This window comes from Cyprinodon tularosa, unplaced genomic scaffold (genome assembly GCF_016077235.1).
Source record: "Cyprinodon tularosa strain WSP-4 unplaced genomic scaffold, ASM1607723v1 ctg42, whole genome shotgun sequence".
Lineage (NCBI taxonomy): Eukaryota > Metazoa > Chordata > Actinopteri > Cyprinodontiformes > Cyprinodontidae > Cyprinodon > Cyprinodon tularosa.
In genome coordinates, this window is record NW_024039141.1 from 1,356,537 (window position 1) to 1,500,715 (window position 144,179).

General features: G+C 38.5%; 3 protein-coding genes across 4 annotated transcripts; 1 reads left to right on the forward strand and 2 right to left on the reverse strand.

Annotated features, from left to right (window-relative positions):
• Positions 1-473: 473 nt before the first annotated feature.
• abcb7 (ATP-binding cassette, sub-family B (MDR/TAP), member 7) lies at positions 474-50,392 on the reverse strand. The gene is made up of 16 exons (XM_038299202.1): positions 50,243-50,392; positions 43,320-43,403; positions 43,149-43,226; positions 41,967-42,086; positions 31,247-31,379; positions 25,970-26,238; positions 25,224-25,312; positions 24,960-25,047; positions 22,861-23,035; positions 20,262-20,419; positions 11,303-11,466; positions 10,735-10,864; positions 9,256-9,427; positions 5,042-5,145; positions 2,895-3,002; positions 474-1,682 (listed from the first exon to the last, which is right to left on the reverse strand). The coding sequence occupies exons 1-16, from the start codon at positions 50,390-50,392 to the stop codon at positions 1,458-1,460; spliced, it is 2,247 nt and encodes a 748-aa protein (XP_038155130.1). The 3' UTR covers positions 474-1,457.
• Positions 50,393-50,442: 50 nt separating this feature from the next.
• Positions 50,443-59,672, forward strand: uprt (uracil phosphoribosyltransferase (FUR1) homolog (S. cerevisiae)). 2 transcript variants are annotated; one of them, XM_038299205.1, is made up of 7 exons: positions 50,443-50,966; positions 52,006-52,048; positions 52,132-52,201; positions 52,315-52,377; positions 55,926-56,087; positions 56,522-56,715; positions 58,330-58,347. In XM_038299205.1, exons 1-7 carry the CDS (start codon positions 50,740-50,742, stop codon positions 58,330-58,332), a joined length of 762 nt encoding a protein of 253 aa, XP_038155133.1. In that variant the 5' UTR covers positions 50,443-50,739; the 3' UTR covers positions 58,333-58,347. The 2 variants fall into 2 exon arrangements, with proteins under 2 accessions (XP_038155133.1, XP_038155132.1); XM_038299204.1 differs by lacking the exon at positions 58,330-58,347 and adding an exon at positions 59,349-59,672 and having other exon boundaries at positions 50,446-50,966; positions 56,522-56,620.
• A 116-nt stretch (positions 59,673-59,788) lies between these two features.
• On the reverse strand, positions 59,789-68,796 carry zdhhc15b (zinc finger DHHC-type palmitoyltransferase 15b). Its single transcript, XM_038299203.1, has 11 exons — positions 68,625-68,796; positions 68,260-68,286; positions 68,084-68,178; positions 67,865-67,985; positions 67,627-67,696; positions 62,503-62,535; positions 62,294-62,414; positions 62,066-62,198; positions 61,813-61,939; positions 61,431-61,540; positions 59,789-61,063 (listed from the first exon to the last, which is right to left on the reverse strand). The coding sequence occupies exons 1-11, from the start codon at positions 68,746-68,748 to the stop codon at positions 61,020-61,022; spliced, it is 1,005 nt and encodes a 334-aa protein (XP_038155131.1). The 5' UTR covers positions 68,749-68,796; the 3' UTR covers positions 59,789-61,019.
• Positions 68,797-144,179: the final 75,383 nt, after the last annotated feature.

Consider the following 144,179-nt stretch of genomic DNA (forward strand, 5'->3'; position numbering starts at 1 on the left):
AAAACTAATTTTATTGTTGTAATGTCATTATCTGAACATGTGTCTATGTGTTTTGACTGATATTGTATTATGTGATCTTGTGTTGTTTTGTCTTTCTGCCTCAGGACGACAGATGTAAATTAGCAACTATGCTCTAATCTGGCTCATTTACAATCTGTACAGAAGTACAAGATTGTTCATTAATGTGCTCTGTCCTGATTAAATAAATCAATAAAAATAAAGTTCTGATTGTGGTAAAATGTTTTCCATGCTCTAACCCAATCCCCTGAATCTGTTAAGCCAAAATAAAAAAAAAGGACTCCATCATCCCATTTATGAAAATGGTTTTGAACCAAACAATATTCTCATATTGGAAATCTCATAGTATTAAAAAGTCATACAGAGCCAAACATTGTATCACAGTATTATTAAACGTTCTTGTTTTATGTTGTGTTTACCATATTTAATATTTGTATTAAATCAAACTAGATGAGAAAAGTCCTGAAAAAAAACCCTTTATTACTCTTTCTGAAGGTAAGTCACACATGTAGTTTATTGCAGACATCCAAAGAGTTATTCTTCATTTAAAGAAGAAAATAATCAGATTTGAAGGAGAATGTGAAACCAAAAGATTCCTCAGAGGATAAGGATATAGATGCTGTTCTTACACAGAAGAAGACTCCATATTTGGTCACACAATCTAAAGCTCTTTGCATTATTAAAACCCCTTTAGTAGTATTTAGTTGTAAAACTTTTTTATATGAAATCAATGACTCCAGCTGTGAGAAGCTTTTAGATCTCCTGCATCTTCTCATTGCTGCAGTTTATTAGCGTAAAAAGAATAAACCAACTGAAACTTAACAGGGAGAACAGCATGTGCGTAGCACAGTAGGCTAAATCTCAGAGGGGCCTCTGCTTCATTTAATAGTGTTCAAGCTGTCCCGCGGTCCAAGACTATAGCTGCAGAATAAAGGGGGATATGTACACACCTTTAATACAAAATGCAAACCCTAAAGTCAGTTTATCTTTATCAATAATTAAAAAAACCTAAATCCATATAAATTCTGTCAACTTCAAGGCATATGCAAGTGATTACATGTTTCCATTGCAGTGAAAGATGTCACTAAACCAGATGTCCAAAATGAGGAGAGGGAGACGGCCATGTTGGAGAACAGATGTCTCCAGCACACGGATTTCTTACACCGAGTCTCTTACGCTTTGCTTCAGCTCAGACAACTGGCATGAAAGCTCTAAATCTGGCCAGGAGCCAGAGCTAAACACACTTGCTCCCTGTTGTGCTCCACCTCCATGTTGGCGTGCGGCGGCCTTGGTTTATAAGAGGAGGACAGATAGGTCACAGTGATTGGGGTTCAGATGGGGAAGGGAATTGACCCCGCCCCGACCCAGCCCCGTTGCAGAAAGGATTCCAGTGCAGGCCATCTTTGAGGGATGAGGGAACATGGCAGCGGCTGCAGCTCTTAGCAGGAGCAGTTCCCGCAGCCCTTCACACTGTTCAGGATCTCCTCCTGCAGCTTCTTCCTCTCCTCCTCTTTCTGGGACAGCCGCTCAGCAGGTGGCTGGGCTGAGAATTTACCGTCGCCGCCGCTCAGGATTTTGCTGTTCTGCGCATTCCACAGGTCTCTGTATAAGCTGCCCGGCGTGGCGAGGAGGGTGCTGTGGCTGCCTCGCTCTGCCACTTTGCCCTGGAAACAACAGAGGAGAGGTTCAAATAAAGGGACGCTGAACACAGAGATAGTCAGCGTTGCATCGTGACCACACTGCTGAGAGTCCACGACGCCTCCCCAACAACTGTTGCGCTCTTCTTGCAAAAAAAACCAAAAACAACTCATGGACAAAAACGACAAACACTTTCCTCCTACGCAGCTGCACACAAATGAGGGCATCCCCTTCCCCCACCTCAGGTGAGCGTGCAGAGGTGTTGGCACAGTCTTTAGCACACCCAGTACGAGCATGTGACTGTACCCTGCTCGTTATTTTAATGAGCACCCCAGGCAGTCCTCTGCTGGTGACACTAGCAAACACTGTGGCGACATCACACGCAGACGTGCCTCCTCGTCACAACCCTCTGATCCCCACCATCTGACTCCGGGAACATGGATGGAGACAAGCTCGGCTCGCCGCAGTTCAAAGAAGTCTCCTCTCATTTTATCCTCCCGCTTGAGCACCGGCGGAAAATGTCAGCTCACCCGCATTGCTTCTAATATTAACTCTTACTTTCTAGATAATAACCGACTTCACTCCTCACCTCTTTTGTGTTTTACAGCCTTGAAAGGTGCGGCTTTTTTTCTGCTTCCCTGGATGCAGAGAAGAGATTCACTTCTGCCACAGTTTAGAGCAATGGTGGTTGTCAGAGAAGTCATCTGAGAAGCCGTGAATAGCCCTGAACAAGGCCTCATCAGTGTCTGGGAAGCTGGCCCATACATTATTAGACATGGAGACAAACAACACGAGCCATCTGACCAAAACAGCCAGTCGACTCGGTTTGCTTTAATGAGCCCTTATGGAGAAAATAATACATTCTTCTCTGCAGACCGCCGTTCTGTTGTTGAAGTTAATGAGAAAAGTTTAATAAAGCAGGTTTTATTATTTTTTTTATCACGTACGTTGAGGAAAAGGTAACGGGGGAAATAAATGAGTGCCGAAACCAGCGCGGCGCGCTATATCCTCATTGCTGGTGTATGCAGTGCGTTGAAGGTTATGCCGAGTGCAGGTCATTGTCCCTCCCTTCAATGCAAATGTATCTAATTGGACTGGCAATTAGCAGCGAGGATGTTTGCGCTCGGACAGTCAGCCATGATATGGGTTGCTTTCCCCATCACTGCAATGTTCCAGCTGAAAGCCTTAATGAGTGGATGTATGTAGCAGAGGTACAGACATGCTGGACCAGCGCTTACCTGATTGAGGACCAAAATCTCATCTACATCTACAATGGTGGACAGTCGGTGGGCGATAAACAGAGACGTCCGGTCCTTCACAATCTCCTTCATAGAACTCAGGATGTTCTGGAAGAACAAGGAAACTATAGTTATCGTTTTAGCAATTTGTATTCACATTCCTTTAACTTGTTAATTTCCCAACATTTTGCCTAGAAATCTTAATCGTTTTTTAAATTTTGATTTCATGAGACAAACCAACATGAACGGAGAACAGAGGCACAAACAGAAGGTGTCAAAGACTCAAAAAAGAATAAAAAAATCAGAGGCAAGTTCTGCCATTAAAGCTGTGGGTCTTTGTCTCTACTAACTTTGCAGATCTTCCCATCAATTAGCTTCTCTGTTCCTGCTTAAACTGTCAACAAATCGACCCACCTGAGCTGCGGCTCCCTGTTAGCTTCTCTCTACTTAATTTTTGGATGTTTTTCTTTTCTTGTATCGGTACTTGCACACGCTGGTCGACTCAATAGAGGGTTCAGCAGCCATGCCTTGAGTTTGGGGCAAGGAGACGCATTGCTGTGCCTTCAGTTCCAGATCCATTGTTATTGTGTTGTTTGATTTAGGGATGTCCCATTACAACTTTTCATTTCCAATTAATCACACTTTCATTATTCATTTTGTAAGGTGGAATATTGAGAAAGACGGATCATTGATTTTATTCAAAGAACAATATTCAACAATAGTTGGTATGAGAACAACTGATACACATATTATTAACCAATTAGTTACAGAAACTTTTAACATAAATGGATAAAAGCAGTTTGCTTGTATTGCATATTTTAGATGCAGGCCGGTATATTCCAATATTCATCTGTTGGTTGATATCGGACAGACTTCTGATATCTGTATTGGTTCAGGACATCCCTCGTTCTACTTGTTCATAAATGAGCATAGACTAATTTAACGTTTTTCATCACTAATTTTTATCACGTGAATGGAGGAAGATGAAGAAGCAATATTGGCTCCAAGAATCATCCCAGAAATATCAGAAAGATGTAAAAAACAAAAGAACAAAACAAAAAAATAAAACTGCATGAGCCTTAAAAACCTAAATCAGTTGATGAAATGCCTTTATGCTGTCTTTTAAAAAAAAAAATTATGGACTGATAGCTCCTTTTTACAGGGTTTAAGGAGAACTTTTCACTTCTCTGTTAAATCAGATTTGAACTTTCTCCCTGATATAAGGTAAGCTGAGTAGTCTTGTTAAAATGCTGTTTACACACATTCGCCAACAAACCTCTGGAAACTGCCCAGAACAGCCGGATTTATACCACACATAGATGCGTTGATGACTTCTCACTGAATGTTCACACCACACCAATTAGATTACTAAACTAAATTAAAAGCATTTATCCTTTTCTCTCCACCCCAAGCAAAATGAATCCAAAAGCTCTTAAACCATAATTTTCCTTCCTCTTCACAATCAAACACTCTTTGCTGTTGGTCTATCAGATAAAATCAAACTAAAACACCCTTACGTTAGTTTTTGTAATGCAACGACATTGGAAAAGGTTGGATGGGAATACTTTTGCAGGGCTCTGTAGGAGATCCCAAGGCTCACAATAGTTTCTCCTAATCCAAAGGAAAACAATTTGCAATAACTGGTGTGTGAATGACAGAATATATATATGAAACATATTCCCACACTTTGATTTGACAGAGAAACTAAGTCAATACAATGTTGCTCGGCAACATCCCCCTTCATATGCTTTCCACTGTGTGCATATGATAATATAAAAACATAGATTTGATGAGAGGCAACATAAAAAAAAAAAAAGTCAATTAACAGCCACATCTGCTGCCCAACTTCCTCTCACCCTTTTTTTCTGGATAAGTTCAGAAAGATCGTACTGAACTTTCTCATTAGATGTAACATTTACAAAGACTGTGTGGTTTAAGCTGAGCTGGAGATTAAGTGGGAGAAACAGAGGCAGGTGGCGGGGGGAGGAGAGCATGGGGGTGCTCTGTGTGTGTCACAGCAGGTACGTGATGCGGGAAGGAGCAGAATTATTGTGTACCTACAGCAGGTGACTGAGTGGGTGTTTGTTCTGCTAAATGTGTGGCAGCTCGCCACTGTTATTATGCGTCTGTCTTCCAGCAGGACCCACCTCTTCGGTGATGGAGTCCAGGGACGACGTCGCTTCGTCATACAGGAGGATGGGCGGATTCTTGAGGATGGCGCGGGCGATGGCGACACGCTGCTTCTCCCCACCTGACAATTGAAAGGTATTATTAATAAGAGGTGAAGAGCCGCAATGTTTGACATATGCAAAGCGACAGACAACAGGTCACCATTTGGCTCTTCTCTTCACTATTACCACAAAACTGTGGGAGCCATTACTCATACAATACCACTGCTGCAGACTTTGAATCCAGTAAAAAAAAAAAAAACACACTTCCATTTAATTGCGAAAAAACAGTCAGCAGGGCTCAAACATTTCTCCCACTGTGTCTGACTCTGTCTACATTGCATATGAGCAGTGTGTGGTCCCTTGAAAGCGAGCGGCTTTCAGCAAGTGTAAACATCGCTGGCGGTGAGCAGCAGTGAGGCTCGCACCGGCCCCCTGATCCCCCCACCACCACCACTGCTCACTGACAGCTGTCGCATATAGCAGCAGTGAAATTAATGAGAACCTATTCATGTCTTCATTTTGTCCGTTCTCCCTCTCTTGCTCCACATGTAGGAATCTATGCCGCTGGTAATTGCGTTTTAAAGACAAACGACTCCCAGCTTTGTTTACGTGGGCTAAATGAGTGACGCTAAGAACCGGGTCCACACAGTCTCGTGTTGATCGAATTAAAGGAACTTATAGGCAGCGTGCCATTAAACACACTTATGGTCTGAAGTGCAGAAAATGACAGCGCAGTGATGGTGCAAGTAATTAAACGGAAACTAACCCTAACTTTTGATGCAATTTGTGGTCGTTTCTTTGCGTGGACACAAGTTATTTTGACATCCGAGCCATTAAACTAGCAGAAGAGTAACATTTCAAAACTTAAAAGCGTCAATGTTTCTTCAGAAATTACATATTCATTTCAGATGCAGATTTTTAAATGAATTAAGATCAAATCAAACAGGTGCATTTTTAGCTCACTAAGTGTTCCAAATCTGGCACCAGTTATTAGTGAATCATGTCGACGACATTGAAGATGCTCGCTGAAATAAAACGTCCCTTTCCTGAAAAGTTATTTACAAAAAGCAACAATCTCATATAAATCAGCAGAACTATTTCAAACTGACTGCAGACTGCTTTGGACCAGCAGACTGTCACACTCAGATTGCTGTAAATCAAGCTTTAGGTCACATGACACATTCAACAACAGGCCCAACCCTCTCAGGTTACATAAGCAGGTTTTTGAGAAGAGCAGCCTGCACAGAGCATTGATGCTCGCCATGTGCTATAGATTTACCTTAAAAAAAATGCACAGGATATCGGACCTTGAGGGCCAGAACTGAGGAACTTTGCTAAAGAGTTTATATAAATGCCGAACATCAGAACACAATTTAGCAAGCATTTAAACTATCATGCAAGGGAAGTGTGCTTTATAAATACCCTGATACAGTGAAACCGAGAAATTTAAAATTAATATTATCGTACCATCAGAAATACATCCAGGCCCAGGAGTCACAGTTTCTGCTGGATTTTTCAATGTTTAAAATTCAAAATCTATTTTTCAGTGTCAATGTAAGCCATCACTGATTTAGATCTATAAAAGACCATCTCTGATCTAGACTTTTTGGTGCTGCAACCAAACTCCTGGGATGTGGAAACAAACGGAGATGGAATGCCAGACGTCGCAGACAGATGGTGAGTGGTGGAAGAGGGTAGACAAAACAATCCTAAGGTAATCAACCTTAACTCCAGGTTCAAGGTGCATCACGTTCTGATAGCCAACTGTCAAATTTTATCATCCTAATGGACTCCTATACATAACGAAACACAGCAAACGTAATCCAAAAATCCTCCAAAATATCCATTGTCAAAGCAAAAAACAATGTGAATCATAAAAAATTCAGCCTTTGCTACATTATAAGTATAATGAACTGCTTAAGTTCAACATTTGGAAGTGAGTTTTCATTTTCCCCGAGTTCATTCTTTGCATACCAGTCTGCTGGATATTAGGAGATAGTACAGATTCTCAAAACTGACTGGTGACGTAAGCTCAGAACAGGTGGAGAAGAAATTGTGACGATATGTAAATTGACTCTAACCAATTAGGTAAATTTTTGACAGAAAACTTAGGAAATCTTGAGACCAGACCCAAAACTGGTTACCTCAGCTCTACATCTACAGACGGAAAACGAAATCTTTCAAATGAAAAAAAAAAAAAAAACAACATATCTGCTGTCAAACAACCTTTGCTGTTTCAACCTTTGCTGAATCTGAGAGGCGCCATCCCTAGTCAGAGATGATGGCTTGTATTGCATTTTATTAATCTATTTAACTTTAATGTCTGAGCCTTTGTGTCCCTTTGCCTTTTGACTGAATTACTTAGCAACAAAAAAGTTTATATTTCATTTGCTCAAATACTTAAAGGGCTTTTTCTTTTTCCTTCAGTCCAGATTAAAAAAAATATATATCTGTTCATTAGTCATGTGAGTAACACTGTAAAATTCTTTCAAATAAACACTCACACACAAATATACAAAGAGAACCAATTTAAAAAGTTATCTTAGTTCATCCTTTGCTGAGCGGAAAAACAGAAGACATCTGTGAAAGTTCATGAACGTTTGAACCTTGGTTTTTAGAGGTGGAGGAACAGCTCAACTGGTTCAGGATGCCGTCTTCCTGCATGGCCATGTTTCCCTGGAGATTCAGCCCACAGACAGATGTCCTAACATTGTTCCTCTGTATTTGTAACATAATGAGTGGCTGCTTTTGTTTCTGTTTTTTAAGCAGCCAGGGAAAGGCCCACAGGGAGGCACAGAATGGCAGGTCCATATAAGAAGCGGATTTTGGTGGTTTTTACTTTAATTAACAACCATTAAATTTTTCTACGAGAACAGCTTGCAGAATTGTATTACAGTGTCTTCACATTATTTGGAATAGCCAGCAAATCTGGATTTATGCCAACAATTTAAGTTCATCGCAAGCAGTCTAAGCAGTCCAAGTGTGCAAAGATGAAAGAGAAACCTTAAATCATTAAAATTAAATTCTTTCTGATATGTCCTTTTTTCAGGGTCAATGGAGGAATAGTCTTGCTCTCCAGAGCCAATTTCTTGTTAAGTAGCTACCTCAAGGATATTCGAGTTTTCGTTGTGTATTCTACGTTAGTATTTAGTTTTTAAAGGGTATGATAATATTTCCTTCCATAGCTACGCTAAAATGTCCAATATAAAACCATGACCAAAGGTTTGCATGTAGTCTAGAACACTGCTTCCGACAGGTATTAGAGGAAATGGCCTCTTTTGGTATTGATTCTAAGATATTTAACATTTCAAGTGACTCCACAACTAGTTTTATAATTTTATTGTTCTACAGGTTAATAACCTAACTAAGAGAGTATAGAGGTGCTCCAATCAGATGTTTTTGGTGCAGCTGACCGCCACATTACTGTGAAGAGGGACTTTAGCTTAGACTATATTCATCATGGTTCAAATGCGGCTGAATGGATTTTCTTTGTGTGTCTTACTGTTGTTGTTTTGTTTATTCTTGTTTTTATTATGGAAAAATGTGTTTCATAGATTAAAAAACGTTGTCGTTGATGATTAATAATGTTAAATGAAAAAATCTTTATAGGCAAACATTCATTTCACGGCCCAACTTTTATATGACTCTAAAACCTGGAGCTGGTAGTTGGCAGAGCACCACCCAGAAACCTATTATTTAACTTCTCTGCACCGGCTGCAGCAAGAAATAATGTCATGGGGTTTTCCAGAGCTTTAAAATGATAAAAATAATCACGATATATTGTCTTTAAATGTATCAGGATATATTGGGATAAATACAAATAAATAAGCAAATATTTGTTTTTTAAAGCAAAAAAATAAACCAATTTGGATTTTTAAATAAGTTACTTTTTTAAAGAAATAAACTGAACAAAAAAGTTACAGTTCCAAGGAAAATCTCATTAAAATGTGTGCATTTTGAATAATTAGTTGTATATCACGTTATTAAAAACGTAACAGTCTGGGTTTTGTTGCCAGAGCTTTAACAATAGAATACAAGCTCTTAGCAGCCAGTTACCAGGATGAAAGCTGAGCTTTTAAATTTGTTGGTTAAGAATGGAACGATGTGAGTGAGACGCAGTACGCAGCTCTGGTTTGTATCTGGGAGATCACATTCAACGGGAAGTCAGAGGACATAAATGTGCAGCAGACCTGACAGCTTGAGGCCCCGCTCTCCAACCTGGGTGTCGTAGCCATGGGGCATCCTGAGGATGGCGTCGTGCAGACCCGCTAAACGTGCCACTTGGTACACCTCTTCTGCTGTAGCATTTATGTTGCCGTACTGCAAGTTGTAGAAGATGGTGTTGTGGAACAGAACGGCATCCTGGTGACAATAAAGTCAGGGAACAAAATGAGGCTTCTGAGGATAACATGGCAGCAGTGAGAGAAACAGAGGATGGTAAGATACAGACAACAGGATTGGAGGGGCAGAGAAAGAGGAGCAGAGCAAATGACAAAATATGTTCATGCGCCATCTGTTCAGATCATTCTCAGTGCTCGCTAAAACCAAAATGATTTTTATGAACAATTACTCTACACAAATCATTGTTTCTCATTTCATATAACATATTCAGAGACTGTTTTCATACATTGCTTCTATAAAAAAGATGTGAAAAAATCTTGTTTTTTATTTAAACCACAAATTGTACCAAGTTCGGTTTTACCATCTGTATGTTTAACAGCTAATGATGAGGTTGGCTACCTATCAAATTATGATCTTTTTGTTCTGCATTTAAAGGAAGAACTATTAAGGAGATGCAATGAAAATAAACCAATATAAGAACTTTAATATTTCCCATCTACTTTTTCAGACCTTAAATCTACAACAGTAAATTTGTATCCTGTGCAATTATGTACTGAACTGAATTATGCAAGTATTGAATTTTTTTCATTTCAAGCCAGCAACGATTTCCACTAAAATGTTGCATGCAGAAATTTGCCTTTAATAAAAATTGCTGCCGAAATAAATCTTTTATGATGACTTAGACCGCAAGCACTGCATTGTGTCCAGAGGTCTTTTTGCAATGAAAAATGCTCCTTAGATCACATGACACACCGGTACTTTAGACAGAGATGGCTTTCTTCACTTAGCTTGTAGCGCACTAGCTCTAATCAAATATTTCCCACATTATGCTTTCACAACTAACTTGTATTTGAACAGGTGCGGTTTGGATGCCATGAAAATTTAGTGCTTTCTTACAAGGTGAAGCTAATTTCTACGAGTTCGGGAACCAAACTAACTGCTGCTGATTCACATGATCAAATGAGTTCATCTGATTGGTGAAAAGCTGCTGGTATGGGTATCTTGAGACTTCATAAAATATCAACACAGTTGCAGGTGAAATCTTTGCCAGTGCCTATAAGGCTAAAAAAAAAAAAATTATTGGCACACAAAAAAAAATTCTATTTTATAAATGTAAAGTCTATAATAGATTTAGAGATAATCAAACTAATTTATTCTGTATTTTAATATTTGAATTTCAGACATTATCTTTCACACAACAAATCAAAAACTTTATTTCCCTTACATAAATTATATACTTTTTCAGTATTTGTAGGAACATAGTACCCAACTAAAAAACGTAAACATATTTGCATGCATGTATTTTCAGAAATTTACTTGTGTCAGACCTGAGGTACGACTCCCAAAGCCTTCCTCAAGCTGTCCAGGCCGACGTCTCTGATATTCTGCCCCGCAATGTAGATGTTTCCCTGATTAGGCTCATAGAAGCGGAACAGCAGCCGCACAATGGTGCTCTTCCTGCAAACAGATAGAAAAAAATCTGTATTATCACCTCATCAGTAAAACACAGAAAGCCACACCTACTCATTGTCTATTGAAGATGCTTGGAAGAGTGATCACACTAGAGACGCACCAATCAATCACCCTGAGATCAATTAACATGAGGAGACAGCATTGAATCATTTACAACTTTTGCTTTTTCTTATCGTTAATTTATGAGAGAATCAGAAGAATCTTTTCACAGTTCCAATTGTTTTTTATTTATTTCAAATTGCTGCTTAAAGAACCAGCAGTGAATATTTCCTTTTATGTCTTTGCATCTTTAGTAAAATAACAACAATGGCTAGAATGGGTTGTTACCAGTGGGTTAAGCTTTAAACAAAACCCGAAGCCGGCATCAATCAAGATGAGCCTTATTGGTGCACCTCTAGGTAATATTCACCGAACCGAACTTACCCTGACCCGCTGCCACCAACTATAGCCACCTTCTTTCCAGCGGGAACTTCAAAGGACACTCCGTTTAAAACTTTCTGACCTTCTAGGTATTCAAAATAGACGTCCTCGAAGCGAATTGTGGCGTTCTGCGGCGTGACGATTAATGGTGGGGCCAGATCCTTCTCCTACAGCAAAACCATTAGAGGATTAACAAACAAGAGAAAAACGTGAGAAAAAAAAAGAAAAGTGTGAGTCAAGGCCTGGAGTGATGCAACAGCACCTTCTAAAGAGGCAGAATGCAGAGACATTCATCGCATTTGTAAGCAGTTATTACAGAAAGCCCTCAGAATCTTCACTCTGCCCTTCATTTTCAATGCTCAAGGATCAATAATAAATTTTAGCTTCACACCGAGCTGAGATGTGGCCAAGGTCAGCACTGAATGAAACCCGATCCTTTGCTGAGAGTGAAAATGCTAGGAAACTGGAGAGAAAATATCGCTCCACAGGCCTGCGAGAGTCCTTCCTAGTCTGGAAAAATGGTTTACTGCTGTATAAGAGGACCCTTTGTAAAGCAAGAGCAGCATACTTCTCCTCATTAATAGAGGAGAATAAGAATAATCCTAGATTTCTTTTTGGTACAGTTGCCAAGCTCACCCGGAGCCGTGGCTCTGTTGAGCCGTCCATTCCACCTGCTCTTGGCAGCAATGACTTTATGGGATTCTTTATAAATAAGATTGATCTTATTAAAAATAAGATCATAAGCACTCCTCTATCCGCGATTGTACCTGAGGTAGTCATGGAATCTGAACTGGGTTTAGACTGCTTTGATCCAGTTGAACTCTCTGAATTAGCAAAATTATTGTCTTCATCTAAGCCTTCAACTTGTATGTTAGATCCAGTTCCAACCAGGTTATTTAAGGAGGTATTCCCTTTGATCTCCTCCTCCATTTTAGATGTGATTAATCTATCTCTGTTACAGGGATATGTACCTAAAGCTTTTAAGGTTGCTGTAATTAAACCTCTGCTTAAGAAACCGTCTCTTGACCCAGATGACTTGGTCAATTATAGACCTATATCCAATCTTCCTTTCTTATCCAAAATTCTTGAGAAAGTAGTTGCCAAACAAGTTTGCGATCACTTCCACCATAATGAACTTTTTGAAGAGTTTCAGTCTGGCTTTAGAGCTCATCATAGCACTGAAACAGCTCTGGTGAAAGTCACTAATGATATTCTCATGGCCTCAGATAATGGACTTGTATCTGTGCTCGTCCTGTTGGATCTTAGTGCTGCATTTGATACAGTTGACCATAATATTCTTTTAGAAAGACTTGAATATTTTGTTGGAATTAAAGGAACAGCACTAGACTGGTTTAAATCTTATCTATCTGATCGAATTCAGTTTGTTCATGTTAATGATAGATCTTCAACACGCTCAAAGGTTACCTGTGGAGTACCACAGGGATCAGTGCTAGGACCAATTCTCTTTACTTTATACATGCTCCCAATTGGTAGAATTATTAGACAGCATGGGATTAATTTCCACTGTTATGCTGATGATACCCAGCTATATCTGTCTATAAATCCAGATGAAGCTAACCCATTACATAGATTACAGGCATGTCTTGAAGACATAAAAACCTGGATGACTCTTAACTTTCTGCTTCTGAATGCAGACAAAACAGAAGTTATAGTCTTTGGACCAGAGTCTCTGAAAAAGAAACTGATTAGCCAGTCACTTCATTTGGATGGGATTAAACTGATTTCAGATAATAAAGTAAAAAATCTTGGTGTTGTTTTTGATCAGGACCTGTCATTTAGGTCCCATATCAAGGAGGTTTCTAGAATTTCCTTCTTTCATCTGAGGAACATTGCAAAAATTAGAAATATCCTGTCCAGGGGTGATGCTGAGAAACTAGTCCATGCATTTGTTACTTCAAGGCTGGACTATTGTAATTCTTTACTATCAGGAAGTCCACAAACTGTAGTTAAAAGCCTTCAGCTGATCCAAAATGCTGCAGCCAGAGTTCTAATGAAAATTAAAAAGAGAGATCATATCTCGCCTATCCTGGCTTCTCTTCATTGGCTTCCTGTTAAATCAAGAATAGAATTTAAAATCCTCCTTCTCACATATAAAGCCTTAAATGGCCAAGCTCCATCTTATATCAGAGATCTGATTGTTCCTTATGTTCCTAACAGAGCACTTCGCTCTCAATCTGCAGGTTTACTAGTGGTTCCTAGAATTTCTAAAAGTAGAATGGGAGGCAGATCTTTTAGTTATCAGGCTCCTCTCCTGTGGAACCAACTACCAGTTTTAGTCCGTGAGGCAGACACCCTGTCTACTTTTAAGGCTAGGCTTAAAACTTTCCTTTTTGATAAAGCTTATAGTTAGAGTGGCTCAGGTTATCCTGAGCTATCTCTATAGTTATGCTGCTATAGGCTTAGACTTCTGGAGGACATAGGGACCCCCATTTCATCATTCTGCTTCATTCTCTCTCTGTTCTCCTATTCTGCAGAATCTGTTAGTTCAATCTCTAACCTTCTGCTCTCTCTGCTTTTCCTCAGAGTAGCTTTGCCTCGTCTGTTCCTGTTTGGCTGTGACGTCATCCTGGAAAGAAACATCAGCTGTGCTGCTTCTATCAACACCCTTGTTTATAGATGTTGGAGATCGGCCTGTTTTCCAGTGTGGTCCTGTTTCTCTGACCGTGACTGAGTGGATGTGCTTTCTTCGTCCTCTGGCATGGGAGCTGCCTTGGAGCTCGTCTGCCTGGCTGTGTGTTTCCTGGACGGGGCCGCCTTTTACAGCTGCTTTTTGTATCTCTGCTTCTGTCTCCTTGAACCCCAGTCGGCCTCGGCAGATGGCCGCTCACACTGAGCCTGGTTCTGCTGGAGGTTTCTTCCTGTTAAAAGGGAGTTTTTCCTCTCCACTGTCGCTACAAGCATGCTTAGTGTGGGGGATTGTATTTGAGTCAATGAGTCAATGCAATCAACTGGTTTTCCTTAGATAGAAAACTTTGTATCAATTTGATCTGGTTGAACTGTAAAGTGCCTTGAGATGACATGTGTTGTGAATTTGGCGCTATATAAATAAACTGAATTGAATTGAATTGAAAAGGTTTTCTGCAAAACCTACAACAAACATCTTCACCCACAATCTGCCTCAGTCAATTCATGTAAATAGCCCAGAGAGCATTAGTAGACACGCATTATGCCACACTCTCCAACATGGAAAAAAGCCACAATTATCATCATTCTGTTTTTGGTTGGTGAGGCGCAGTTTGTAGTGAGACGTGTCGTTTTAAATAATTTTACATCTGCATAAACGGGACAATGTGTTCCACATTAGGAAACAAAAAAAAGCAGTCATACAATACAGGCCTGCAGGGCAGCACCATTCCACAAGGAATCACAATGGAGAGGAATATTACTGATGAGTGGAAAAAAATAACTGGACAGATTCATGACTAGCACTGTAATTACAGTGCTGGAGATGGGAATGGCCTTCTTATTGTCGGGCAGGCAGACACATTTGCACTTAAGTGCACTCTTAGGACGCCGGATGGGCTGTCATGTTCTGTCCAAAAAGAAAAGGGGAGAAATGCGGCAACATTTCCCACAAAATAAAAATGAGCTACTGAGAAGAAATACAATATTATACATGTATATATATTGAGCTGGAAAAGGCTTGAAAGAAATTCTGCTTTTATTGTAGGTTTCTCTTTCAGCTTATATATAAAAATATCACAGTATACATCTGAAAAAAACAAACATTTTAATGTGCTGGAAACATAAAGTCATCTTGAATCAGACGCCTCTCAAGGTCATATACTACAACGAGGTTAACCAGGAAGAGAAACAGGCCCGCAGCATGACACATCAGCCACCATGCTTAACAGGAGGCATAAGGATCCTTTCTTCACATTAATTTGAGGTTTGACCCCAATCTCTGAGGTGCATTTGTCAAATTCTGAATAGCTGCTTAATATCTAGCATCAGGTTGCTATAGAGACACTGTGACTTTAAATTACTATGAGTCTTCATCTTAGCCAAGCGGCCTCTGGATAAAAGCTCTTCAGTTGAATCTATACTCAAGAACCAGGATTGAGTTCATAGACACACTGATTTACATGCATGTTGATTTTAGGGCTGCAACAACGAATCGATAAAAATCGACTTTTAAAAGCGTTGGCAACGAATTTCCTCATCGATTAGTTGTGTCGCGCGATTAATGAGTCATCCGCCAGCGTCGTCATTGCCGTGGGGCGCCTCCCCCATCCCAACCCCCGCACTCCCGCAGGAGTCCCTCTCAGCGCTGCAGTCAGAGGATATTTACCCTCAGCGTCCAGACTGCGAATGAAGCGCGCATGCGCCGGGATTAACGGCGCAAATTGATCACAATAATTAAAATAGCCTGCGCTTTGTAAAGAGAAAAAAGTCGTAACAGGCAACTTTTGTGAAAAACAAATTAACATGGCGCGGAAGCACCACTCTTATGACGCAGCACCTGAAAAGGAAACACGTTGGAGCCTTCAATGGCAGTGAAGAGAGCTGATCAGCAGGGTGAGCGACCATGTTTGTTTCGTTTTAAAGTGGGGAAACGTAACGTTAGTTTCTCAGGTAGCTCATCTGATGCTTTCCTTATCTTGTAAGTAGGTTACAGACAGTAATAAGGTTGGCTACTTATTTTACTTTTAATTTCATTTAAATTAGCTTGAGCAGCGTTTATATTTTCTTTATAAATAAATTAACTTGCAAATTATGAGGGCAAGGCTTTTAAAGTTTAAATCTTCTGGCAAAGACAAAGTAAAGAAGATCCTGCAATTTATGGAAGTAAAGCAGAATAAAATCCAGCAAGATCAGTAATAGGTCAATTAATTATATGCCACATTCCCATGTAAATATTTGTCTTTGGAGGATGTGTTTTTTAACACCCCTAGTTCTCTTATTTTTATTCCAAATACAATTTATAATTTGAATCACAGGGCTATTTTTATCTCTATGGTTCAGTATTTTCTCAAGCAGCAACTTTAACTGCTATACTTTCCTGTCTTAAAAGGCAGAACTCTTCTAGTCTAAAAAAACCTCATTTGTTGAAATGGGGGGGCCTATTGTTTGAACCCCTTAGAGGCTTTTAAAAACAAAAATGTCTTTTTTTGCGCTTTATGAAACAAAGTAGCCTATATTTTGTGGATGTACAGCTACATTTCTCATGTAAGTTTGTATAGTTTTAACACAAACATTTATTTTTCATATTGCACCAGTACAGTTAATGAGCAACCTGTACTTGTGTGCTTGTTTGTTCTGTCTAAAATGTTTATTTTGGAAAAAAGAGGTTAATATAAAAAATATTTTTTGTCCGATTCATCGAAAAAAAAATCGGCCGATTCATCGATTTTTTAAATAATCGTTAGTTGCAGCCCTAGTTGATTTAAAAATGCCTTTGCTGCAACTCTTTGAATGATAAAACATTAATAGGGGTAATAATAATTGATTTGATGCTAAAAGAGTATTTAAACCACAAATTCAAACACAGGGATTCATTTTCTTTTGTCATCTGCACATCTTCTAAAAAGTTGCACATAAAACTTCATATCTTTCTACCTTTCTTTTTATAATTTTTTCACTTCAACAAAATAAAACATCATGTTTGGATCCAAAAACAATTTTAAATCAACTGGTCCAGTGCCAGACCAGCAGCACTTCAATAATTAATTTCTGTGTGTTGTTTTTTCTACAAGAAAAGCTGGACAGAATTCATAGCTTCACCTCTATCTGTGGAAAGTATAAAAGGGTTTTATGACAAGACCCCAATTAAAAGAAAAATGGAGGGGTCATTCATTTATAATAAAAAACAATCAAGGAGAGGCAAAAACAAAAACCTTAAAAAAAGATGCCGCCTACTTCTCTTCTGCAGATAAGGGACATTTTCATTTTAAGACTGGGAGCGTTAAAACAAACTCAACAACCTCTCGAATTTAAAGTTGGATAGAATGACAACAGAAAAACTTTAACTTGTTTAAAACTTTCATGAAACTATAAGCACACGGGCACAATTATTAAGATAGATCAGAACAAAATGAGAATCAAAGAAAAAAAGTGATTACCGTATTTTCACGACTATAAGGCGCACTTAAACGTCTTTTTTTCCCCTCAAAATGTGCGGTGCGCCCTTTGGTGCGGTGCGCCTTATGTGTGTTGTAACTGCGACTTTTGAGACCACCTCATTGAGGAGATGATGAAAGAGTGGCTGAATGTAAGGAGACCAGGTGTTTTTTTTCCACTCATCACCATCGCTGTTAATATGCAACTCCATGCGTGCCCATCTCACAGCTGATGTGAAAAACATGGGGAAACAAATTAACGCTGTGCTCGCTGTTCAACCGCTGGACATCGGTGTGAACCGGACCCAGCAGGTGCAGCAGAAGCAGCGAGTTTACATGCAAAGTCAATGGTTGACGCGCGTATAGGTGCAGCAAAAGGTCCTGCAGCGCGTTTTGAGCTGCAGGTGCAGCGCGTCGGGAGCGCGCCGCCAACGCGCTGCTGCTGCTCGAGATGGAAAAATTTAAGTTTTGCTGCTGGACGCGCCGCATCAACCAATCAGAGAAGCTGATCTGGGAGCTGACAGCGAGACAGACACAGCGCTCTGATGACATATGATATTAACGCAAATGAAACGGGCTGGGGAGATGATGAAAGGCAGGTGTATGTGAGGAGACCAGGTGCTTTTTGCCACGCATCACCATCGCTGCGTGCCCATCTCACAGCCGATGTGAAAAAAAAAGATGAATCAAATTAACGCTGTGCTCGCCGTTATCCCGGGGGTCTGACAAAGGAACTTCAACCGCTCGACATCGGTGTGAAGCGGCCGTTCAAAGTAAGGCTGTGAGCGGCGTGGGAGCGATGGATGACAGACGGAGAGCACAGTTTCAGGATAAGTGGAAGGCAGCGCCGGGCAAGTTACGCCACCGTTTGCGGATGGATTGTAGATGCTTGGACTAAAGTGTCTGCTGGCTCTGTTGTTCAAGCTTTCGCAAAAGCCGGCATTATTTCTGAGGAGCCGCGCTGCACGGAAAGTGACTCTGACAGCGAAGAAGGGGAAATTGGCATGTCTGATTTAGCGCAGCTGTTTTATTCAGAGGAATGCTGAGGATAACAGAGGATGATGACTTTGATGGGTTTGATTAATACTTTGTAATAAATACATGAATAAAGCACAAACGTACTCAGTTTTGCTCCCGCTCTATTTTTCTACCTGAAAACTTAATTCAACAGCAGCCTGTGGGCGCGTCTCCTCCTCTTCAGCGCGGTGGCTGGCAGGTGTTTTTTCATCTAAATAATCTAAATCTTGCAGCTATATTTGCTGTGATCAGTGGGAATAAAGTAGTTTTAATATGTTTTTAAGTGAGAAAGGCCACCTGAAAACTTAATTGCAGTCAGTTCATCCAGATTATCTATTTCTGTCGGAGGCGCTCAGACCCCCACATACCAGCGGTACACCGACAGTAAATCCCTTCAACAGCAGCCTCACACGGCGGCTGGCAGGTGTTTTTTCATCTAAATAATTTACAGTGCAGGCACCAGGATACCGGCAATAAAAGCGAACATATTCCGTCGGCAGGTTTCAGGATTTTAAGTTAATTTAGGAGTAATCACAGCGCTGTCATCTGCGATGTGTCTGTCTCATGGCCAGCACGCAGGTTTGATTAATTTGTAATAAATACATGAATAAAGCACAGTCATACTCAGTTTTGGGCCCGCTGTATTTTTAAAATACGCAGTAGAGCTATTTAAAGGTAGTAGAGGACATGTACCTGTATATAAAAAATGCGCCCTATAGTCCGGTGCGCCTTATGTGTGTGTTAAATACAGAAATGGCACACATAACTGAGACTGCGCCTTTTAGTACGGTGCGCCTTATGGTCGTGAAAATACGGTAGTTGATGAAATAAAAATGATTCCAAGCATGCAGAACCTTTTTTTGCAGGATAAAAATGTGTCTTAGAGTCACTGTTAGTTTTAACTAATAAAAAATCTGGTTAATAATCAAGCAGATTTTTTCAGTCACTTTCCTGCTAAAACCTGTTCCAGCATCAGGATCCAAATGTAGGCATAGAGTAAACGAACATCAAAAAGTAAAGCAAAAAATGTATTTTTTTTTTCTTCCTTTTCCTTACACACGCATTTTTCATCAAGACATGTATTTTAATTTCCATTTCAGCCCCTCTTTTTCTTAAATTGTATACATTTCTGGTACTAGAATCCCATCTTCCATCGTCATTTTTAAATAAAGATGCTAAAAGTCTCAGCTCAGCTAACCGTTAGCATAGTGGTAGGCAGCCATCTTTGCTGCAACTGTGGCTGATCTGGTAACATGTAGATTTGATGCAGTCTAACCAACCGATTTTTGAACAATTTTCATATATAAAGCACAGGTCGTCATCATGCTTCCTCTGTTTCCGCGCCATTGATTCATTAATGCTGAATTGACGATTGCTTGAAGTTGTTTGTCATTTGGGGTCCTTATACATACACACTGTAATATTATGGTGTAGGACAGTATGTTTAACTGCGGCACACTCCTGACAGAGTACCCATAATGCTTGAAATGCTGTGAGCGTCAGGTACCACCAAAAATCGCTTCAAGGTCAGAAAGCAGCAGAATTACTGCATGTATAAGATTCTCTAGATTATAAGATGCACTTTTTGAGAAAATTTAAGGCTTTTATGTGCACTTTATATTGTGGAAAACGCATAAAATCATGAAATTCAGAAAGTCCTATTAGACCATGGATGGAATCTTTCAGGACTGGTTCTCTGTGAGTAAAAAATAGGCTTTCTTAACTATTAGACTTCCAGCCAAACTCTACACTCGCCTGCTGTTGTGCACAAATTAGTCTTTTAAGTTCACCCTTATTAGAGGATAAAAAATGATTAATGAAAAATGCATTAGAGGCCCAAAATGGTTGTCAAGCTGACAAGTTACCTTGATCTTTGTGTCGACGCTGAGCAGGGTGAACAGCGTGTTCATATCAATTAGAGCTTGCCTGGTCTCTCTGTACACTGTTCCCAGGAAGTTGAGGGGAAGTGAGAGCTGGAAGAGGAGGCCATTCACCATCACCAAGTCTCCCACGGTCATAGTACCTACATCAATGCAACATAACGGTTTACAATCATCAACATTTTATCACATCAAAACAGCAAGGTTGAAGTTATTCCATTGAAATTTTATGGCCAAAACACTTTTTAAAGGAATAGTACACCCAAAACATGATTAGCCTTCATTTTCTACTCACCCCCATGCTGAACAACACTCTGGAGTACTTTTTTGATATCTCAAATGCATCTGGAGATCTGGGAGGCTTCTTGCTGTCTGCTGACATTCAAATAATGGAGGTCTATGGCGCCCGAGGCAGAAAGGTCCATAAAAGTCCACAAAAAACCTGTCAATATTTCTCCATACTGCTCGTCCAATGTATTCCAAGTGTCCTGAGTGGGTAGCGTCCATAATTTACTAGAATGTTTTTAGAGCATAAACAGTAGTGTATAGGATTTCCTAAAAGTGCGCGCCTGCGAGTCCACGACTCTACGGAAACCGCGGCAGACCAAACCAGATGAAAGTGCGCATTCAGCTCGGCAAAGAACTCATGCTCTTCCTCAACACTGAAGTCCTCAGACATTTTTCTTTCGTCGTTTCTTTCTTTGCACAGGTAAACAGCACATTTCTTCTTCTACGCTTGCATTATCGGCAGAGCAGACGCTAAATGCGCACTTTCATCTGGTTTGGTCTGCCGCGGTTTCCGTAGCGTCGTGAACGCGCATGCGCGCGCTTTCAGGAAATCCTATACACTACTGTTTATGCTCTAAAAACATTCTAAATGACTTCGTTTTGAGTAAATTATGGACGCTACCCACTCAGGACACTTGGAATACATTGGACGAGCAGTATGGAGGAATATTGACACGTTTTTTGTGGACTTTTATGGACCTTTCTGTCTCGGGCGCCATAGACCTCCATTATTTGAATGTCAGCAGACAGCAAGAAGCCTCCCAGATCTCCAGATGCATTTGAGATATCAAAAAAGTACTCCAGAGTGTTGTTCAGCATAGGGGGAGGAAAGTGAAGGGTAATCATGTTTTGGGTGTACTATTCCTTTAAGAACGTGATAAATGGTTTTCAATAATCTTTACAGATTAAAATTGTAGCAAGCATTGCTGATCAGCCAACTTTACCCTGACAGCCTTTTAAAAAGACCTGACTTCAAAAATGACCAGTTTAATAAAAAGTGTCCATAAGTGTCTATTTTAATCAAAAGATAAATCCAGCTGCTCTGTGAATGCCTTGGGTGTTTGTCAGAGAACATTAGTGAACAAAAGGCATCATGGAGACCAAAGGACACATAAGAGAGTCCAGGAACAAAGGTGCAGAGATGTTCTTGGCAGGGTTAGCCAACAAAACATAATTCTACGCCTTGAACATCTTTTGGAGCTGTGTTTATTCCAACATCTTCAAATGGAAAGAGCATAATTTTTTCGTTCCAAATAAGGAAAAATGTCATAAACTTCATTTATGTTTTAAAGCTGACTCGGGTTGGTTGGTTCAGGCTTGAATGACTTGTAGCTGTAACTAAAGCTAAAGTGGTTCCACTCAGGATTCACAGAAATCAGCAAATCGGTAGAGACTCGAGCCAAAGTGGAAGTATGTCAGCAATCGCCAGGATAAATGTAGTCCGATCAGTGCTGGTGGTAGGAGGTAGGAAGAGGAAGCAGGATGCTTCCTATCGATGGTCTATTTAGCCTTAAGGTGACAGAATTAGGCACAGCCCATCACATGGAGTTTACTCCATGAGACATAAAATTCTAAACATCTTCATGTGTTTTGGTTTTCAAGAAGGATAATTTTATAAGTTTGTGACATTTTGTGAATTTTGTTTTTGTAGTTCCTTTCCAGAAGGCATCACCCATGTGTGTTTCAAGTCAGTAACCCTGGACAATGTTTACTGTGATCCCACGAATGGTGAAGGGATAGTACTAACTCAGGGGGTGGGTGGGAACTTTTTTTCTGTGCTTTGTTAGTAAAAAAATAATAATAATAGAATAAATAATTTTTAAAAATCAATGAAATCATGCAACATTTCACCTCAAGTACTTCCTTCTGAATAACTTTGATTTAGTCCATCAGAGGAAGCTTCGGGCAGTAAAATGTGAAAAAACGATAGAGCATCTCAGCCCCCTGTGATTTCATTTTCTGCATCAAGGCTATTTTACTTCCTATTCATGTCACTTTTTCAAGCATGCTGTGCTTTGTTCTCATTTAGCTTCCATAATGGAGTTCACCCTGGGTTTTAATTGGCAGTTTCCTCTTTCTGGTTTTGTTTTCATTTCTTTTTTAAAACACTCACATTGAAAGATTCTATAATCAATGAAATTCCAAGTTTAAATTTTCCTTCATATTTACACTTTATATTTACAGCCATTCCAAATTACACAATTTAGTAATGGCTGACATTGTCAAACCAGGATAGTTCAGTGTGACCCTAAAAAATAAGCCTCATTTACATTTAATCACCATATAAATTACTCACCTGCTGCAATTCCTTTGCTTGCCAGGACCATGATTCCAGTGAGGCCAACACTAAAGATTGCACTCTGGCCAAAGTTGAGCATAGCGAGCGTTGACGTGGTTTTTAAAGAGGATGACTCATAGATCTTCAGGAAGTCATCATACCTTTCAGCTTCGTACTTTTCATTATTGAAATACTGCAGATGAGATGAGAAACATGAGGGGAGAGAAAGGAGCACGGGCCAGGGAGGTGAACAAATTGAAAAAGGGGAGGAAGGGAAGTGCAAGTTTAGAGAGGAAGAGGGAAAGGCGCAAATATGGTTGAGGGGAAAGGTTACAGAAGCATGGAGAGCTGTGTCAGGCAGATACACACTTTAGCTCCAGTATGCCTCAAGGCTGCATTTGTTCTCAGCGACCGCTCCGAGCGGCGACTGTGTCTCAGTCGGCCTCTAAAGCACTTTTTCATGTCTGTGTCTTCATCTGCTCCCAACTGATTTTAAAAAAGGACATGAAGGCGATGGAACAGAATCCAAAGCCCGCTTTGCTAAACTGGCAACAGATCTGAATATGTGACAGGGCAGGGCGACTGTGGCACAAACAACAGTTACAGAGATGAGGCACTGAAGCCTAATCATTACTTCTGAATGAGAATTACGGCTGAATAATCATCACTAGGATGTTTTTCTCTGTGCATTTACATATGCAGCAGCTTCCACAGACACCTGCATTACAGCACTAATTATGATTAATACAGATATCATTATGAGAGAATAGCTTGTGCATCAGCCACAAACACACTTTAGAAGTTCCATGGATAAAACAAAAGAAAACAAACCACAACTGTGCTGTCAATTACTTATTATCACACAACTAGTGTTTGTTTAGTTTGCTCTATCATCTCCCTGCTCCAGTTAAGTGGACGATTGGCTCCTCATGCTAATGACAGTGAAGCTGCACTGTTGCCAACTTACAGCAGATTTGCATACAAGAAAAAGCAGTGGAATCGAAAAAATAAATCAGAAAGTAGCACATGGAAGACAAACTGATGCAGTGCTAGGCACCGCGTTCAGGTTCTCATACAGCCCTTTGTGGAAGTGGAACGGATTTATGAGTGGGTGGAGATCTAATTACATATGCACACTCACAGCTCAGAGTGATGCTAAATCTGGCCACATTGACACAGATGACACAAAATAACACAGAACAAGATGTTAAGGAAAACAGGACACAAAATCACACAGCAAAGAAAATAACACTGAAACCAAATGTATTTGGAATGGCGACTGCAGGACACAAAAGTATGTCTTCTAAAAAACACAAGATGTTTCTTTGAATTTCCTAGGAAAAACTGGGAAAACGTGCACTGGCTTTAACATCAGTTCACACAATCTCATCTAGATTCATCCTTTAAATTTTCTAGATTTCTCATGGATTAGCATAAGCCTAGAAATCTCTTTATGATTCTGCTGATTTTCATCAACGTCTCTGATTTAAAGCAACCAGTCAGATTCAAGGACAAAAACCTGAAGTTAGCGTCACAAAAACACTAAATGAGAAAATATGAAAAGAATTAACACAATGGTAAATAAAAAAATAAAAGAATGTTCTAAAAAAAAAGTATTTTCTTTAAAAAGGTGAGGGCAAAATTTTATTATAACAGGAAGACTGTTTCACCCTTTTGAATAAAGTAAAGGGGAAGGCTACTCCACATAAATGTAAACATAGAATTATATTTAAACAGGACCATTAAAAAAGGAAAACAATGCAGAAGAAGCTTAAAAGCTTCAGCAAATCAACAGTCAGCTAGACGCCAAAATATTAACCTACAGCAAGAGATGTGACTTAACGGGAAAAACATCTCAGAGTCCAGGGATTCTCAGTATATTGGTCATGATGGGCTTATATGCAAGTTTCTTTTTACATCTTTTTAAATAGGAAAATCAAATAACTCAATGGAAGGACAGACCAGGAAAAGGGAATTTATTGATTCAAATGTAATGAAGCCAAAAACAACTTAGACAGATTAGTTAATAGCAAAAAAGTAAAAACGAATAAATCAGAGAAAGAAAAGAAAAGCATGAAGATAGATGTTTTTGAAGCCTGGCTGGGTTGCCAACTCACCTTCACAGTCTCATAGTTAAGCAGTGAGTCAATAGCTGCATTTCCTGCTGCGTTGTCTGCTTTGTTCATCTCAATACGGAAACGAGTCCTGTGTGCAGAGACACGTGTACGGTGACCCCAGTGCTTTCATTAGTACGTTTCAGCCAGTAGGTGACATTTTTTTCTCCTTGTAGCACAAGGAGCCACTGAGGTATTTACAGAGCTTGCCAAGGAATAACAATCCTGACCTATAGACAGACAGAAAAGCCATAGAAATCTTCCTACCTCCACTGAGTAACAAGGATTGTGAATACAGTATACGCTGACAAGGTGCCCAAGGCCACTGCTGCAAACTGTCCACCACACTTGTAATACTGTGGAAGAGAAGAGCAAGATGGAGCATCTTTATATGCAGTAATTTAAGATTTTGAAATAAAACTTTCAGGAACCACGTCATGGACAGTGACCCAACTGTATCAGGGCTTTTAAAGGTTTTTAGCCATTCCTGTATAAAACTGGGTTTCACTAACAGAGAAAAATATAGGAAATTAATAATCATGTTAAGGTTTTCACTTGGGTAATGAAGACTGTTCACATTTCAGACAATCTGTTATTCTTGGAAACTTGGATTCTGTGGTGTCTAAAAAGACTAGGGGTGTGGGTTTATTGGGAACATGGAGGACATTAAGTGGCTCCAAAAGCTTTGGGATTCATCAGTGATGCTAATGGACTCAGATTCCAAAAGAAATCCAGATTTCATTTACATTGCAAATGAGACATGAAAGCAGAAAATGATTTCCAGACAATCAGCTGCAAGGAATGTCAAGGTGAAATGAATAGGCAGACGACAGGGTATTGTCACCATCTATTACATCTGTGTTCCTTGGAATATCCAGCAAATTGAACCTGACCTTTAAATGCTCACTGCAGATCAGCTGGCTGATCTGCACTAAAAGAGAACTCTCTCTCTCTCAGAACTCCAAGCAAAGCTGTTCTATACAGTATACGTTTATTTATATTGCAACACTGACCAAAATGCCACCGACGAGGGCCATCTCAAAGACTGTGGGTCCTAGATTGAAGACAAGAGCGCTGAGGACGAAGGAGATGCCCCTTGTGCCGCGGTCAATCGCCTTGGACAGCGCCCCGGTCTGGCGGCTAAGGTGGAACCCCAGATCCAGGTTGTGCAGGTGCAGAAAAACGTTCTTGGCGATGCGTCGGATGGAGCTTTGGGCCACCTTGCCGAACACAGTGTTCCTCAGCTCGTTAAAGAATGCAGCACAAGCCCGGGAGACACCATCTGAGGAGCAGAGGAGACGAGGATCTTTAAGAACACCTGCTGTGAACAGCAGGGAGGTTTAAATGGTACAGAAATCATGTGTGACCGCGATCTAAAACACAGATAAACGTTCTGAAATAAGATAAAGATGTGATTTAAACGTTAACGCCCAGAAATAAATGACGGTATACTGAGGCAGATGAGATTTTCGGGCCTTTTGACTGCACTAAGGGAAAGGCAGGATGAGGTGGAGGGACCAATCTTTCAAATCATCTCTGGCCTGTAAGCGCTGCAGCGCTCCAGCAACAGACTCCCACCAGTAATTACATACTATGATGCTCTGCAAAGCCTCAATACACAACAGACTGAAGACCTGGAGGGTATCTGAGCGTGCTTGAAAATGTGTGTGGGGGTTGCATGTGTGTTCAGAATACTAGAAAATGGAGGCAGACTTAAAAAGAGTAAAGTTTTCAATTACAAGGATTAATTTCAGCATTCTAAGACTAAAAAGATGAGTGAATACAAGGAAAGCAGTCTCTTTACACCGTTTGAATTACTGCTTGTTTTTATACTGAAGATAATTGATTTTAACTACCTCTGTCAAATAAAAATTAACAACTTCACACTAAAAATGAGAATTGCTTGATCTTACAAAAACACAGACGACAAACGCCGACACACGGCTAAAACGACTCTCATAAACAGATAAGAGGTTGTGTCTGTAAGATGCGTGCTGCCTCTATGCTGTGGGAACACATGAGCATTCTGTTGAGACCTAACTCAGGGTGATAATCTCTCCGTCTGTTGGTCTTCGCGGGGCTGTAATGTGGCGTTAAATAGGAATGCTCATCTAATGAACAATGTGTCCACATCTGACAAGGTATGATGAACACAGTGCAACCTTGACAGCAAAATTACACTAGTCACTGCAGGCTTCACATCCAGGACCCTGAGTGCCTAAAAGCAGGAACAATAACAATGATTTCTCTTAATCGAATTGATTCCTGCATTCCTCCTAAACAGGCTCCACATCGTCTTAAGATATTCATAACTTCTTTACATTTCTGTCACATTACATACTTAAGAGAATTGTGTTTATTCTGTATGTGATAGACCAGTAAATAAAGCAAATAATATTGCCAATTAATTTCTGAACAGAGTGGACTTTGAATTTCACCATCTCTACCCCAGTAACCTTAAAAAGAAATTCAATACAAGCAATGGTTCTCAAAAAGCTAAATCTACAAAGACGCAGTCAGACTAAACTGATGGATTAGGAATGGAGAGCGTAAATCAGACAAGCAGCCTAGAGCGGCATGATAAGTCTGGAAAAGCTGGAGAGAATGAGTCTGTGTACAGGACAATCATTAATGCATAGATCCACAAATCTCTCCATTCATCAAAAATAAAGCAGAGAAAGGAAATATGCAACTACACGTTTTTCCCAACATGTGCAAAGTTCCCATCAGGACTTTTGGTCAGTGTACCTGAGTGTGTGTGTGTGCTTCTATTTGTGCATCAGAGTGAGGACAATGTTTTGAATTTCTCTAGCAGAGTGAGGACATTTTTTCCGGTCCTTGACTTATTTTGCTTTTTGCAAGCAGTTAGGATTTGGGTGTGAACTGAGTTTAGGTTAGGTATAAACTGATAATGGTTAGATTTTGTCTGGCACAGTCCAGTTCAGTTGAGCGTGCCAATTACACTCAACAGTTATCTTGGTTACCCTGCTCGGAACGATCTTGGCACGGTTTCAAAAGGGTAGTGTAAAATGTCCTCTAGTCATGCATTAAAATCAAAATCACAATCGTTTAAAACAAACAATTCAACTTAGCCTGAGCTAATCTGCAAAGAAATGTTTCTGCATTGGTTAGTTGAGACATACTGCAGAAAGTAAACAGAAAGGAAGTGACACAAATTTAATGAAAGCTTTACTTCCTAGAAATCTATTTGCCAAAATGTTAAAAATTATGCATCAGTTTTTTTCTTTTTGTGTTCATTAGTTTGTGTACTGCATCAAAGCTGATTTTTAAAGTAAAAACATGGGGCTGTTATTGTGAATAATTGTTCAAGTTGATATAGATATATATATATATTAGGGCTGCAACAACGAATCGATAAAATCGATAAAAATCGACTTTTAAAAGCGTTGGCAACGAATTAGTTTTAACTAATTCGTTAAAGTTTTAACACAAACATTTATTTTTCATGTTGCACCAGTACAGTTAATGAGCAACCTGTACTTGTGTGCTTGTTTGTTCTGTCTAAAATGTTTATTTTGGAATAAAGAGGTTCATATAAAAATTTTTTTTGTCCGATTCATCGATTAATCGAAAAAATAATCGGCCGATTCATCGATTTTTAAAATAATCGTTAGTTGCAGCCCTAATATATATATATATATATACACTATATTGCCAAAAGTATTTGCTCACCTGCCTTGACTCACATATGAGCTTAAGTGACATCCCGTTCCTAATCCATAGGGTTCAATATGACGTCGGTCCACCCTTTGCAGCTAGAACAGCTTCAACTCTTCTGGGAAGGCTGTCCACAAGGTTTAGGAGTGTGTTTATGGGAATTTTTAACCATTCTTCCAGAAGCGCATTTGTGAGGTCGCACACTGATGTTGGACGAGAAGGCCTGGCTCTCAGTCTCCGCTCTAATTCATCCCAAAGGTGTTCTATCGGGTTGAGGTCAGGACTCTGTGCAGGCCAGTCAAGTTCATCCACACCAGACTCTGTCATCCATGTCTTTATGGACCTTGCTTTGTGCACTGGTGCACAGTCATGTTGGAAGAGGAAGGGGCCAGCTCCAAACTGTTCCCACAAAGTTGGGAGCATGGAATTGTCCAAAATGTCTTGGTATGCTGAAGCATTCAGAGTTCCTTTCACTGGAACTAAGGGGCCAAGCCCAGCTCCTGAAAAACAACCCCACACCATAATCCCCCCTCCACCAAACTTTACACTTGGCACAATGCAGTCAGACAAGTACCGTTCTCCTGGCAACCGCCAAACCCAGACCCGTCCATCAGATTGCCAGATGGAGAAGCGCGATTCGTCACTCCAGAGAACGCGTCTCCACTGCTCTAGAGTCCAGTGGCGGCGTGCTTTACACCACCGCATCCGACGCTTTGCATTGCACTTGGTGATGTATGGCTTGGATGCAGCTGCTCGACCATGGAAACCCATTCCATGAAGCTCTCTGCGCACTGTTCTTGAGCTAATCTGAAGGCCACATGAAGTTTGGAGGTCTGTAGTGATTGACTCTGCAGAAAGTTGGCGACCTCTTCGCACTATGCGCGTCAGCATCCGCTGACCCCGCTCCGTCAGTTTACGTGGCCTACCACTTCGTGGCTGAGTTGCTGTCGTTCCCAAACACTTCCATTTTCTTATAATACAGCTGACAGTTGACTGTGGAATATTTAGGAGCGAGGAAATTTCACGACTGGATTTGTTGCACAGGTGGCATCCTATCACAGTTCCACGCTGGAATTCACTGAGCTCCTGAGAGCGACCCATTCTTTCACAAATGTTTGTAAAAACAGTCTGCATGCCTAGGTGCTTGAATTTATACACCTGTGGCCATGGAAGTGATTGGAACACCTGATTCCAATAATTTGGATGGGTGAGCAAATACTTTTGGCAATATAGTGTATATATATATATATATATATATATATATATATATATATATGTGTATATATATATATTAGTGCTGTCAATCGATTAAATTTTTTAATCGCGATTAATCGCATCAATGCCTGAGTTAACTCGCGATTAATCGCATTTTAATCGCACATTTTTTTCCTGATTGAAAATCATTTAAATACTCTCGATGACATACAAAAAAATACATACAGGCTAGGTTTGTGCCAATGTTCTTTTTTAAAAATGAAAACAGGTCACAGATACTGATTTATGCCATAGAAACATATGGCAAGAAGATGGGGAGGCATGTAGCAAAAAATAACAAATATGTAGCCAAAAAAAAGGCCCTGAAAACAGGCTGATGTAAAAGACAGTCTTTACAGTTAATACAGTCTTTTGAACAAAGACAAGCATTTTACCCTACTGCTATAAAATGTAGTACAGTTAACATTAGATGTTAATTAACCAAGATAATAATGAACAATTTTCAATCAATACATCAAAATCAATAGACCGACATCACTAGATGGAGGTAGTCTATGCTCTCTAGAAAGTTACTTTTCAGCCTCTTAACAAAAATGAGAACACACACACACCCACCCACACACACACACACACACACACACGATACCGACCTGTTGCGTACACAGACAGCAAGCGTGCCGTAGCAGATTCCGTTTCACCTCAGTAATCTGTTTTCTCAGCGTATTTCAGGTTGCTACTAGTTACCAGACACTCAACTTGTTTGTTGGTGGTGGGGCGTAAAGAAAAGGCACTAGCGTCACCCAGTGTATGAGCGTCTTTTTCCCTTGAGGAGGTCCGCTCTCGAAGCCTATGAGAAATGCATAGACTGGGGGAAAATAGCCCCGCCTTCTCGCAGGCTGCAGCGGGATGCACTTGGAAAATTGTACCATAAAACCACATAGCGTTAATCTCACGTTAAAAAAATTATCGCCGTTAAAATGGCCTCGCGTTAACGCGTTAATAACGCGATAATTTTGACAGCACTAATATACATACATATATATATGTATATACATATATATATGTATATATATATATATATATATATATATATATATATATATATATATATATATATATATATATATATATATATATATATTATTATTATTGTAACCTCTGCTTTAACATGTATGCTTCTTTTTACCACTTAAAGTCATAGCCAACAATACAAATGTAAGAGTATAATAAAAAAAGATGTACATGTAAACAATAGCTAATGAAGTAAAGAGTGTTGGAGAAGAGGTTGCATGGCAGCATTCATATGAATGCTAGGAAAGGTCAGCCTGCACACAATGGAGTCCAGCAGTCTCAGATGAGCACAACACCTGGCAGCGTAATACGAGTTGTGGACTTACAGCCTATCAGCATGGCCGTTGCCATGGTAGCCACGGTGCTTGGCGCGTCATTCAGGTTCAGCATGTCTCCCGACATCTGGTTAAGCTCGTCCACTGCATACTTAAACATGAAGGGCACGACCACATTGGTGAGCTAGGAGGGAGGAGGGAGAGGAGATATTAGGAGGTGAGAAGGAAATAAGTAGGAACAGCTCAACATAACTTTTGGCTGGGATTCCATGAATAGAAAACTTGTTATAATAAAACCCTATATCACTCACCCACTATGATCGTACTAAAATAAAAAAACTATATTTATTTCATTTCATTATATCATGGTAAAAGTTTCTAAAGATGACATCTACTATAATTTGGCAGCAGATGAAGTAAACACAAAAGGTCTGAATTTTGTCCAAAAAAATCCAAAAGAACTAGCTGAAGGGTGAGGTTTATGACAGACCAAAAGGAAAAAAGTCAAAGAGTTTTTGCAAATTTTGCATGCACACTGGAAAAAAGGGAAATAAAAGCAATCCGCCCCTGTAACAACACAGATGTATTATTAAGAGGCATAATGTCTCTGAGGAAAGAGTTATAAATATAGAAGTGATTTTGAACAAAGAATCTCACATTTTTCGCAAACAGAGGACCCATTGTGGCTTCTTTTCATCCCCAAACCAGATCTAATCTGTCTTCATTTAGTTCAAGCTTCCCTAATATTTACCAGCATGTTATTTTGCTCCTGATGAGTCTAAAATTTGTCCCTTACATTTTCTTTATCCTGTGTGGAGTCTATGATGGGGTTTGAGGTGCACTTGTGGCTCATCTTCTATGATCCATCTTAAAAAACAGCATCAATGGCAACAAAGACCCAACAACATAGTCCAGTGAAAGAGAACATGCAGAGCATCATACTCGCACAACACGCACACCCAGAGAATTCGACCTGAATCACTTTCTCATGATCTCACTAAAAAAGCCAATAGAGGCAACTGCTGTAAATAGAAAAAATTTATCTTTACAGGTTGGGCAATTGTAAGTGCATTTATTTGGGGAAAACAACAAACAATAGATAAGTTTAATGGTTAAGTAAAGTGCCTTTAAATAAATATATAATGAAGTAAATGAAGACGAATGTCCCATTTAGGGGTGTTCTGATACAACTTTTTAATTTCTAATACGATGCAGATGCTGCAGCTGAGAGATTTGATCGAAACAAATATTGACCACTGGGGATGGAACAGTTTATGAAAAACTGTCCGAACCGTTTGGTTCGACTGTCTCGGTTCGATTCGCGTGTGTTGCGTTCGGTTCATGCAGTGCTCCTTTTTCTCATAGGCGAAGCGTTTACACTCCAGAGCAGAAGGTGGCAGTACTGTGACCAAAGCCAACCACTAGTAGTAAACAAGAAGAAGAAGCGAAGCATCATAGCCGGGTGTAGCAGAAAAAAAATCAGTTGTTGTGGAGAACTGTGTGGGTATGGCGAGTGGGAAAGAACAGGAGTTGGAAGACGCGCCAGCAGCACTTTATAGGTCTGCTGTATGGGACCACTTTGCATTTAGAGTGACGCACGATAACGGCGGAAAGAAAGTTGTGGATAAAAGTGCAACAGTGTGAAAGCATTGTGCAAAACGTGTTGTTTATGCTAACAGCAACACGACCAACATGTCAGGCTAACAATCAACATATACCGAACCGAAAACCGTGACCACGAAACCGTGAACCGAACCGAAACCGTGGATTTTGTGAACCGTTCCACCCCTATTGACCACATGATATCAGCATGAATAATAAATTCTTCCATTACTTATTATTTGTACAGTAGAATGTTAGAAAAGGCTTGATAAAGTGATATAACTAAAACAGAGAACTATAGTCTCCAACAATAGGTATGAGAACAACTAACCCTTTCAGTATAAACCAATAAGGTAAATAAACTTTAAACAGAAGATTTTAGATACAGGCTGATATATTTAGATACTAGTTTTTGGAAAATATTGGACCGATATCTGATATTAATATCGGATCAGGACAACTCTAGAAATCACTTTATCATTAAATGATTTCAAAGACAAATTCAAATAAGTAGATAACCATTTCACTTTATATTCATTACCAAAACAATGGTTTTCCTCATTAAAAGAGCCCTTTAATCTGCTCCCAATGCAAGGTGTTGCAGCTGGCACACAGACTAGGCTAAGTTTTTACACCGGATACACTTTCTGAGACACCATGATTCAAACCTGGATCTCCCACTTGGATCATGGCTAATTTTTCCCATTGAGCTGCCGCTGGCAAACAGCTGACCTCCCTCATTCTATTAGGCTTGACGCAACCGTCCTGCCAGGTTATGTCATTTTTGCCTTCTACATCCCTCTGCGCGGCAACCGTGTCGACAGAATTACCGCACCATGCACCCGACAAATGTGTGACTACGTGGTAAGACCCGAGTGTAAAAACATGGTGAGCTAGCAAAAGCTCCTTCTGGTGAGTTTTGGAAATGTAAACATCCAGAGAAAGATCAAAACATTGTGGATATGTCCAGGTTATTACTTATGTATGTGCATTTGGGAGTGTTTATGCGAAATGATGACCTTTGTTCAAGGAGGTCAGACAAGAAGGTGTGGCTCACCACTTCAGCCCCAGTTCATCACAAAAGTGTTTTTTTTTTCTATGAAAGTTCTTACAAACTGAACAAGCTGATGCACGTTTAAAAAGGACTATGCTCTGTGTACCAGGTTACTGTGGCATTACCAAATCACATGGGATCCCTAAACCATTCCTACAAAGTTCTCCAAAATCTCTTAGCATCCAGAAGATTTCAGAATGTCTTTCACTGGAACAAAGGGGCAGTCCAACTCATGAGAAAAAAAAAAAAAAAAGAAGGCCAGCAACACTAGTCACAGGACTATCAAAAGAAACAAGTTTGTTAAGAGCTAATTTCAAGCTCTATGAGTAAGTGTTCCTCCAGTTGAGAAACAACAAAGCATTTAGTAAATGCTTCTCTGGGTCTTTGAAGTAAAAAAATAAAAATAAAATAAATAGTAATAATAACCACACAGAAAAAACAGTCCTGTTTTCAGGGTCACTCAGACCTCAGGTGACCCTCCAACTGTCGCAACGGCTATTAAAATGCTTTTCGGTCTTCTTTTAGCTCTCTGCTACTTTCCGGGAAAGAATTAACTCTCACTTGTAGTTGCTAGACAGATGTTAAGAGGATCCATAATCATCAAGTTTAATAGAAATAAAATACTTGAAATAATTTACTTCTAGTGTGAAAAAACTATAATTTCTGAGGTTTACATTTTAAAATAAAATTCCTGAAGTAAATTAATTTTTACGGTTACATTCAAAACACTTGCAAATTATCTGTAGAAACTGAGAACAAAGTAGGTGAGGGATTGCAGGATGTTTTTTTAAGAGTTTTTTTTTTTATTTGAAGCTAAAAGTATATATTAGGTCCTCTTAAAATCTTGAGTGATAATACTAGTTGATTCAACGCCAACCTAACAATCTTCTTTGTTTCCTTAATCCCCTTTTAGGCATGCACACCTCATGTTCCAGCAGCATGAATATACACAGAACGTCTAAGACCGACTATGTAAGAGTGTTGTCAGGATATGCACAAGGTTAACACAATTTTGTGTCATGTTATTGTGTGTGCATGCTCTGTTTTTTTAACTGGCTCTGCTAGTGCTGGAGAGGAGCCGCTGCGTCCTGCTAATGGAATTGAAATGGTTATTAGGGCTGATTAAAAGCACAGGGACAGCTGTGTGACTCAGTCTGGGCGGTCCGCTGCACATTAGGACACAGCGTAGCATTTTCCTTTCAACCTCCAAACCCTGAACACAGGAGCAGGTTTTTAAAGATCCTTTCTTTTTATTTCAAACTATTAAATATTCTCTATAAATTAGAAAAATAAAAACAAAGTCTAGAGTAAACCAGTTTCTTTTGCCAAAAGTCACATACCCAGGGTTCTTGCTTTATATGCTTGGGTATTACACTCACAATAGAATACCTCTGAATCCCAAAAGGAAAAAACAATATCTACCACTTTGCTACCAAGACAACAGAATATGACACAAAAATAGCCCAAGCCTATTATTACAGAGCCAAAACATGTCCTCAATTCTGCCACTAATACATGATAGGGTTGGATACGCTCTTTTAATCCATTAATGGCAGCCACTGGAGATTAAATTGACACTGTGTCAATCTGTACCTGGCGATATGTCATCCTATAATAGAGATTTGGTGTCAAGTAGCAGAAAAAGGCTTCGGGCTACAGAGAATTAGCTTTACCTTACGCTGTGAAACAGACGAGTGTAGAGAGGGCTTCGTTTGAGGCCAACTTGTGTATAATCATTCATTTGAAATGAAAATGTCACTGATAATGTGGCTCACAGAGGTGAGATGCACTGTAACCACGTAATTATTCAGTTGATTTAAAAATTGCATCCACACAGCTGGTGGTTTCGGTTGAAACAGACAAATTGGTAAAATGGAGGTTAACTCCAACCACGCAGGAGAAAGAGAGGGAGGCGATTGGATTGTATGCACTCGCTCCCCACTCCTTTAGTGCGCACCAGAAGGAGCCGTGCTGGGCGGCAGCAGGACACACTTATTTGGGAGCTTTGAATTTGTGATTATTTTCCAGGGTGTAAATTAGAGACTATCAACAAAGGAAGAGAAAACACATCACACACTGATTGATGCATGCAATTAATTATTTAAAAGACTGCTTTAAATGCACGCTGCTTTTAGTTTTAAATGCCGTCTTCTCCAAGTGCAATCACTTAACGCGAGTGCTCATGATGTTTCAGCACAAGGTAGTTGATGCAGAGAGAGGATTTGATTAAAGGGGATTATTTAAAAAACTTAAACCGGAGCTTCAAATGATCGGTTTGGCAACAACTTGCAAGTATATTCAACACACTCTTAAATCTTAATACCAGTTGGAAGATGGCATTCATTAAAAAAAAAAAAAAAAAAAGATATGAAAATTCACATTCTTAGTAACTTATTTCTGTCAGTTTATACAAATAGATAATAACACATAGTATCTAATGGGGTTTTTCCACACCTGCAATGCTTGGACGACCGGACTTTGGTGTATGAGCGATTATAGACTTGACAAACCACCGTAGCAGGGTTGTGTAAATACGAGTTTGCAAAAGAGGATTGGTTCAACATGCTTGTTCATGTTTATTTGAAGAAAAAGATCTCGATTATTTTTTGTTATTTGTTTTTTTCCTGGGGGTAAGCAAGCTCAAAGTAGAAGGTGTAACAAATTTTTTTTTTGTTCCTTGTTTAGAGCTTTGTGTGAGATAAAGTAAAATTGCCTTATTTTCCCTCATTGTTTTGGTGTTGTTCAAAAAACACACAATGAGAAAAAAATTTGCAAAACAAGCATTTGTAATTGTGATATTTTCCTCAGAGAATTGATTTATTTTGTGGGGTGGCAACATGTTATACCATGACTATAGATATAATTCAGCAGAAATCAAATACATTTAGTGAGCATTTGATGGCGTCTCTAGATTTAAGTCCTTGCCCATAGGGGTTCTAAAATAAATCAACATCTTATACTCAGATTCCATAATAATCCAGATCTGAAAAATTATAGAAATAAATTATATCATTTTCTAGACTAAAACAGTTTCAAATCTTGTGATGTCTAATTTAAGCACATCTATTAAGAAAATACAGCTGATTTAACCATAGATGTTTACATGTGGAGTTTATATAGATATTTGTGGTTCGGCAGGTCTTATGAAATTTCTTAAAATAAAAAGAATAACTTCAAAGACATAATTAAACCAACAAGTGAGACAGACTGACAGAATGATTGACATGGAATGTGACCTTGCTGGAAGGGGAGGACCCTGAGCTGCTGCGGGAGGTGAAACAACACTGGTAATATAATGTAATACACTTGTAATAGTCAGGCTCTCCCTCACACATAGCGTGGGCTCTGGAACCGTGCTCCTTGAGAGAGGCTACACTCGGGTGGCCCGCTGGGAGAGACGGAGGCCTGAGGTGGGACTGCTCCTCTCCCCCCAGCTCAGCCGTCTCATATTGGACTAAGCCCCGTGGGTTGGGGTGGGTCCCTGACTGTTGTCTCTGAACCAGAGCACAGTTACATTATTGGACTTCTGCAGAAGAGTTCATAGCAAACATCAGGTTCAAACATAATGATGTCCATCAGTCCTGACACCAGGACAGCTTAGGCTGGAGGTTGATGATCGACTTTGTTTAAGCATCTTCTGACCTTTGACTGCATTTTTTGGACACTTGGGTGAAGAGGAGGGTGGAGCTGTTCGCCCTTGTTCAGGCATGTGTTCAACTCCCACCTTCAGGAGAGCTTCTCCCAGATACTGGGTGAGGATGGAGACATGTGGTCTAAGTGGGCCATGTTCTCTGCCTTCATTGACGATGTGCCCGCCAATAGCTGAGTGCCCCCCATTTTTACCACTGCCAAAACTCTGGCCTGGGAGGAGCTTGGAGAAGCCATGGATAAAGACTCAGTTAGCCTCAAAGCAGTGCTTTGCTAACACTTTTTTTTGTGGGATTGGGGAGCTGCTTGCCCTGAGAGAGGACATTGGACAGCACAAGCAATACTTTGAGGAGCTCCTTAATTTCAGCTGGCATACCTTCCATGGTGGAAGGGGAGAATGGAAAGGGAGGTTGATAAAAGGACCGGTTCGAGTGCTGCTAAAATGCAGATGCTGCACAGGTCTGTCATGATGAAGAGAGAGCCGAGTAAAAAGAGAAAGCTGTTGATCCACGTTGCTACCCTCACCTATGGTCATGAAATTTGGATCATGATAGAACGACTGAAATTAGCTTTCTCCGCAGAGTGGCTGGTCACTCCCTTAGAGATAGGGTAAGAGCTTGGTCATTCAGGAGGGACTTTAAGTAGAGCCGCTTCTTCTCCATAGGGAAAGGAGTCAGCTGAGGTGGCTCGGACATCTTTTTCAGATCCCCTCTGGAATCCTTGGGTGGTGTTCCAGGCACATCACAGAGGGAGGTTGAAATCAGAGCACCTTCTGACAAATAATCAAAGAAGGTTTTATGATTGCATAAGTTACAGCAGCTTTTTAACACTGATCCCAATTTCTTTTTTTTTATTTCAAAGCTTTAAATTTCCTGAATATAAAAGTTCATTTTAGATATTCTCCCACTTGAATTTTCCTCTCAAACTAGAATTGCAGTGTGATAGCTTTTAGTATGAAAGTGTTTTCATTCTGAAATGATTTGACAGATTTTCTCACTGTAGAACCCAGATCAAGGATATGTTGCAATTCAGTACATTCCTTTAATGATTCATTGTGAATAGTGTTCCATAGTTGCCTAATGAAGAGTCAACCTGAAAGTTACTCTTCCTCATTAATAAATCTTGTCTTGATTTGTCCTCACTAAAACAAAATGAACTTGTATAAGATAATACAAAAAACCTAATATCTGTATATAAGATATGTAATATCTTCAAATCTGTAATATACTACTGTAAAGAATGGATGAAGAAAGGATCAAAGTTCTCTGTTATTAGAAACTCACATTATGCCGGGTTGTTGACAGCAATGCTCCTACCAAAATAAGATTTAAGGAACGGAGACTAAAAAGTGGCTGACAGTTTGTCATAACTGCTGTTGAGGCACATAATGTTCTAGGCTTAGTAAGTGCTGTTTGGTGTCCCTGGCTGACATGCTGTAAGCTGTAGGACAGTCAATAGAATAGCTTTTAAAAATTTGCCTCAAAATGCGATTACCAATTCATTTCCAAAGTCTATGTTGGTGTATTTATCTTAGGATTTTTAGCATACTGACAAGATTTTTGTTATTTAGATGTGCCTGATATATTTTGGACAGCAGCTTTTAAAAGCAGGCTTGAATCTTCACATCATGCATAGAAGAGTGCACAGCTTTCATACTAGACGTTGCTGGTAACAACAGACAGAACTGTCCACCGCACAGACAAAGTCAGATCTATATAACTGTGTGTAAACCGCTCACCACGCCTTACCTTCAAACATCCTAATTTGCATGGAAAGGGCTCCAGGCTCAGTTATATTTTTGCCAACCCTATCCCTATATCTAAATAAAAGTAGAAAGGAGTATAAATACCCAGAAGGAACCCATAATTGTTCAAATAACAGTGACAACGAAGCTATTAAACGGTCACAGAGTGACTTAGTCAGCACTTCAACGTTTATTGAATGACATCAGCGACTTAAAAAGGAAACCAGCTCAAAATTAGTGTTGCCTCAGACTTGTTTTGTTCAACAATGTTTGTATGAAGTCCATGAAGGTGCTTTCTAGCCACTACACCGATCTCAATTATAGTTTAATCCTGATCACAGCATTAAGCTAAATGTATGTTGTAGTGCAATATGTGTGTTTTTGTGCTTTTTTATTTTATTTTGGATCAAAAATGTTTGCATGGCTGCTGCATATTCCGACAGTTGGTCCGAAATTTGTGTAGATCTTTACACTTTTAAATATTGAACTGCATGTTTTTTCTACATCAATACGTTTTATACATGAGGCCCGAGAGCAAAACTATTTATTGAATCACAAATCTGGTCACGACATCAAGATATGCATTATGCACTTGCAACAGCAACAGTTATTTGGTAGCATGCATTTCAAGTGCATGCAAATTCTGCATCCCAGTTATACATTGGGCTTCCACTGGCTTCAGAGGGCAACCTGGGTGTTTTTAACTTTTTGGCTGAGAGTGTAAAGCTCTACAGGAGTAGTGGAAACATGATTGAGACAGAAAAGTATAAGGAAAGTCAGGTATTAATAATAGATCTAGCCATCTAAACATTCAATAATAGTATAGCATGAGGCTTCGACAAGAAATGTTTCCATTGCTTTAGTAAAAAAAAGACTTTCCAGAGGAAAGCTCTGACGGACCCAGGTCAAGGCCAATGATGTTGAGAGGCTACTACATTGAAAAAGGCTTACAGCGAACATGCTGCAGAATTTGTCCCTCAGAAAAGGCTTGATGAATTCCAAACACACTCTGTTCGAAACAGCAGGTGATCTCTGGTAAGTTGTGCTTCATTATTACTCATTTATGGAATCAGCAGTAAACGGTGTAATAAACTCAAAGTGCCAAAACAGGTTGTCTCTTACCCCCCACCTGTACAAACACTCCCACCTCCATCTAAAAAGGAAAACCTCTCCTTTTGGACTTTAATAAAAAAAAAATTTCACGATCACACATACATGGCTGATTAGAAGCCAGAGTCAACCTATTCCACAACAATAATTCATGGCTTGGCTTTTTAGATGTTTAACACCGAATATTACTATTTTTCTAATAATTGAGATTATCAACACAATTCAGAATAAAACCAAATAAAGTGCATCGGTTCATATCAGCAATACTTGATGGATCATGAAGGGAAATTAAATGTTGTTGTAACTGTTAAGAGTTCAATATGATTAATATTCGGCAAAAATTTTTCTAATTAAGTTCAGGCCTTTCTCTGCCTAAAACAAAGAAAATCTCTTCTGCTGGTGGCATTAAAACACAGCACAAGTAAAGTATAGAATTTTACTTTAAATAACTATTAATTGTGGATATTATCTATTTTTCGTCTATATCAACTAATACCGCCCACTTAGCCGGGGCTTGTTTAGGCGCTGTAGTGTTGTCAGCTTCCAGAAGAGAGCAGCGATGTTAATCCTCAGGCAAAAGGCCGGAGATTGAGCTTAATAACAGTCATGAAACATGGACGGCAGAAAATATGAAGGATACAGAATCTGCTGCATAATTATTTCACTGTAAAGCTGCGTTCAAACTGAACGCAGCAGGAGCATGAAAATCGCGTCTGCTGCTTCCTTTTTGCTGCTTCTATCATTTTAGTTCTGACGCACGGCTGAAGCATCTTTGCTGCTCCTGCTGAATGGTGGAAAAGTGTGTCTGACGCGCGTTGGGCAGAGCTACCCTATCCTTTCTTTGCCCTGCAGCTATATTTGCTGTGATCAGTGGGAATAAAGTAGTTTTAATATGTTTTTAAGTGGGAAAATCCACCTGAAAACTAAATCACTGCAGTCAGTTCATCCAGATTACCATCCTGCCTTCCAATATTATTTCTGTCGGAGCCGCTCAGACCCCCACATACCTTAAACGCTTGCTTAAACGCTCCTGACGCGCTGCTTCAGCGGCTCAGACGCACTGCGCCTGCTGCTCAAAACGCACCACGGGACATTTTACTGCGCCTTGATGTGCGTGAACCATTGACTTTGCAAGGAAACTAGCTGCTCCTGCTGCTTTTGGTATGAACGCAGCATAACGGCAACAAGGACGCAGAAAGATTTGTTTCTACATATAAACTCTCAACAAGCTCCTTAAGTTAACGCCCAAGTAGTGCCAATTCAGCTGTACTGCATTGCAGAGCAGCATTCATTGAGAATATTGTGAAAAAAGAAGCTCTTTGTTTTATGGAAAAAAAAAACCTCTAGAAGAGCAAAGATGCATTTTTAAGAAAATTGCAGCTAAAAACTAAATGACTTTAGATTAACTCATTAATCAACAACTTCAATTCATCAGTGGCAAACATCCCACAGAGTGGTTCATATTGACAAAAGGCCGGTACCTAAAGTGCCATAACAATGGGCTCCAATCCGTCTCTATAACACTTGGTAATCAAACCACTAAAACTGCAAAATACAGCAAAATAAAGCAGATGTCAACAAATTTACTAGCATAAACTTTTTCTAATAATTACCTTGGCTCCAGCTAGAAGGCCAAGCGAAATGGCAACCCGCGCCCGCAGGTCTGGTCTGTCCTTTGGCCACACGTAGGACAGCATAGCAGAGAGAATCTTGGCTGAATGCACTTCTTTTAGCTGCAGACAGAGAAAAAAAAACATAAACAAAGTATTTAGATAATTTTCTCAGGTTTTTTATTTTTTCTTCTAAATGCAGGGAACATGAATAAACAGATTCATTTTAGCTTTCTAATCTGCCTTCAGTCTGTAATGGTGAGTAATGCTCATTCTGCATTCATTGTGACAATCGCAGCAACCTTAAGACGACACCGTGGGCAGACACATGGAACATCAAATGTCAGCAGGAGTCCCCTGAGAGATCTGACAACAACAATGAGAGAGTCTCCAGGTGGACTTGGGCATCCAGGCTGACACTACAACTCCCAGGAGACACCTGGGCTGTCATCCCAGCTGAGGCTGAGAACCTGCCGGTGCCAGCATTGCTGTTTACCCACACTTCCACACACATCTGCCACAGGGACTCTCGGAAGGCCACAGAATATTCGGTAATTCCTCTAATCCACTCAATATGGTACCACCATGTTAGAGCCCTGCTGTGTGGCAGCTCCTTGGAGCAAATTACAGTGAAACTGTATCCATCACCTGCCTTTGATCAAACACAGCCAGGAAAAGTGTTAACTGCAAAGCGACAGCTACTGATTTATAAGCAACTTCCTGAGCCTGTACATATGACTACATGAAACCTCTACACTATTATCGTAAGATAATTAATAACAGCATCAAATAATTCCCAGGTTAACACTACGGTGGTAAAATAGAGAAGCCAATAAAGATGCTTTATCCATAGTTGTAAATAACATTTTCTTTAGATCTTAACTGTAGATATACACAGCAGTTGAATGATCAGCACAGATCTACACAATGACATATTATACAGAAATGCGGCTTTATTGGAATCACATTCAATAGTATTGACCAGGCGTAACTGGAAGTGAGGAAAAGCTAAATTAACTGTGACAATGTCAAATCAATACCTCAATGCCCACTTTCACCAGAAACAACAGTATTTTATATTAATTTCTCATTCACATCTTCCGGTAACTCCTCATTCTATTGCTATGAATAAACACCAGAGGGTGAATCTTTTCATTCCTGACGTGACCAGGACACCACACTCACCACATTTTTGGGATCTGCGCTCAAACCTCCGCCTGCTTGTCCGTGCCAACATGTCCGCTTGTCCGTTTCCTGCAAATGCTGTTAAAAAAATCATCAGAATGACAACTTGATTACCAATTCCGCATTAAAGAAAGAAAAAAAGAAGTCTGCTGTTTGCGGTATACCACAAACCTTTACTCCGTCTAAAATTCGACGACTGCACTCCACTCTGTTTGTGCTCCATGCTGCTGTTCGAAGGTGTGGAAGGGAGCTCAGCTGAAAAACAAAATACTTTATGTCAGCCAACATGTGGTGTTTTAGATTGTCTCCGCTCTAAAATCTAAAAACTCTGAAACAGAAAAAATACAGAGGTATGGAAACGTATTTGCTCAGTTATACACACTTGAATGTTTCGGCTGAAAGTCAACTGTAATGTCATATAGAAGTGATATAGAAGTGATAGAATCCAGAAATTACTTAAAGTATGACTCACCCCTAAATCAAGTTTGTTAGGGCTCGATGTTAACCATTGCACGATCGCCCGGGGCAAGTAGTTTTTATCGTCGGGAGAGTACACATTTCATTGCATTTGCCCGCCGGGGTAATACACGCCAGATTAAAAATGATCAGTCCCGGATTGGGAAAATAATAATAATAATTGTATGCGCACAGTGTAAATATTTCTATCATATGGCAGTCTTCTGTACAGTGGTCATACATTAAAAAATGTTCATTACATTTTTTTCTCTTAGACATTGGAGTGGTGCATTTAAATGTTATAGAGCTAAACATGTTAAATTGGTGAGTAGTAGTAGTTTAAGTTTTTAACCTGTCAAGTTTGTTTTAGATTTTTAACATTACAATTTATATTTTTCCAAGTACACAACAGGATGTGCAGGAAGGATTGAAAAGCATATTAACACGGTAATGTAGGCTTGAGTTCATTATCTGATGCATGCATATACACACCAGGAACCTGTAAACTTAAAAAATACTGAATTACAAAAAACATTTAAAAAACAACCATGTTTCATTGATATATATCTAAAAATGAATATTAGGAACTATATTTATCAAACATTCTACTGGGCAAGTAAAAATTGTTTTTGGGCAAATGAAATGTGCCAATCAGGACTGAAACAAATAATTATGATAAATCACAATTAATCCAATCAACTGTGATGAATCAATTATTGAAATAATCTTCGATTAATTTAGTAACTTAATATTTTTAACTGAAGTATACAGACGCCAACACATACCACTGGCTTTTCTCTGACAATCCTCCTTCCAGTACTCCTAAAGTGCCAAAGTTTTAGCATCATTTGGTTTTAAATTTGTAGACAATCTTCTTTCAGGAACCTTTTTCTATCCAATTAATAACCAATTACTCCAATAATTAAAAAATGTATTGATTGGTACAATAATCGTTAGTTTCAGCACTAGTGCCAATCTGCCGCTGTCAATCACTGTCAATACTCTGGGCATGACTTTTTTGAGAAGATTTTTATTAAGTTTATTTGTGAGCCAAACAAAATGAAGGATAAATTAAAATGAAACATCATGCTCAAATATTGACAATAGTTTAGGACTGAATGAAAAAAACAAAGTCACTGTCAATTTTCTAAACCCATGGTTCTCTGAACCCCAGCCATTGTTTTGGCACAAATGGAGAAAACAGAGCAAAGGTGACCTTCCAGGAGCAGCCGGCTTACTTAAATCAATCCAAGGACACATCAACTAGTCACCCAGGAGGCCACAAAATAACCCACATTAACATACAGCACTGAACTCGCCTCAGTTAGATCAGAGTTCAGGACTCAAAAATAAGGAAGAGACCGAGCAAAAACGGCCTCAATGTGGAAGTTCCCAGGCAAGAACTATTGCTCAACAAGAAATCTTACATTTAGTAAAACAAAAATCAAAATCTACTAACCACCTTAAAAAAAGAATGTGATAACTATAGTGAACCATGGAGGTGGTAGTTTGTTGGTGTGGGATTAATGTTCTGCTTCAGGACTTGACCTTATTTGATGGAACTATGAATTCTACTTTCTGCTACAGAACATCTGGCTATCGATCTTTTTTTCCTAAAATGTGCTTTGGTTATGGAGCAGGACAATAATCCGAAGCACAATAGCAAGCCCAAACCTGAAAGGCTTAAATAAGAAGTTCAAATGGCCTGGTGCTGGTGAAGATTCTCAGTCATCCAGGTCATAGTCTTCCCAAACAAAAGCTAAAAAACAATCCACTGGACTTTGTTTTCAAGTTTGAAGACGTTTCACTTCCCATTGAGGAAGCTTTTTCAATTCAAAATATCAGGAATAGTGTTGAGTTTGAGGTTTTATAGAGTAGCCCATCAAAACCTTGTTTTTGTTTTGAAAACATGCAGATCGAAACGGAAGAACAGGGCACCCCTTTGGAATCGGGGTCGTTTGGCTTCTTTTGTTAGCCTGCAATGCCCAGTATCCATCCAAGTCATTTTCAGAGACTCTTTCAGAGACTTAGATGCCATGGACCAGGCTTTAGAGTGGCCTAGTCTAAGTCTGACTACAACTAAGACTTTGGCCTGTCACAACAAATAATGTCTTTAATTTTACTGTAAATTAATCACATGACCATTTTAAATGAGCTCAATAATTTAGGTTTACATGTTTGTTAGTTTTCCTTGTTCTACCAAAGGCTGCTAAAAAGGTTCGTTATCTTTTCCTTACCGTAGCGACTGCAGCATGAGAGCCTTGTGACTGGGGAGTAGCAACCGAGAGAAATGCTAGCTGACTTTTTTTGTGTCAACAAAAAGTCAAACAGCACAGCTTCAATGTGGAGGGACCGCTGGATTCATACTAAATAATACATTTATTGAAACAATTTCTTGAACAATTTGCCAGCAAATTTTGCTACAGAGAAAAGCCTATGCTCTTAAATAGGATGTTTATAATATAAACTCCAGTGGGCCTCAATTAAAAGTAAATCTACTGAATTGATTCAATGAGGTGAAGTAACCTTTATGCAAAAATGCCTGCTGGTGAGAATTAATTATTCAGATTAAAGTTTTATCCAATGATAAACTTATTATTTGAAAAATATTGTTTTTACCAATTATACATAAATTTTAAATTCTATAAAAAGATTTGAAGCGTGACAAAAACTGATGAAATCTGAAGGAATACACTTTCAAAAGGGCACCAATACACAAAAAAGGCAACTTGATCAAATTCAGAATGGTAGTACATCCGAGCAGTAATAGATTCATATTTTATATTTAGTTTTAGTGTTTTACTACAGATACAGATAGAAGAAGTCAGACCAACTTGCTTTCAAATATCTTCACTTAGTATTTTAGAAGGTGGTTGTATTTAAACCTCTGAGATGAAAACCTCAAATGGAACACAATAAACATTTTCAGGGCACGTTCACAAGGAAATTCAGAACATGTGATTGTATAGCACCAAACAGAAGCTCTCAACTCTCAGTCAACTTTGGATGAAAACTACAAATACACACACAGAGGCTGAGCTGGCTGTTAACACAAGATATACTGTGGGTGGATTAAGAAAGCACACTGAGCTTAAAGTAAACCAAACCCATTGTGACCCGCTTCTATTGTTGTACCAAGAACTAGATTTTTATATAAAGTGAGCTAGCAAATACTGAAAAATATTTTTTCTAATGAAATCATATTTGTCTTAATTACCCTTTGTTTAATAAGTTATATTCCAGCTGAGTTTGAGTTATAAGCAGGTTTCTTTATTCTCAATACAAAGATCTACAAAGAGAGATCTGTACCATCCCCAGGGGTGTGAATGTGAGCTTGGTTTTCTGGACGAAATGAGAAGCAATTTAAACACTTCAGACTTGGTATGATATCAACCCATGATTGTATTCAAAGTCTCCCTTCTAATAGAAATCAGGCACCATTCATTAGGTGTCATAACTTATAATGACAGCCACATACTCTGGAGGTGAAATTTTGATTTAAGTGGGGGGGGTTTCTTAGTAAGTAATACGGCAGGGCTGCGCTGCACTGAACTAGCAACTAGATGTAGTCAGGTTAAAGATCATAATGCCCTGGTTTTACGGTGGGAGGACACAAACTCTGAATAAAACATGTTATATCATTAAGAAGCACTGCAAAAAATAATCAAACACATTTGCTATGGTTATAATATCTGCAACAGTTATGTTTGCATTTTATTTTATCCTTCTTGGACATACATCTGAGGAAGTTATTGTTCAAATATGATCATTTTGCACTTTTGAAGAATTTTGACAGGCATCTAAACAGCCTCAGTGTTCAGTGAAGATGTGGGAGGTTGGAGGAGAGCTGCTCTCAGCTGGATCAAGTTTGGATAGATTCTAAGAATAAATTGGTTGTTTTTCCAACCAATCTAGTTGCTTAAAGCTAATTTGGTTTGAATAAACAATGTAATGATCAAAATCTGAGCAAACCACCAGACAAAGCCAGTGTTAATACGTCAGTGTTGAGAAGTATTTTCTCCCACAGCAGACCATCTACACGACTGGCGTCCTCTGTAGGAGGACAGACTCTCACGCTAGAGATTGTTGGTTCAAGACCTGTCTCTCTCTTTTGAAAGTTGTGATTACAACCACTATTGAGCATTTTTTCTATGGTTAAAACTTAACATGCACAAGTTCACCCTCACAAACAACTACAGGTGCTAGGCTTCAGGTACTTGGAGATTCACTTCCAAACACAAACCCCACATTCATATCTTCAGGTAACACAGAGTACATGTCAGACTTAATAATATTACTTTAGCGATAGTTTCAAGGCGTTGCTTTATTGTATGTCTCGTACCATGTCTTTTGGTTGTGCTGTTCTTTTTTCATCTCGTTACAGGTGATGAAGCAGACTGAAAATGTTTTGTCATTGTCTCCTTTCTATCTCCTCTTTCTTTCATCTTTTGTCCTTTTTTTCCTTTTCTTTTTTCTTCTTGTTTTTCTGCTCTACTTACATTGCAGTGTCCATATAAACTGTAAAACTCCCCGCATAATTATAATAAAGCAATTTATATGCATGAAACAAGTGGAGCAATATGGCAATTGCCTTACTGCTCCACTTGTGAAAGTAAAATCTGTTGGGCTCCTTTTGGCATCAAGACAATTATTCTTATTGCCACCTTGCCAGACAGGACACTGTTATAAAAAAAAAGAAAAAAAAAAAAAAAAAAAAGTTGCGATTAAACTTAATTATTTTGGCTGATGAGACTAAAATGCATTGTTTTGCCCGAGTAAAAATATAGATTGGGAAAATTAGGTCGGTTTAGTAAAAAGATTGGTTGAACACAACTTCAACCTGATTAAAACCATAAAACATGGAAAAACTATCATGTTTGAATAAAAATGACTAACACCGTTCATATTGTTCATCATTGCCCAATTTGCACAAACACTTTCACTGTCTGCTTGAGTTTATTTCACTAAAATGGCAGACAAACTGTGCACCTTAAATGATTGCTCTAAGAAATGTTACACTTAAAAAAAAAATTTATAAAAATTTTATTATACACACCAACCATTAACAATTTCAAGGGAACTTAAAAGGGGAAAAAAAAGAAAAACAATTGCAAAAAAAAAAAAATCAGATTTTATTACAAACTGTAGTTCTGCTGTCCACCAGTAAGTGGTGACATGTTCACATGAAGCCTCATGAACTGTGGGGATCGTTGAAACAATTTGGCCAAATGGTTCAATGCCTCATGAGGCTTCATCTCACCATCACTAGTTTTTTTTCTTAGTAAGTAATATGGCAGAGCTGTGCTGCACTGGACTAGCAATTAGACATAGTCAGGTTAAAGATCATAATGCCCAGGTTCTAAGGTGGTAATTGTGAATTTTTAATTTTGGGCTTCTAAAGCTGAGGGTAATAATGGTTTGTCTCTTTTTGTTATTTCTGAAACTTAAAGTAGAAAAAAATGAATAAATAAATAGAAATAATTTTCAAAAATTGATTATTGGACCTGGTAAGAGGAAAAAACAATTGAAGATTAGATTGTTGTTGTTTTTTTTTATTTTCCTTTAGCCTTTATTTAACCAGGTTAGTTCAATTAAAATTGTACATCTCTTTTGGATATTTCTGCTACTGTTAATTATAAATGTCTAGATTATTTGAACATTTAAAGAATAATACCTAAAAAAAAAAATCACAACATTTTGTCAAATTGTGTTATATTATGGTTATTTAACCAATATTAGCTTTTTTTCTTTAGATTGAAAAAGGTGAGCTTATCATGTAAATAAATAAATTACCTGGATTTTTTAAATTCCCATTGTATCGGAAATGGTAGTAATGAGTATCACATTTTCCGGGGTATCAATGTCGAGTTTGAATTTTTAGTAAATTTTAGTAGCCGTCATATGAATCAACTAACCTGAAGTAGACTTCACAGAAAAATAATTACATTGAAAATCAAAGTTGTTTGTGTTTTGTAAACTCAGCTGTAATTTATATGCAACTGCATTTCAGTGCTGAAGTTTTCTGTTACACAATATCTATAAATCAACTTTTTTATTGTCTTTACCAGTGAGTACTAGTTTTCTGAATGGAATTGCATAATAAAGCGACAGCTGAGTTTTAGCTGATCGTTATAAGAATAAAAAAAATCAATTAGTCTGTTGACAGAATGGTACAGTTAAATCGGTCTATAACATGAGTGGACGTGGGTGGGACGCAGGGTCTTATCTAACCTGTCAGATGGATATGGAGGCACGTGACTCACGTGCACGGTTAGCTCACCCATCTGATAAAAAACCCAAATAAACACAAACTACGTTAACCAGCAGAATAACCCGTTGCATATATAACTCATATATATAACTAACATATAAGTTAGGTTTGAACTATTGTTATATATGCCCACAAAAACGTCGCCACGAGCCTATGTGCTTAGACTAACAGTTAGCTAACTCAAACCTTAACACATAATTAAAACATTTACATGTCAACACAAGTCTTATCAGAGAGCAGTCATATGCTAACTAAAAATAGAAACTTATTATTTCCTCGCCCACTTAAAGTTAGTTAAAGGTACTTTTTTATCTGCCCTTGCGTGCAGACTGCGTCCTCTCCGACCAGCCGCTCCAGTTTTACTCACCACGTACGCGCTTTGTCGTTTATTATCCTTCCCGTCTTCAGCAGAGCGCTTATTCCAGACGTGATATGAGCTCGTCTGCCGAATAAGCAGCGCCAATTTTCTTCTTTGGAAGTTAAAGCCGCATTTCAGCGGTGCCAACATCGGCGCCATGTTTTACAAGCGGAGGAAGACGGTTAGTCAACACGCAACCGGTGGATGCGTCACATCCGGCTTACGTCACATCAGGACGTCGCCGTTAGTAGCAGTCAGCCTTCTGCTGGGGGTTTATCTTTTTTTGCCGTCTTCGTATACAAGAGCTTCAGTAAACTTTGAAAAACGGGAAAAACTAATTTAATTTATTTATTTATATTCAAAATTTCCTTACCTTTTGATTTCCTTGTCGGTCGTAGAAGTCGGAACTGAAGCCAAAGAACAGCACGTTGTGTCCGTTAGCGCGGCGCTCTGTTAACAAGCGCTAGCTGGCTTTAGCTTTGAAACGTTGTGACCTCGCTGTCAGGATGCCATGCCACAACCAGCAGCTGAACAGTGTCAGCAGTGGGCAGGAGCACCCGATGAAGCAGGTTCGGTTTGCGAATAACAGCAGCAGTGTCCCTGCGGTGCTGAACAGCCCCGAACCGGGTGATGTTCTTCCACAGCCTGTCAACCAGGACAGCCTGGGACCCCAGCTGAAGCTGCTACCTCTGAACGACCAGATCCGGGAATTACAGACAATAATCAGAGACAAGTGAGTCCCAACCCTTACATATTAAATTCAGGACATGATTTAGTTAATCACCATCCAGATAACAGTTGGTATACCAAAGAAAATGTTTACAATATTCAAAGGATTTGTTATAGATAAGAAATAATGTCAATAAAGAACTGTAGTTGTTTGTCTTGGCTTGATTAGGTATGTGTGTGTGTGTGTGAGAGAGAGAGAGATGGATAGATATATTTTTATATAGAGAGATGGATATATAGATATATATATATAGAGAGAAAGATATAGATATATAGAAAGAGATAGAGATATATATATATAGGCAATGTTTGCTCTCCCTGCTAAGGACCACCAAATATGGGATTAAAATGTCAACTCTTGACATTTAGTTCCGGACTGCTGTTCAGAAAAATTCAAAACTTTATTTAAGTTGATTTTCCACCTAAACTGCCAGTTTTACTGTCTATAAGATGATTTTGTGTCCCTCTCCTCTCTTACTTGTGGTATTAATGCTGAGTTGTTTATCAGTTTGCAAGTTTCTGGTGAAGATTCTCAGTCATCCAGGTCATAGTCATTCCAAACAATGAAAATTAAAACAATTGAATTGAAAAAGCTTCCTGGATGGAAGGTGAAATGTCTTCAAACTTGGAAACAGGATCCAGTGGATTGTTTTAAATGCCTTTTTTTGGAATCAGTTTGCGAGAATTTTGATAATCTTTTCCTGAACACGTCTTTATGACACACACAAAATACAGAAAAACTGTTGTCAAATGATTTTTAAGGGGTTATAATGAAATAAAACTATACAAACTCATAGGAAATTGTGACCTTAAAAGATCAGATCATCTACTGTGATTTTTGATATATAAAATTGTGCAAAAGATAATTAAAATGTCTTTAATAGACTTTTAGTGCTCTAATATTTTTTTTGTTTCATATTTTTATATTTTCAAATTGGATATCCTCTGGTTAAAATGGTTTCACCTCACTGTGTATGTAAGAAGTGATATAATAACTTCCTTAATAAAGAATAATCTAATAAATTGCTTGGTGATGCTTTCAGGTCCACCAGCAGAGGAGATTTTGTTTTCTGTGCCGATCGACTGGTAAGATCACGTTTTGTAGTGCATCATGATAAAACTGTTGTTGTCACCCCTCTGAAATGTTTTGTTTTTATGCCCAACAACAGATCAGACTAGTAGTTGAAGAAGGCTTGAATCAGCTTCCATTTTCAGAGTGCACTGTCACCACTCCCACAGGTGAGAGGTGCTCCTGTTAGAACAATTGAACTGATCTCTATAACCGGCTGCTTTTCTGCAGCCTTCTGTCAGAACTGCTTCATTATTGTTTCTTTTCATTTTTTCCCACTTAGGATACAAGTATGAAGGGGTAAAGTTCGAAAGAGGCAACTGCGGAGTTAGCATCATGAGAAGTGGTGAGTGACGCCCGCTGCAGAAAAGCTGCTGAGCTAATCTGTCAAACGTGCAGATGTATAAATGAGATTATAAACGTTTGTGGATCTCTCCTCCTGTGTTTCAGCTGTAGAGTCTTTGCAGCACATTGTCACAAGGTTAAAATGGGCTGACTGATATAGTGTTTAATCTCCCTGTTACTAGGGCTGGGCGATAATTCAATAACGATATATATCGATCGATAGACGTGTGGCGCAATAGAAAAAAAGAGGGTCGATAAAAGTTCGATAAAAAAGAAACGCAGTTTTCCTTCCTTCTCATTGTAGCCTAGCATGTAGGTTTATGCTAGTCCCTGCTTCCTCCCAACCAATCACAATCGCGGACCCAGGCACGCCGTCACAAAGCGCCGCCCTCTCAAACCACAACACAGCACATGAAGATGTCGCAGCAAGGAGAGTCCGAGGAAATTGTTTCGAAGAAGGGTTTTTGTAGTTCGCCAGTTTGGCAGTATTTCGGTCATGGCAAGTCGGACAAAAAATAAACCACAGTCATCTGGAAAATGTGTAGGGAACCAGTGAAAACGAAGTCTGATAACACAACCAACTTTTTTTTTTTTTTTTTTTTTATCATCTCAGCCGCTCACACCCGCAGGAGTACGAGCTGTGTAGGCCCCGGCGCGGCTCTCCTCCGAGGAATCTTCGGGAATTTCGGGAAAATATATATATATTTTCAGTTCTGGGCAGTTTCCCACGTAGTTCTAACAATTGAGAGAAAAATGCTGAGGGGCCAGAAACTTCAAAGTAATAACTCAGGTTAAAGCAGGAAACGGGGGGAGGCGGCGGCGGCGCATTTATTTATTTGTTATATTTATTTTGGTCACTTTTCTGGTCAATTTAGTTTATTCTTTGTCAGTATTTAATAACATAACTCAGGTCTCTTAAGTTATTTTCTTTAAAACAATTCTGTTATGGTTAAAAAAGTTGGTTAAATAAAGATTTAATTCGAAGTCTGTGTTTGTGTTTTTTATTAAAATTAAATCATTTAGCAATATTATAAAAAGTCCAGGCAGAGCTGCACATAAAATATGGTTTCAAATCTTTTCAATAATTATCGATATCGATCAATATGCATTTTTTTTTTTATCGATAAGCATTTTTTCTATATCGCCCAGCCCTACCTGTTACTATAATTTATAGAAATAGAACAATCAATTCATGTAATTCGGGGCATCGGCAGCAGTTTCTTATGTTGTGGATTCCTGCCAAGGACGATCTTCAGGCTCATTCCAGCAATAAGTCAAGGGGCAGGGAATACTTGCCCAGTTTGGACTCACTGTAAATCCATCCTTCTAAATGCAGCACTTGGAAACAGTCTGTGATAAAGCTAAACACAAAAACCATTTTAATCTAACTAGGGTTGTCACGATACTAAAATTTTCAACTCGATTCCGATACTTAGGAAAAATAGTCGATATTCGATACCATTTTCGATACCACAAGGATAAAAACAAAGACCCCAAGATTTAACTGAAATATTTCCATTAATAAATAAAATACAACAAAAAATAATAATAAATACAGTAAATAATAAGAACAATATTTTGAGGTTGTATTCTGTGCACAATATTGAGCACACTTGATAAAAAACTAACAAAATTAACTTAAGTGTTCCTTCCTTGGCCATGCTTTGCACACATAACAATGACACTAGCCAAACCAGTTAACAAACAAAACTGATTCTCAGCAGCTGCACCTGTTACATAAAAAGTCTGAAACTTAAAGGTGGACAGAATTATTCAATCACACTGTGTTCAGAAAGTGCATTTTCTCCTATTCTACACTCTATATGAATGACTGTGTAGGGACCACTGGTGGAAGCACTTTATCGATACTTCTGAAAATAAGTATTGTATCCAGATACAACGTCTTGGCATCGATACTTTTGACAACCCTAGATCTAACCCTACTGGTCACATCATGACTCTTGCATTGCTATCCCAAAAACACATGCTTTGTAGTTTGCCAACAAACAGCCAACCCTTTTATAGTCTTTTACGGTCTTGGTCTTTTCCTCAGGATTCTTTCTTTTTTTTCTTTTTTTTTTTTTGTAGTAAGCAACCTCCCTCCTATCTAATAGTAATTTACTTCTAAAATGTCTCACAAACTTAAGAGATTTGTGTTTTCTTCGTACAGTAGAATTAGAATGCCACAACTATGAGAAGTTGCTTTTGACCAAATAAATGAGGACAGGGACTGGTATGGGCAGATGAGAAAGAGGACAGTTCCCAGCATGTCCGAGAACATTAGTGCAATTGGTCAGAATTTCGATGAGCTTTGTTAAGTAGGAAAAGATAAGATGGTTTGAGGATTGGGAGGCAGAGGCGATGATATAACCATACATCTAAGGAATATAAAGCCCCCACCACACCCTGTCCATGCGTTAAATGCCTACTCTGCCATTGTGCTGCCGTCTCATTTTCCTTTTAGGTGTAATCTAAGCTATTGGGGTCGAGACATTCTGTGAGGGTTGCAGCCGTGCGTCTTGCAAAGTGTGAATATTCAAGGTGAAAATACACTTTTTTTCTTGCTCTTGTTACCTGGAAAACAAAAGCAAATTTGTTGTTTTGTTTTGCTTAGTATGCATCTTCTTTTTAGCGAACTTCTCCAGGGTTTTATCATTGTTAATAGTTAAATCAATAGTTAATAAAATAGGCTTCTGTTAATTTGATGTTTTGAATGATCATTAACTGTTATATACAGATTCTAGATTGTGCTATTTGCTAAAAGAAGGACCCCTCAGATCAATGAATGAGCCAAAACTGCACTGAGAAAATTTGCATTTTACATTTAAGATGAATATTGTCTAGCCATAAATTCCTCAGGTGGAAGTTTTAACCTCACCTGGTTTGAATTCTGTAAAAATAGCAAATGGTCACTAGATTTATATTTCTTAAACATGCAAATTTTAAACACCAAAGATCCGGTACTGATATTTCTTAGTCCTCGTTCTCCTTCCTTTAAGCAATGTGCTGTCATTGTCAAGTACAAGACACAACACTGAGTGAAAAAAGCAGACAAATACGCACAAAGGAAAACCTTGGTGGGCCTTCAGAAAGCTGATGAAATGTCGACAGAGCACACTTTAGAAAAGTACAAAAAGTCTGGATTCTTGAAAGCACATTAAGAGATTGGAGAAAGTTTGAAACTTGGTGTTTTGTACTTTTCTATCTCTAAAGCTGTTTATTTGAATCTAGGTTGATGGAATATGGCTGTGCGATTATTAAGAGCATGTCTGAGATATGATTCACATGTAGTAAACGCATACTTGGGAGGAGAGAATCCAAAGGCAGCGTTTTAATGAAACATTTTTTTGTTTTAGATACAGGTGCTGTTGGCAGAATGTTCATCTATCCATTAATTATTGTTTTCAACCTTCAATCCATTCACTCTTTTTAATGAGTCAAAGATATATATATATATATATATATATATATATATATATATATATATATATATATATATATATATATATATATAAAAAAGGTGAACAGAGCCATGTCTGGTTTCCACAGGGGAAGCCATGGAGCAGGGTCTTCGGGATTGCTGCCGCTCCATCCGGATAGGAAAGATCCTCATCCAGAGCGACGAGGAGACCCAGAAAGCGAAGGTCTATTACGCAAAGTTTCCCCCGGATGTGTACAGAAGAAAAGTGCTGCTCATGTACCCCATCCTCAGTGAGTATCTGCAGGCCCAGCGAGGCTCACACTTAGCGACGCTACAGTTAACCGTGGAAATGTCGAGATGAGTCCATTTCTTTTGGAAACACAAAATCATTTTCTCCCTCGAATTGACCTTCAGCAACACCAAGCCTGCATTCCCAAATCATTCAGAACCATGCTCTGATAATTATAGCTCTCATGTGGGAAATTATACACTTCCTCAGAGTTAGCCAGCAGGCTGCTGAATAAAGGACCAATAAAGATGGGGTCCTTACAGCTCTGGTGTCACAAAGAGGCGTTTCATGTTGAGAATATAACCCTGTCCATGGTTTATTTTTATTAGAATAAGAGAAAATGGAGTGTAATTGATGCATACATGCATGAAAAGTGGCTTTGTAACCAGGAAGGTGCAAAGCTCACTTCTAACCTGGTATCCTCTTTGTCTGCAGGTACGGGGAACACAGTGATCGAGGCTGTGAGGGTGCTGATAGAACACGGAGTTCAACCCAAGCACATTATTCTCCTCAGCCTCTTCTCCACACCTCATGGTGAACCAGCACTCTGCCTGCTTTTCTTTTCTTTTGTTTTTGCTCACCTCTTGTGCATCTGCAGGATTATCCACTGCTGCTCTAAGAGTTTAGAATACAGGTGCTGGTCATAAAATTAGAATATCATGAAAAAGTAGATTGATTTCAGTAATTCCATTTAAAAAGTGAAACTTGTATATTATATTCATACATTACATACAAACTCATATATTTCAGATGTTTATTTTGTTTAATTTTGATGATTACAAATGACAACAAATGAAAATCTCAAATTCATCATATCAGAAAATTAGAATATTGTGAAAAGGTTCAAAATTGATGGCCCCTGGTGCCACACTCTAATCAGCTAATTAACTCAAACCACCTGCAAAAGCCTTTAAATGGTCTTTCAGTCTAGTTCTATAGGCTACACAATCATGGGGAAGACTGCTGACTTGACAGTTGTCCAAAAGACGACCATCGACACCTTGCACAAGGAGGGCAAGACACAAAAGGTCATCGCTAAAGAGGCTGGCTGTTCACAGAGCTCAGTGTCCAAGCACATTAATAGAGAGGCGAAGGGAAGGAAAAGATGTGGTCGAAAAAAGTGTACAAGCAAGAGAGATAACCGCACCCTGGAGAGGATTGTGAAACAAAACCCATTCAAAAATGTGGGGGAGATTCACAAAGAGTGGACTGCAGCTGGAGTGAGTGCTTCAAGAACCACCACACACAGACGTATGAAAGACATGGGTTTCTGCTGTCGCATTCCTTGTGTCAAGCCACTCTTGAACCACAGACAGCGTCAGAAGCGTCTTGCCTGGGCTAAAGAGAAACAGGACTGGACTGCTGGTGAGTGGTCCAAAGTCATGTTCTCTGATGAAAGTAAATTTTGCATTTCCTTTGGAAATCAAGGTCCCAGAGTCTGGAGGAAAAGAAGAGAGGCACTTCATCCACGTTGCTTGAAGTCCAGTGTAAAGTTTCCACAGTCAGTGATGGTTTGGGGTGCCATGTCATCTGCTGGTGTTGGTCCATTGTGTTTTCTGAGGTCCAGGGTCAACGCAGCCACATACCAGGAAGTTTTAGAGCACTTCATGCTTCCTGCAGCTGACCAACTTTTTGGAGATGCAGATTTCATTTTCCAACAGGACTTGGCACCTGCACACAGTGCCAAAGCTACCAGTACCTGGTTGAAGGACCATGGTATCCCTGTTCTTAATTGGCCAGCAAACTCTCCTGACCTTAACCCCATAGAAAATCTATGGGGTATTGTGAAGAAGAAGATGCAATACACCAGACCCAACAATTCAGAAGAGCTAAAAGCCACTATTAGAGCAACCTGGGCTATCATAACACCTGAGCAGTGCCACAGACTGATCGACTCCATGCCACGCCGCATTGCTGCAGTAATACAGGCCAAAGGAGGCCCAACTAAATACTGAGTGCTGTACATGCTCATACTTTTCATGTTCATACTTTTCAGTTGGCCAACATTTCTATAAATCCTTTGTTTTTATTGGTCTTCAGTAATATTCTAATTTTCTGATATGATGAATTTGAGATTTTCATTTGTTGTCATTTGTAATCATCAAAATTAAACAAAATAAACATCTGAAATATATGAGTTTGTATGTAATGTATGAATATAATATACAAGTTTCACTTTTTAAATGGAATTACTGAAATCAATCTACTTTTTCATGATATTCTAATTTTATGACCAGCACCTGTAACTTACTTTCTCTGATGACGAAGTTACCGCTGACATTTATTGCAGACGTTCAGAAATAACCTCCAGTTTTAGGTTTTTTTTATACTTCTTGACCTTTTTCCTGTAGATCCGTTAGATTAAAATTTACACTTTTACAGTACTCATATTTAAGCTGAAGGGCAGGATGCTATTAATGCACTGTGAGACATAATTCCTTTAAGAAATGCTGTTTGCACATTTCAATGCTTCTGTTTGATGGTGGTTGGTGGAGAAAGAGATGTGGAGGAAAAAACAGAAGAATGAAAAAACAGGGAAATTTCTGATCCTTCGTTCTCCTGCTGATGAATTGTCTAAGAGCCTTAAATGAAAAGATATAAGAACAGCTTGGAAAATCTTCCTGTCTTTTATATCAGCATTAAAAGCGGGGGTTGTGTAAAGCTGCGACTAAAATAGCGTTTATTGAAAGGATGTATTGAATTTAGTGCTTTTCTATTCAAAGCTCTTCCCACTAGAGCTAAAATCTGATACAGTACACAGGTAAATAAGTATCAGTGGGTATAGTTCTATGCCCAGCGGCACATCAGCATGTGAGAGGAGGAAGCTAGCATCTAAAATGGATTGCAAAATAACTACTCCCCCTCCCCTTTTTTAATCAATCAGCATTTCCAACATTTAGCATCTCATAAGGGCGGTTAGCACAGTTAGCATCACCAGTAAGTGGCAGCCCTCTGGTTTATATCCTAGAGCTCTGCTTGTCAACCTTTATTCTTCAGTGTTAGACACGTCTGCTTTAGCACACCTCTATTAGATAACTGCATTACCTCAGCATGTCATCAGGGGCAATTAGAATTAGTTTTATTGCAGTGCAATCTTTACATAAGCCATTTCTCACAGGTTGCAATTTAAGCAGGAAAGGAACTGTTTGGAAATCTGTCACATTTTGTACATTAGTTACTATTTAACCTTTTTACAGTCGCTCTTGTAATGTTAGGAGTCTGTAAGGCCCGTTTTAAAACTTTATCTGTGTTCTTCCTCTAGGAGCTAAATCCATAGTCCAGGAGTTTCCAGACATCACGATCCTAACCACAGAGGTTCACCCGGTGGCTCCTACACATTTTGGACAGAGATACTTCGGCACTGACTAAAACCAGGACACAATCATGATTAGCAAAGTGCTTGTGGTATATCTTCTTTATCTCGGTGTCCTTGTGTCATGCAATTACTTTCACTGTTAAACTGACACCCGTTACTTGTATTTATTGTTTTTTTTTTGCTTCGTATGCTCACATTGTAGAATGAAAACCACAAAGATTAAAACATTGATCAATAAAGAATTTATATTTGTCTACAGACAGAGCAATACATGGAGATGTATTGAGGTTTCTTTGTAGGTTTAAAGTGGTTAAAAAAGGGGGGAAGCACCATTCACCAAAACAGTTAAAGAACAAACAAATCAACAGATTCTCTCTAAAAAAAATAACAAAATATCCAGACACTACCTGCAGCAGGTATAAATCAGTGAACCAATATACAGGAAAAGATTAACAATAAATAGGCATGACTATACGATAATATTAACATTTGTCTTTAAACATAGTACAGAAAAGACATGAATAATTTATGTGGAGCAGCATTGGATATGTGTTAAGGAGCTGGGAAGCATTTCAAAATGTCCAGATCCAACAGCAAAGTTTAATAAAGGCCAAACGTAATAAATAAATACGGTTTAGACACAGAAATTAAGCCTAATATACAAGACAGGTTTTCAAAAATATTAAAATAATTCTGAGTGAAAAACGAAGTAAAAAAAAAAAAAATCATAATGTAAAAGGTCATCATCCTCTAACAGTCTGTGAGGACAACTTTAATAAATATGTACAATAATTTGACAGGATATCTGATAAGACAGAAGATAATCATAACAGGCATGTCCAATAAACACACCCCAGTTTTTAGCCGACAGCGTTCAAGTCATGATATACAGGATATTACTTCCCTCTAAAATAAGAAAAAAATCTGCTTACAATAAAACCCTGTAAGAAACTAAATCTGAGTTTAACCCATGCTTTTCAGTACGACATATGTAATTCACTTTACTTAACGCTTTAATAGCAAAGGACGGTTAGCTGGTTACATTCTCAGGAGAAATTTCTCCCAAATGCACAGGAAATACTTCTGTGAGGCACAGGTTAAGCTGGACCTTCTAATAACCTTTGAATAGTAAAACTGATGCTATTACACTGGAGTAACGTCAAAGTGACAAGCTGGACAGCTGGGTTAGACCTCCGCAGGCCTCAGGGTGGGAGTTTTAACACCACATCCTTCAAAGAAGGATACCTAAGGTGCAATGATGTAAACTACGCTGCTAGGAACGCAGGCATGTAAAATAAAATCGCACCTTCTAGCTTCCTTACCAACAAAACGCAATAAGAATAAATAACGTCGGTTTTACTGAGGTAACAAGTTCTCTTCCTAAATAAAACTTTTTGTACAAGAGACGTCATACTGCAGTTTGTTATCCATGTCAGTGCCTTTCCTCTTTATTATGTCGAACTTTAAGGGGAAACTGGCATAAAATACATCTGAATGCTGGTTGTCGTCCACTCACCCTCTCCAGCGCGACCCGACTTCCTTGTGATTTGGAACGCAAAACAGTTCATATAAAGGTGTGTGTGTGATAAAAGTCAACGTTATCCGAGTGTGTGTTAGTTAATCCTCCATCTCCACGGTAACGGACGGGTCTGCATCCCCGACTGGAATAAAAGAAAGCACATTTTAGTGAATAGTGTCACAGCTTTTTCAAATGGTTTTGGTTTTTAATTGAGGTGTTATTTCAATTTATCACCACTAGGTGGTAGCAGAACATCTAAACACAAACTGATGCCTCCAGATAAATGTTTCATTGTTTATTAGAGTTAGAATAAAATAAAAACAAGCATAAATATCTTTAATTGATGGGCTAAAAATATTTTATATATATATATATATATATATATATATTTTTTTTTTTTTTCTTACTATTTCAGCTTTTTTTAAAGGCTTTTTTGTGTAGAGAAAAAAAAGCGAAACATATATACAGCAGTCTGAATAATCAAGTCAGCAAAATTAAAGTGAACTCACCGAAGCTTCCTTCTGACCCATCATCCGACTCATCCCACATGTCCTCGTTAGCTAACAAAGGGGATTCAGAGCTCTGACTCCTTAGAGGGAAGTAGTGGCCGTTCCCTTGGCTACCATCAACAACAAACAAAACAGGAAATGATTCAGTGGTGTTTCTATGCCCGAAACAGATTTTCATTCTGTGATTGACCTCATACAAATGCATCAGCTGTCACTTTCCGCTACTTTGTGTCGTTTGAGTTAACCAATCGTGTTACTTGACTTTTCTCTGGTCTGTTTTACCCCATTTGTTCCATGTTCTTAGACAAACTTTATTTTCATTTTGTATACACAGAGTGTAGCAGTGATCAAAATGTAAAGAATGTAGGAATTTCCTGATTACCTTGTGAAAACGGGGATGAACCACAGTTTTCTGTTTTCTCCGAACACCTGTAGCAGATTTCTGTGTAGGCCAAGATTGAATCCGTTTTTGTCTGGTCCACCTGGAAACACTGGAGCTGAGAAGGCCTCTGGGGGAAAAAGGAGAACAGGAACCATGGGTCAGAGGGTATTTTCCATTTTAGTTATTACCGGGAGTTAAAAACAGGAGAAAGGGTCAGATGGTCTGTAATAAAAATCAAAGTGTTACATCTCACCTAAAGTGGATCTGTTCTTGGCCACCAACCAGCAGTGATAACTGAAGAGAAACATGAGACTGACGAAGAACATGAGTGCAACAAACATGAGGAAGAGTATGTGGAACTTTGCAGGTCCAGTTGGAAGGTCTCCCTGAAGGAAAGATGGATAAAGATTTTTGCTCGTGAAAAAGGCAGGTATATCAAAAACTGCAAAATATCTAGAAACTAAAGAACGACGACTCTTACCACCCAGAATCTGAGGAAATACTGAAGGACTGTTGCAGCGATGAATACACAGTACAGCATGGAGTAGGCAAGAAAAAGTAGAAAAAACTTGTAGTTGGAAAAACCAACACAGTTGTTAACCCTGAGAGGCAGATAATGTTTGGTTAACAGGGAAAAAACAGTAAATCAATCTCTTCAATCTATAAATTATTGTCTTAGTGGCAACTTACCAGGGACAGTGATGGTCCATCTTTAAGACACAACTACAAAAAAAAGGGTTAAAACAAATTATAAACAGGTGTTACTTTCATCTAAATGCAGCTGAATTACTGTTTTATTAAGAATTTACAACCATGAACCATTTAAATTTTTTAGATTATCTTTTTACTTCTGTATTGACATAGAAAAACTGCCTGGATATACACTATATTGCCAAAAGTATTTGCTCACCTGCCTTGACTCACATATGAGCTTAAGTGACATCCCGTTCCTAATCCATAGGGTTCAATATGACATCGGTCCACCCTTTGCAGCTAGAACAGCTTCAACTCTTCTGGGAAGGCTATCCACAAGGTTTAGGAGTGTGTTTATGGGAATTTTTGACCATTCTTCCAGAAGCGCATTTGTGAGGTCGCACACTGATGTTGGACGAGAAGGCCTGGCTCTCAGTCTCCGCTCTAATTCATCCCAAAGGTGTTCTATCGGGTTGAGGTCAGGACTCTGTGCAGGCCAGTCAAGTTCATCCACACCAGACTCTGTCATCCATGTCTTTATGGACCTTGCTTTGTGCACTGGTGCACAGTCATGTTGGAAGAGGAAGGGGCCAGCTCCAAACTGTTCCCACAAAGTTGGGAGCATGGAATTGTCCAAAATGTCTTGGTATGCTGAAGCATTCAGAGTTCCTTTCACTGGAACTAAGGGGCCAAGCCCAGCTCCTGAAAAACAACCTCACACCATAATCCCCCCTCCACCAAACTTTACACTTGGCACAATGCAGTCAGACAAGTACCGTTCTCCTGGCAACCGCCAAACCCAGACCCGTCCATCAGATTGCCAGATGGAGAAGCGCGATTCGTCACTCCAGAGAACGCGTCTCCACTGCTCTAGAGTCCAGTGGCGGCGTGCTTTACACCACCGCATCCGACGCTTTGCATTGCACTTGGTGATGTATGGCTTGGATGCAGCTGCTCGACCATGGAAACCCATTCCATGAAGCTCTCTGCGCACTGTTCTTGAGCTAATCTGAAGGCCACATGAAGTTTGGAGGTCTGTAGTGATTGACTCTGCAGAAAGTTGGCGACCTCTTCGCACTATGCGCGTCAGCATCCGCTGACCCCGCTCTGTCAGTTTACGTGGCCTACCACTTCGTGGCTGAGTTGCTGTCGTTCCCAAACACTTCCATTTTCTTATAATACAGCTGACAGTTGACTGTGGAATATTTAGGAGCGAGGAAATTTCACGACTGGATTTGTTGCACAGGTGGCATCCTATCACAGTTCCACGCTGGAATTCACTGAGCTCCTGAGAGCGACCCATTCTTTCACAAATGTTTGTAAAAACAGTCTGCATGCCTAGGTGCTTGAATTTATACACCTGTGGCCATGGAAGTGATTGGAACACCTGATTCCAATAATTTGGATGGGTGAGCAAATACTTTTGGCAATATAGTGTAAATGAGAATTTCAAACATCTTCAGTTATAAATCAAACTTGTCCCTCCCCTTTAAATTTTGTCATGCCTTATCACATCACAACCAGGAACTTCAGTTACAGCTGGACAGATTTTGGTGTGTTTCAGATCAATTCATTGATTGATTGCTTTGTTCAACAGGCTCATGGTCCACAAAGAGATTATACACAACAACACGATGCAAATCTTATAGAAGACTTGCATACCAATGTTTTCACAGAGCTGACTGGTATCTTAGCGCACTGACAGAGGGATGTGAAAACATTACAATAAGCGTATTCAATGAGCTGCTCAAACGACACATAAACTTTTATATCAGATTTCTCGCATGTGCCTGGAACGTTCTGACATGTGCGTTACAAAACATCTCACTTGCACTGCGGAAACTGTTTTGTTTTTTTTTAAAGCAGAATACTCAAAGATTTATTATAAGCAACTTTAAGCTTCTGCATGCTAGCTTTTTTAAATTAACATCACAAAGGAGCTGTATACAGTCATGTACAGTAAGCTCTAACCAGGCTCATTTTTACCTCATCAGTGCATATATGAAATTTCCTCTCCAGAATGTTTGCCTGGGCATATAACATTAACCTGACTCCGTCAGATGGATTTGCTCCACATATCCATCTGGAAACCTTCCGTTGGAGTAATTTTGGGAAGGGGCGAAAATACTGGTTAGCTGATTGGCCTATGTTGGTGATAGACGGGCCAAATAAACCAATCAGATCAACGAAGCATATGACGTACTAACAGAGCGACGACGAAGAGGAGCCAATTGATAGATCAAACTCTTGCCAAAACCAGTCGGGAGAAGAGCAAAAACATCTTTTCCTCTGAGAAAAGCCTCCAGAGCAGTGTGTTGCTCTTCTTTCAGTGAAGAAATACTCTGTAATTCCGATAAAACTTGCTCGATAGCCACGCTAACGCTAGTTTCATCTGCTGAAGCCGCCATGCTCTTTAGACTGAACTGTCGCGCTTCTCGTTGCGTCACACCTCAACCCGCCTCAAAGCCAACGCTGATTAGACGTTCGTTTGGTGAACGGCTCCAAATTTTCTTCAACGGAGAGTCTCCAGACTGATTAGCGATTGAAATCTTGAAAGCTCGTGAGATCAGGATGGTCTCACGAGGCTAATATAACATGCAACGCTGCTAATAAATATCATCATCATCACAGAGCTGTAGCTGTAGTGAACCAGATATTTAGTTTTGGAACAAACATTTAACTTTTGCCCTGACAAAAAAATAAAAATAAATCAGGGAAACAAAATAGTTTGTCTGCTTAAGTCCTACATTCTAGTACAGTTTCTTTGCATTATACTGCATATCAAATCTTAACCCATAATCAGAGAAGATATTCAGTAACTGGTGAAAACCAGCACTGCTGGGTGAGAGAAGAGCCAGCTCAGCAGCATAGATAAAGTGATTTACCAAATCATGCATCCGTTTTTACAGAGGTTCATTTCTTTTTACAGGTCAATGTAGAAGTTAAACAAGGCAGGTGAGAGAAGCCCACCCTGATGCACACCACTACAAAAACCAAAGGAAGCAGCGGTGGTATTGCCCCATTTTACATGCATTTTCTGGTTAGAGTACCAGTAAACTAAACTTTACATAATATTTAGAACACCTCTCTGTTTTAATTTGTCAAAGAACTGGTAGGGATTGACACGATCAAAGGCCTTAGAGGCATCAATAAACTATGGAAGTCCATTTTCGCCACATGAAAATAAAAAAAATGCCAAATAGACAGTCATAATTATAAGATACAAATTCATAATTTCGAATTTTAAAGTCAAAATCATGAGATATTTGACTTTCAAACTTTGAATCCGGTAATTATTACTTTCTATTATGCTTTTCTTTTTTTTTTTTTTATAAAAAAAACTCCCATAATACTGCCAATAAACTGCCATAATAAACTCAATTTTTTTCATAAATATAGAAATTTGTTCCAGACTTTGAAACCAAATTAATGTATGAATAAACTGATTGAGTAAGCATGACTTTGTTTCTAATACTTTAGATATCACACTGGCTAAGGAATAAAAGAATCAGGCAACTGCCCATGGGTCATAAACCCAGAGAAAGACATTGCAAGCAAAACAGCCACTTTTTGGCTAGCATATTTCAGATGTTCTGCTGTAATGCCATCAGATCCTGTTGCTTGATTCTCGTCTAGGTATGCTATAGCCTGCTGGACTTCACTAGAGGTTATTACAGCTGCATCACTCTTAGCAATGTTTCCCAAACCACAGGATTCACTTTTTACACAGTTAAATACTGCAGAATAGTGCTTTCTCCACAGATCTGCTATACTGCAACTTTTAAACAAACTTTCCATCCATATAGAATGGAAAGCGCCTCTAAACCTCAGTTTCCAAGTCTTGCCACAGATTCTCAGTTTGATTTTAGGTCTGGACTTTACCTGAAACCTTTTAACAGCCAAATATTCTGTAGGTTAAAGCCTTCAGTTTTTACTATTTTTAGAGTAATTCCCCAGCTGGAGCAATAACCAGTGTCCTACCCTCAAGTTATTTGATCTCCAACAGGATTCCTTTTAAGAATCTCCTGTTTTTAGCTCCTTTCAGCTTCCAATCAACTCCAGCCAGCTTCGTCATTCCTTCAGAGGACAATCATCCCACACATGATCCTGCTGTTCCAACATTACTTTTCTGCCACACACGGGATTTTGGATGTGGGCTATACAGTTCTATGTTTTATCTTACCTGATCAGAGCATTTTTCCAGACCTTTTCTGTGATCCTTTCATGGCTTCTTGCAACTTTTAAACAAAACTTAACTTTGCTTTCTTCTCCCCTTTGCTCCCTTTAGGCCAGATGTGTGGAATAGCCCACTAACAGATTTCCTGTTGGAAGGTTCTCCTGCCTGAGCTGTAGATCTGCTTCTCTGATTATTTTCTCCTGCTTGACATGCCAGTTTATTTGCTTTGCAGAATCTCAGTATGTTTAAAGGTGTTAAATAACATTTCCATTTTCAATGATAGATTGAACAGAACTCAGTAAGTTCAAAGCTTGAGATGCTGTCATATTATTTAATACTGCTTCAAACTTCAACAACGTTCTCCACCAGCTGCCTGCTATGTCACTTGGTTGTCACAATACTAATTCTTGTTTCGTTTTTTTTTTTTTTTTTTTTATAATTATTCTTCTAAAAAAGGAAATCAGAGGCTTTAACAGAACATTTAGATTCATATCAAGGTTAAATTCTACACAGTTGGACTCTATTAACTGATTAAATGACTTAAGCCAGTTGATTGAGTTTCCTTTAGAAGAAAGAGTAAACAGAGCTGAACACAAAAGCATGTCATGATTTTTTAAATCTTTCTTGTAAACCAAGCATTTTCTTATTTGTTATCTTAAAAAATTATATATATATCCCCATTTCTCACACAGTCACAATGAAATAATTTAAAGTTCATGGTTGTGATGTGACTAAAGGCACTAAAAGGTGGAAATACTTTACAAATCCCCACATCTGCAGCCTTCTTCTCCTAAAGCAATGCCCTGATTGTTACTTGGGATTTTGTTTCAAATGAACAAAACAACATCCTCCTAATTATCACAACACCTTCTGACCACAAAATATCTCCTTCCCTGAGGGTAATCTCTCTAGATGAAGGTATTGGGGAGGAAAGAGAAGCTTACGTTTCACAAACGGAACAGTGGTGACAGCGGTCAGGCTTCAGTACTTGGCAGCGGTCACAGAACCTGATAGCTGGAGACAAGAGGATGGACGAGTTGAATGGACGACATTTGAGCTGAACATGCCCCCCTCCCACACTTCCTGCAGCCTAGAAGGTACTGTTAGCAATCAGCACTAATGAAAGAGATGCATCTGCTGATTACTACAGAAGAGAGCTAAAGGTAAATGACAACAGCTCACCTCCAGATTGGGCTCGGGTGGATATGGGTAGTTTCCTTGCGATCTCCACAAGGATTTGCTTCTGAGCTTCAGGTCTCTCCTCCAGCTCATACCGCTGCTTGTCTGAGTACGAGAGCTGGAACTGAAGCATAGAATAAAAGCAGACTAATCATGTTTCCCCACCCAAAAAAAAAGATCAGTTATGTGACTGAAATAAGATCTGATTTTTTTTCCCTCTACCTTTTTGCATGGTGTAGCAGGAGGAGTGAATATGGACTTCCAGTATGTCCAGGAGAACATCCCAAAGCTAACATGAAACAGCAGCAGGTAGACAGCTGTAGATTAAAAACACAGAGATCAAACATGAGCTGGATCCCTGAAACTAAGCGGAGCAGAACCAGGAAGAGGAGCCTCACCTTTCTCCAGGCTGTTATTGACTGTAACTGTTAAAACAAGAACATTAAATCCATTAAAGAACCAGCTGTGGTTGGCAATCTCATTCCTCAGAAGATAAATAACAATTCAAAGCTAAGAAAACTAGCCAGGATGCAGTTAGCTAATAAAAAACAATACAACATTAGTTTATGTTTGAGGCTACAGATAAACCTGAGCTATTAGAGGCTATAAGAAGTAAAATTAAAACCAAATTAGTCGAATGGAATGCGAAACTCAGAGCTACTTCCGCCCTAGCTGTCAATAACCTTATTGTTGTTCATCCGTAATCTGCGCTGCTTGAGGAGGAAAGAGGTCAGAAAACAGACGGCCAGTTCGCCATACTTACACAGACACAGCACAAACACGTAAGCGTAATAAGACCACAGCACGACAGCGGTGATAATGAGAACAGGGATCCAGGAGAAAATCCTCTGACAGCATCTCAAACCTCTGGATAGAGCCATTTCCATCTGAGCTCCGCTCCTCCGCTCTGCGCTCTGCTAACCGGCCTGGAGCGGCGACATCTGCGAGCGATTTACGGCCCTGGAAATCAGAGCGACAGACTGCAGGAACAGTGGTCTGATGTTTACCGAAGAGGATTAGGGCCACTAAAAAAAAAAAAACTTAACTGATTTTTTAAATTAACTTCAATATGATATGAGGAAAAACTCAGAATTCCTACTTTAATCTTAGGATTCTGACTTTTTCTTTGGATTTTGACTTTTTTTCTCAGAATACTGACTTTAATCCCAGAATTCTGACTTTTTCCTAGAATTCTGACTTTTCTCAGAATTCTGACTTTTTCTAAGAATCCTGACTTTTTCTAAGAATCCTGACTTAAATCTCAAAATTCCATTCTGATTTAAATCTTAGAATTCTGACTTTTTCTCAGAATTCTAACTTTAATCTCAGAATCCTGACTGAATTCTGACAACATGCTCTTCCACTAATGAAATAGCATCACCAGGGAACCCTTGAGCACGTAAAAAGTCACCTAATCGCATCATTTCCCACCAATGTCTTACTGGCCCTCTCAAAAACTCACATCTTTTTCAGTGAAGCTGAGTGCTCCCACATCTCCTTCCTTCATGGTGCCCATCTACATTAAGATCCAAAATTCTGAGATTGAAGTCAGAATTCTGAGAAAAAAGTCAAAATTCTGACTTTAAAGTCAGAATTCTAAGAAAAAAGTCAGAATTCTGAGGAAAATTTCAGAATTCTGAGATTAAATTCAGAATTCTGACTTTTTTCTCATACTGAAATAAATGTGAAAATCAGTTAACTTTTTTTCCCAGTGTCCCTAATCCTCTTCCGTAGATGTTGGTTGGAAGAACCGAGGGAAGATTTAGTTTAATGATAGGTTAAATACCAGATTACAATTGTCCAAACTTGACAAGCATTCCTACAAACATATAAATAAGTGCATTTAAACTCAAATCTCGACTTGTTTCAAGAAAAAAAGTGTTATTTGTGACTTTGACTTCGACAAACTTTATTTAGAGTGCATCATTTTGTTTATACAGCTTTCAGACAGTGAATGAGCAGCAGCTTAACAATGAAAAGGAACATTTCCATTCATAAAGTGCAGGAGTCATCTAATGTAAACTGTCACTCGAGAGGGGCGGAGCTAGATGGGGGGCCAGGGCCACCCTTACCCAATCATTGGCCACCCCTGTGGCTACCCCTTCCATTTTTTTCCCTATAATACAGACAGTGGCAGCAGTAATACTCTCAAGTGGAATGTTCTAACTTATTCAACATTTTAACTTTCTATATGTAAACAATTACCTGACAACAAAAACCCTGTAGTTAATTATGCACAACAATATGCTAACATTAAAGATAAATACAGAATTCATGCTCTTTTCAGAACTAGATTTTGTCTTATATGAGGTAAAGAGGAAATTATTTCTCTGCGAGTCATCTAGGAATCTTCACGGGAATCAAAGATAAATAACTACTTTAATAATAAGTAATCCATTTAATGTAGATATTAGTACATGTAAATATTAATTTTATGCTAAATAACTATTAATAAAAATAGGTTAGTAATGATAATGAAGAAGATGTTCAACCCCAGAACTCAAAACTGAAAGAATTGTGTCCACTGCACTTTTAATTTAGACAGCATGGATGTTTAAATATATGCGTCTATTTGTTAGCAAAGGCTGTAGGAAAGTATAGTTTGTCTGTATTTAGAAAATATGGGTGTTTTGATTGTTCATTTTCCTTTTGGAAAATGTGGATAGGTTCTGGCACCTATCCGCTTTTGGCCACCCCTCAGTGTACGTTGGTTATTGCCTGGCCACCCTTATTAAAATTTTCTGGCTACGCCTCCTAACATTTCCATTCATAAAGTGCAGTAGTAATCAAATGTAAACAGTGTGGGAGGAACATGAGGCAAAACTTGGACGTCTTGTTCAAAACATTCCGTATTGTAACAAGTTCAATATTCCTCTCTCTCACTGTGCAATAACACATGTCAACTACTGTGTAGCATGTGTAATTTTTTTACTTATTTTCCACCATATTTTGCAAATAAATTCTTTAAAAATCAGACAATGTGATTTTCTGGATTTTTTTTCTCATTTTGTCTCTCATAGTTGAGGTATATCTATGATGAAAATTACCGGCCTCTCTCATCTTTTTAAGTGGGAGAACTTGCACTATTGGTGGCTGACAAAAAACTTTTTTGCCCCACTGTATACACTTTTTATATTGTGTGTTGTATTTTTTTTTTAATCTTTGATGTCATCTTGCTTTACTTTGCGCTTTGTACTCTATATAAGCTACTGGAACCAGAATTTCCCTGAAGAGTAATCCCAAGGGATAAATAAAGTTGATTCTAAGTCTAAAAGGCATTGATGAGGAAGTTCAGAGCAGTGCAAAAATAAATATATATGGTGCAAAAATGCAGTAGAAAACATTTGCATCATCAGAGTGAACAGCTGGGGTTCAGGACGTAGCCTTGAGGGGAGCCCGTGCAGCAGTAGAGCTAAATAAAGTATAGTCACAAAATCTGTCCATCATCAAACAAATTTAACTTAAACTAAAGAAATAATAAAATTATACAATTCAACATTTTACTCAATTCAATTGAAATTCAGTTATACAGACAGATTCGTTCAAAGACATCAAAGAAAGGAACCCAGCTGATTACACTGCACAATGTCTTTGTAGGATTCAGTCCTATTGGATGAGTATGTAATGACAGTTGACATTTGGTTTCATTGTGTTGTTGATTCTGCAGCAATCCCTCACCCAAAGCATGCATGCAGTGACAGTGGAGAGAAAAAAAAACTTTTTTTAAGAGGTAGAAACTTCCAGCAGAACCAGTCTCAGTGTGAGAGGCCCTCTGCGAGGCTGAAATGGGGTTTAAGAAGCCAGAGGCAGACATACAAAACAAATAGGTACTTATACATAAATACTTTGTATGTTAGAAAAACGTAACAGTGAAGTTGCTCCATAGGTGGCTCGGTCTGGGGGAAGAAATAGTTACCAGATGAATTATAAGCCAGTTTTCAGGTCAAAAAGCGTGAAAGAGATTCCATCCAGTTAGTCGCAGTAAAACCTGAAGCCAGAACTATGTCTAAGAGAGAAACAGGACTAAACACTGAAAAACAGGCCCAACTATCTCATATATAATGGAAGTTACTGGTAGCACCTGTCAGACCCTACTGTTATGACAAAAAGCTGATAGAAAATAAACTTAAGATGAACTAAAACAATGTAGAGTTGGAGAATAGTCATGACATCCTTGTGTTCCTTAGGTCCTCCAGCAGTCTAAACCGGGGAGTGTTTGCCTAATGGTTAGAGCAGTGCGTTTGTGCTCTGAGAAGGTTGCAAGTACCCAGGTCGATCCCCACAGCCTGCGCTCTGGGTCTCTGAGCAAAACCCTTAACTCCACGCTGCTCCCTGGGCGCTGCACAGTGGTAGCCCACTGCTCCCCAAGGGGATGGGTCAGATGCAGAAAGTTAATTTCTCCACTGTGAGATCAACAAAGGTCTATTTTTTTTTTTATATACAAGCATCATAGCTTAGGATTATCTGAGCCACTATAACTGTAATCTTTCAGCTGAAGGCTTTTAACTTCAGTTTGTGTGGTTCCTGATAGTGAAATGTACGGACCAGTCTCTCAGCATCATCCCCGCAGAATATATTTCAATTTTTTACAATATTGCAGAGATGAAAGAATAAAAGCTTAGAAACTTTTTTTATATGAGATTTAATTGAGAATTCCTGTTCAATAATAAAACAACCATGGCTTTGTATTTTATCATGTGAGAAAAACTGAATCCCATCCAGATGAATTACTGACTAATTCACCTCTTTTTCAAAGACTGGTCCAAAGACAATAATTTCTGTTATTACTGCTGTCGCTCTGTTTTTATGTCTTCATTTAATAGGTTAGTATCAGGATTTATGGACAATTAAGGCTGAGTATCACCGGCATAACAATGGAAGTTAATCCCATGCTGTCTAATATTTTAACAAATTGGGAGAATACATATACTAAGAAGAACTGACCCCAGCTCTGATCCCTGTGATACAACACAGTGAACTATAGATGATTTTACTATTAACATGGACAAATTTAAATCTGTCAGGTAATCTATCGAGATGGAAATCAATGCTAATCCTTTCCTAAATAATTTAGCAAATTTAGGAACCAGGAATTGCTTCTAACATACAAATTGAATCACAGTTTAGATAAAGCTAATAACTGTAATATTATTAGCAGTTTAGCAGTGGTAAAGATCTGGATTTTACCACTGCTAAACTGCAAATAATATTAATATTATTGCCCTGTTTCCAGCAGAAGGACGAAGATGTGAAGTAACGCACATAAACCACAAAGGAAACTATCGGCACCAGCTACATGCAACCGCTCACAAGGATTGTTGTGAGTTTTTTAAAGTACAGAAAAAGCTCGCCAGCAGGTGGCCCCCTTACTCTATTCAGGCTTCAACTCAGGTTCAAAATAGCAGAACAAACAGTGCGAAACATCATTAACTATATGAATGTCCAGTAACAAGCAGGAGCCTTTCTAACAAAAAAAAAATGGTCCAAGGGGTGAAGGAAGGAGCATTTTTGCTCTTAAAAATAATACAAGCATTATGCTCTTGAAATAAGTTCATAAAGGTTTTTGTTTAAAAAAAACCCCATAAATATCTATTCCATTGTCGAATTGTCTAACTTACCTGCTGAAATCTAGGAAAAATATAATTATTTCAACAGAAATGTACTTAATCATGTTTGATTTTTTGTAGCGTATGTTTTCAGTACAGGCGCCATACCAGAGGCCAGGACCAGTTCTACAGGGGGCATTGGCCCCTGTTGTCCCCTGTCTAGAACCACCCATGCTATGTAGTTTTCTCCCTCCCATCTGTTTAGATAACTTTACAGCATGCACACCTCATGCATCAGTTGGGTTGGGTGTCAGTTGGGTTCAACTTACCTGGTGCCTCAGGAATAATCCTCATCTGCTTGTCACAAAAGCATTGCTTTTATTTATATATATTTATATATATAGATGGATTATATTGGTGGGATTATTATATTGTCTTATACTAATAACGTGCTGATAATATTGTGTAGTAATGCTGTGATAAAGTGGAGTCAAAAGCTTTAGCTGCCTCTGATAGCCTCAAGGCAATGCCTGCTGCTTAGAAAGTATTTTTTCATACCCCGGGAGCAGGGGCAACAAGCTGCAGGTTTTTGATGTACTTTCTCCTCATGCAGGAGGTAAAGCTGTAACTACAAGGTGTCAGGTTGAATCTGATGACAGTTAACTGGTCAACCATCATGTTTATGTCATGTAATCGCCACAGGTTTAAGTAAAAGCAATGCTACTTGTACTAAGGGATTAACAGATGACAAACGATGTGTGCTGAAGCCTTAGACTGATTTAAAAGAAACAACTCTTTTATTGTTTGCTCATTCCTACTTTTTTTATTTATTTTTGTAGGTCTTTAGGAACTATTGGCTTGTTTAATGTAAAGTGAGCTGACAGGAAAAGGGTACAAGAGAGGCGGTGAGACATGTGGCAAAGGACCACAGGCCGGATTCTAAACTGGGTCGTCCAGGTCGAGAACTAGGCCTCCATACATGGGTCATGTGCGGCGATTGCTAACCACTGCGCCACCGAAGCACGCCAATGCCCAGCCCTACTTTAATATAGTTAAAGCTCCAGTACAGACAGTTACACAATTCAGATGTTGCCTGGAGGAGGTCTTCCTATGATTTAACCCGAGTTGTAATTAAAACCCAGGTTGCTCCAATAGAGGCCTTCACTTTGTATATATGACAGGCTCTCAAGTTTTTGATCTTCAGCCTGATAATAATCCACAAATGATCTAGGAGTTTTATCTTAAATCAGTCCACAAAAAGTAAAAAAACAACAATCCATTGGACTTTGTTTCCAAGTTTGACATTTCGCTTCCCATCCAGAAAGCTTTTGCAATTCAAAATGTCCAAATTAGCGTGAGTTCGAAGCTTTATAAGTGTTATACTGTATAGTTTAAAACATGCATGTCTTTTGCAGGGGCTGCTCAGTGGCGCAGTGGGTAGCACTGCTGCCTTGCAGCAAGACGGTTGTGGGTCCAGGGTCTTTCTGCATGGAGTTTGCATGTTCTCCCTGAGCATGCGTGGGTTCTCTCCAGGTACTCTAGCTTCCTCCCACAGTCCAAAAACATGACTGTTAGGTTAATAGGCTTCTCTAAATTCTCCTAAGGTGTGAGTGTGTGTGTGAATGGTTGTTTGTCCTGTTTGTCTCTGTGTTTCCCTGCCATGGACTGGCGACCTGTCCAGGGTGTACCCCGTCTCTCGCCCGTAGACAGCTGGAGATAGGCACCAGCACCCCTCGCGAACCCGCTTGGGATTAAGCGTGTCAGAAAATGTATGGATGCCTTTTACAGGTGTCAGACCCCTTGCTGAGCTTTCTGTAATTTTATACATCATAGAAATCAGCAGCTGTTGTACCTTCCTTGGCCCTCCACTAGGTGGCAGTGTGACACCTTTTGAAAACTACCGATTTGGAGCAGCCTCCCGTCTGCTGTTCTTCCAAAGGCACATTTCCATGTCTCACGTCATGCTTATCATGCTACAGGTTGCTTCCCTTCTCTGCAAGTTGCAGCATATTTAATCCAAATCAAATGAGTTAGCATTTGTGGAGATCAAAGTATTCAACACTAATTTGCACTCATCGTTTGGTGGTAAATCAAAATGAATTTCTGTGCAGAGATAACATCAGTGTGATTAAATCATCATGTTTGGTAATGAGCGTGCAGTCTTTGATATTTTCCTCAGAAAAATGCCTAAATCTCCTTTTGTTGGGATTAATTGGATTACTGTTTGTGGGTGAAACCCTGTGGACTAATTGTCTCCATTAGTCCTGCTGAACGTACTGCAACCTTTCATCACATAAGGAACCTCTGGTTTGGACCCCTAAGCTCGGTACCACCTCTCTCTCCCTGTCATTGCGCACACATGCGCTGCGCTCTCCGCTCCAAACCCCGGCCTCCTCTCTCATTTCAGCACAGTGTCTTTCACTGGCTCTCCATGCTGTTCCTGATGCCCCCCCACCCCCCTTCATCTTTCCTCTTTCCAAGCACTGGTCTCGGCGTGGGGGTGATGACAGCTCCTCTCTCATTCAGCCGCTCGCTGGAGGCAGGGAGCGGCAATCCATCCATCAGCGCTCCAGCAAACCACTCCGCTAAAGTGATTGTGACTAGCAAAATAGTAACGGCCTTTTAATCAAAACATTTACCCCTGAGCAGGAGTAAAAACACAAACAGCCCGGTGTAAGCAGGTTGAGGCAGACTCCTCGGCTCGGAGGTGCGTGGAGCTGGAGGTGCATTCCTTGCCAGTCTGCATAAACAGGCACTGAGGCTGGAGAGGAATCAGGGCTTTGCAATGAGCGGGATTATTCACTGGAAAGAGGCGCGCAGTAGGTGATATATTAATGGGCGGTTCTAGAACGGGGCCAGCAGGGGCCAGTGCCCCTGAAAAAAGCATAATTTTATCGCCCTGAAAAAATATAAACATCTAATCAATTTCTTATAATAAAATAAGAAAATACTGGTAAAAACATAATGGGAGTGTTGGCCTAGAGCAGAGGTCAATGGCGTAACTATCGGTAAGCAGAGACTGCAGTTGCTTAGGGGCCCCCAACCTCTTAAGCCAGGCGTACACTGTGCGATTTTCAGGGCGATTTTCTAGTCATGCGAGAATCCTTCGATCTGGCCGACTTTCAGCCTGATTGTGAGTGGTGTAGTGTACAGGGGGTAACAAGGGGTGATCCAAATATGAGTTCAGCTGGATATCAGTCGCTTCTGAATATCCACAAAATCCATCTTGGATATAACGCTTAGATTGTTTGCTTGGTGGGACAATTCAACACTGATGGCTTGACATCACATCTGCAGAAACAGCACAGAAATTTCCAACCCAAAGTAAATTCAAGGAAAATAGGCAACATGCTTAGAAGTGATCAGATACTGAAGTGTCAGTCTGCCAATGCAATTATGTTTTAGCTGTAAAGTGACAGAGTTTGGTTGTGGTTTGAGGACCCAAATGCAGAGGCAGGGAGGCAGAGGTGAGTTTCTTGTGGATTTAATTAAAGATTGACTGACAGCTGAGGCAGGAATCCAAAAAATCATACATGAAAAAAGTATAACAAACAAGAAACCATGGAGACATCAGGGGGAAAACTGTCATGATGAGGAAGACAAAGTGAGACAGTGTTGGAGGACGTTAGACGAGGAACCAACACTGAGGAACTGCAAAAGGAGTGTATTTATGGGAGACTGAACAAAGAGAGGACTAACGAGTAGATTGGGAGCAGGTGTGAACAGAGCAGACTGGAAAAGGAGCTAGGGAAAAAGAAGAACACAAGAGGGCAGCAGAGGGCAACAGATAAAACCTGAAAACTGAAATATAACCAGACAACAAAACAAAATAAAAATTAAACCAAAAAAACTAGAAAACATGGAGTGAAGTAAAACTGAAAACTCAAAAGAAAACATAAAAGAACCAAGACTGTGACATAAAGGTTCAAATAGGCTATTTTAAAAATATTTTCCATGAAAGTATACAAAATATCTCTTGAAGTAACCAATAGATAGCATCACCACCTATTGAGGGGAGTTAAACTTAAGGCTAACACCTCTTAAGAATGATTTAAAAATAAGCGTTGCATTTCAGCATTATACAAGGTCAAGGGTCTGCAATTTGCAGCTCAAGTGGCAAGTGTCTGTTTGGATCCCTCAAAATATGAAATTATACATTTTTTTCTTGATGTTTGTATTTCATTCTTTTGTCTTATGAAAAACCTCCGGCCCACCTGGTCAATCCGGTCTAGAAGCTCCACTGGTTATATTGCTTGTTATTATACCTTGAAGATGAAGTTCCACTTAATATTGTGTATTTCATTTGACCCCTGAGACCTTCCTGTCACGCAGTTGACCTGTCAGGTGATGCAGCGCTGTGAAACTGTCTAATGTCAGGGAAGGAAGAAGAACAGTGTTATTGTTTGTTTAGCCTTCCTGTCTGCCTCGGTGAGATGATGCAGTTTTTGACTTTGATAGGATTTCCATTTCATTCTCTGCATGCTTCTGCGTCTGGACAGAGGAATCCATCCTGAGTGCATCCGTTTGAAGTTAATATGGAGCACATTTTGGAAAGTCTGCACTTATCATGACATTTTGTTGTGATTGTAAGGCCTCCAAACGCAAGATATGACAAGGTGACACAGTCCCAGTCTGTTCCTTTAAATGCTTTATATTCAGTTTGTGGGCAATAAACTCCTTAAATTGACAAAGCAATGAAATGTGTTTACAAAACCCAACAATAGTAGGTGCCTTGATAACCTGAACTGCATCCTGGGCTGTCTGGTAGCTTAAAGCCAACAGCAGCACACAAAGATTAAAAAAACTAGGAAACAAAGATAGTTTGCTGCAAAAAAAAGTTGTTTTTAATCAAATCAGACAAAGACAACTCAAACAAATGTAAATAAGCAGTTTTGAATTGATGTCCTTTGGTAAAACTAACCAACCTGTTTTCCTTTATAAAATATTATACTAGACTCAGATTAAAATGATAACTGAGATACGTTTAACCACGTTTCCCATATTCCCCATAAATGCCTAACTAATTGATGAATTCCTAAAATAGAATCTTAAACTAAAGGTAGCTTTGAAAAAATCTTATAAAACAACACATAAAGACTCAACATAGAAAAATTCAATAACACAAGAATCAGAATTACTGTCATCCATCAGTTTGCAAAGTGTGGAAAAAAGTCACCTCTAAAGCTTTGTTGATAATCACTCCCACTGACCCTCAGTTAGAGTGATTATCAATAATTGTATACAGCACAGAACATTGGCAAACCTCCCAGGAATGTCCGGCCATCATGCCGTATTCTGAGTTTATCACTGATTCATCCAGGAGCTAATTGAAAGCTCTACAGAGCTCCTGACTCAGTTAAAACCAGTCACTCTACAGAGACTGGGCAAAAATGGCTATCATGGTGAAAATCATCACTGACTATAAAGGACACAAAGACTCACCTGTCATAAAAAAAAAAATAAAAAATTAAGAAAATCACAAAGAGTTTTAGGAAAATATTCAATGGACAGAAAAAAATTAAAATTTTTAAGATTTTTAAGATCTACAGTCAAACATGATGATGATGACGACGATGCCGATGATGATGATGTTGACGATGACGATGATCTCCCATTATTTACAACCAGAACAACTTTTTCTAATGGTTGGAACTATTAATTCTGGTCTCTATAGAAAAGAAGAAGTATGTCCAGCCATCAGTTTTGGATTTACAGCTGAAGCTCACTTGGAGGAACAACAATCTCAATCTGTAAATCTTAAGCTTTATATTCTGGATGGATTTTGTGGATACTCAGAAGCGACTAGCATTTAGCTCAACTCAAACACCAATGGCATTTTCATTTTTGACATTTTCAAAGTTGACTGTTTCATTTTTCTTTTGTTTTTATCAGTTTTTAGTTGCTTCCTCATCACATGTTTATAAAAGATCTATATTCATCAATTTAAATGAAATTCTTTTGTGATGCAAAAAACTGAAATCAAGATAAGCTATCTCTTAATCTTTTCCACTTTCAATGTAAACTTTAACTTTTAAATTTTAAACAAAAGAAAACAAACAGATTTCTCTCTTGTTTCTTCACCAAACATGCTTTTTGGAAATACAACCCAAAAATCCAGCCTAGGAAAAAACACCTTAAAAAAAAACAAAAAAAAACACACATTTTAAATGTGTTCTTTTGATTAAAAGCTTCTCTCTTCGCCCCTACCCTGAAGCTCAGTTATGCAAGGAACATAAAATTAGTTTCTATCTTGCACCACACAGCCAGTATATTTGTCCAAAATGCCTCGGAAATGTATCATCATTTTCCTAACTGACACCCAATTTAAAGGAATCTATTGATCATTTCTTTTCTTAAACATGTAGCTTAGAAAACTGTAGGTTACTTAATCAGAAGTGCAATTATAAGAACAATGGCACTATTATACTGTTTTTTTACATAAGAGTTGAGGTGTTTCACCTTATCTATTTATGTATATTATGTCATGATGGGTTTTGGATTCAAGCCCATATGCAGAACACAACCAGGAGGCAGGGAAAAAGTTCAAAGGTTTAATGAAATGAGCATACAAAAACAGATCAGGTGGGTAATCAGGTCCAGGGACTGGTCTCGACTGGGCTCTCTGTTCAGAGGTTCTGAGCTGAGCAGGCAGAAGGGGGGAACCAGGAGGGCTCAGAGGCTGACGGCAGGCTGAGGGCTGAAGTTTGAGCTGAGCAGGCAGAAGGAGGGGACCAGGAGGCTTCAGAGGCTCACGGCAAGCAGAGGGCTGAGGTTTGGTTCTCCAGGGTTTGGTTCAGAGACAGACAGCAGGCTGAGGGCTGAGCAACGGCAGGGCTCGACTTCAGACTTATCAGTGTTCTGATCCAGAGTTTCTTCCAATCCACTTCTTGAGGACGGGCTGGCAGGTTCAGACAGTAGATTCTTTAGATGAGCTCCTGAGAATCGGCAGGCAGATTTCAGCAGAGAAACTCTTCCAGAGTTCCAGGGTTCAGTCAGGTTTCTTCCTAAGAAGCAGAGAAGACAAAAACTGATTAGGTTCAGGTACTGGTTTCAGGGGAGCCAGAGAATCAGACAGGCAGGTTGGCTCAGGGTTTGGTGTACCATGACTAACTAACCCTCTGGCACCGGAGTGTGGTCCTCAGCCCACTTAAATACTGGTCTCCTGATGAGCAGATGAAGAACAGCTGGTGAAGTCAGCTCCAGCCTCAGAACATCCCATACGCCCTCTGGTGGAGAAAGGGTAGACAGAAAACCCCAGATCCCAACAGTAACAGAAAATCCCCAGGAAGGGATCCTCGGCGCCCTCTGGTGGGCAAGCCTCAGGATCCCAACATATTATCTGTTTTTCTCTCTCTCTGATTTCTGCTATTTTTCTTTCAATAAGTTGTATTGGTAATAGATAAAGTAGAAAGTAGAAAATAAGCTCCCTAGTTAAAACATAAAGAATTTATTTGCTAAAAGACGAATAGAAATCTGTCTGAAATCAGTGAAAAATTGAAACTTCTGGTTGTACTTTTGTGCAGCTGTGTTCTGCAGTCGCTGTAGCAGTACATGCATAAGAGCTCTCCTTCTGCCACCTCTGAACATGGTGCTGGATGCAGTATAAAGCAAATTAATGAACAAAGCACAGTCTGTGCATGTGTATTTAAGCCTTAGAAACAGATATGTTATGTTTTTTTATGTGTTGCTGGCTTCCTCCATTTCTAATAGGCAAATGCCCATTAGAAAGGGCAAACACCCACATTTTCTACATTAACAACCCACCAAAGTAGGTATCATTAGGGAAATAGAGTGCGGAGTTACATCAGAAGGGTTTTCCTAATAGCATTATTCCATTAATATGTAGTAGTTGGACCCAAAACAAAAACTACAAGCTGTGATATTTCTCAAGAGGTTTTTGTGATTTGTATGTCTTACACTAATTAAACTGTAGGTGTTGTTTTTGTTGTTCAGAACAGAATCTGCTGCACAGGGTTATTTAATACTGCTGCCAGTTTGCAATGGAAATTTATTAAATGATAAAACTGGCCACAATTAGTAAGAGATGGTAATCAACCAGTATACACTTTATTAAAATCAATTCACTTTCATAAATGATTACCCAGAAAAAAACCAACACAAAACAGGAACATCTGATTAATTCCCATCATTTCTGGGCATATGGTATATGAACCAGAGGGTGGAGTTTGATGTACCTTTTTTGGAGTGAAATAAAAATCCCTTTGTAACATAAAAGTTGATAATTTTAGATTCAAACCATATGTTCACTGATAAATGTCCAACAAGTTTTTTTTTTCTATATGTCTAGTCACTTTATTAAACCCCAAAAAATGTAGATAGGTCAAATATTCTACGGCAAACCATAGAGAATACAACCAATCGGTATCGGCCTCTGTACACAAATTAGAACACTTAATACAAGCACCAAACTTTAAAGATTACTATTTGATTCCAATTAGTAAATTTCTCAATATATTCGTTATAACATAGCTTTAAAATTTAAACAAATATACAGCCCATAAGCAGGATATATGAAAGCAGACTGCTTTATTTAACCTGCAGGGGAAAAAAATCTTAAGTTTTGAGGGAGGGTCCTAAAGGCAAATGCAGGAGCTGGTGTTTTTTATGCCCCAGGCTTACCCTGTTCATCAGTGTGCATCCAAGTAATCAAAGAGCTGCTGTTTTAAGTTGCAAACACTCAGACAAAAAGGTGTGTGTTAAAAAAATCCGACATAAGCAATAAGGACTAATTAGAAAAGCAGACAGGCACGAGAAAACACAGCTATGACTTCACAGATTACAGTGAGGCACGTCATTTGCAATTAACCTGAACACAACACAGAAGAAGACTTAATCCGCTCTAAATTTAGCTCATTAACACCAGTTCATTTCAGGGATAAATGGCTTGTTTTGCTTCATTATGCATTTCTGGATATGTCTGGGATGAAAATACGCACTGCATCTGGATTTTGTTGACGTCACACATACACATGTTCTGACCATGACAGCAACTGTGGAGCCTCAGGGGTCGGATGGACGCGGTGGGCTCGGGGCATCTGGAAAACCGTGGAGCTGCTGTGACATCAGCAAACAGCCCCTGAGCGGAACAGGGAGAAGGCCTTTAACAGGGTTTCATTTCTACAGAGCCTCTGCTCATATTCACACTCGGCGGCAGAACAAACAATGACAGGGCAGGGAGGAATTGCAGACACCTCACCCAGCATGTGTGAAAATAAATCTGTTCAAGGGTGGAGACGTTTTTGTGTCTTTGACAATCATGGAAACTTCAATGTCTACGCCACATAGGAGGACTATATGCGTTTTAATAAAGGAATTTCATTACACTGCGTGGACGATGTTTGTGTTCCAATAGACCTCTGTGGAGATCTTTTCATGGGTTTGATGTAAGCTGGATTTGAAGCAAAAAATGCATTTCATCAGCATCATTGTTCATGCTAGCAGCGGTTGTCACCAGGCAGCTAAGCTACAGTCTACCTTGTGATAAAGCAACAGGCTGTATTTAGCTACATGATCATATTCTGAGAACATTAGAAGCTTTGTTGCGTTCAAGGGCCTTCTTAAAAGCCGTAACGCTGCTGCTCTCTGTTTAAATTCGACTACCTCATCGCTGCTGGAAACAGCTTGTGGAAAAAAATGGATTAGAGATAATACTTTTCTCCACAAACATAAGGAGAACAAAAGGCAGGCCACTTATTCGGGCCCACTTTCATCACCATCAGATGACTTTCCATGAGAACAGTTCACGGTAGCAATATATGCTTTTTGGCGGGGTCAATAGGAAGTGGTTGTTAAGTGCCACCAGTGAGATACAAACAGAGCAGCGCTGGACGCAGATGGCAGATGGAAAATCTATCATCCCTCAGGTTTAGATGCTGTTTGCTTTGCTATTGTAAGTCTGCCTCCAGTCGCCGTCAAGGATGCAGACTGTATCTTTGGCTGAGCACGCTTTTTCCGTTATATATGCAATTAACAGCTATTTTAACCTGAAAAGGCATTTCTAAAATGTATCTAAAGATTAAAAAAAAAACAGAGTTAGAGGTTTGTTTTCCATTCAGGCTGGTCTCCTGTTCACATCAGGAGCCCATTCCAGGAAAGAGGAAAGGTAGAGTTTGAAACAGATCAGCTGTCAGTCCCAGGGCCAACTCGAGACACGAAACCATTCATGCACAGGCTTCATCCTTCGGTCAATTGGATCACCAATCATGCGTGGTTTTAGGCTGTGAGAGGTAGCTGAAATACCTGAAAATAACACGCAAGCACATGAAGAGCATCCAAACAACACATGCCTGCTCATAATTCAGATCAATCTTTCGTTTTTGTCAAAACAGTCCAGAACCGACATCCACATCGAATGGATAAAGTGATATCTTTAAAAATATTTGGTTAACTCTAGTTTAATGCCAGCTTAATCCTCTTTAGAGTTATGTCTGCGAATATTACCATATTTGCATCCTTATGCATATATTCAGGGCTGCACAGAGGCACAGTTTGTAGCACTGTTGCCTTGCAGCATAAAGGTCCTGGATTCGATTTCCTGACACTGGGGTCTTTTTGCAGCGGGTTTGACATGTTCTCCAAGTGCATGTGTGCATTCTTCCACCCACAGTCCAAAAAAGAGACTGTTAGGATGATTGGCATCTTTAAACTATCCTTAGGTGTGAGTGTGTGTGCACAGTTGTAAGTCTTTGTGTCGCCCTGCGACAGACGGGCGACCTGTCCAGGGTGTACCCGCCTCTCGTCCATAGACTGTTGATAGGCCCCACTGCGACCCTGATTGAATAAGGGGGAGAAGATGGATTGAGGGATGGATGTGTATATTCATACCCAGAAAACATGCATATGCCCTTAGGAAAATGAATACTGATGGATTAGCGTGGGGAACAGACGGAGACCTCCTTGGGTTCTGCCCTTTCATTGCTGATGAATGGGTGGCCGGTTCACTTGGGACCAAATGAGCTTTCTTCCTCTGCTGGTATCTGTCACTCATCCTGGTGAATAAACAGTCAGCTGCTGGAGACAAATGATATTGACCTATTAGAATACACACAATGAATACTTTATGCACACAGTATATTTGAAATATTTTCACATTTTATCACATTTCAACAACACGTTTCAATGTTATTTATTGAGACAAAGTGGAGGAAAAGCCTTTTTTTATTTATCTGGAAAGTGTGAGAGATGATGACAGGCCATTAGGTTAAGACTTTTTAGAATAATCATTTGCTGGAGTTACAGTCTCTAACATTTTTCCACAATTAGAGCCTGAAACTTTTGGCCTTTCTGCTTTACAAAATAGGTCAAACTTACTGTAGTCATTCTGTATGAGGAACATACAAACTTGTTTTTAGACAGATATAATTTAATGTCCATCTAAACCCATAAAATGTACCTCTGACATTAAAGTTATGTCCTTAATCCTGCTGAAGGAGAACCCCGACTTAGTTTCAACTCTTTTTCAGCCTCTAAGATGTTCTCATCCAGGATTGTCTGCTATTAACCAAATCGATTTCTCATATAAGCGAATTCCATGTCCCACAGCATGATACTCCTACCATTATGTTCCATTTATTTCCATAATACTATGCAGTGTAAAACCTAGATTCTGTTTTTGTATCTAGGACAAATGATCTAGCTTTATCTGGTTTGATGAGAGAACATTTTTTTTGTTTACCATTTCCCCTACATTGCCCTGTGGGGAGAACATCTAATGTCTTCTTTTGGCAATGTTTTCTTCTTTCCACAAGTCCATAAATGATATATTTCTTTTTTCCTTCAACAAATTCTAGTCCTGCTAACAGATTCTCCATCCTAAGATGTGATCTCTGTAGCTTAGCGGCAATGGGGATCTTTGCCCTCCTTTTTATTTCTGTTGATGAGAGCATTAAAACACTTATAAATACTGAGATGTCTACTTAAACCTTTGTACAACTTTATCTCTGAGCTGTCTGATGTGTTCCTTCATAAAGTCTTCATAAAGTTGTTTGTTCAAACAATTTCTGCAATACACCTCTGTGGCCTTTAAGGATTAGATGGCATTCTATCCGAGGATTGAATAAGTTGTTGATTGCATTTTTATTTGCAAAACAAAAATACTTAATATTTCTGCTACTACAAATGCAAGGCACAATATCACATACAGGAATGTAAAGGTCAGATGAATAAAAATCAAATGTCCCGAATAACCTCCTACTGTTTGATTAACTTCACATGCATGTTGCAGATCCCACCGCTTTCCAAAGCTGTTCATGTAAAAAGACAAGAAGGTTAACTCAATCAGCAGCTGAATTGTTCCAGATGTGCAGGACTCCATCATGGCTTGGTCATGCAATGTACAGAGCTCCGCCAGACCAGTAATGCACCATGAAGAAAATCAAAGTGACAACAGCTCATCTGTCTTTTTGCAGCAGCAGTGAAAAGCTTTTCATGAAGGATTTGTTTAAGCCAGATAGAAATGTATGCTTTCCAAGTATGCATGCCTTTCAATATATTACAGCGATTGCTTTGGGTAAAATCATCATATTCAAAAATGTTATTTACATTTCAGTTGGATTTTTTTTTGTCTTCCAGTTTTGATATGGAAGATCTTTTGGAGAGTTTTCCTGTTTGCGACGCATCTGGAGTTTTCGTTGTACACGAGATTCCACATCAGGTACTTCAGAGAATCAGTTTCCGTACTGCAGCAGTGAGGCAGAGGCTAAAAGAGTGAGTGGAAAAAAAATACTAAGATGAATAGTGGAGGAAAAAAAACAAGGAGTGACGAGGGTGAGGTGCAGACGGGAGGATAAACAAAGCACAGGTAAAGAAGATTAAAATGCAAGAATGTAAGGCTGCAGACAAAAAAAAAAAAAAGAAAAAAGAAATTGAAAGCATATGGGGGTTGAAAGGCATTTATTGATGCAGTGCTGCAGTCAGAGCTCCCGGCACACAGTGAGAAGGCAGCCAAAGGTGGCACAGTTACTGAGCTGGAAATGACATTAAGTAATCCCAAACTTTGAATTTAAAACCTTGTGATGTGGGCACTGCTGTATTTTATGCCCCAGGTTACCAAAACAAACCGGGTGACTGTGTTTTGCCATGTTCCACGAGGAACATAACAGATGCAGTCTGGAGCCGCAGGGGGGCTGGCTGGAGAATATGTTGTTGTGTACCTTGCTTGCACCCCTGAGAAACTTGGACCAGTTCGCTGTACCTGATACACGCCTTTGAAGCGTAGAATGACACACAGAAAGCGTATACCCAAGATTTAACCTACTTACGCCAATAGCAACACTTCATTAGCTAACATTGTAAAAATAGAACTGATTCATAAAACATGTGTCATGCAGGTTGATACTCATTCCAGAGAAATTTGATGTCATGTTAACGCAGGCCATGTAATCAGTTGTGAGGATAGAAACGACTTCACAGAGCTGCATGAACAATATAAGAGATTCAGCAGGTTCACTCTGAAAAGTTTCAGATATTTTAAAAGCTTTAATATCAGCCAAATACAACCCAAATAAATGCAAAAAAAATACGTTTTCAATGGATAATTTCATATTCTAAATTATTAAAACAATCCAATCCAACATCTCTTTATTTGAGGAATTTAATTGGTCTGTAAACCTAGTAAGTGGTTGTTCCATCTTTGGTCAAATGTACTACCTCCAAGTATCTGAGATAACTGGCAAAAAGTGTTTTACAATGATGTGGAGTTTGCTTTAAGCCATTAAAGGTATGGAGGAGTAAAAGCAAACAATCATTAGATGTTTTGGTTTTCTTTTTTACTTTCAGTATTTTTTACCACCTTTATATATAATAATTATTTCAAACTTGCCATATTTGTTTATTCTGTTAATATTAATTTCCTGGTTTGTCCTTGTTTCTATTATTTGTGCATTTTGATTTATTTCTCTTTGATTACGGTTAATGTATTCCTTTATTTGGTTACATCTTTTAAGCTTTTAAGCTCGACTTCAAATGTGATAATTAGTTTTCCTCCTTCAGCTTGCCAGCTTTTATTCTGCCATAGCTGTTTCAAATTTCCACTGATGAGTTCCTCTTGTTCCATTGTCATCTTCCTCCCCTGCGTCAGAGTTTAAGCTTATAGTTTCTCATTGTTCATTGCTGGATTCCACTGTTACCATGCCTGTCACTCTCTTCTTGAGTCGTTCTGAGTTTCCTGACCTTCTCTTCCTGCAGCTATCTCTTGTCTCATTCTATTATTAAAGAACCCCGTTTCAACTCAGTTGTTTCCTAGATTTGGGCCTATTTAAGACAATAAGACATGACAGGACTTGAATTTTCATAAAATATGCTTAATGTCTTTACATGTATTGCCACAAAAGTGTTTTAAAAATGCCAAAATGTAACAAGATAAGAAGCAGTGTGAAAGATGGTTTTCAGTATAATAAAGCAAAGAGGTGCAGACTTTGCTTGCTCTTTGTTCCTTTTGCATGTTTTATCTGGTTGCCCTGAAAGTGATTCTAAATTGAGATTAGAAATTAGCTTTGAGTATTTATGGTTGTTTGCATTGTGACTGACAGTTGACCTTTTTCCAGTGAATGTACTTTTTACTTCATGTCAACAGCACCTCTTATCAGTTCAGGATGGAAAGTTGGTTTCAAAGAGGCTCTTTCCACTGATGCATTTTAATTTTAAGGCCTAATTTTTCCATTGGCAGAGCCATTTAAAGCCTGGCAGCTGACTTTGTCACCCTTGCAGTGCTCCTATGCCGCTACAGTCAGGAGCCACAGGCCAGACAGACCGACAGCTGTGAGGAGAGATATTCTCATGTGTTGAAACATATCTCAGTTGTGGGACTATTGGATCTCAGCATTGACAGCAAATGCTCATTCAGTTTATGATGTCTAATGTTCGCATTCCCAGCAGACACGCTTGCTTCCACTGACTGCAGACTGTACCCACCGTAACCTGAACACTAGCTATGGCATGCTATTCCAAACACTATTATAAATTTGACAACATAAGTAATTACTGTCAAAAGAGTGCAAACATAAATTCCTCTTAATGTGTGTATGATTCATTGATGGGAAACAGCAACTGAACGGGCAGAAACATGTTTCTCTTGGATAGTCATGTAGGTTCAATATTATGAGCAAATGTTCTACATCTGGCTTGGACAGACATCAGGCTACTAAGTATGCCACTGTTGCTGTTATGATTTAGTTCATATCCAATTGAATTTTGTGCTATATTTGGCGATTGATGCATGCGAAATACAAGCAATTTTATGAAAATGAAGCTGCAATACCTTGTATTATTTTTTGCTTTACAGCTATGGATTTAAGTTGTATATATGACATTGTTTTTATCTCCATGACAATAAATTCAACTTGCCTACATGCCATCAGGTGGTCGATAATGGATTTGTATTGTAGTGATGTCACTGTCTCCATACAAAGGAGGGCTGCAGCATTACAGACATTGTGGAATAGAGTTCTCATTGGCAAAAGATCTCTGTGTTGAGTTAGGGATTAGACGGATAATTAAAGTGCCAGTGTCACCTCCATACAGTTCTCCCATCTTTTAAAGTCACATAAAAACTCAAATCAATGTACTCAGGCAGCAATGAGAACTTTGTTACATTGTATTTTCCATTTGGGTCCAAAAGCCAAGAAAAATATGGCATAACCCGGAGTACTACATCAAAGTCAGGAACAGCAAAAATGGGGAAAGGGGAAAAAAAATAAGGCAGCTACGAGAGAGAGGGCCCAGTTCATGCTGGTACTGTGCAATTCCCTCTCTCAGACTTCTTGGAACTTAGCAGCAATGTTCGCTTAGTGTTCCACTGCTGTGCTTAAGGGACAGCTGACTAAATTGTTTCCGCAGCAATTCACACATCAGATTTACATATCTTTCCAGAATCTCCAAGTGTAAAGCCCAACAAACATTCCATCTGTGGTGATTATGGGATTTGTTTAGTTAAATGATGGACAATGACAGGACAGCTTCATGATTTGTATGTATCATAGCTATTAGCAGTGGAATGATTAGTGTTGAGTCCTTCTTGAGTGATTTGTTCAAATAAACTAATAATTTGAGCAAACAAAATGACTAGAATTACTTCATTGATTCTTTTTTTACACTTCAACTAGTATCAAGGCAGGCAAGCTGGTCTGGGATGGAAAGTCCGTGTTCTGTGACTCACTATGGGATAGGACTGCGTCCAGCACAGCACTTGTTGGGGAGTCACTTCTCAGCGGTAGTTCTCTGTGAGTACAGTTAGTTCACAAATCTTGACTCATTGACAGGACCAATGCATCACATCCTCATTTGTGCAGTACATGAGTGAGTTACAAAGCTCCCCTTCCTGCACAGTACTAGTTGGGGGAATCACTCCCCAGTGGAGGTTCTCTATGACTCAATATTTGTGAACGTACTGTAAACCCAGAAGCTGTGCTTCAAGGATTCCAAATAAGGAGCATTACATTGCTTATTAAAAAGAAGAAAAGGTTATTCTAGCTTATTCCAGGTGATCTATAAGGACAGTGTACATAATAGAGAAGTGCTAAAGTGGTTTGGAGTGTCCAATTAGAAACTGCCACTGGCAGTTTGGGAGAGCAGAGTGACATTAAAAGAGATACTATATAAATTTTGAAGCTACTCAATTGGAGGTAATAATGATAATATTAATAGTTGTAATAATGAATATCAGTTATGGACTTCCCTGATACATATCTATGTCAAATTGGTCCAAAAGAACTGCAAGTGCATTAAAAGGAAGACTATAGTTGAAAGACTCTAAATGTATCATGAAACCTGAGAAGCTCACTTTGTCAACTTTGTCCAACCACACCTGTCCGTCAGACAGTGTCTTATCTCAGTCTGTGGTCAAAGCATGCTGAACACCCATCCACATCATGGCTCCAGAGCCAATATGTGTCACATAAGCCTCTATCTCAGCCCCCTGCTCATCTCTGCAGCAAAATAATGTCCCCTTGCAGAAAAAGTGTACTTGTTAAAAGTCCCTTTTATTGATTGATAAGTAACTCCCTGCTTACGATTGCAAGAATGCATGTCATGGAGTTACCGATATGTGAAATTAATCAGTTAGATTACTTTTTTAATAAAAAAATGAATGCAGTTACTAACCCTGGTTTTATGAGACTCGATTACACCTAACACTGGTTACAATAAGCTTCTAAGAACCCAATATTTAAACAGACATGGTGTTTGGTTTATTCAGAGTTTGTGAAAATGACAAACAGATTAGAAGGCAAACAGCCTGATAGCAGGTATGATAAGTTAGAAGATAGCTGAACTAGCTGGTGACAGGCTGAACAGGCTAACGGCTTTGAGCTGGCGGATGGTGACCAAAGTGGTGAATGGCAGAGGCATTTTAGATGTTGACCAGAGTCAGAAGTTGATTAGAATTCACAGTCAGCACAGTGTTAGGATAATTATTATTGATGATGTGTGAGTTTATTACACCCTAATATTAGCTGCCTGGTGCATGTTAGAACTGATGTTTTCCACAATAGTTTATCTAATTAAGACAGTCCGTCTGTCTGGATATACAGTTATAATATGCTGGTGAAGATTCTCAGTCATCCAGGTCCATAGTCTTTGGACCAGTCTTTGAAAAATAAGCTAATTAGTTATTCTTTTGATCTGGATAGTATTAAATTGGTCTCAGATAAAAATATAAAAAGAAAAAAAATATTGATGTTATTTTTCAATTAGGATTTGTGATATAAATCCCAAATTAAGCAGGTTTCTATAAATCCCTTGTTCCATCTTGGGAATATTGCTAAAAATATGCTTGTCCAGGGGTGGTGCTAAGAAACTAGTACATATATTTGTCAAATTCAAAGATCTAACATTTATAAAAGTAGAATAGGAGGCAGATCTCATAGTTATCAGTCTCCTCTACTGTGGAACCAGCCTCGAATTTGTGAGTTTTAATACTTCAAGGCTAGGCTTAAAACTTTCCCTTATAATAAAGTTTATAGTGGCTCAGGTTTGTCTGATCTATCTCTATAGGGATGCTGCAATGGGCTTAGGCTGCTGGAGGACATAGGGACCACTTTTTATTATTCTGCTTCATTGTACTTTGAATTTCTAATTCTTGATTATTTGTTAGTTCAGCTTTTAACTTATGTTCTTTCTGCTTTTTCGCATCATAGTAGCTTCATCTGACCTGGATCTGTTTAGCTATGACACCATTCAGGAGGGGTGGGGGGTGGCGATTAGCTAGGCTGATGCAGTCAACAGTCAACAACTTCCCTGTTTCTTTCCTTGACAGAGCCACATATAGATCTAGTTCACTGTTAGCCTTTTTAACACACAAAGTATGTGTGGATCAGTACTTCTGTGTTTCTTTTTGTGAGTCTGCCTCTGTGTTCTTGAAATCCCAGTTGCCTTTAGCAGAAGGCCACTTAAACATAACATGGATCTGCTGGAGGTTGCCTCATGTTGAAATGTTTTGGTTTTGTTTCTTATCTGCTGTCTTCGCCCTAATTAGAGGATCCTAATGAAATGAAAGATTTTTTTTTTCTTTTAAGTTTCACAAAGTATAAAATATTTTTAAATAAATCTCTGTAGTACGGTTTGTGCTCAGAAGTCAAAGTATACTGGACTTCGAACAAGCAGGCAATAAATACAGACCCATTTACTGTATTGAAAATACCCCCAAAAAACGCTAATATACTATTATATTATATTGGGTTTAGTTTAACACAAATAACAGCCTTTGTAGCACATGCTAACTTTAATATTGTGAGCCATTTGCAGAATTCAAAGAGAGCTCACAAACTCTTAAGTTTTTGATTCTCACTCTGTTGAATTTAATTTTTTTATTTTTAATCAGTGGCGGCCGGCCCATAGGGGGCGCTGGGGCACCGCCCTCCCTGATAAGAAGAGAGAAACGTAAAATATATTTTTAGAAATTAACTCATAAATGTCAGTTTTACTCTCTAGACTGTGTACCTATAAGCAAAACAAATTATATAAACTAAATTTCCCTATCTACTGTCATTAATTTGTGGATTTCCACAGACAGACTCCTACCGTCTCTGTTCTGGGGGCGCCTATCAGACAGCCCCACATATGCAGAGAATCTGTCAATCATGTACTATTGCTAGGTGAATTTAATGGCCAATCAGCGTCTCGGAACTTTATGGTCTTGGGGCTCTGAAAATACTGCGCTTTAACAGGCTTCTGAACCCAAGCGCAGGTGCAGACAGTTAGAGGGAAGATGGCGAATGTAACGAGCGAGATGCAGCTTCCACCAAATTCGGTGAGATCCTTATTTATCTACCCGTTTGCCAGAAGAACATCCCTGTTGTAGGATATGAACATTTCATGTTATGGTTATTGTGACTGTGACGAATCCACCTCGTCGCTTAAAACAACCTCTCTAACTTTGCGCGCCACACACACATTCCTGTTATACTGTGTTTGTGAGGACCAATACACTCGCGCTGAGCCAAGTAGCTCCATGAACTTAAAACACACAAGCTGTTCCTGGTTACCTGCTGGCATATTGAGGGTGCACACTTAATATTTCAGTGGGGTTAGCCGTGTGTGTGTGTATGTGTGGGTGTGTGGGGGGTGTGGGTGTGTGTGTGTGTGTGTACGTGTTTATGTTATGGGGACTTGTCATCTTCAGTCTGGCTGCGTCTTTGCTGGGTTCAAACCCAGTTTAGTGTAATTGAATAAGTCAATGAATCTGTGTAAAAGAATGAAGTTGTAAAAATGATTTGTTTTTGTACATCAATTGTTTGTGGAGGTAATATATGGACAAAACTGATTAATGAGAAGAAATCAGAAATAAGAGAGCCTGAGGTGAGGGGCTTAAACTATTTAATGAGGGCTGTGGGAAGAAAAGCAGCAATTTTTGTTTTCTGTTTCTTTGTTACATTGCTGGTAACTGGAGGGAGGCTGAGGCCCAGAGGATCTTGTATATGTTTAGTTTCTTTTGCACCCTGTTTTGAGTTTTTGAGCTCAATAAATCACCAACACCGGTAACCCGACTGAGCCTGGATTCTTGGAGGCCAAAGAACCCCGTCACAGTGACCCAAATCATCACTGTTACTGTTATTATATAGTAAATTAAATCATTACTGTTAAATTGTATGTATTGTCCAATTGTTTATTTGAATTCTTATTCCGGATTAGTTGGAGACATACACTAGGCTATATCAGCCCCACCAAAAATATTTTTCACCAGCCGCCACTGTTTTTAATACCAGAGAAATACTGTCAGCAAACAAATTAAATGTGGTTGGGTCTTCAAACAAGCTTCAACAAAAAGCATTGAGTTGATCAATTTAACATGGAAACTTTAGAACTGCTTCTTTTTATACTGGAAAATAAATCTGTTTCTTAACTAGGAGTCAGGATGAGAGCTAAAAAAAATGGTGTTTCACTTTGACGAACAATATCAAAAGCATTTTCATGTTGCAAGATTTTAGATAATCTTCTTAGACTCCCTGTAGAAATCCAACACTATGATGAAAATGAGTAGACCTTAAATCTACAGACCACTAAAAAAATACTATTCATATGTCATAGTTCAGTGACAGGTTGGTAAAAATATGGGTTATAAGAAAAGGTCATCCAGGCTGATGGTAAAAATAGGGTTATCCAGGAAGGACAAAAAAAAAAGCGAAGGCTATCCTAGCAGAAGTCAATTTACCACAGACCTTGAGCCTTACAAAGATTCTTTCAGTTGTTCAATATGTAATTTCTAATAAGTTCCTAATAAAAAAACTCTGATTCAGCAAATTTTGCCATCTCCAATCAGACATATCCTTTATAGTCTGTCATCAAGGTCTGACATATTGGGTCCTAGGATCTAGTACTGGACACTCCATGTTTATTATTTGGCAGAAGCTGTGGCATAGCACAACCAGCAGCTGGCCCACTGCAGCTGGAGCTGAGGCCTGGCCCAGGATGCACCCTAGGGTGATACAGAGCTCTTTCTGTGGGACGCAACCAGGAAGAGACCTGTAGCATGACTGGGGCATGGAGAAGAGGTTGTGAATTCATTGCAGATGGAAAATAGCTAAAAATCTCGAATATGGTGCAATGCATTTTAACACTGTTAAAGTTTTTCTTTATGTTATACCTGATTAAGTAAATGTCCTTTGGAAATTATAGTTTTCTTGTCTGTAATTGTAATCCAAGATAGTTGTAGTAGTTAAATCTCAGTGAGAAATCACATCCTCAAAAGCTTTGTGATATCACCCCTTCGACACTCTCATTAGAAAAATGGCTTCCTTGCACAAGTATTACAGTTCACTCTGAAACCCAGTGCATTTCCTTAAATCATGAACAGCACACAGAACAGTAAATTGAGGGCTAAATTATGGTAGAGTTAAGATCTACTCCCTAAAGATCAAGTTTATAAGGTGTCAAACACATTTCTGTTATTTCAGCCTACAGACTGAATGTCCCTTATTAGTCCATAGAAGGAAACTCCTTATCATCTTCAAGATACAACCTGAGTTTTTCTGTGTCCAAACTATTTGTGTATATATTTTCTCTCTTTATCTCTTTTTATTCTTATTTTTTATCTTTATTATATTGTATAGTTGGATGTGTGTATATATTATATAAAACTGTTACTGGAGCTTGTAACAAAAGTAATTTCTGGGATTATTAAAGTATTTCTGATTCTGATTCTGATTCTGATTAGAAAAGGACAATAAATCATCAGCTGGATCACGGTTTTGGTGAGGTCCCTCTGCTATTAATGAGTGTTAGAAGATCCCAAACACAGGCTTTGCAACAGGAAACATTTATCCACAAGGAAAAGCCAAAAGCTTTGCTCAAATTAGAACATCTACAAATATATATCCACAATCAAACGGCGTTAAATAATGGGACACAACTGAGGCAGGGAGCAGTTACCACACACAGTGATACAGAAGACCAGAAAGGCAAGTAAGATAAGAAAAGTTCTATGTTTTTCTTTTTTTTTTTTCTGCCAGGAAAAGCAATAAAAAAAAAATGAAAGTGTATTTTTTCTTTTTCCTTCTTTGCTTTTCTAATTTTCTGGTTTGCCACTAGAGGTACTAAAGTAGAACCATAGCACTTCACTGATGGCTGTATTTTTCAAATGGACAGTGAGCCGCCTTGTTTCCAGGAATCATCTTCTAGTTTCTAAACTATATTTTTGCAATGTAAGATTAGGTACAGTGAAGGTACAAAAACTGTATATTTATCACCCTTTGGTATCACTTTGTCATATTGACATTATATGTTTGAGCAATGTAGAATCAATTAAAGTAGTAATCCTGGATATTTGTTGAGCAATGTCACAACTAATCTTTCTTGGGATCCCGGATGTATTTCCCTAATAACCTTAAAACTTTGGGTCAGTAAATGGTTATCATTACTTTTCACACTCACACAGTTAGGTATGGGCATAAGAAATGATTCAGGTACAATTTAAATATAAATGCTTCAATAATTATTATAAACAATATGAGTTTATTATGTCTATTTCAGTTATGAATGCTAAATAAAAAGTCATGGGAAATCTTAAACAAAAACAATAGAGTGGAAAAAACTCTTAATTTGGAAGTCTTTTCCTCCACCAACATATATATATTTCTTTTTAGTGTATTTATAAGGACTTCCATAATGATCTAATAAGAAGCAAAGGAAATCTATTACAGAGTAAGCCCTAGAGGAGAATCTCTCTCTTTCTCTCTCTGCGGTTTACATGACCTCACCTTGAACTTAGTAACCTCTGTTTTTTGTTTTGTTATTTTTTTCTCTCTCCACAGTAGCTGCTTATTGCTGGCATTCTTATTGCCAGGCATTTTCCAGCTATGACATCATGTTGGAGGAGGATATTGGCTGGGCTTATGGTGCTGGCAACCTTATGTCCTCCTATAGATGAGAAACTTGTTCCTATCTTACAGTTGTTAACTCTGCCTCTCTTTTAAAGATACTGTAGCTCTTTGCCAGTCTTTTACTTTGACTACTTGTGTGTTTGTGTTTTTTTTAAACTTCCAAATTTGAATTCTGGCTCAGAGTTTGTCTGCTACGTTATGTTTATCTCCTACAGTAGATGAGGCAGCTAAAGAAGCTACTACTGCAACTAACCTACCTTTCTCTCACATATAAGACACTCCTGGATCCTTTCTTCTGGCCATTCAACACTGAGCCTTGTAATGGTCCTGCTGGAGGTTTCTTTATGTTTATGCTCCACTATCGCTACTTGTATAAATGATGGATTCCTTAAAAAGTCAGCAGTACAATGGTAGCAGCTGTCCACTCTATGGCTAAGTTTACACTGTAGGCCTTAATAATCATTTCTGACTTTCTTATGAAATCTAATTATTTTGCGTGGCCATTCACATTTCCACATATATGCGAGTTGTATGTGATCTCCTGTGTGAACTGCATTCATACAACTCAAGTGTCCCGCATGTGCAGTAGAGAACGCAACAATGTCACAAGCGAGTGTGCTGGTGAAGATTCTCAGTCATCCAGGTCGTAGCCATTCAAAAAAAGTTAAAAACAATCCACTGGACTTTGTTTTCAAGTTTCAAGATGTTTTGCTTCCCATCCAGGAAGCTTTTTCAATTCAAAATGTCAGAAATAGCGTTCAGTTCGAGGCTATACAGTAGCCCAACAAATCTTGCGAACCCTAATTTTTTTCAGTTCAGTTCAGTTCAGTTTATTCGAACAACAATATAAGATGTGTAAATACAACACAACACAATGAATACATAAACCATAATAAATTGTTCGAAAAGGAATGGGACGAAGTATAAACTTTTAAGTTTCCCATCCCTAATGAATCAAGAGACCTAAGTTGCTCATTTAACTAGTTACATTCACTCTTCCATATTAATCTACCTGTTTTTTTTATCTTTCCTCTTCTACATATTTATCCAAAAGTAATTTTTTGTACCTTCTCTTAAACAAATTTATGTTCACACTCTGCTTTAAACACGGCTGTAGACTATTCCATAACTTCACTCCACTACTTGATATAGTCATTCTTTTCATCGCTGTTCGTACCGTCTTCGTTCTGAATACTGCATCTACCCTAAAATTATATTTTTCATCTCGTTCTTGAAACAATTCATTTATATTTTTAGCCACTAGTTTGTTTTTTACTTTATACATTACTTGCGCTGTCTTGAATTTTACCAGGTCTGTGAATTTTAATGCATATAGCTGTATAAATAATCGATTGGTGTGCTCTCTAAATCCTACTTTGCATATAATTCTTATTGCTCTTTTTTGTAGTGTGCATATGGATTGTAATGTGCTCTTATAGATGTTGCCCCAAACTTCAACACAGTAAATCAAATATGGCAAAAACAATGAAAAATAAAGCATTTTTAGTGATTTTGGGTTCAATATATGACTCGCCCTGCTAAGAATAGCACAGCATTTGGCAAGCTTATTTTTCACATAACTTACATGTGGTTTCCAGCAGATCTTGTGGTCTAAAATCACACCAAGAAACTTTATTTCATTCACTTTTTTGATTTCTTTATTATCAATTGAAATGTTTCCATTAATCTCAGAATTCTTTCTTCCAAATATGATAAACTTTGTTTTGTCCAAATTAAGAGATAATTTATTTTTATCAAACCAAATTTTTAATTTATTCATTTCTGTTGTAATTATCTCCAAGATCTGCGGTAAACTATCGCCCGAAAAAAATACATTTGTGTCATCTGCAAATAAAATCAATGACAGTGCCCTTGAAACTTTACAGATGTCATTTATATAAATGATAAATAATTTGGGGCCCAGCACTGAACCCTGTGGTACTCCACATATAATTTCCAAGAGCTCTGATTTATGTTCCCCTATTTGAACAAATTGCTGTCTATTTCCTAAGTAGCTTCTTATCCAATCCAACCCAACTCCCCTTATCCCATACCTTTCTAGTTTGGTCAGCAATATGTTGTGGTCAATGGTATTAAAAGCCTTTTTTAAATCAATAAAAACCCCAACTGCCACTTTTTTATCGTCAATGCAATCTGTAATTTCCTCCATGAGTTGTAGTAGTGCCTGGGATGTTGATCTGTTTGACCTGAATCCATATTGATTGTCAGTGTATATGTTGTGTTTTTCCATAAAGATGTCTAGTTTAGTGGTAAATATTTTTTCAATTATTTTGGAAAATTGAGGGAGTAAAGAAACTGGCCTATAGTTTGTAAAATGGTGTCTGTTTCCGTTTTTGAACAGTGGAATAACTTTGGCTATTTTCATTTTGTCTGGAAATGTACCTGTTTGAAAGGACAGGTTACAAATATAAGTTAGTGGTTTAATAATTTCTTCCAAAACAATCTTAACAGTTTTCATATCTATTTCCATCCATTCAGCAGAGGTTTTATTTTTGCAGTTTTGTATTATTTCTCTAACATCAGTCTCAGTCACTGCACCCAGAAAGATTGTGTATGGGTTCCCTTCCCCCACGTCTTCGCAGACAGATGTATTTGTCTCTGATATTTTTGACGCAAGCTCAGGTCCAACATTGACAAAGAACCTATTAAAACAATTTGCAACGTCAGTCATATCCTTTATAATTTTTTCCTTTTCAGTAAAATATTCCGGTAATTTTGTTCCCTTTGACTCCTTTCTCACAATACTGTTTAAGATAGTCCATATACCTTTAACATTGTTTTTATTTCCTTCCAGCAATTTATTGTAGTACTCCCTCTTACAAGACCTCAATATATTAGTTAATTTATTTTTGTACCTCTTGTATTTTGCTTCCGCTTCCACTGTCCTTTTTTTAAGAAAATGTCTATACAATGAGTTCTTCTTCATACACGCCCTCCTCAACCCCTCAGTCACCCATCGACTATTAATCTGTTTAATGCTTTCTTTAAATTTCTTTACTGGGCAGTGCTTATTGTACGACATATTAAACATATCCATAAATTTCTCATAGGCTGCATTTACATTTTCTTCGATGTACACAGGCTCCCAGTTTTGATGTAATAAATCCTGTTTTAAAGCCATCATGGCTCCCTCTGTTTTAATTCTTTTATATCTAAACCTATTAATTGCAAGCTTCTTTCTTCTATAATTGCAATTAAATAATGTAAAAATTGGTAAATGGTCAGATATGTCTGTAATTAATATACCACTTTCTGTGCTATTTTCCATGTAGTTTGTAAATATGTTGTCAATCAACTTGGCACTGTGAGAAGTTATTCTTGTTGGTCTGGTAATGGTTGGATATAGACCCATACTGTAGACTGTATTCATGAACTGTTCCGTCTTTCTATGTCCTGTATTCATGAGATTAATATTGAAATCTCCACAGATGAATAGGAGCGTCTGTGTCTTATTAAAGAAGTGCTCAAACCATTCAGTAAATAATTGAACATTTCCTCCCGGTGCTCTGTAAACACAACTGATAACAGCATTCTTCATTTTTTCTAAACCAATTTCAATTGTGACGCATTCCAGTAAGTCATCCACACATACCGTCATTTTGTCAACAATCTTAGCATTCAACTCATTTTTCACAAAAAATCCCACACCTCCACCAGTCTTATTGTTTCGATTCAGATGCACAAACTCATATCCTTCCATCCCAAAATCCGCCCCCCTTTCGTTGTTTATCCACGTTTCTGTTATTGCTATGACATCAAAGGGATGTACAACTTGACACACATAGTCCTTTATGTTTACAAAGTTTGCATACAGGCTTCTACTGTTAATGTGTAGTACTGATAATTTCCCGTCCTGCTTTATTTGATTGTATTGTTTGTCGGTGTAGTAACGACAGTCACTGTTGATGTGAGTGTAGAAGTTGTTGTCGGGATCTATATCCTGTTCCATATCTAGTTGGGTATGCTCAGTGTATTGAAATTGGTGTAAGCCTAACTCCGTAATGTCCTGTAAATTGTGAAGGTGTGACATACTGGCCTCCGCCAAATCTTCTTTTATGCTTGTCATGTAGGTGTAGTCTTTGCGTTACCTTACGGTATCTCCCATGGCGTTCCTCATTCAAACTTTCTCAACTCCTCCATACTCCTTACTTGAACAACTTTAGCCTCTTCCGGAGCCCCATTTAACTTGATGAATATCTTGCCGTTTACAGTCCATGTTTGTTGTATTTTCTTCAGTTTTTTAATGAATCTCGCTTGTTTGGCTATTTCCGCATTTTCCTTGGTCAGATGTTCATTTACATAAACATCGGTTCCTTTCAATTTCCTCCCCTCTTTCAACAGTGCCGTCTTGTGTTTTCTGTTGCAAAAACGTATCAGGATGGCTTGCCTATCACCGGCATTTCTCTTCGTGATTGGAAAACAAGTCTCGATACTCCCATTGTCCAGCTCAATTCCTTTAGATTGGAAAAAGGAAGTAACTTGTTGCTCCATGGACGCTTGCATCTCCAAATTCGTTTCTCCTTCGACTGCAGTGACAGCGCGAGCATACGAACGCGGTTTCACCCTGAGGCCTGTGATAATTACCTCGTTTAACCTCGCGTGTTGCTCCAGCTCTGCAACCCGACTTTGTAGTCGCTCGATTTTCTTGTCCTTTTCTGCATTTTGAATACGAAGTGCCTTGATCTCCTCCACTAAGCTCAATATTCCTTTTTGCTGCGTTTTGACCGAGGAAACCTCCTCGGTTAGGAATTCAATCGCTCTTCTTAGTTCCTCCATATCCTCAGACGCGTTCTTCCTTGGAGCCATATTGTCTGATTTCTTTCCTAAACTCAGTCAGTGCATTAACAAAACATTCGTTTCAGAAAGGTAGAAAAAAAAAAGACTGCTCTCTACATTATCGTCCAGAATAGTGACCTTTGTTGAGTATTAATAGCGTTCAGGTTGGAAAAATGCGACCTGGCCGTTCAGACACAGGTCACATTTGAAAAGATCAGATTAGTATTGGACTCAGGATCACATACTCAAGTGGCCACATACGAAAAATTGGATCTGTGTAATCAGACTGTCATGAAAAGATCAGATAGAGGTCGCATATGGGCAAAAAAATCGATTTGGGTCACTTCAGACTGCTGTGTGAGCGTAGCCTTAGTGTCATGATCTTGGCACTGATGACTGGATTATTGGTTCTTTTCATCCACCTGCTTAGCTTCACCCAGTTTTTATTGTCATTCATCAGATCCACCTGTTCCAGTTCCTATTTAAACTGCTTGTTCCCAGCCATCAGTGCCAGTTTATTGGAGTCATGTGTGAGAGTTTTCTGGCGTACCCACTGTGTTTCTGAATACCTGATTACCTAATGCTTTCTACCCCTGGACTTCTGAGTTTTGCTCGACCCTTTTCTGATCTGTTGTGCCTAACCTGTCTTTGGACTGCTTTTTGGATTCTGCCTGCTCGACCTTGGATCTGTCTCCTGACCCCAGCTTGGATTTCCCTTCGGTACCTCTCCAGATCTCTGATCTTCTGGCCTGGAAATCTGCTTCTGCATCGACAACGACTTTAGATTGTCTCTCCGGGTACTTCTGCTCTTCCTCGTCGGCTGGCTTCTGCTAGTCAGCCTGCTCTGCTTCACTCCTGGAACTTTCTGGGTGGCTCCCACCGCATGCTGTGGAGAAATCATCCGCCTGGATTCCACTCCTTCCTCTGGGCTTGGACTGAACTTAAAAAACAGGTTCGTTTTCTAAACTAAATAAGGTTATCTCTAGACTTATTAGGCAGGTTAAAAAAAAAAAAAAAACAGGATTAGATTTAAGACTTTACAACCCCTAAAAGAGAAAGGGTCACTATAATTTTTATGCAGCTCAGATTAGACCTCTAATTAATCTGTTATCCAATCCTATATTATTTTATTTTTTATTATTATTTAAGTAAAAAAAATAAAAATTAAAAATAGAACTTTTAAGGCAAACGCCAAATACAAGCAATACTAGCTCAAAAACATCTGGGGGGACTCATAGATAAGGTACAGAATCCATGAATCAGAGTGCAGTTAAAAATTTGGAACATCATGGAAGATGAATATAAATCAAATCACAGGTTACAAATAATTAAATGGTGTGCTTATGATCCGGAGTTAGGGCTACTGTAATAGATAAAGGATTTAAATAGCGGATTTCAGAAGGGATAATGACATACTATTCTCTTACAGAAAACAAACAACTTAAAAGCTTTGATAGGTTGAAGGAAGACCATAACCTGGACCAAACTGAATTTTCCTCCAGGTGCGTAGTTGTTTTAAACATATCAGAAAGGAAACAGACCTCATTGACCCCATGATAAAAATCTTTATTGATGCTCAATCAGGAAAATCAAACAAGAGTGTCATCTCAATAATATATAAAGTGCTATTGGCTACAAAGTCCCACAATACAGATTACGTTTTGATAAAGTGGGAGAAGAAAGGTAATCTGTTAATATCTGAGAAGGAGTGGCTTAACATTTGCCAATCCCAGTGGAAATGCACCAGCTCTCATTCATGGCGAGAGTTTGGTTTGAAGTGTATGATCAGTTTCTTTATTAAACAAAAAACAAAAGAAACATTTTAATGGAGGAGAGCTGTGGTTTTGAGGCAATGTGGACACCGGGAAGCCAATCATTGGTATATCTTTTGGGAATGCCCAGTGGTTAAACCATTTTGGGCAGAGCGTCATAAAGTATTAATTGGTCTGTTTAATACTAATCTACCTATGCAGTTTTCAACATTATTTTTAGGACATTTTGATTTACAGGTCAGGAAAGCTGCTGAATACTTATTTGATATTTGATAAACACTGGTAAAAGAGCACTCACAAAAGTTGGTCGGCCCCCGACCCACCCACAATACAAGAGTGGATAGGTTTTGTAAATGACACTTACCTTATGGAAAGGATCACCTTCTCCCTCCAACTTCAAAAAAACATATTTACTAAAAGGTGGGCCAAGTGGGTTAAATGCTGGTCTTGAACAGACAGAAGTACGGAATTGGTTTACTTTTCTTTTTTTTATTTGAATGTTTTCTAGAGTCTAAGGATATATATTATATATATATTAATGCATCTCTCATACTATCCTTCAAAACCGATTGGTAGACAATTTATTTTTTTATTCTTTGCTTTTTCACGTAGGTCTATCCCAGTTTGTTCAAAGTTGTTTGATATAATTTATCTAACTTTGTGTATTATGTTTATAATTTTGTACACACAAAAAAGTATTGTGAGTGGCGGTAGTAACATTGTACGTTCCCTGAAAGTAACTACCACTGTATTGTAATGCTCTCACAAAATAAAAATAAAAAACAGGTCAGAGACTCAAATGCTCGCTCTTGTTCCCTGTCAGAATTTCGTGGTCACTAACCTGAGTTTCTACCTTTACAGAGATTCCAGTCATCCTGTCCCAGCTGATGAGCCACAGATCACTGAGCAGTAAATAAAATTTTTTTTAAAAATCAAAATAATTTCTCTTCTGTCTGCCTGAATTCTGGGTCACACATTCCGAGCCCTGACACTTTGTGCTCATCTAGAACGAACTAATCTTGATAGTCAGTCCCTAAGTTAGCTGAGTTTAGCCAATCTTTCTGCATTATTTCAGTAAAGTGGTTCAGTAAAATGCCTTGAGATGACATGATGAAAATTACTGCTATAAAAATGAGCTGCGTTTTATTTTTATTTTTATATAGAAATCTGCCTAATGTAACCGAAAATTCCTTCAGTCAGTTTGTGTAAGGTTTTGCTTCAATGATCTTAATACAATCTTAAGGTAATTGTTAGGACAAACGCCGGAACTAAGGAATGAGAAAAATAAGAGGGAAATCATGTGGTTGATTTTAGGACTTTAACAGGAAATAACAATTGAATGAGATAAAATACTATAATTACTGACAGCGGAAAATGTCTGCTGTAAATAGTAAGAGGCTCAAGAATTAATCAGTACAGCTGTCAGAACAAAGACACCTTTCATGTAAGACAACTAAAGACATCAAGTCTACAATCTTGTCTTACTTAGCGTGAAAAAGACACATTAGGTCTTTTTTCCCGTCACTATTACAGCTGCCTTTTTACTTTTAGTCTTAGAAGTCCAAACTCTTTAGAAATTATTCTGTAAATCATCCTTAATGAACATTAACAGCTTTGTTTCTAAATCACTGGAAATCTCTTTTGTTCGTGACATGATGCACTTCAGCGAATACGCCTAGAGCAGATTGGGGTTTGATAGATCCTTCTTCTTTAAATAAAACTTGTTGCTCACTTGGAACTAATTTAGGTCCCATTGATTGAAAACACCTGACTTTGTTTCATCTCCGCAAAACAGCAACTTCCAGTTTCAAATTCCTCCTCTTTATTTTTCATTTAGAAATGTAAAAAATGTGTAACAAATTAGAGATGTTTTTTTTTATTTCTCTTTTTTTTTCTATTCACAACTATTATATTCAAATATATTTAAATGTGCAGAAAATTCACCAATCTGTGAGCAGGTCTTGTAGAGTGGCCTTACAAAATAATTAGTTTCTGTTGAACTGCATCGGCTGCATTGTTTTAAGTATTTTATTGCGATATTTGATAGATAGATCAACAATAAGTTCTTTGCACAACTAGAAAGTGTATACATTATTTTTACATATTTACACAAATACAAAGCAAAACTACTTATCTATAAGAAATCAAATTAATAAACAGAGCGATTTTAATCTCAGTCTATACACAAGCAATCTTGTGTATTTTTGTTTCAGTATCACTCCAGCTGTTCGGTGGGGGCATTATCTTTAATTAACACCATTTCTTAAACATTTCTAAGAGCACGGTTAGTTTTATCACCTAAAACAGACAGATTTGACCCACCAAGCCATGACCGTCCACCTAAATTGACCTGGGCAAGGAGAGCAGAAATCATGGAGGTTTGCAGTAACTCTGGTTCCACATTTGATTGGGTGAATCTCTCAACATGACAACTATTAGACATAAAGTGTGCAAGGTTAGGTTTAACAATTGGGATTTTTGTAAGAAATGCACTAAAAGAAATATTTTGTCTTATCTATGCCCTTAGTTTGCTACTGTATGAAAAAAAAACATTAAGATATTTGGAAGTTTGCTTCTATAATATATCTGTGAAGATTCTTAGTCATCCAGGTTGGGGTCAAGCTTACTGGACATTATCCCAGATGAGTCTTTTTATAAAACCAACAGCCAAAAGGCCTGCTGAGAGGGAAGAAAACAGAAGAAGTAACATCCTATTTTCTCTATATTGGTGGAGACTCTGGAAATCTCAACCAGCACTCGATCCCTGTGCACTTCAATCCCGGAAACACCCTGAGACAAAAACTGGTTCATCCTAAAGATAAGACACCCAGAAACAAGGCTGACAATGTGATTTACGCTGTTCAGCGTAGTAAAGATTACACAGACCTGTACATTGGAGAAACAGGTGCATGAGGTGCAGGAAGGCCAACTCCTCAGGACAGGACTACACCTACACCTGAAGACTAAAGGACAGTCGTTTGAGGACAAGAATTACCATATTCTGTCCAAGGAAGACAGGTGTTTGAAAAACCATCTCTCAACAGAGGAGGTGGTCCTAGACATAACCTGTCAATTACTTACAAAGCATTATTAGGAACAATAAGATTTACCCCTCACCGCCCTCACCTGACCTCACTGATGATTCATGTGACCAAAACCACTCTAACAATGGAGTTAACGACTCATCACAACTCCCTAACCACCACTTACAGCCCCCAGGTGACTTTCTTGGCCAATCCCGCAGAGCAGAGCCACCTTTTGGTTTCTCCTAATTATTTTGTAACACCTGCAGTATATTAATCTCAGTGCTTCCCACCATCAGTTCAACCTATTCTCATTATGAGTGCGTATGAAATAGTACGAAAAGTTATGCACCGTAATTTCGTACATTTGGACGTTTTTTCCGTCGTATGCGCATGCGCATCTGACGCACCATTCACGAATATAGAATATAAATTACAATTAGCCCTAACCCTGACCCTAACCCTAAGACATAAAACAGCAAGCAACGTAGTTAGAGACATGAATAAGTGATGACCGCACTGTTTTTCCCATTTTTACGTCCGTCCGCGGATCTGCTTTTTTTTTTCTGTCTGCCAGCGCATGCGCACTGATGTGGTTTTTTGAGGAAAAACGTCCAAGACGTACGAACTAGTGTGCATAACTTTTCGTACGATTTCACTCACTGATAATGAGAATATGTTGATCAGTTAGAACTGAAGAAGCCTCTTGGAAGAGATGAAATGTCTTGTAGAAAAACCCACGTCTATTTGCCTGAACTGAACTTTTCAATGCTACTTTAATATGTTAAATAGTAAAACAGGGCACTGTGCATTTTTCACTGTGCATTTTTCACATGGCTGATGAAATATTGAAACTAATTGCAAGTATCAACGCAATGTTTAGTCCAAAGGTATCAGCTTGTGTTTTATAGTTCCCACACATGCGTACAGAAAACAGTAAATGCATGTTTTTCTTAGTATTGTAGAGTTGTTGTTGTTTTGACTATGTATAACAGATTATTTTGTCCTAACTAAGAGTTAAGAAGAGAGACATCCAACACCAACAGCTGCCAGGACAGCCTTGCTCAGAGGACGACTGTTTCAGACTGATAGACTCATATAATCAAGCGTAACAACGGGATCTTCTGCTGTGTCTGTGAAAAGCAGGATACAACACAAACACCCATTATTTATTGTAACATTCTCAGCCACCCTGCCACACAAATGGGGTTGTATGTTCTCATTTCAGCTCCACCCTTGAAAGATAGTAATGAAGCTTGTCTTTTGAATCTTCAGTGGCTCCTGTAAACTGAATTTTAACCGGGATGCCTGGTCATGCTGAGGACAGCCAGGGTCAGACAAACCCCATTCCTCAAGTCTGCATTCAGACCCTGATAGAAAACAGACATCATTAAAAGCAGATTCCTGTCTGTGATTGATGATATTGATTCAGTTTTCCTAGCCTGTGTTTTCTCCTTCTCTCCTTCTGAAATATTTCAGCAGCGTTGCCACGGCCAATTAGTCTGATTGCTCCACTCTGGCATCAAAGCCGGCAGGAAGAAGACAATTGATTGGTGTTTAACATTCAAAGAGCCTGGCAAACAAGTGCAATGTCCCTTATTAGATGTTTTCTCACAAAATCAAAGAACCCTCAGTGAAAATGTCAACTATTTCAGATATGTAGCCTACTTATGTTTCCTTGCATGAACTATTATGCAGACTGCTTTTCAACAAAAAACCTCTGCTTATTCAGACACGAGAAGAGTCCTAGAGGAGACAGAGGCGTAGAGGAACCGTAGTGACACAATGGGAGAACAGAGGCTATCGTTATTAACTTTTACAATGCAAATTTCAATATTTTTAGGTTAAACATTATCAGTCAAGAGACTGAAGGAGAGAATGGACCTATTTTCAGAGATAATTCAACCATAGGGAAATGCCATTTATAAGAGGATTTACAACTGCAGCAGCCAAAGGACAAAAGGAAACAATCAGGGGTGAACCAGGAAGCGAATAGGTCAACCAACCATAAACACCTACGGTCCTGCACCTCTTTCCTGTGTTTTACATTGTACTGAGTCAATGGACCATCCACAGCTAAAGACACCTGATATAGCTTTGTAGAGTCAAAAGGCACTAGAGGGACAAATGTCATAAACAAATATCTGTGCAATGGGAACCTGAATGCAAATAGGGGTCAACGCCTGACTATGGTTACTCAGTTGACATTCACAGAGAGTCTCAACCTCATACTTTGCAAAAGTCTTTTCAAGTCATACACTTGAAATCTACAGTGCCCTGTCAAAAGGTTCATCTGATTTGTGGTTGTTCCTTCCTGGTTATTCCTTTAATTTATGATTTTTTTTTCTTTAATATGTTGATTTTTCATTCTCCGGATGAGGGATTAAACAATTTTCTGTGAGATGTTAAAAGTTTATGAAACAGCTTTTAAACCTAATCCTGCTTTAAAATGCTCTACACTTAGACAAACTTTGTCGTTTTGTATTCACAGAGTGTATACCAAACGCAATAATTTGTCTAAAATGATTCCAGGTTCTGTTTGTTCACTAATGTTCTCTAGCAAACTTCTGAACTCTTTACACAACAGTTAAGTTGATACTGAAGATAACTTTACACTAATTGACTTTTTTATGTAATAATGCCACATCTTAATGTCATAGGCTGCTTTTCGCTTGTATTCAGTGAAGTCAATGCAAAAGAGTCTGAAAAAAAGAAGAAAAACTGACACTGTTAATGTTTTTCATTGTTAAAAAGAGTCAAACCAGTTTGTTATGATCTGCCACTCTGGTCTGATTTTTATTCTGTTTAGTTTTCATTTTGGGTTTTCAGTTACGTTTGGATTTGTTATTCTGTTTTAACTGTTAAGAATTAGAGCAAATTTTGATTACTTATAAGTTTTACTATTCCAGACTGGTGGTCTTCAGTTATCTCCAGTCAGACCCTATCCTCTAGTTTGACCCATGGCCATTCTTTGTTTTCTAGTCATTTGTCTTATTTCTCTTTTGCTTCATTTAAGTTCTTTTCTAGTTTTAGTTAAAAGTATAGAGGACAATCTTTTATTTCCAGGTGGATCATCTAAATAAGTGGTCCTCCAAATTGTCAATCATTTAAGGCCGTGTTACGTGCTAATCCCCAGTCCCCCATCTTTTTCTGCGGATGCGCACTTTCGGGCGTATATCTGTGGTGAGCTACAGTTTCAGTCAGTCATTGAAGCTCACATTTCTCACCGCAGTTCTTAGAAAATGGCCGAGGGTTGTAAGAGAAGCAGTGTCTACGAAGTGTATGAGAAGGAAACAAAGGCATCAGAAGAGGCAGATATATCCCAGAATGCTTTGTGCCGAGAGCTCTCCTGGCAAAGCATTATGGGATTTGCTGTAACAGCGGCCTGCTGTCACCATAGAATGTCGCTACCAGACAGCAACGACTAATAACAAAGATGGCGCAGGCACCATGTAGAGGATGCAGAGTTAAATGACCAGTTGAGTAATAAGTATTAATCATGTGTCCGAGCTGTCAGTTAACTGAGTTTGCTATATAGTCCCCGCTGTATGTGGACACAGTAAGCAAGCCATGTCTCATTTTGTAGCTGCAAAATTTAAAGATTTGTTTTATAATTTTCTCTTTTAGGATAAAGAGTAAATCTGATATGTTCTAATTAATAAAGGCTTTGACATCAAATACATAAAACTCATTTTAACTTTACTTTGCTGAGCTTCTTATTTTTAGTTTCTTTAAAATGTTCAGATTTTTTCCCCAGCTTTTATTGTCATTACATTGTCACAAGTACAGAGCAATTCTCTTTGCATTTAACTCATCCCCTTGCTCAGGGATCCAGAGTGCAGGCTGTGGGGATCGAACCAGTACTTGAAACCTTCTCAGAGCAAAAGCACACTGCCTTAACCACTAGGCAAACACCTCCCCATTAATAACTATTATTTTCACTCGTCTGTCAGAAATCTTGTTTGGAGCACCTGTTCGTGGTCAGTTTATGGTGAAATGTTATTCTTTCCAGTTCTAAATTATGGCCCCAACAACGCTTACTGGAACATTCACAAGTTTAGAAATCCTCCTGTACCCAATGCCATCATTATTTGCAAAATACGGTCTTGAGAAAGGTCTTTACTTTGACCCATCATGAGAAGTTTCTTGTGTGATACTATAGACACGTTTTTATAGGCCATTATTTGGGACTGAACCAGCTGATATTAATTTGCACTGACAAGGGGCAGGATTGCTTTCTAATTACTGAGAGATTTTGGCTGTTGTCTTGGCTTTACATGTATTTTTGCACCTACCTTTCTTCACATGTTCAATACTTTTTACACAAACATTAATTGCTGGACTTGTGCGGATAGATTTCATTGTATGTGTGAATTGCATGGATTGTTACCGCCTCATGTTACCCAATATGGAGATAACATGTATTTCTCAATAGACTTCTTTAGCTTTAGGTTTTAATTTTGTGTCATTAGGTTTAGGTATGTATCCTGAGAAGTTGGGGTGAGTAGATAGCAGACTGGTGAGTAGAGTCCGTCACAACTTGGGCCACCATTAGTGACGGCTCAAAGATTTTTGTCGTAACACCTTAACTAACCAAAGTTTATAAACTGATAAATGTTACCTAAAAAAAAAAATAAAAATCTATAGAGGTCGGTAGTGACTAGTTACAGTTTCTCAGTTACAGTTGCTTGAGTAACATTTTAGTAGATTTACAGTTCAATATTTTTACTTTTACTTAACAAAAACGATTTTTTTAGATTTCAAAATAAATGTTTCTTTTTGTACACAAGTTTACCAAACCATTTGGAGGTCAAGCTAATATTCAGTAAAGAGAAAATATTGTCTCTAGAAGCTTTACTTTCATAAGATTTATGGCAAAAATGAAATAGGTTTGGAAAAGTGCTTATTTGACATGGCATTGTTATTTTTCAATTTCATATGTTTGTTTTAATTAATTTATTACAGTCTTTAATATGCCAGAATTTGCACATGACTCTGGTCTCTCTTTATTTTATATCTTTAAATATCAGATGTAATAATGAGTTAAACAGTACTTCAGTAAAATTCTTACCAAATTATTTTTTACTCGTACTTTAGTAAAAATACGATGAAGTACTCTACTTCATTATAATATTTGCGTTCTCTACCCACATTTGTACACACATTGTTTTCTTTTATTGGAAATGACTTCATAGAAACTTTCATCACAGGTTTGACCTCTGCAATGTGCAGTCGATAAAAGAAAACTACCCCAGAACACAATGTGCAGCTTGCAGCTCAATAGTTGGGGTGAATATATGGATCCAGATGGCAGGAGATGTGTTGATGTTCAGATTTCAACCACAAGTTATCTTCTCTATGTCATCATGGTTATGGAAGTGGGGTGATCAGTGTTTTACAGCCCAAATGGCAACATGAAGAACTTCACTGGTGCTGTAACTTGGGTAACACATGTTTGCCACATGTGATGCATCCCGGACCAGGATCAGGTTGAAGGAAGGAAGGAAGGAGACATGACACTCCCTAAAGTGAAATTATGCTCTGTCATGTTACGGTTGCCTCTTCTAAACAGAGGGAATCAAAGTTTCTCAGAGCTGAAAGTTTGCTGCACAATGCTTTATCAATTCAGTTGTGACACTCTGATTCAGTCTATCTCCAAAGGGTGCCCCACCCTAACTCGATCCAGATGAGCTCCATCATGTCATAGTTGGAGGGGAACCAATCTAACATGACAGAAGTGGGTGGGTATTTCTACACTTCTGATAAAAATGACTAGAGTAGGAAAGAACATTTCTTAGGGGACACTCTATTAAAGAACAGACATGAAGCCTTTTCCACAGATGTTTTGCACATTGGCCCGAATTAAACAGCTCGACTGGTAATGGAGTGATAGGCTGTGTGAAGGCTACGTCCACTGAGGGTTATTTTATTGTTTTCAGCGTGTTCAAGGAGTACACCAGCAGGACCGCACACAATCCATGCACTCTCTGTTTGTTTCTCACCGTAACACAGCTGCAACTCCAATGTATTCACAGTTTAACTCATCAAACAAGACGTTAAGAAACAGAAGGTTGTTTTAATTCTTCGCTGACTGTAAACAAGAAGGGGACATTTGTCACAATTGTTTGCAAATGCAAAAACCAAAGGAAAACCTTGGGAATAGAGAAGCCGCTGACAGCCAGGCCACAGCTGGGAACAATGTGATCCCAAGAAAACAAAGAGAAAACCCCAGAAAACACTACCAGCAACAAGTAGGAAGTGTTCTAATGATTTTATTTCACCAAAGCAGCAGGGTTTATTTATCTGTTAGGCAAATAGAGAGCTACTAAAAAATGTCCTCTTTTCATTGCTGTTCTGCGTGTAATTGTTTCAGAAGAGAAGAAACCTACAATTCAAGCAAATATGAAGCCAAGGCGGAATTTCAACTGAAGAAACTAGATTACGTGCCTTATCAAGAGGCTCACCTGCCTCTGGTGCAAACCAATAAGCTTTGAACCGCACCTCCACAAAGCCCAATCAGTTCATTTTGAAAGGTCTTAAAATCCATGAATCACCCTGCTACCCAGCGAAGCACAAGCAGTGATTGCGCATGTCTGATTTTGACTCAGATGACCCCGATTCAACCTACCTCCATCCCCTTTTCCAGCATCGCAGCTAAGCTCCATCTGGCTTTCTATTGTGCTTCTTCAACCTCGTCCCTCTCAGAGTGTAATTCTTCCAGACGACTCTTACTGCATTCCCTGTCACATCTCAATCGGTCCGACAGAAGACCACCATGTTGAGCCTGGTACTGCCAGAGGTTTCTTCCCAAAGGGGATTTTTTCCTCTCCACTGTCGCTTCATGCTTGATCATCATGGACAGGTTCATGCAAACTTATGTTTATCCAAGCTGGAAGTCTATAATCAGAGTCCTGAGTAAAGGACAGAAAACTACCCCACCAACGGGATTTGGTTAATTCAAGCAATCAAATTACATTGGAAACTTGTTAAAAGGCAGACATTGAATGAATTGCTTATTGCAGCAACTCTTCAGTCAAGGACTAAGTCGATAGTTTTAGCATGTCATGGCCACCCCTGACCAGCCCCTCATTCTCAGACTTTTCTTTATCCTTTTCGCAACTCTGGTGGGATTTCCACGTTGTACCTGCAGTCATGTGGTGTTGTTACTTTAAATATACACAGGACGACTGTATTTACTAATAAATTGAGTCAAAACCAAGCATAAAACACAAAAATAAAGAAAAAACACATTAGCAGGACACTGTATTTGTTTCTCAGAAACTTTGTATGGAACCAGCATGAGCTAATAATGCCTCTTTAAAACACTTAGAATAGAAGGGGACAAGCTAATTTTAAATGCCATCCATCCATACATCATTGAACAACTAATTGAAATCCATTAAACCATCTTGATCCTCAACCTGATCCTGATCCTTTTTGTATCTCTGCTTCTGTCTCCTTGAACCCCAGTTGGTCTTGGCAAATGGCCGCTCACACTGAGCCTGCTTCTGCTGGAGGTTTCTATCTGTTAAAAGGGAGTTTTTCCTCTTGTTAGGAATCCAGTTTGTGTGGGTTGTGTTTTTGTGTTGTTCTCTCTTGTTTGGCCTTCTTCCCTTGGAAGGATTGTTTGAGTAACACACTGAGCAGGGGATTAACCTCCACAAGTTCTGTTCAAGTCCTCTTGGATTCCCAAGTGACAGTCCACTCAATAGCTCCTTAGGATCAAACCAAGTCTTAACCTGTCGGCCCTCCAATGAGTCTCTGGATAAACCCACACTAACTGGATTCTGGGAGAAGAGGTCTTCTCAATCAACGTGAGTACCGTTTTCTCTATCTCTCCAGCCATCGCTCAAAGTTCCTACGGATCCTGAACTAACCGCTGATACTTCCCTTCCCTCTTCCAGTTCCGGTTCACCAGCACACTGAGTTTCCTGAATCCAACCCCCGCTGTCCTTATCAATAAACCTGTTCTAACTTTTACCCTGGTTCTCTGAGTGGTTTACTGCATGTGGGTCAGATCTCTTAAGAAAATCATGGCACCTCTCCACTGTCGCTACAGGCATGCTTAGTGTGAAGGATTGCATCCGAGTCAATCAGTCAATGCAATCAACTGGTGTTCCTTAGATAGAAAGCTTTGAATCAATTTGACTGCATGATCCTTGAGATGACATATGTTGTGAATTGGCGCTATAGAAATAAACTGAATTGAATTGAACTCATCCTCTCACTGTTTTTCCTGCTTCTTCTTCTTTTTGCGTTCTATGGTGGTTCACAATTAATCTTTGGTGCATTAGGACCAACAACTGAAACATCTACTCGCAGTTGAATCGATATTCATGATGGCACCTTATGCCTCACACTTCCAAGTGGTTTGAGAAAATGATTAAATAATGGAAAAGTGTTTTAAGATTTTTTAATTCTTCATATCAGCTTAGTATAGTGCGTTTCTGTTACATGCTAATTTATTTATTAACAACCATAAATTATTTAATTTTGAATTATGTTAACTTCAAAACACTTTTCATTTGACCTTTAACAGCAGTTAATTCAGAGAGCCAGCTGTCGTTACTGTCACGAGTGCTCAGTGTTCAGGGACACACTTTCCTTTTCCATTACTATTTTGGTTCCAGTTTTTTCCTCCACACAACAGCAGTTAGGACTGAGCTGCCACAGGCCTCAAACATCTCTGACTCTCTCTGTCCTCAAATTTCCTAAATTAAACTGCCTGGCATATGAAGGAAAACTCATTCAACAACTGTACACTTCAAAGTTGATTTGCATCGGTGAGCTTCATACGCACCGATTTCCTCAGCCCTAAATTAAAGTAGAGAGAAAAACTTAAACAGGCTGTAAAATCAAATTTTCACTCTAATGTTTAACACTGCTTTTAATATTGGCCATGCACCATGAGACCTTCAATTTCAATGTTTCAATACCAAGCAATACCAGGTTTGTAGTATTTTGCATTTACACCCTGCAAATTTTTATGTCAAAATAAAATGTTGGACTCATGGGAGTCTTGGTGTTGCATGTGATTCAAAGCAGGTAGAAAAATTCTATATAAAAGCACAGCAGAAGTTAAAAACACAAAATTCTAAACAACAGTCAAACATCCCCCGAATCACTTGTAAATCTTTATGAGAATGAACAATACATTTTCAAGAACAGAATAATTTCTCTCTTGAATGTGTATTCAGCTTTTAGTAAAGTGTCAGGTTTTCTGAGTACATCACTAATTGAAAATCCTCAAAAACTAAGAAAAGAAAAACATCTGAAAACCTGTAACTTAGAAAGTCTGGGGTCCCTGTACAACCCAACGTTCAGTTTAATAAGTCTGATGTATATCTGGTGTATATGTCAGGTTATGTGGAGGTTTCTGAGGAACCAAATGCAGAGATGAGGAGGCAGAGATGAATTTGCAGATTTAATGAAAATCCACAGGCAACTGAGGTAAAAATCAAAAATACTGACACCCAAAATCTGGGAGAACATCAGGGAAAAACACACATGGGGAGCCAAGAAATGACAGAGCAACACAACAACAAGGAACCAGCACTAAATGAAGACTCTGCTGCTCTTTAAAGCCCAGCACTCTGATGAGACTGATGAGCTCCACCTGTGTAGACTAACCAGGCTCTCTACAAAGATCTCCTCTTCAAGAGATGCATAACTCTATCTCTCTCTCTCACTCACACACACACACACACACACACCCACACACACACACACACACACACACACACACACACACACAGGAACCCCACAGTATATAAAACTTGGTGTATGTTGCAATTCTTATTTTAGATATTTTATATCTCCTTTGACAAAAGGTATATAAGTGGATAGAGGAGGGGCGTCCACAGTAGGGCTCAGGGGCCGTGTGCTGGCCCTGGAGAGAGTCGTCTTAGCTGTACTGTAACAAAGAGAAGGACACATTTTTAACAGTTTTTAAAATAATTCTTTACAGATAGAACATGTTTGGTACAATATAATTTATTAGCCAGATGTTTAACAATGAGGAAGACCATAATTTAATTTAACTATCTTCAAAGTCACAATTCATTGCACCATAACACAAGTTAGGAACACGCAGATAAAGTTTCTAATTCCCAAAATAATTCATTTTAGTTATAAAAAAATAAATTCAAAAGAACAATTGCACCCATTGTCAACGAACTGATTCAGAATATTTGAATTAATTTAACCTACCACACCCATCTTTATCACATTTACAACCTTGAAATCTAAAAATGACTCATAAAATAACCTTCTTTACAAGATGTAGTTGGTTAAATAAAATCAGAAGCAACACGTGATGCCGCAGTTTACAGAAATCAGAAAAAAAGTTACCGACATCCGTTAGTTTGGAAAGGATTGCAATGATAGTTTTAAGATTCAGGACAGCAACAAAAACAGTAGGAGCCATTGTCTACAAATGGAGAAAACATGGAAGAGTGCTGAACATTCCCAGAAGTGGCCCACCTACAAATGCATTTCAAGAGCAGACTGATTACATAACTAGTAGGTCACAAAAGAACCCAGAAAAAACATCTAAAGCACTGCTGCCCTTACTCGCATCAGCTACATTCTTGATTAAACAATAAGCAAGAAAATCGAGGGGGAAAAAATCTTCCATGGGAAAAAAACCAATGCTTCCACACAAAAAAAAAGAAACCTGTCTTAAATTTAGCTAAATGCATCTTGATAATTTCAATGATTTCTGGGGGGAAATCTTTAGGGATGATGCACAGGTGGAACTTCTTTGAAGGATGCATTATGTATAAACTGGACACCATATTACACAGAAAGCATGTAGTGCTGAATATACAGCATGCGGGTGGAGGTGTGATAGCCCAGGGCTGCTTCAGTTCTTGCAATGAAAAAAAAGTGATCATCTACAATGTTGCCGTAGGAATGTTAAGACGTGTGAACCGACTTAAAATAAGCAGAGTGCATGTTCTATAGGCAGTTTGAGAACAGCTGCAAAAGTAAGAAGAGTTTCAAAGCCATAGAGTTTCAAAGTACCACAAACAAAGGTAAAAGCAAATAAAACATAACCATGCTTTATGCACACACCCCTGATCTTTTCAGGCTTTTTTTTTTTATATTCTTTTGTTCAGTCCACTTTTTGAATTGATTTTATTAGATAAAGATTGTCTGTTGTACCACAGCATTAATGTGCCAGACTGTGTAAGCGTTTTTTTTTTCTTTTTTGACATTCTCGTATTTTTGTTTGTCCAATTATATTTACATGCACAAAGTATCTTTCTCTGTCCTCCAACATTGTACAAATGTCCTCTTTGTTAAAACAATGACTGCAGACATTTTTGCGAGTCAGTTTTTACCTGATTTTCAGAAGTACTAAAAAATAAGCAAAAAATATCTGATGCCGCTGAGTCTCTGATTTGAAAAAACATATTTGCATTGGGTAAATTTTTACATGTGTGTATCCTCCACCTGTGAAATTTTGCAGTTTTGTTATTGCATTATTGATTGATTGATTGGTTGATTGATTGACTTTATTGATCTCACAGTGGAGAAATGTACTCACTACATCAGCTCAAATAGTCAAAGAAGAAGTAGAATGTGCCAAAGGAAGAAAAAGGTGCAAAAAATAGGTTTGCACAAACTGTGCAATGTATGTGATGTTCTGTATGCTAAACTGCATACATAACATCGCATGCATCGCATCTATTAAGATCTGCTCTGCCCATATTGACACGTTTGCATATGTTTACTCACAAACTTTCTGAAGATCAGGTCCTTGAAGTTAAGGCCAAGACAGTTTCTCAAAAAATTTTTGTTAATAGACTGTTTTGGAATAGCCTAGTCAAAGTCAAGACTTATATTAAGCTGAGATTGACAATAGACAGAACTGTTGTTTGAGTTTATTGTTACTAAGGGGAAGTCTGAAATGCAATCTGCATGGACCTTTTACTGGAGCTGTTTATTAACATTCTAAAATTGCTCATAATCTACTCATTGGTTACCCGAAAAACTACAATGTCTAATGTCTAATAATTTAAGTTTTCTTTTGCTTTCATCACTCTAAACATTTTAAACATGCTGAAACCCAAAAGCAAAAATATTTATTTATTTTTGATGGATAACTGATGAAACTGCAGCACAAATTTTAACTCCATGGTTCGTTTGCAGATATTTAAAGTCAATACTTTTACTGAGCAATTAATAGCTTTCTATGTTACTTAAAGACCTGCTGTGGTCACTTATAGAGCACGAGCATTCCTAATACAGGTTTAATTAACCAGTGAGGTTTCTTCTGAGTGAAAGTTATCAGCAGGGGTTGAGGTTCAAGGACTCACAATGAATTTCTTCTAGACACCAAGATTCTACTACTTGACACCTTATAGAGCCTTGAAACATGCATGTGCTAGTTTTATAGGTTTTGGCTGCTCCTCTGTGTCCATACTGACCAGTAAAACAGGCTCAGAGTGCTCAGTGGAAAGTCAAGGTAGTTGGCCCATGAGTGCAATCAGACAAAGACAGTCAGGATGGGCGCGATACAGGGCCTCACACTGCACACAATAATGTCACAGAGTGGAACAATGAATCCATGGAAAAGACACATAATCTTCATTACAAAGGGTTTGGCGTCCTTCTTTATGACACATGTGACTGGTGAGCAATTATGTATTCTCTAATCCCATCCAGCAGCCAGTTTTCTGGAGGCCTAAGGTTTGTGGTTGTAGCTGAGTCCACCCGAAGAAAAAAAGAAGCAAAACAAAGATATATCAGTTGCAACTCTGCTGCCTCAATTTTTATATTTTGCAATTAGTTTGTTGGACCATTTTGCAATTGAATGGTCCAGAAAATTATTTATTCACTAAGATTGCAATTATACAGTCTTGGCATGTCAATTCTCCGCAAAAATACTTTTTATTTTCTTATTTGTTTGTTTGTTTGTTTTTTTAATCCTTTTTGTTTACCCAAAATAAAATTAATCTCAGCCAAACTCCTTTAGTCTTTAAATTATTAAATAGGGTCAAACTTTGCGTAATAGAGTCTTCCAGTAAATCCAGCTGTTTTCAAAGACGTAAGCACAAAAAGAGAATAAACAGCATCAAGAAAAACGACAGGCGGTTCAGGGAGAAAGCTGTGGAGAAGTTTAGAGCAATTACCCTTTTCAAAATAGAGAGCCTCACTAAATGCATCAATTGAAAATTTTCTGGGGATGGCACTACAAAAAGCCTTCAAAGACATGATTGGCCAACCCATAAAGAAATCTGTTATTGAAAGGGGGCATTAGCTGTCAGTGTTGTGCATGAATGTGTTCAATCAGGGGTGTACAATAAATATGTTCATATTTTTTGTTAACGTTCCGATAAATGGTTTAGTTTTACTTCAAAACGGTCAGTTTGGAAATAATGAACGTGAATGAGAGTGAGATTTAGTCTGAGAAAAATGAGCGACACTCATAGTTGACATTCGCATTCAAATGATAACACTTTTAATCGGATAACGTTAGGTTTTACGTAATTTATTACGGCAAACAGCATGACGGACCAGCATGTCCACTGCAAGTACTAGTCTGCGCAATTCAGACTCATCTACTGGTATTTCTGATGCCAGTTTTGCAATTTTATGAACTGAACAAAAAATTTAAAAAACTCACATTTTTAAGCAAACTGTGCCAACCAGGACATTACAATTAGATCTGTATATCAGCCACGGCTACTTACAATTGAGTATTTTCCATTTCTTTCTATATATTATTATGACAGATTCAAAGGGTGAAATATGAGGTCATATTGTGTAGGATTTTGGCTTGATTTACTGAATTATTGAACTAATTCATTTCTAGGTTTGTGAACTTTTTGAATTTTTTTTTTGAAAAAGTGAACTATGAACGTGAGCTAGTTCATTTTCATCTGTGTGAACTGATCTTCAAGCTTGTTCTTTTATAATGAACTGGAACAATATTGTAAGCAGTGGAGCTTGCAGTTCCGCTAGGGTTGTTCCAGTCCTCCATTGCCTTAAAGTTACCAGTTTGCCAAAACATCCTTGAGGCCAATCCATTTTCATCTGAGACCTGGTTCTTTCCCCTTGAACCACTAAGGCTGTACTCTATCTATCTTCTCAGTATCTTGAGAGAAAATCAAACTGAAGGCCGCCTTCTTCCACTTCCTCAATAGTTACTGATGACCTTAACCTAACAGCTCCAGGAAGGATGCTTGCAATGGAAGACATGAACATGGCCTGGGCTAATCCCATGTTCCTATATTTCCCTAGATTACAAGAGAAGTTCTCTTGGGGCTTTATATCTTCCTAACAGGGACCTCAGCTGGATGTTCGGGTCAACGCTTGTTTATTGGGTCTATCTGGCAGCAGTTCCTATGATGAGATTCTACCCAGTACCAGGTGGGAATCGAGTAGCAGCTCTGGTCTGAAAATCAATAACAATAGTTTCAGTAAGAAGACAATTCAAAGGAATTGAAGAACAAGAAACGTAATAGGAAAAGTACGTTGAGGTGACATAAAGGTGGTTAAATAATCATTAAACACATGGAAATGACTCTACCTTCCTCGTACCTCATTCAAAATAATATGGTTATCCTGATCTATTTTCAATATTTATGTTGCTAAATGTTTAGGCTGCTGGAAGAACTAGGGACCATTTTTCATCATTCTGTTTTATTCTCTATTCTTCCATTCTGCAGTATATGTTCTATCTGCTTTTTTATGGTCAGGTCCTGTTGACTGTAACTCCATCTTGGGTTAAAACATCAGCTGCGCTGCTACCATCAACATCTTTGGTTATAGATGTTGGAACTGTATTTTAGATAGCTGCTCACACTGAGCCTGATTCTGTTGTTAATAGAGAGTTGTTCCTCCCCACTGTCACTGCATGCATGCTTATTTTGAGGGATTGCTAAAAAGTGAACAAAATAATGCAAGTGAAAATCGTTGCTGCATGTAAGGAGAGGTTTGTGGAGTTTGAACACTTGAATGGTATGTAAAATAGGTGCAGTAGAGCCATAGGTGAGAGGGTTCACTCATTGACCCTGCATAGAGCTCCTCCAGCAGCTTGACAGGGTTGGCGACTCCTTTTCTGGGACCTCTGGCTTTCTTATCCAAATTGCAGTCAAGCTTTAAAAATAAAGAGCCCCTGAGACTCATTCGCCTGAAGAGGCGAACCCTGCACCGACAGTGCGTCACACTGTCCGCAACAACACTTTCACGGGTGATTCTTTCTTCTCTTTGTTCCATTATCTTCATACATACATGTCTATTCACACAAATATTTTAAACTTTTAGACTATTTTCACAATAGTTTCCTGCTTCCCTCCTTGTTTTTCTCAATGTTTCCCCCATTGCATTTTTCCCCCTCTCCACCCTGTCTGTTTGTGTTGTTTTTGTGTTTTTCCTTTTTGATTGCTATGGTGACAGTGCACTTCCCAGGAATAAAAGAGGCTGGGGGATTAGGAGGCGTGAAGGCGGATGGATGGCTTTCTCATAAATAGGTAGGAAACTCCAGAAGCTGAGTGGATTGGATCAGCAGATGTGCCACATGAGCTCTGGCTCTAATTGAAGTATTTTTTCGATCACTTTCAGATGCCAGTAGAACATTTCTAAGAAGAAAAATGCAGACACCTTCCTCGTATTATCTCATAGAAAGTGAAAGATGGTTCTGAATTAATCACAAATGAATAAAACCCATCCCCTTCCCTCCTTACATCATCAAAAGCCGATTGCAGGCTTCATTGCAGCAAGGCTCCACGCTTGACATGACCCCATTTGGTGCAGCTCCAAATGGCATGGGAACCGCACGAGCAGCATAAAAGCCTCAAGTCACAACACATCAAAAATCTCCAGCAGAATGGGGGGCTGAGCAGAAACAAGCTTCTCGTGTTTACAGTCTGATGTAGCTTGTTTGGAACCCGAGCGTTGGCCGCTCAAGGGTTCACAGCCATGTTTTGCTGTCAGTCTAACACAGTGTAATGAGGGACAAGTGTTTATGCCGAAGGAAATGCCATCCTCTGCAGTGCAGCGCTCCTGGCCTTTAGAGAGAGAGAGATTAGTGTGTCTGAGTGAGTCTGGGTGTGTGTGTTTCTTTGGGAGCTTAAAACATCCAGTGGCTTCGGCGCTCCATACTTGCCTGACCACTGTAACCACAGGCAAACCACAGCTAAGCCTCTAAAGCCAATTAAAACCTTCTGAAGTGGAGTTTGCTTTATTTATCTATTTATCCATTTAGACAAACCATAATTCTAACCACAGAAAACTGTCAGCAGGTGTCAAGTCTGTTCTTTTTCCTTCTAAATGTGAGAAACGTATAATAAGTGGACCCTCAGCAATCTGAGAGAAAAACACACAAAAAGAACCAGTTAGTAGTTTACATAGACCTACAAGGGATGATGGATTGATTTTGTTCAAAATCATACAAATATACAATGCTTTGAAATGTTTTTTGACTTATGAATTTATTCTTCGTCTAAGTTTAAAAGAATTCAGATTCTGTGATAAATTATGATATAAGATAAAGAATGAAAAACTGTTTCCAAAGGAAGATTTTATTTAGGGAGAAAAAGGGTTATTTAAAACCAGCACTGAGTAAAACAGTAAACACTACTTTGGACAGCAGAGGCTTGATTATTGCTGGCACAAAGAAACAAAAGTATAACTTATATTGGACCTGTCAGATAACATGAAGTAGGCAAAAGATTTTAAAAAGCAGATTTAACCCTTTAAAGATCGATCCAAGAATAAAACAAAACAGAAAATAACTTTTTTTTGGTTTGAAGTCCTTATTTGGCCTTTTAACAAAATATGTAAAAAGAAAAAACTGAAATGCATTTTTTATATTAATAATTTATTACTATGCGATAAGTCAAGATTATTTTTTGTGTAGTTTTGCCCTTTGTTATCAGGTATATCTGATTGTGTACAATAGGATTTTGAGCAAAGTTTTTACCATTAAATTATGCAAAAGGTGTCAGACGCAAAACATTTCAGAAACCGTATGTATCAAATATGATACATTTGGCATTACAGGGTTAAAGAAATTCATGAGTAGATGAGAAATGAAGTCAGGAACATCTATCTGTTTAAAAAGGATGAAACATGATAGAATAAAGTTGGATTTTCCTGCTGGATTTTTGGATACAAGAAGCAATGAAAGAGCAGACTGACCGTTCAGGAGGTCACTGAAAGAAGTAGAACATCTAAAGCTCTGCAGGTAATAAGGTCAGTTTTCATGATTCCATACTGAGAAAGACTAAGCAAAGCAGGCCTCCATAGGAGAGTTATTTTATTAAAACCACTGCTGATCGAAAACATAAGAAAATCAAAGGATGTCTCACATTTTCCAAAAAACGTTTTGATGATACCAAGACTTCTTAAATTTAATGTGAAGACACTGGAAACTTCTCTAAGATATCTTTCACTACAATTCAGGAAAAAGAACATCACGTTTCCAGTCAAGCAGAACCGAGAAAGCCAGCGGCAATTCTGACCGCATTTTATAGGCGGAATTTAAAGGGCTCATCTAGACTAATTGGTTTCCTGCCTTAGGCCCCCCTTTTATGCACAGCCCACACAATTTAAAAAAGTGTTAAGCCTGGGCCCGATCCAGAAATTAAACATTAGTCTCTTTTCTACATTTTAACCACAGTTTACCAGTTTTGAGTTTCTTGGATAATTTTCGTATTTGAATACCTAAACGATGTTCTAGTTTTAGTTGTGATGCTGTTGATTTGATGTTAGGTTTGGAAGAATTTGGACATATTCCCACATTTCCATCATGCCTCTTTTTTAGTGCCATCCAGCAGTACTTCTGGTAGCAAAACAGACGCTTTGGCATCATGTTGCTACCGCTGTGCTTCACATTTTGTGTTATTATGTTTTAAAGCCTCACCTCAGCATGCTTCTTATCATGATGGTCAATTGCTTCAATCTTTAGCTGGTCTGCAGGAAAACTGACCCAGTAGACACATTGTTTGTCTATTTGGTTTGTCCATGTGGGCAGCTACAGATTTCAATTAACCTCAAAGAGTCCTTTTCAGAGCAGGGTAGAACTGCATTCCATGGTGATGCAAAACTATTTCACTGTATACAGCAAAGCAGGTTTTGCATGCTTAACTGTTAACTATGCTCAAGCCAGTATGTGGTTTCTAAACAACTTGTAAGGGGGACCATTCGTCTAAATATAAATGAGGTGTATTTGAGTCTGCTATTTCTTTTATTTTTATTTTTGTGGATATTTTAACCGGCATGAATCTGAAAAAAATCCACAATTTAAAGTTTCTTTCTATTCACTGACTACTCAAATTAAAGCTGATGTCTTGAAGGATGAGCTTTGACCAGTGCTGTTTTTATTAAGCCATATGATGCTGCTAACAAAAACAAAGACATTATGTTTCCTGCATCCCAAAAAAGGCAGTAAAAATAAAAGCAGTCAAGTAAATAAGGACAGTAGATCAAAAAATGCAACAAAAAAAGGCAGTGCTTCAGGAGCCAGCAACAGTGGGCTCTGAGTCCAGAAGCTGATAGCCAAGAGGAGGCGGTTCACAGGCTTCCAGACATCAGACAGGGTCTACAGGAAAGGCTTGGTCCCAGCTCACTCTCTGCATACCGAACATATTGCACAGTGACGCAAACTGCACTGACCACCTGACCCTGCGTCGTCAGAGCCTGTAAACACCTGTGCATGTGTGGATTATGCAGAAGGGGATCGCCTCCCTTATAAAAACATCCTGAGTTTCCAGCTGAACATATACACACAGCCCCCCAGTAGCTCTCAGTAAAACCGACTCCTTCAGGTCTCACGTACAGACCCCACCCTCACACCCCAGTTTCCCCCAAAGGAGAACCACAACCTTGCTTTTCCCAGACTGCGTTCATAATGCTGTACCACAGGTGTTTAAGCACTCAGACAGGAAAGAAACTCTACAAACACTGATGCAGACGTGAGGCAACTTGCTTGCTATCGCCTTGGTAACATGTTTATTTATCTGCTGTTTTAGCCTTTGCTCTGACAAATTGCCTCTCGCCGGAGATAAACCCATAAGTCCTTGTACAATACCAACAGCCGGCGGATGACAAGGCTTTACCTGAAGCAATACCCAAGTTCTGATGTCATCCATCTTGACATTTTCTGCAGCAAAAACATACCTCTGTAGTTTTCATGAACACCGGGTAACTTGCAAAAGTATTCACACCCCTTAAACTCTGTGAGGAGGAAAGAAAGTATGATAATCTTAAAGTCTACAGATAGCTATCAGAATGGCAAGTTTTTGTTGTGTAAAAAAATAAATGATTATAAAACTTTTGCCCTCTTCAGTGTGGCCTTAAACCTGTACAACTGCAATGCAAAACATTACTTATTGTCACTCGTGTGCAATATTCTACTCTCTCACTGTGCAATAACCCAAGCCAACTACAGAGTAGCCTGTGTAGTTTTTTACTTATTTAGAAGGTCAGTACATTTCTGCAGTGCAAGTACAATAACGAAAGTCAACTACTGTGTTGTAATTCCGTAGCTCTCTACTGTGCAAATATTTTTATATCTAAGGGAAATATATTCCAGGAAATTGACACTTTTTATCTTTTTATCCTTTTTTAGTACTATAAACACTATTTTTATATTGTCTGTTTTTTATCTTTACTGGCATCTTGCTTTAACTCTTTGTACTCTATATAAGCTACTGGAACAAGAATGTCCTTGAAGGAGGAATCCCAAGGGATAAATAAAGTTGAGTCTAAGTCTTCAACCCATAAATAGTTGGAGCATATTTTGATTTAATCTCAGCACAGAAAGCTGAAATTCTGCCCCAGTCTTAAGTGCTTACAGCTTCAGGTTTTCTCGTCTAGGATTTAGCTCCATTCATTGCGGGAGTGGCGGCTATCACTCCCACAGACTGCCACCCTGGGTCTCTGCAAAAGACTCTTAACCCTTGATTGCTCCCCAGGTGCCCACGATGGCAGCCCACTGCTCCCCAAGGGGATGGGTTAAATGCAGAGATAAATTTCTCCAATGTGAGATAAATTAAGTTAAATTTTTTTATTATCCATCCTGTTGAAGAAAAGCATCCCCACAGCACCTTGTTTCTCTGTGGGAAAGAGGTGCTCAGGGTCATGTAAAATAAAAGGACTGAATTACACAAAGACTGAATATGTTTATTGTTTAGGCCAACTGGCAAAGCACTAGATTTTTATTTTTAAATTCTGCTTCACAATTTAGATCTTTTTTGTTTTTATCAGAATAAAAACATTTAATGTGAATAGATTTTCCCTCCAGGTCACAATTTAGCATCAGCTTACATTGTTCGATTATACACCAAACAAGTAGAAGATCTTAAAGATGGTGGTTTTTAACATGAATAAAGGAAAAGGTGGTTTAAATGTGAGTTTACTTCTGTGTGTCAGATCTAGATTCAAAACTTGATCTGATCTCCATCACCATTAAGTCGTTTAAGACAAATAAATTACTCAAACTCACTAGATCTCGACTATATTAGCAGTAAAACGAGTCTTATGGGCGATATTATCCATCTGGTTTCCTCAGCTTCTTTACTGAGAAATGCTTTTCTAATTCAGCTTCCAGTAAAGAGGTGATAGCGCTTTTTAAAATGTGCTAAATAAATGTTACGGGCAAAGAAATAAGTCATGTTTTAACCATGGACGAAACATCTTTTCCCAAACATTCAATCATGCATTTTCATCAGAGTGAATCACATTTTTCTCTTGTTTATCCTCCTCTTTAAGAAAAACACGTTACATACTGAGATTATCTGCAAATCACATTACCAAGCATCAGTAATCACATGCTTGTCTGAAACGCCATCATTCAGCCTTTCAACCAGTAATCATCCTGTGGATTTTGGCAACCATTAGAAACAGCAGTCTGTCGTGACGGACATACTGTCAAGGTAAACAGCAGGCAAAGACTGCGGATGAGGTTATACTGAGGATTCTTTTAGCAGAATGGAGGAATTCAGATTGCATGATCTCACTGAGACAGAGATCTGCAGTGAGGAAGATGCTTTGTCTGCTGCTAGTTGAGGAAAGATGCAGTTAATGGTACCTTTGTCAGATAATGATAGCGGTAAGACTTATCTTTCTTCAGTTTCAAGAAGTAAGCGAAAGGTGGTCTTTAGATTTTTTAGAACCCTTCGATGTTTGCGACATTTTTGCCCCGTTTAATTACACGTTGACAACAAAGTTTACAAGAAAAAGGGTTCCTCGGTATCTGGTGGGTGGTATGTTCAGTAGAAAATCTTAATATGAATATATAACAAACAACTGATGTAAATCTGGATGTTAAGGGTGCAAAGTAGTTAAATTTTGGACAGTGCTTCAAATGGGATCATTGTGTTGAACATCTTTAACAGGCATTGGGGGACAAATAAACCAGCCTGGTTACAATAAGAACATGAAGGGGTTTGATGCAAAACTTTAACAATTGATCCCAATATTAAATTGGGTACTTAAGCATTTCTATATTCAGAGGTGGAGAGCAGACAAATATGTGAAAACACCGATTCAGATCTTAATAAACAACAACATATGTTACCATAGCGACCTAAGTGGCTATGAACTCATTTGAGCAGGACTGGGAAAATGCATAGCAGAAATCAGAAAAGGGATGTACCAGAATTGTCTTCAGCTGAATCAAAACAGAAGAAATAAGTTTTGGACCAAAGAAAGAGCATTTTAAAGTTAACAAAAATGCTTCATTTAATAGAGCTTGAAACCACAAATTAGGCTCAAAAATCTGTAGTGATGGACTCAGACCTGAACCATCATGTCTAGTCCTAATGAAGACCAACATGGTATTTTGTAATGAATGGCTTAAAACAAAGTTGAGTTCATATACGCGTACATAGGACCAATGGTGGCAGTGTCACACTGCCAGAGCCTCCCAACCACACTGCTGAAAAAAATACCTAGCATGCATAGAAAACTCATGAGAAGTAAACACACTTACATACAAAGTTACATATTAAGATTTAGCAACATCATTGTTAAAAAGAAAAAAGATGCACCTTGCATGTACACACTGAGACATTAAAACTGGCATTATGCTCTCTCAAAACACCGGCTCCATTGGATGCATAGCTTCAATTAAAAATGACCTTTATGGTTGCACCTAGTGTTATCTCCGTGTGGATGGGTCCTTAGATGCACATAAAGAGAGTAACAACTCAGCCTTCTATCATCTGAAGAACATCTCCACGATTAATTGTTCATTAAGACCTTGAAAATCAAATTAATGCGTTTATCTTTGGTAGAATTGATTGCTGCAATGGTGACTTCCCTTTTCAAAGAAGTGAATCAGACAGCTGCAGTCGATCCATAATGCTGCTGCCTGCGTCCTCACTAAATAAATTACTCAAACTTCTAAAGTCCCTCCAATGGCTCACTGTATCTCAGAGAATAGACTTGAAATAAACTCATAGTAAGCTGTAAAAGTGATGAAAACATACATTTCTTTAAAGAAAAAAAAAAACAATTTATTTAAAGTGGCCTTTTGACTGTGCTATCTAAAGGTTAGTTTAAGCTTGTAGTCAGACTTTCTTTCATTGGACTTATTCTTATTCTATTAAATTATTCATGTTCATTAATTGTTTAATTACCTTTATGCTACTTTAGGCCCATTTTCTAAGTTTAGCTATCTTGTTTTCTCATGTAAAGTCCTATTTATTGTCTGGAAGCTGAGATGTACTTTATAAGTAAATGTGCCTCATCTTACATATTGAATATGGCTTTATGAATTATTTAATTATTTGGAAAGTGTTTTATGTCCTACCTTTGTTTTGACACCATCCACCACTTCATCTCTCATCAGTCTACTGTGGTCAGTGGTCCTCTGATGCCATTATAGATCAGATGTGGTATAAGTGAGAATATGCACAGGGTTAAGTTAAATAGGTAAGATTTACTAGATATTTTTTTCTGGTTATCAGAAAACAGGGGTATTCCACTTAAGAATCCTTTACTACCTTGTATTTATTCATTGCATTTAATCGTAAAACCTCACATTAAATTTGGTGTTACTAGTGTGAGAAAATGTGAAAATGTTTGGAGTTTGAAATACTTATAAGGCTGGTTATACATTCTCATCTGGAATTATATTATTGTTTAGGTCTTACGCTTGCACAGGTTAAAACATCCTATGTGTTTATAATCTGTCTTTGTAAAGTAAACTTTGACCTGTTAAACATTATTAAACAAAACAGAGAGAACAGTTTATGTTTCTTCCTAATTATCAATGCAGGCTCCAGATTAAAGTGTCTGGGAACAAAACCGCGACTTATCTCAAACTGATGCATGCAGACCATCTTATATCACATGACCTCTTGATCTTCTTGGTTAAATGAAAGAAACTTTCCTTTAACTTTACTTGAGAAAAAAACAAACTAGGGCATTCTTTCCAATCAGCCCTAGAATATGTGCAGACACGTATTTGTTTTCCTTTCCCCCGCCATCCCAATCAGTTCTTGGTGAAATTACAGCATTATTCCATGGAAACTGCCAAACACGAGCAGGTGTTACAGGCTCTCCAGCTGACCGCCAGACGGAGTCGGCTGGGGTGCAGCTGACTCTTAGTGCTAATGTGAAGCGACGGGGCCTCTGAAGCTGCCGTAGAATAGAGAGGGTCACTCTGCTTTCCAAACTTAACTAACACCTGAGAAACTGTAACTTTATTAGCCAAATAAGTTAAACCCTTCACCTTTTAGTACATTTATCATTGTCTCATTTAAGCCATTATGAGGTATGAATCAATTACAATCATTTTCTTCCTGCTTTGTTTTAAATTTATCTTTTTTTCTGATTTTAAATCAGATAGATTTGAATCCTAACAAAAGCTATCTTTTATTTTGCATACTTTCCCCTTGCTTATTTTTCACTTTGACTCATCCTCGACCGGAGCAATGAGAATATCTATTTTGATTTGACGTCCCTTTGCAGCAGGTGTTTTCATTTCATAAATCCAATGAAAGACATGTTCACAGGCAAACACAATGTCATCAGTCCAACTCTGACCAACTACCAGGACTTCAATGGAAAACAGAAACCAGTGAGAATCTTGCTCACATCTGTTTCTTGTGACGCCGATCGACAAAAGTCATGAAATCACCCAGTGTAGCGAGGCGGAGGAGAGAAATAAGAGGGAGGGAAGGAATAAAGGGTCAATGTGGTTCTAATAACAGGGCTATAGATAAACCCTCATCCATCTGAAGCCTGGCCTTGGAGAACACAATTTTCAAATTCCCACCACTGGTTAAAGGCTCTTATTTGATGAAAGCAGATACCTCCTTCAGACCTGGACACCATCAGCTGCTGGCGGATTTTAAGCTAGAATCCAGTCATGTTTTCAACATGTAGAGTAAACAGCGAGGAGGGCGCACGCTAACCTGTACTCCCTGTGATCAACCTCTGAGAAAGCTGAACAACTGCCTCAGCAGGCTGGACGGGGAACAGAGACAGGGTTACATCTGTTTGTCTCATGACTGGACCAAGCCAAGTTGAGTCCAGGCTCCTTTCTTAGCTATCCACACACTTCTTCCACACCTTGCCCCCTCATCCTATTCAGTCTGGCTCAACGAAGCACACAAATATTCACAAAAGCACAGAGAAAACCATGCATAGGTTTGAACTATTTTTGCTTTCCCACTACTTTTTATTGAGCTGTTACCAAATCAACTAGAATATTATATGACTTTATAACATGCTGATATTATGTATGAAATATTCCAGTTTGTGGTCATATCCAATGACAGCAAAGTAATTCAATTATTGAAGATTTTTGCATGACCTCATTACAACTGGTCACCATATTTTAATCAATGAACTCAAAGTGAAAAAGATCTGCAGACATGGTATCAATTATAACTTATTTATTGTCAACAAGCAAAGCATTGCATCTAACTTTTAGAGAGTGATATAGACCAACTAAGGGTCAGTGTTTGGTCTTATATCTTTTCACTAAAAAAGTAGATTTTTGGAAAGATCACCAGGACTCAGCAGTGAAGCACCACATTTAATTGATCCACTTATTTAAATTATGTTTTGGACCAGGGGTCTGCAACCCGCCGATCCGGAGCCACAAGCAGCTCTTTTGATACTCTCCAATGTCTCTTAAAGTGGCTAAAAATGAAAAAAAAAAACAGTATATAAATAGATACCATTCTTAGAAGCTTGTTAAACCATACTTAGAGTACTTGAACTGAATTTTCTCGATAGGATGACTAAATAAATAATATGTTTTTAGATTTAGAGGTTTTTAGAAACTGTTTATTTTATTCACATAACTTAAAATAATTGATGCTTCCTCTTTAAGAAATTTTTGTTTTGTCCTTTAACCATAAAATGACTGATAGGACATGTTTTCTTTTTTAACAATTGAACGTTCTGACAAGAAAAATTCCACCAGTTTAGATCATTTGTGTTATTTGTGACATATTAGACATTTAGGTATAATTTATCATACATTTTCACTATGTGTGTGTGTAAATGTATGAATCAGTTTCTTAAGAAAAAAAATATCACAATGATGTTTTAGAGGTCCTACAAATTCAAACACAATCCACTTGGTTTTAAGTTTATTAAAATAGCAAAAAGTAAATTTCCTATGGGAGATATTCTACAAAAATAACAAGTTGTGTTTTATTTAAAGGTCATTTGATATATGCGGCTTTGAACCACTTTAATTTAGCCAGGCTCAGAACAGAGGACCCAGTATTATGATATCTTAAAAAGTGTGTTTTTCTTACAGTAAGGGATCAGCTAGGGCAGGAAACCCTGCAGGAGGAAAACACAGGTTAGTGACCACGTCAATCTGGCAGAGGATCATAATGAACGTGTGAGTCACTAACCTGGTCTTAAAGTTCAGTCCGTGCCCAAAGGAAGAGGTTGGTTCCAGCAGGTCGGCTGCCGACAAGAAGTGGTGGTCGCTGCCCAGAGAGTCCCAGACATTGAAGCCCCTGAGGACATAGAAACGGCAGGAGATCAGATCCGATCAGACAAAGGAAGGCAGGATCATCCAGAGGGCCGGTGTCGAGGAGGTGCTTACAGTAGGAGGTCGGACCAGAAGATCAGAGACTTGAAGAGGTACCGAAGGGAAATCCAGAACGGTGTTAGGAAGCAGTTTAAAGTTTGGTAAACAGGCAGAATCCAGAAGGAGTCCAAAAAACAGGTCAGGCAAACAGATCAGAATGGGAACAGGCGGGCTCAGAGGTCCAGAGGCTGAACAGGTCAGGATCTGACAATCAGTAAACATTTAGACACACTAGAAGACTCTGACCAAGGACTCAAATAATCTGGCACTGATAACTGGAAAAAGGACAGGTTAAATAGAGGCTGGAGTAGGTGAAACAGATGAACGGTGATTAGAAACTGGGCGGAGCTAGACAGGTGAATAAAATGAGTAATCAAGCCATTCATCAGTGCTAATCAGGCTTGGGGTTAAATAGCTCTTTGGATTGGAATAGATGCAGACCTCTGTTCTAAACACTCAGCCGTGGATTTCAGAGAATTATCTAAAGGTTATCAAGGACAAAGCAAAGATTTTTACTAAATGATAATGAGATTCATGTGATTTATAAATCACTTTTGAACTAATAGTTGTTTTTTTATCCTCTCACCAAATGTTCACAATGTTGTTTTCCCTATCATATTTTATTTGCACCTTTTAGTATATTTTTGGCATTTTTTTACCATTAGTCACTTAACTGCAATTTCTTGTGAATGTCGGTTGTTTCCCTTGTTTATCTCATTACTTGTTTGTGTGTATTTCATCGCCTTCAGTTTTTACCAGCTGTTTGTGTTGATCTTTTTGTGTATGGAAACAGCTCTATAAATAAAGACTAATTGATTAATTAAAAAGTATGTTACAGGGCAGGCTGCCTAAAAAAAGACAGCGCTGGCCGGCTGAACTTTTAGTCAGTGGTTTAATATCGCTATGAGGAAGAAGTGCAAGTGAAATCCAAAGAGCCAGGTGTATCTGAAAAAACATCAGTGTCTGAAAGCACAAAAAGAAGAGGCAGACATGAGACAGAGCTTGTGAGAATAATGATAAACCATATGTCTGAGAGCAGCTGCATATGTCAGGGTCTGAATGTAAAGTTTCACAGTGCAGCGATCTCTGGACAAAACCTAAACAAGCCTGGGATTTTAGACATCGCCACTTTCCACTTTCTCTGGAAAATGCCTCATGTCTGAAGCTCTGGAATGTGTTTATGGACAACTGTCCACCTGTCAAAACTATCAGCAGATATATGAACTTCTGTCATAGCTCACTTCAAAGGTCATGCTCATTTCTTCCGAAGAAGCTGCCCCCGTGTGTTCTGTCTCCATCATCCCGACAATAAAGCTGACAGAAGGAAATTAACTTATAACTGTAAGAAATAACTTATGTCTGCTGCCACAAATAATTTTTTGTTTCGTTTTTTTTAACCACCAAAAGCTTCGATTCTACTCATCATCAGTGTCATTGTGTTAAGGAAGCTTTCACACTTGAACCTTAGTGAAGGATTCATACTTCTTAACCTTTTTCTTATTTTTTCTCATTCCATTGTTTGATTTCAAAGTGTTTTATTCAGCAATTTATGTGAAAATGAGATAGTGGCAACCTGTTGTCATTTACTAAATGTAATCTTATCTTGAGGCCATGGCCATCCACATAAACCCACAAACACTACATAGCTGAGAAGCTCAGTTTCTCAGATGGGGTAATATTATGAAATAACAGCTGTTGGTCACTCCCCTCACAAATCTGGCTTTTATAGAGGAATGGCAAAAAGAAAGACTTGCTAACAGAAAAAAGTAAGAAGTTCTGTTTGGAATTTGCCATGCCAAGTCATGTAGGGGACACAATGAACCTTTGGAAGAAGTCGGTCTATTCAGATGAGACAAGTTAAACCTTACGGTCTAAGAAGAAAATTAATTGTGTTTTTTTTTTATAGGGGGTTTTCCTCTGGCAGGACTAGTTTAGTTTTAGTAAGGCTGGATACAATCTGCACCACCTTCAGATTCATACCAATGACAAACATTTTTATGTTGCTAAGCTTTATAATGACTTTGAAATCCCTTTTTTTAAACTTCCATGTTAACCTAGTGGAGAGTTTTCAATACTTGGATGATCTAAGAGATTAGGTCATTGTGGTACGGCAGAACCGGGACCTCACCCTTGAGTGATTCCTGATATTGGGGTTCATCAGTGAGCGTCAGGTGATCAAATGAATCCTCAAAGGAAGTGGGTGGGGCCAAGCCCTAACGAGAGATGCAAGGGTATTCCCCAGTGGGTCTATCAGCTGCTGGACATACCATGAGGGAAAGATGCTAGGAGGATGGGGCAGCAGTCAGAGGAAGAAACCATAGAGACTCAAGACAGACAGGTGCATGCAAAACTATTTTTTTTCAACTGCCTCACTGCACAATATCATTTCGCACCTACGAGGAGGAGTGATAGCATACAAAAAGTAATCCTAATTGATCTCAAGGGCTGACATAGTTTCTGGATTTTTTTATTTATTTTTTAAATATAAGCCCATTTAAGTCTATAGGTGAACCAACCTTTTCCTTTATCTATAATTAGGTGAGAAAACTTAACATCTCCAAGCTGAGGATGCTGTACGCACAGTTTACTGCCAAGAAATGAAAAATAATCTTATCAAAACTAAAATTGACCAAATAGACCAAATTCAGCCTTTATCCCATACCCGATACTTACACTGTACCAATACCACACCTCTCACCAACACTGAAAATGTGAAAACAGCTGAATGAACCATTTTGTTTCCTTTAATTAAGTCCTGAATCAGTAGATTAGATGTATATGAAATGTACGTCTATTTGATATTCAAAAAGGTATTTTGGGAGGCGTTTTTTACCTTCTTAGGTTGAAAAAAAGGAATGATGTAAAATTTAAAATTACTTTTTCTAACACCAGTCGTCAAACTTAACAGCAGTTTTAGAGCTAAACCTCCCTCTGATCAGCAAAGGTCTATTTCTGTCCATCTCATTAACTACAAAGCTGCCTCTAACTTATCTATTAAAATGCAGCTGTTGCCTGTATTACAGCTTAGAGACCATGATAATTAATGAGCTAATTTGTGCCTCACATGCAATATCAGATACAAGCAAGTTTAGATATAAAATACACCTAAGGCCAGGACAAATCTCCCAAATTCTAATCCGTCTGGTTACTATTTTGGTCGATAAAGACCAGCAAACTCTAGTGATCATAGGTGGTGTCACTCATTCAATGTCATATCCAGTAAAATCCTGTACATTTTTATGAGGAAGTTTCTTAGAAATCATAACATAAGGTAGAGATGAAACGAAAGGGAAGAAACAATGCAGCTTTCTGAAGCCGATGTTGCCCGCCTCTTCAAAGGTGTCCGGCTGAATGAAAATGAACGGATCAGAAACTGAGTTATGATTTTCATTTTGGGGTTTTGTTTAGACTTAAAAAAAAGTTGAAGATTTCCAAGCAGGAAGGCTTATTTAAAACAGAAGTTATTAAGCTGAAATTTATCTCTTTTAAGCATTCCAGTTGCATTTTGCATAGACAATATAATGACTAAGTACTATACTATGCTTATTAATGATTGTTACTTGTAATCCCATTTCTATGACTAGTATAACTACAAAAAATGACTAAATATATATTCTATTTCTTCATGCTGTGTTAATTCAGGGTAACTACAGGACAAAATTGGTCTAATATAAGAAACGAAGGATAATGCAGCAGCAAAAGCACATGTAGGATTAATTAGACTTAGACAGATTTAATTTAGTAATTTTGTATACACAATTGTAAACAAAAAGACATTTTGTTAAGAACAGATTTCTAGACTATTTAAGTTTTTAAATTGCAGCCTTGATAAGGTAAGCAGCAGTGATAAAAAAAAACATTGTGAAAAAAAAGTTATGTATAGTGTTATTTATATATATATATATATATATATATATATATATATATATATATATATATATATATATATATATATATATATATATATATATATATAATGATTAAACGCACATCTGTGATAAGCATTTCAAAGTACCTCCAAGATTACATTACCTTAATCCACCTGATATGATGTGGCACCAACTCTGAAAAGAAAAGTAGACAAAATGCCTAAATATGACTCCACACAAACACCTAATTTCCAATAAATGAAGCACTTAAAGGTTGTTGTTACTGCCAAAGGTGGAAGAACTAATTGTGCATTTTAACATTGGGCTAGTTGGGTTTGGGTAGCTTTCTATTACTTATATATGAAATCAATACAAACTGGATTTTTTGCATAGTTTTCTTATTTGACACGCCTAGACTAAATCATTTTTGCCTCTCTTAAAAATTGTTTTAACTTTTTCATTTTTACCTCATTATCAGCTTAACTGAACTAGATGTGAAAAAAGACACTGCTCAAACTGAAACGGAAAACCAGAATAAACCAAAGAGGCTTTGTTCCATCGCTGTGTTTGCTAACTTCTCTCATCCCTGCCCACATTTTTCCCACTTCTAATCCCCTTCACATCAACTCAAACAAGGAAATGAAAACTTCTGTTTGATTCCATAAATCCATTGGCACGTAAACAAAGCCCCCTCTCAGTGTCTGATCCCAAGGAAAGGCAGTGCCTCATCGAATTACCGTCGCTATTCATATCTACAACCACTTTAATGGAAAGACTTAGGTAGAAAAGCAATCCCATCTTTCCTCAACCGTCTTCAGCCTTTCATAATTGTTCCCGGTTTCATGACCGCATTAAATAGAATCAAACATTTATCTCACAAAGTGAGAATTAGGCTCTACTAATGTAAGCTAACATAACATAAACGAGGAAGTTTATAAGCTATTTAATTCGCCGCTTTCGTCTCTTTGTTAATATTTCTATGCTCCTTCCAGAAACTCACCTGAGATGTGCTCGCATTCGTAGTCAGAGAGAGAAAAACATATGATGTAAACAGAGTTTAGTTTAGGATTTCAACCTTTTTTTACTCATAGTGAATCTGATGCATTTGTTGTTTGGAAACATTTAGGATGGATTAACTCATCCTTTCATGGACATGAATCCAATCTGCAATAGTAAAGGATGTGGATATTTTGCTTACAATTGAACTGTGGTGTACTTTTGTCTTCACTCCCATTCATTTAATAAAACCTATCAAGACAGTGCTGTCCCAGAAGGTAGCTCTGGAGGAGCTGCAAGGATCAAGAGCTCAGGTGGGATAATTTTTTCAGAAGACTTTATTCTGCATATAGACAGTAGAATTTGCTATGACCTAAACAATGCTGCTGGTTAGGAGGGAGCTAGGACAAGGAATATAGATTATTTGTGTGTGTAACTGGTTTAATGAGAAACAATATCCTCAGTTGCAAATATTTTAATTGCACTAAATGCTACACAACTCTTAAACAAAGTTTAATTCAATAGAAATTCAAATTTATCTTCTGTTTACTGCAAATGTAAAATTCTTACAGACAATATTCTATTTCTTGTTCTTATATACATTTTTTTACCATATTCCATTGAAGGTATTGTGCTAAAATGAATGTTGATGTACTGTTTACACATCTATAGAATTCGTTTTTTAAAGACATTTTAAATTAAGCTAAATAATCATAACTTTCCAAGCAATCTGATCACTGAATAAACTAAATAATTGATTAAAATACAAGAAATAAATGTGTTGCTATACCCATATGATTATTTAGTCAATAAAAAAATGTATGGGGTTATTTTGCGACATAGTTTATGATTTAAGTTCAATTAATTGTGATTAATTATTTACAGACCATGCTATTTACTATATTAAAACTTTAACCCTGTTGCAGGGCGGACGGACAGGCCCCATCCCAATGATGAGACATGGTGATGATTGCATCATGATGCTGGGATGTCTTTCTTCAGCAGGGATAGAGTTAATAAGAAGATGGATGAAACCAAATCCAGGGCGGATCTAGGAAAAAAAGTCATAAAAAAAAAAAATCTCTTTGGGGCTGAAAAAGTCTGGGAAGGAGGTTCCCCTTTCAGCACATAGCCAGAGTTGTAATGAATTCAGTTTGCTGCACATTCATGTGTTTAATTGTTCTAGTCAAGGGCCTGATTTAAATCCAAACAAAGAGTTTATTTCTGATTCTGCGATAAACGCCTGACTTCAATGTACAGGAATCTAAATCATTATGATCAGGGCAAATAGACAATATGTACGTTTTTATTATGTAACATTTAGGTAAAACTTAACAGTAATGCAGATAATAAGGCCCAATGTATAAACGTATTCAGTATTTTAAAATATATTATAGACATTTTTCATATTGAGCACAAGATGGTATTTGCGATTGTTTGGCTACAAACACCTAGATTGATTAAGCCTTTGTGTGGGAGCAGAACAACAGGTGTCTTTGTGCATATGAGGCTGTAGTGGGCAGAAAGCGGCTGGCGCTTTGGGTTTCATTCTTTGAAAGTGATACGGGTGAGCCGCTTTTCTCAGGCCTGGGCCCAGATCTGCTGTTGACGGACAGACCACCCAACTCTTAGTTCTTTTAGGCACAGAGTGGGGCCGCTTGCAGCAAAGGTCTCCCTGTCGCTCTCCTTTTGGAGGGAAATGGATGTCAGGGTCTCCCTTTAAAATCAAAAAAGCTGCGGCCTCGACACAAATGAATAATACTGGAATACATTCAGAGCTTTACAAGCCTCCAACATTTGTCTCTCAAAATGTGACAGCAGCACCAACAGGGTAAAAGTTAATCCCTGCTCTTTGTTGGAGCACAGAGAAGTATCTTGTAGGGAAAATAGGACAGTGTGATTGAGTCACCTCCCCTAAGATAAACGACATTTTTATGGTGATGGGTCCCCCATCGCCTCCACACCAAAGTCCAGGGTGTCTCTGTTTCATTTTATTGTGGGAAATTTTATAGCAGGTCTCTGCCCCTAACTCTGATCACAATAAAAAAAATCCCCCCGGGACGTTACAGTGCCAGAGGAGACGATGCCAGATCCTTTGGACAGAGGTGGAGGACCAGGACCCAGACTCCACTGACAGCAATGTTTGGATTTGGTTCAAAACAAAAGATTCACACCCATCCTCACCATTACTAAAAAGATCTGCTGCATGTGATCATTTAGAGGGAAAAATAAGTCAAAAAACAGAATTTATCTGCAATAACCTCCTTACTTCTTCTTTAAACTGCTGTTTTTAAACACACACAGATTGTCTGACATTTAAAAAGCGAGAAACTGAGTAAAAACAAGGGGCAGTTATAAAATGATTTCATTAATAAGGAGAGCAAGAGGTGAATAAATAATTGGCCCCTTGTGTATATCATACCTTAATTCAAATACAATTCAAAAACACTTTACTGATCCCAAAGGGAAATTAACTGTGATTAACAATAATTTCTGGAAAGCTGAGTTCAGTTACACACAGTCTGATTTCTGCCTGAACCACAGAGCCAAGAAATCACCGACTCAAAGTAGGCCCAAATACTGCATCTAAAAACTGATCTAATAAAAGTAAAGAACAGTCTGGATAGAATCACAGAACCATGTCTAACGGTGAAAACACAGAAATGTCCAGATAATTGTGGAACTAACAAAACTGCAGCTCAAGAGGATTGATGACACCCGGAACCTCACAACTAAATGAAGAGAACATCTATAGCTCTGTAGGTCACACTTGTCTCGTTTCAATGTTTATGATTCAATGAGGAGGACAGTCATCAAAAAGCAGTGAGCAGCTTTTTGCAGTTCTCGGGGATAAGGGTCTCACTCATGGACCAGAGAGTCTATTTTTTAAACCAGGATTCTTGCAGCTTAAAATCTAAAATGCAAAAGCACTGCTCTAACCACAAGGTCACTTTTAGGACAAGAACTGTCACACAGGATGGTGGTGACGTGAAACTTTTGAGTCTACTTCAATGCCTTAGGATCATCCCAATAGCGATAATTGATGGTACAAGTTCTAAAAACATATCTAAAAATCAGTTTAGACATAAGTTTGACCCAAAGTATTGCAGGATAATGATCTGAAGCCCTTAAGCAACTCCATTCCAGAATTACAAAAGAACAAAATCACAAAAAAGGCAAAGTTTCGGAACTACACAGTTGAAGTTGGTTCTTAAATCTGATTTCAATGCTGTGGCATGATCTTAAACTGGTCGTTCATGTTGCAGACCCCTCACTACAAAAGCAGTCTAAAAATGAGTTTATATTACTTGAAATAAGTGTATAAAATTATCTGCTAATGGAACAAGCATTACCCTTAATATTATTAGATATTATGCACTTGAAATAAGACACTGCAGTTGTTGTTTTTTTCTTATTTTAAATGTAAATTGTCTCATCCCATTAGCCAAGTAACTCACTTATCTGTTTAATTCAAATAAAAAATGCACTTATTTTAAGTAAAAATTACTTAGATTGACTTTTTTTTTTTGCAGTGTTCCACTGATGTGATTACTTTTTCATACAGCACCAGGTTCCATTTCCACACTGAGTAATCATCTGAAAACTCTTTGTATGTTTATATATGTTTGATATTGAAACTTTTCTGATGATCCAAAGTGTGACCAAGCAAAAGCAGAGGAAATCTGTTTCATAGCATTGAATTTGTATTCCCTGCAAAGCACAGAAGTGTAGATATTTCTAGAAGCGCCAACAGTTGTTTGAGCGAGCCAAATTGAGGGGCTCTACCTCTTGTCTTGGCACATCAAGCTTTCTGTCTTCCTCAAGGAAACTCCGCCATCTATCTTTCTTACAAATCTTTTTTTTTCTTTCAGATGACATATTGAGAAATCAAGCGTCCCACTACAACGCCATAAACACTATGGAATACAAGCAAGTTTTGACTGGTTAAAAAAAAACGGGGCAACCCTGTAAGTCCAAATCCTAAACACATGTTCCCCCTCGACGTATGAGATGTGAGATACTGATAATTATTTTCAAGACTTTCCTAAGAAGCTTGGGTTGAACCCGAGTCTCCTTTGTCTATGATTTGACAGCTCAGCCAAGAAATAGCACAACTTGACCTGCACAAATTAAAACCTACCTTCATGTAGGAGGAGAAAACGACAGTTGGCCTCTGTTTTGATGCGGTTTATGTCAGCATAAGCATTTAATCCATACGCCTATGAAAACATTAAATGTTGTCTTTGAATAGGAGTAATCTGCAGCTTCCTCCCACTGATGTAAATCTATAAATCCATTGCCACGTACATCATAACAGGACATTAAACAACAGGGCTACGGAGAAATCAAGGCTGTGATTAATTTTTCCTCTGAATATTTTTGTCAAAAAAGCTTACTTCATACTATATTTTATTCATTACTCAAACACATCTGGCCAACAGGTGCTGGGTTTGTTAAACGTTGAGTGATTTCGTTCCAGCAAGGAGGACCAAATGGGGAGCAGCGGAGGATACGGCACTCTATCTTCTATCTGCGATGACATCGAAGCTCGGAGGGCTGCAACGACCCTGCTTGGTTTCTATAGACACGGATCCAGCGCGTTGCTGTCAGTGCCCCTCCAAAGCACTGATTACCCCATTTCCAAGGGCCTAATCTCTGTAAACAATCTCTGTTTTCATTATCTTCTAAACTGATTACCCAGATGAATGTAACTTTCCAGCACTGGGGCTCAGACAGCAGAAAAAAAAGGCCCCCCGACATATTGATGCCAGCTGTAGCTGTGCGACCTTACAGGAGGGATAAAGCTGATAGAGGAACGCATACTGGGGAGGAACATGTGTGACTTAGACATGCTTGAAAAGTATGACAGAAACTGGATCAGAAAAGATGTTATGTAGGGAAATCTTTCAACCAGTTTGTGGTTTTGCACAATTTGCAGCTGCAGATTCAACTCATTTTATTACATCATCCTCATAGCACTTTCGAAAACGATGATACCCCTTTTACAACCTAGAAAATCTAATGTTGGGTGGGGGGTGCTGGATTAGATTGACTAGAACAGAATTCACTAAAACTGCCCCATAGTACAGAATTGCAGGTAAGTTTTTTATCTGTTAATCATAGTTATAAAAATAAGCATACTCACATCCAATGAAATGGACAACAGAGTATGAATTTAACAGAAAGTAATCAAACTTGAGAGCAAAAAAAAAAAAAAACAGGAACAGACTTTGGGCATGAAAGTGGCTATAAAAACTTAGATGCTTTGATCAGAGCAGTTATGGTCATAAAGTCAAACAGCCACTGGAGGGATGATCTGCGTTAACGCTCCCTTGTGCACCTAAGGTGCAGCACTCTTTCACTGAAGTTCTAGATCTGAAACAGCTTCAGCCTGTTAAACTTATTGCTGCAACAGTGATGTTATTTTAGCTGGGATTATTTTGTCTTATCATTGACAAACCCAAAGACGTGTGTAGTTTTAAAATAGGGTTCAAAAGATTCATTGCATTTATTGTTGGGGGTTTTTTTTGTTTAGATCTATAAAATTAGGCATCCATTTATTTGCATCCCTCCCTTAACTCTAAAACCCATTATTTCAATTCAGCTTAACCACTTTAGTCTTCTCAGAAGTCACAAACTTTATAAATGGAGTTCATCTGTGTTTATTTCAAGCTTAGCACTTCATTCGGGGGAATCTGGCCTCAAATGATCTTGCATTCCTCAGATGGGGCAAGAAAAACGCTTCTGTTGGTTGAAAGCCGTGAGAAATCAACTAAATTCAGCTTAAATAGCACCAGTATATAACACATTTAATCTCAAGGCACTTTTCAGAGTCACACAATCGTACAGACAGAATTAATCTTTTGCGTTTCTAACAAGGAAAACCTAGCAGATTATTATTGACTTTGAAGTGTGCACTCCTTGATTAGCATGTAGTGACAGTGGGGAGGAAAACTTCTCCAAACCATACAGTAACCTCAGGCAAAATAAAGGTCAGTTTAACTGGCTTTTTTCCATGACTGACGAGAAGTTTGAACAGACAGAACAGACATACATAAGGCATACAGAAGCTCTGATCCTGGAATATTTATCATGGTATACAAAGTAATGGTAGACTAGTTCCATATGAGACTTTGTCTAAGAAAGAAATACAGTTAAGCAGATAAGCTCTAAAACTCTTTTCAAATGTAGGAAATAAAAGTGAGGACATAAAGTTAAAGCGTCATCCACAGCGACACAATTTGGAAAGGTAAGTGGTTCAAAGAAGTCATGGTTTAAATAATCTGTTCAGCGGCTCATCCACTAAAGTAAGTTTGTGTGTTTTCACCAATTTGGGACCTCCTAAAAGGCTTTAAAAACATTTCACAAGGCTAAAAACCGAACTATAATATGGAGCAAAACCTCTAAATCAGTTAGCAAAAATATTGGGTCTGTCACAGATCTGGCTGTATTTTGAATGGAAGGAGGACCAACTTGCTTGGTCTTCTGATGGTACACCTCCTATCTCAATGGCTATTTCTTGATGGGTCTAGAATGTTGTCAAAGATTAAACCAAGGCCAGATGTAGTTACAAGACGAGACAAACTGAGAACATCAAGTCAAAAGTTTAAATAACTGCAATCAATGAAAAATCTGAGAATGATGGAATAATGTAACAGTAAGGAAAAGTGGCCTTTATGTCCTCTAGCAGCCGAAACCGAGAGCAGCATGAGATAGCCCAAGATAATACAAATAACTTTTCCTACAAACTTTATCAAACAAAGTGGCTTTAGGCTCAGTCTTAAAAGTAGAAAGTGTCTGCTTCACTGACCAGGACTGGAAGTTGGTTCTACAAGAGAGTGATTATTAGGAGAATGGGATCTTTCAATCCTAGCCTTGATTTAGGATTAAGCCAACAGAGGACAGCTGAAAGAAATATATTTCTTTTTCATTTCAGTCAGAAGTCTTGCTGCGGCAACTCAATAAGATTAAGGCTTTTAACTGCATTCTGTACACATCCTGTTAGTAAAAAATTGCAGTTGTCCAGCCTTGAATTAACAAATGCATAGAATAATTTTTCAGTGCCAACTGTTTATAATGGGATTTAAATCACATATTATCACCGGAGGCCAACTTAATGCCATTCAAATTAAGTCAATGACTAATCTGTTTCAAGTCATCAAGAGGTGTTTGAAAGATTTCTGAAGTTATACATGGGAGCCGCAAACACAGATTAATTGGTACAATATAAATAAACTGAACTGAATGTAAATTGCTACATGTGAAGGAAATCTATTATTTTGCATCCATCTCAAAACACTATCCATTGTTAAATATGACGCTGTCAGCATCATGCTTTTGTGATGTTAGACCCTGCTTTGAGCTAAAAAGGAGTTCTGATACTCTACACTGAAGTTTGTGGTTGTTATATGACAAAAGATAAATAAATTTAGGAGGTGTTAATACTTTTACAAAGCCCAGTA

Excerpts from the sequence above, each read along its gene's own strand:
- zdhhc15b (XM_038299203.1), bottom strand. The coding sequence starts at position 68,748 with ATGGAAATGGCTCTATCCAGAGGTTTGAGATGCTGTCAGAGGATTTTC. Across the intron at positions 62,199-62,293 it reads ATTTCCTCAGATTCTGGGTG|GGAGACCTTCCAACTGGACC; the intron begins GTAAGAGTCGTC and ends TCTTTCCTTCAG. Across the intron at positions 61,940-62,065 it reads CAAGAACAGATCCACTTTAG|AGGCCTTCTCAGCTCCAGTG; the intron begins GTGAGATGTAAC and ends TTTTTCCCCCAG.
- uprt (XM_038299204.1), top strand. The coding sequence starts at position 50,740 with ATGCCATGCCACAACCAGCAGCTGAACAGTGTCAGCAGTGGGCAGGAG. Across the intron at positions 52,049-52,131 it reads TTTTCTGTGCCGATCGACTG|ATCAGACTAGTAGTTGAAGA; the intron begins GTAAGATCACGT and ends GCCCAACAACAG. Across the intron at positions 52,202-52,314 it reads CACTGTCACCACTCCCACAG|GATACAAGTATGAAGGGGTA; the intron begins GTGAGAGGTGCT and ends TTTCCCACTTAG.
- abcb7 (XM_038299202.1), bottom strand. The coding sequence starts at position 50,392 with ATGGCGCCGATGTTGGCACCGCTGAAATGCGGCTTTAACTTCCAAAGA. Across the intron at positions 23,036-24,959 it reads TTAACTATGAGACTGTGAAG|TATTTCAATAATGAAAAGTA; the intron begins GTGAGTTGGCAA and ends TCTCATCTGCAG. Across the intron at positions 10,865-11,302 it reads GTTGGTGGCAGCGGGTCAGG|GAAGAGCACCATTGTGCGGC; the intron begins GTAAGTTCGGTT and ends ATCTGTTTGCAG.